Below are 142,087 nucleotides of genomic sequence, written 5' to 3'. Positions count from 1 at the left end.
TAAGTTCTGAAGGAAAGGCTTGACTTCAGACAAATTTGGACCAACTGGTAGATCTGAATTTGGAGCAGTCAGGATATGCAATTTTTACCAATCAGCAGGATTGAATTTGAACCAGTAGCAGGGCTGCTGCGGACCCCACCTCCTCAATTTGGATGAGGAAAGCACAGTTACGGCACAGATCTTGATCAGATCGTTCTTATCCTAATAATGTGGACAAAACAATTACGTTTAAAGACCTGTAAATACTTGGTGGTGTTAGCCCTGTGGACCACCAGAGACCCGCAGGCAATGATCTCTACAGAGACCAGGAACTGGCAGGGCAGACCCATGATGTCCAGCATTCACTGGTGCCAGCTGGTGGCACTGGGGCTCAGGACCCTGAAACTAGGAGCTGAGTGAGGGTCATGGCTACTCAGACCTGGAACCACAAGCAGGGCTGTGCTCTGTCCACATGAGAGAACACTCAGCTTAAAAGGAAGCTTTAAAAGGAAGATCATGAAGTGTGCATGCTCAGCAAAACCAGAGAGCTGAGAGTGATTTGCTGCATCCTAGGCCTCACTGCTCATGGAAATAAGCTGCCATCTGTGGACTTAGACTTCAGTGTCTGCCGTCCTATCCCATCCCCACACCTGAGGTATCATGAGCACAGAATCTTTGTGTTGTCCTCATTGTGGTCTGCTATAATGACAAACATTATGCTCCAGTATGTGTTGAGTAAATTCATGAATTCTGGGATGAATGAATGAGGGTCACTTGGTTCAAGACTTAGACCCCAGACCCCAAGATTTGACTCACAGTGAGAAACAGTCCAGAAACTCCTGAATTTGATAACAACATTGAGAAAAATTTATTCTTCTGTCTTGGTTACTTTTCTATCATTACTGAGACAAAATACCAGATGCCCAAAATTAAGTGGGAAAACATTTTTAGCTCACAGTTTGTGGAGGTTTCAGTCTGAAATCTGGCTCCCAAGCAGGGTGTCATCGCACAAGGGCAACTGTTCATGGTGGTGGAAGGCAGCAAAAACAACAAGAGGAAAAAAGCAAGAGTTCAAGCCTGTTTTCCTCCCTTAGATGTTAGGCAGGCTCCCTGCTCTAGGTGGATGCAGCACTCATATGGTCTCCCTGCCTTCCTCTTGCACAGACCAAGAATGTTTACAAAGCGAGGACCCTGATCCCCTATGGAGTCATTTAGTTAAACTTATAAACTTCTCAAGTTGATGCAACGTATCAACCACTACACCTTGGAACAAATTCTACCTGACAAGTATCCTTAACAGCAACACAGCTCACATTTTAAAGCACTTTGGAATTTAATACATTTTGTATCTTCTTTTATTAAATCAGCACAATATTGTGGGAGGCAGGTAATACTATTTCTTTTTTTTTAAGAGGAAAAAGAGAAAAACACAAAACAAAACAAAGCAGTGTAAGGGTACACGTAATATAGAACTACAAAAAAAACATAACAGTAAGGAATCACCTGTTAATAGATTACATATTATCATCTTGAAAATAGTTGCTCAAATCACAGTATCAAAGAATACAAGGTGGACATTCAAACAGGGAGACTGCAAACAGCTGTGTTCAATGATCCAAAAACATTGATATAGTCAGCTATTTAACACCCCTAAACACACTTGCTGTTATATCCCTTAGAGCTCTATTTCTTTTTTTTTTCCCCTCTCATTTACAACAAAATTTACACATTTTGGATTTTATTACTCCTTAGTGCTTATTACTTTGGGGGGGGGGGGGAGAGAATACAGTCAAATATGGCAAAACAGAGCTATCAGTCAAAACCAAGGATAGACATAGCACATGGTGTAGAACAGAGTACAAGGTTATCAACAATGGTTATCAACGTTGTCTCTTGTTTCCTTAAAAAGAATTGTCTATCTCATTAGATATTATAAAGTTGGACAAAACAGTAGAGAACAAGACCAATAAAACTTAGGCATTGTAAACATTACAGGACTTCCAAAGAAGACAATAGTCAAACCAGAATGGGCATCTTAGTGAATCTTATTGCCTTCAAAGTAGTTGCCTATAACCTCAAACTTGATACTATCATACAGAATGGAACAGAGTCTAATCAGTCAAAACAAGATAGTGGGAGTATTACAGGACTTCAAAACAAGTTAATAGAAAATCAAAAAGAAAATTTATATATCCTAATGTTTTAAATTTTTTCTTTAAGACAAACATAAGAAATGACTAAATAATTTTTTTAAAGAATAAGGGGGAGATTGAGATAAAACAGGACATAACAATATAACAATAGAGGTCAAAGCATGACTGTTTCAGCAACCTAGTACTTCACCACCATATAACCTGACTTAATAGTAGTTACCATAGTGTCTGTCTTTTTCCTTAAAATATTTGAATATAACTTCATATACTCTAGCTTCAAATATTTCCATATCAAGAAGCCCAGAATAAAGCCTTTCTAATTAATGAGTGAAAACTTTATAAGGCTTCAAGGCCACCTAATGGGGAATCATGATTACCACATATTTTTATATATTTGAATCATTACTTACATTAGGGAAACTATTCAGTATTCACACATGCGAGATTGATTTATTTCACTTATGAGTATGGTCTCAAGCTGCGCCCATTTATTGATAAATATCTCAATGTGATCCTTCTTTATAGCTGAATAATACTCCATTGTATAGAAATACCACAACTTTTTTATCCATTCCTCAGTTGATGGACACTTGGGTTGTTTCCAAGATCTGGCGATTACAAATTGTGCTGCTATAAACATAGGTGCACATATATCACTGTGGTATGATGCTTTCAGTTTTTCTGGGAATATGCCTAGAAGTGGAATAGCTGGAATAAATGGGATTTCCAATCCCAAGTTTTTGAGAAATCTCCAGACAGACCTCCACAAAGGCTGTACCAGTCTACACTCCCACCAACAGTGCAGGAGAGTTCCTTTTTCCCCACAGCCTCTCCAGGACTTGTTGTTGGTTTTCTTGATCCTGGCCATTCTTTCAGGAGTGAGATGGTATCTCAGTGTGGTTTTAATTTGCATTTCTCTAATGACCAATGATGATGAGCATTTTTTCATGTATTTATTTGCCATTTGCATTTCTTCATCTGAGAATTGCGTATTCATCTCAGATGCCCATTTTTGGATTGAATCTTTGAATTTTGGAGGTCTGAGTTTCTTTAATTCTCTATATGCTTTAGACAAGAGGCCCTTGTCTGAGAGAGAGTTCACTAAAATCTTTTCCCAGTTTGTGGGTTTTCTTTTCACTATGCTGGAGATTTCTTTTGACATGCAGAAACTTTTTAATAAGAAGTGGTCCCAGTTATTGATTCTGGGAAGTATTTCCCGTGCGGTTTGAGTCCTGTTCATGAATTCTCTACCTACTCCTATGTCTCCAAGGTTTCTACCCAATTTGTCTTCCAATAGATTTAGTGTTTCTGTTTTAATATTCAGATCTTTGACCCATTTAGATTTTAATTTAGTACATGGTGATAGACATAGGTCTAGCTTTAGTTTTCGGCAAATGGAGAGCCAGTTTTTCCAGCACCATTTATTAAAGAGACTGTAGTTCTTCCAGTGAGCCTGCTTGGCTCCTTTATCAAAGATAAGGTGGTTGAGTGTGTTTGTTGTTGTGGTTGTATCTTCTAATCTATTCCATTGATCTTCGATTCTGTTTTGATTCCAATACCATGTTGATTTTACTACTGTTGCTTTGTAGTATAACTTCAAGTCAGGGATTGTGATGCCTCCTGCTTTGTCTTTGCTGCTTAGAATTGCCTTTGCGATTCTAGGTCTCTTCTGGTTCCAGATGAAATTTAGGAGTGATTTCTCTAGATCTATAAGGTATGTTGATGGTATTTCTATTGGGATTGCATTGAATCTGTATAACAGTTTTGGGAGAATGGCCATTTTCACAATGTTTGTTCTTCCTATCCATGAGCAAGGGATGTCTTTCCATTTTCTGAGATCATCTTCAATTTCCTTTTTCAGTGTATTATAATTTTCACTGTATAAGTCTTTCACTTCTTTCGTAAGAGTAATTCCTAAATATTTCATTTTTTGCTTGCTAATGTGAATAGTCCAGTTTCTCTTATTTCCCTCTCTGTGATTTTGTTGTTCGTGTATAGGAATGCTATTGATTTCTGAGTATTGATTTTGTATCCAGCCACATTACTGAATTTATTTATTGTATCAAAGAGTCTTTCAATGGAGTTTAGGGGGTCTTCTATGTAGAGTATCATGTCATCTGCAAACAATGATAATTTAACTTCTTATTTTCCTATCTTTACCCCTTTTATTTCTCTTTCTTGCCTAATTGCTCTGGCTAGTACTTCCAGTACTATATTAAATAGGAGTGGTGATAAAGGACATCCTTGTTTTGTGCCCGATTTTAAAGTAAAAGATTTCAATTTTTGGCCATTTAGTATGATGCTGGCTGTTGGTTTGTCATAAATGGCCTTTATTATATTGAGGGAAAGACCATTTATTTCAATTTTCTGTAAAGTTCTTATCATGAATAAGTGTTGGACCTTATCGAAAGCTTTTTCTGCATCTATAGAAATGATCATGTGATTCTTATTTTTGGCTTTATTGATATGGTGGATTACATTTATTGATTTGCATATGTTGAACCATCCTTGCATTCCTGGGATGAATCCCACTTGGTCATGGTGTATAATCTTCTTGATGATTTGCTGCATCCTATTTGCCAATATTTTATTGAGGATTTTTGCATCCGTGTTCATTAGGGAGATCGGTCTATAGTTCTCTTTTTTAGTTGGGTCTTTCTCAGGTTTTGGTACTAGAGTAATATTTGCTTCCAGGAATGACTTAGGAAGGATTGCTTCCCTTTCAATTTCATTGAATAGTTTGAGGAGTGTCGGCATTAGGTCTTCTTTGTATTTCTTGTAGAATTCTGCAGTGAATCCATCTGGGCCTGGGCTCTTCGCATTGGTGGGTAAGGACTTAATTACATTTTCAATTTTAATTAGCAGAGATTGGGTTATTCAACAGTTTTACATCCTCTTGATCTAGCTTTGGTACTTCATATGCTTCTAAGAATCTGTCTATTTCTTCTGTGTTATCAAATTTTTGAGAGTAGAGGTTTTCGAAATAGGTGTTGATGATCCTCTGTATTTCTATTGGGTCTGTAGTGATTTCTCCTTTTTCATTTCTTATTGCATGAATTTGAGCTTTTTCTTCCCTTTTTGTAATAAGGTTGGCTAGGGGCTTATCGATTTTATTTATTCTTTCAAAGAACCAACTCTTTGATTCATTGATTCTTTGGATTGTTTTCTTAGTCTCTATTGCATTGATTTCTGCTCTGATTTTTATAATTTCCTCTCTTCTTTTGGCTTTGGGCTTGACTTGCTCTTCTTTTTCTAGCTGTTTGAGGTGTAGCATCAAGTTATTTATTTGTATTCCTTCTGTTTTCCTGATGTGGGAACTCAGTGCAATAAATTTTCCTCTCAGGACGGCTTTCATTGCATCCCACAGATTCCGGTAAGTTGTATCTGCATTTTCATTTTCTTTTAGGTATTGTTTAATTTCTTCTTTAATTTCTTCTGTGACCCACTGATTGCTCAAGAGTGTGTTATTCAGTTTCCATGTATTTGTGGAATTTTTGCAGTATCTTTTATCATTAATTTCTAATTTCAGAGCGCTATGATCCGATAATATGCAAGGGATGATTTCAACTCTTTTGCATTTGCTTAAGTATGTTCTGTGAGCTAATATATGGTCTATTTTAGAAAATGATCCATGTACTGCAGAGAAGAACATGTATTCTGATGTTTTTGGGTGGAACATTCTGTATATGTCTATCAAACCCATTTGTTCACAGGTGTGATTCACTTCTGTTATTTCTTTGCTCATTTTCTGTCTGGTTGATCTGTCCCTTGGTGTCAGTGGTGTATTAAGGTCTCCTGTTACAGTTGCGTTACTGATAATTTGAGTTTTCATTTCTGTTAATAGTTGTTTCATATAACTGGGTGCTCTGGAGTTTGGTGCGTATATATTTAAGATAGTTATCTCTTCCTCTTGGAGTTTTCCCCTTACGAGTATGTAGTGACCTTCTTTGTCCTTTATGGTCCTTGTTGGTTTAAAGTTCACGTTGTCTGCAAACAGAATGGCTGCTCCTGCCTTTCTTTGGATTCCTGCTGCATGAAGAATTGTTTTCCATCCTTTGACTTTCAGTCTGTGAGTATCCTTCTGGGTTAGATGGGTTTCCTGTGAACAGCAAATGGTTGGATTTTGTTTCTTGATCCATTCTGCTAGTCTGTTTCTTTTGATTGGTGCATTGAGACCATTTACATTAATGGTTATTACTGTTAAATGCTGGTTAATTGTAGGAATGTTATCTCTCTGCTGTTGCATCTTTATCTTTGTGTTCTGTTTAATTATTTGCTTTGCTTAGTGGTTTTTTCCTTTGTGTATCTAAACTGTCTTTCAATATTTTTTGCAGGGTTGGTTTGGTGTTCATGAAGTTCTTCAGCTGTTCTTTGTCATGGAAGTATCGTATTTCACCATCTATTTTGAATGATAGTTTTGCAGGATATATCAGTCTTGGTTGGAAATCATTTTGCTTTAGGATCTGGAATATTTCACTCCATGCTCTTCTTGACTTTATCGTTTGTGCTGAGAAGTCTGCTGTGATTCTGATAGGTTTTCCTTTATAAGTGATCTGTCTTTTCTGTCTGACAGCTTTTAATAATCTATTCTTGTGTTGGATTTCTGGGATGGTGATTATTATATGTCTGGGTGTAGTTTTATTTTGGTTATGACTATTTGGAGTTCTATATGCTTCACTGATCCTGATGTCAGTTTCTGATCTCATGCTTGGGAAATTTTCAGCTATTTCTTCTCTAAATATCCTCCTGACATCCTTCATGTTGTCTCCCTCTCTTTCATTAATCCCTATCATTCTTATGTTATTCTTCTTTGCATCGTCTTGCAGTTGTTGAATTGTTGTTTCCTGATTCCTTGTTATTCTCAAAAGATCTTTCCTTTCCTGTTCACTAGCTGCAATCCTGTCTTCAAGGCCTGAAATTCTATCTTCACTTTCATTAAGGTGGTTTTTACAACTTTCAGTGGAGTTTTTTATTTCCTGTATATGACTGTGCATCTGCATTATGTATTCTGTTTGTTTCTTATATTGCTCGTCTAGGGATTCTATCTTTTTGTTTAATTCCTCCACTTTTTAATCTGTGTTTTCTTTAGATATATTTAGAATCTCTTTCATTTCTTTTATCATTTCTTCTTTTATCTGGGAGATTATTTCGAGTTTGAATTTCTTTAAAGCTTCCTGGATTTGCTTGTCAATTTCAGTAGCTATTGTGTCCGATATATGAGGTGGATGGGATATATTTTCTTCTATATACATCACTCCTAGGGTTTCTTGAGATGGGCTGGAGGTTTGAGGTTGTAATTTGGTCTTTCGTTTTGTCATTTTCCTATATTTCTGTATTTCAAGTGTTATTTGAAAGCTTCCTCAGGATTTGTTGAAAATCCCCTTCTATGTTTGGAGCTACTGAGACTCTGGCACCGCGCTACCCCAAGCCATTGGGCCTACAGAACCAGTGGCCCTCCTCTGCCTGCTCAGAACTCCGCAGTTCCAGACAAGCTGGGCCTCAGGGACACTGTGCGCCCACCTGCCCCTTGGAAGCTCCACAGTTCTTCAATCGCAGCCGGGTTAGGGTACTCACCACAGGCCGTGGTGCCTCAGGAACCTGTGGTCCCTCCCTGCTTGCAGAGATATCCACAGTCCTCCAGACACACGGAGAGGCCGATGAGGGCACCCCAGATCCGCCCAGCTCCTCCTCTGCACACCAATGGCGAGGCGCGGCAGCAGAACAGGCTGGGCTAGGCTGATAGTGTGGGCCCGCCCACCGGTCGGGAGCTCAGCAGTTCTCCAAGTGTAACCGGAATGGGGAGGCTGATGTGGAAGCCTCGAACCCACCTCTCCTCTTCACTGCACCTGGAAGCCTGGGGGAACTCCAACAGTCTGGGCGGAGATATCCAGAGTCCTCCAGACACGCAGAGAGGCTTTTGAGGGCACCCCAGATCTGCCCAGCTCCTCCTCTGCACACAGATGGCCAAGGTAATACTATTTCTACTTTAAACATGAGAAAAGCAAACACTGTGACAAAATTAGATGATACACAGGGTCTCCAGATTCCCAATTCCTTTCTATCGATTTGATACTTTTCCAGGAAAATCATCACAGAAGTCTGGTGGTGGGAAATGGGAGGGTAGAGGGAAGGAGAGGACAAGGGAAGGGTGGGAAAGAGAGAAGCCCCGTGGTTCTTGATTCAGAGAAAGTGTTTCCACACTTTGTTTTAATTAGGAAGCAGACAGCACAGAGCGGATAACAAGGGCATGCAAGGTTATTAAGACAGCAGGGAAGCAGTATGCACGATGAGGGGTTCCCTGATGAGGGGATGTCTAACCCCATTACATCAATGTTCACAGAGTGTGTTTTCACCTGAGAGCAAGAGCCAGCTCTTCCCAGCTTCCTTGATGTCACATCAGCACATTGAAAGCAACCATTTATGAAATACATTCACCATCAATAAGGAGAAAACACATGGTCTAGTGTGATACTCCACCTCCTCGTGGAACAGTGGGAAGATATTGTTGGTGAAAATGAATGAAAGGAGAAAACTGGACTACAAAAGGACACCAGTGAAGAACATTGAAAAAAATATCTGATTTTTTCAGTTAAAGTAGACAAAAACAATAAAGACAAAGCTAAGCTCATACAGTGGGCACTGGAAGAGGAGTCCGGGAAAGTTAGAAGGCAGAAGAGATGTTTAAACTGGATTCAGAGCCAATGACTCCCCTCCCCTTACCCCTCCACACCTATTTCTCTGGCTGGGACAGCACAGTCTGCAAAGAAAAAGGAGGGCTGAGGTGTTATTCTGCTTCCAGGTCAGCAAGTTGGACTCACAGTTTCATGGCTGTAAGGAGAAGACACCAGACCTGTGGGTCACAGACAAAAGACACAAAGAACTTCTCCACGTCATACAGCAGACAGGTGTAGTCCTTGTCAGCCCTGATCTAGGAGGTCAGTCATGAGCAAACTGACCCTGCCTGGCTGTTGGGCCTATACTGGGTTTGCTCTTCCTGCTTGTGACCAGCCTGTCTCAGAAAACCTAAACCTTTCTGAGCACAGTTTCCCAGACTCTGCCTTAGAAGAAGGTGCTATTTTTATGTCACTACACAGTATCCTGTTTGCTCCCTTCTCCAGCAGAAGACACATTCTGCCTTGCAAGGTCATTCACCAAATAAATAATCTTGAAAGGGATGCCGGGGCAAAAAGTTGCTAGATCCTCTGTTCATGAGACATAGAGAAATGTGATACTCGGGGAGAATTGTATAAAAACATCCCTCTCACCTTCTGTATCACCGTGGCTTCTGAGGAACCCTTCGGAGAGCATACCATGTTAGCTGATTCATCTGACCAAGAGAGGTTAGGACAAGCTGACGAGTGTGAACTGCAGCTATGATCCTAGCATGGATAAAGCTCCATATGTGGAGGGTCTGCATATGAAGTCGGGTGTCTTTGATTTTCCTTGTCTGGGTGGATGTTTCCTGGTGGCTTAACGGCAGAGCATAGGTAGCCTCTGTCTTGGGCTCCAGAGGAAATCTAGGACAAATTCATGGTACACAGACTCTGACCAATGAGGCAAACTTGACCCATATGTTTGACAAGGCCAAGCTGTGGTGCCAATGCTCACTTCAGCTGAAATGATTGAGAAAACTGTCCACAGGCTGTTCACAAATTACGGATCAGCTCTGATCCTCAAAGCTGTTCTCAGGCTCAGCAGCCAGGAGGGTTCTACACTGGGTGAATGTCTGCAGTTACCTGAGGTTCCCAGACCTACTTGAACACTGAAGCAGATTTCTGTTGTGTTAGGGTTCTCTAGAGAAACAGAATCGAGGTAAAATGTACGTCTAATTGTGCAAGGGAATTAATGATCTAGGACATCACATCCGAGGTGGGGATCCAGAAGCTGCTCAGGACAAGAAGATGGAAGCCTCAGAATGAGAAGGTGGAAGGATGTGCCAATCCAAGCCTGGAGAACTGGGAGCTCCCCCGAGGGTCTCCGGTGTTAGTCTGCTTTGGGAGGCTGCAAAAACTGCAGACCAAAGCCCAGAGGCAATGGTGGACCCCAGATCTCTTCCAAAAAGGCAACACTTTCTGTTTTCCTCTTTTTCCTTCTGTCCAGGCTACAAGTCTACTGGTGGTGCCACCCTCACTTGAAATGGATCTGCCCCCTTCAGTCTGCTGGACTACACATCAGCCATCACCCACACCTCCGCACGCTGCCACTGTGCTTTACTGATCTCAGCAGCACTAAGTCAAGCTGACATACTGGAATTAAGGATCACATCTTTGGCTACCCTAAAGTCTGACCCACTATTTTTGAAAGGAGAGATGTTAAAGCCTGGCTGTCTTGCAGATTAAAGTCATGGAACCAGCAGGCTTCTAGTAAAAATAACTACCATCTGCATTTCTCTCCCCTAGTGGACCTATGCCATTTAGGTTTGTGTAGCTTGACAGGGACTCCAGCTGTAGTGTAGGGTTCCAAGTTCCTTCTTCATAGCTGAAGCTTGTTCTGGTCTGGGATAAGATGAGCAGAAGGCAGTCAGTCCAGCCTGGCCCACCCTGTGTGTCAGGCCTTCGGTCAGATGGCATCTACTGAACCCAAAGAACAACCCAGGGACCCTGGGGAATGGGGTAGGGACACACACTCAGTGCTCATGGGGGCAGTGCTGGGTCATCCCTGCTCTGTCCAGTAGACTTTCCAGTGGGCTAAGGGCAAGAAGGGCCACACCTCGGATGGAGTCCTCTGGTGGGTCTGGTATATCTAAGAGCCACAGGAAGCATCTGTACCTATGCAGGAGGTCTTCCAATGCAGTGTCCTTCATGAGAGCATCTCCGAGGGGCACTTGTGAAGACATGGATCTGTGCCCTTCCTCCTCCACCATCCTGCAGTCTAAGGGCTGTTACCCCAGGGGTGCAGCTTGTTCTTCTTAAAGAAATTAGAGTGCTCTGTTCCAGTAGCTGTGCCTTCACTTTTCTGCGTGAACCTCCTAAGTCTACTTAGACTCTTCTTACACAAGGGCATTTCTATAAATTTAACCAGAATTGTGAATAAATCTGGAAGCCCCTTGCAGCCTGGTTTGTCCCAGGGGAGACCTGTTCTGGAGAGGTCAGACGTATGGTAGCTTGGGAACTGTCAGCTCAGCTGTAAGTCCTTCACTATTTTTCTCTTGGTAATTACTCAGGAAGCAGAAAAAGATCAGTTAATGTTTTCACATGATATAACTTCCTTTCATATACTGCTTTAATCATTTAAATTACTTTTTGAAATAACAACCCCAACTTTAAGAATCAAAGAAGGAAATTTAGATGTCTGCTTGGTAACAAAACACCCACACATGCAGCTAGGTTGGAATAGGACTGCATGTGATTGCTGTATTTTACTCACTGGGGTGTAAACACATGTACTGGCTGATGTTCTGTGGGTTCCCAACCAGCCGTGTGTGTGTGTGTGTGTGTGTGTGTGTGTGTAGCACTTCTGGACAAGATTGCACTGCCCACTCCCGTACACAGCATTCTTTTGTTGCCTACATGGCCTGTGGTTGACCACTGTCCAATCACGTTGTGAAGAACACAGCTAACCACCGCCTAATAATGTGAAAAGCCAAAACTTGGACTTCCGGGAAAACATGGCGGACAGATAACAGCAACTACTGGAGGCTCTCTGAAAGACTCGGCTCAGAAGCCAGGAATGGTGCGGACTAAGGAGACATAAGCAGGTGGAGATATGCTCTGCTGACTCAGGAACGAACTGGGCTGAGAAAAACCAACTTGGAATGCAGTCCTGGTGCTAAAACAGGAACAGAAAGGCCTCGGTGTGGAGGCTAGACCCTGCGCCATTGGAAGCCGCGATTTGGGTTTCCCACCGAGCGGCGGCTGGCTGCCTCTACAGCGGCTCGGCAAGGAGAGAGACGCGCGGAAGCTCTGAGAATGGCAATCTGCGAATGGCACGGAGGCGTGCACTGACTTGTGGTGAGGTGAGTGAGAGAAACTGACACTCTACCACAGTTTGACTCCAGCGGAGGACTTTCTGGGCCTGAGCAGTCCTGCGGGAGCAGGGCGCGGTGGTGACTCCAGCCACACATCCCCCTCTCGGGCGGGATTGGTAAAAAGTGCCTGGCCTGCGTGATGCTGCCGGCGGACCCGGTAGGCTGTCCCAACCCAGATCCCAGAGCCTGACAGTGGCCGGGAGGAGAGACAAGTAGGCTGCCTGGTCCGTAACTCCCTGGTGCGCAGCAGTGAGCGGGAACACCTAACCGGCGCAATTCGATCAGGCTGTGGCTGACTGGGAGAGAAGCTGGGCCTCTTATATAAGCTTCCATATATAAGGAACAGAGAATATGGGAAGAGGCAGCAACAAGAAAGGCTCCTCGGCCCCCAATTCTGAGAAACAGGCAATAGCAGACACCGCACCAATAGACATAAAGCGCCATATAGAGAGCCTCATAGACCAATTCAGGAATGAAGTTATCAAAGACCTGAAGCTAGAAGTATGCAGAATAGTTAGAGAAATGCTAAGCACCACCCAAGAAAAAACAGATGGTGGAATGGAAGAACAGAAAAAGAGGGGAGAATTGCTTGATGGAGAAAACAGAGAAAGCATAGAATACATGAAGCAGGTTCAAAGGGACGACCAAGATACTAAGAAGTCTATCGAAGACTGGCATAACAGCTTGAAAGAAACTAAGGACAGACTATCTGAACTGGAGGGCAGACTTGTAATATGGGAGAATGAAATGAAAAACTTCTTAAAAATAACAAAGAAACAAACAGCAATATTACAAAGACAAGAAGATGATAAGAGGATCCATAACTTAAGGATTAAGAACATAAAAGAAGAAGTAGGGACACAAACAAGTGAACTACAAAAGCTACTCACAGAAATAATCCAGGAAAAATTTCCTAATTTAGCAAAAGGTAAAGATACTCAGATGTATGAGGCATACAGGACCCCAGCTACCTACAACCCAAACAGAGCAACACCCAGGCATATAATTAAAAAAAAATCCAGAAATTCAATACAAGAACAGAATATTAAAAGCTGTCAGAGACAAGAAACAGACCACTTACAAGGGAACACCCATCAGAATTACAGCAGATTTCTCTGCACAAACCATCAAATCACAAAGAGCATGGGGGGAAATAATTCAAGCGTTGAAAGATAATAATCTCCAGCCAAGATTGAGATATCCTGCACAACTGTCACTGGAAATTGATGGAAAAACAAGGTGCTTCCAGGATAAAGAGGAACTGGGGGAATTTGCAACCACCAATTCAACTCTACAGAGAGTATTGCAGGATATTCTAAAAAAAGAAAAATACAAAGAATCCAGAAATAGTGGCGGGGAGGCCACAACGAATGGAGCAGAGAACAAAATGAAGAAGACAAATTGACAGCTACTGACAGAAAAAGAGCTCAACAGAAATGAGGCAGAGAAGATTGGATGATAGAAACAGCTATTTTGGAGAAAATGACATCTTAATAGGTAATACTGATTTAGTATCATCTTGTTTTGAAGTCTCATCTAGCTTTTGTCCTTCTGTCTCCAATGGTCTAAATAGGTTGTATCTTATTGGATTTTATTATGTACGATAGTATAAGCAAAAACCTTTTAAAGACAAGGAGATTATACAGAAACCATTGTTCATTTTCTGTTAGTCAATTCTAAATACTCTGTAATGCTGTCATTCTCTTAAATGGTTTTACATTGTTTTGATATACTTAATGCTACAGTATACAAAGTTGTACTCAAGGATTTCAAAGAAAGAGACAATATGGTAACTACTTTTAGGTTAGGATTATCTGGTGGTGAAACACTATTCTGCTTAAATGGTTATGTTTTGATCTGCACTGTTTCATTGTTTTGCCCTCTTTTATCTCAATCTCCACTCCATTATTTACTTTTTTATCTTTATCCTTTTAACTAAAGGAAAAAAATAGCAGGATATATTATAGTAACCCACTTTGACTTTCCATTACCTTGATTTAAAGCCCTGTATTACTCTCACCATCTGGTTTTTAACTGATGTTCCCCTATTCTGTTTTGCTGGATAGTATCAGGTTCGAAAGTTTAGGCATCAGCTGTGAAGATAATGAGATTCATTATAATGCCCATTCTCGTTGACTTTTATCTACTTTTGAAGACCTACAATGTCTCCAATGTTTTGGTTTTGTTGGTTTTATTCTTTACTGTTTTAGTCAATTGTATTATAACTAACGATATAGGCAATTCTATTAGAGATAGCGGGAGGCATTATGGTAACCATTGTTGATCACCTTGTATTATGTTTTTTACATTATCTATTATGTCCACCCTTTTGACTTGACCGATTCTGTTGTGTTATGTCACATTTGGTTTTACTCTCTTCCAAAAAAGTAATAAGAACCGTGGGAGCAATGAAACCCAAAATGTGTAATAGTCATGGTACAAAAGAGAGGAAAAGAAAGTGCTCTAAACTATATAACTGCATGTATATTTAAGTGTATAAGATAGAAAATGATATCACAGAGTTTTATTGGATCATTGAACAGAACTGTTTGCAGTATCATTGATGGAATGTCCACTTTACAAGCTTTAATTTTGTGACTTGAACAATTATTTCTAAGATGACAATATGTAATCCATTAACTAGTGATTTCCTACTGTTCATTTTTTTTCTGTAAATCTGTATAACTTGTACCCTTTCCTTGCTTTTTTTTTTCTTTTCTCCTTAAATAAAATTAAAAAAAAAAAAAAAGAAAACCCGAAACTCTTGTGGGGTCACATAACCGGCTGTGCAGGTGATATGCAGAGCCAGGGTTGAAAGCATCTGTGGGGGACTGGGGATATCTCAGCAAGCAGGGGAGGCCCGCAGGTTCCAGAGGCACCGCGGCCAGTGGTGAGTACTCAGCGAACTCTGCCCAAATTCCAGACTGTATGGGACCCTCCAGGCTTTCAAGTACAGTGAAGTGGAGAGGTGGGTTTGAGGCCTCTGCATCTGCCTCCCCACCCCGGCTGCACTTGGAGAACTGTGGAGCTTCCAACAAGTGGGAGGGTGCATGCTGTCCCCTGAGCCCAGCCTGTTTGGGACTCCCGCACCTCAGCATCAGTGTGCAGAGGAGGGGCTGGACGGATCTGGGGTGCCTGCATCAGCCTCCCCGTGTGTCTGGAGGACTGGGGATATCTCAGCAAGCAGGGGAGGATCACAGGTTCCAGAGGCACCACGGCCAGTGATGAGTGCTCAGCACACTCTGCCCAAAGCCCAGAGTGTTTGGGACCCTCCAGGCTTCCGGGTTAAGTGGAGAGGCAGGTTTGAGGAGGCTACATCTGCCTCCACATGCCAGCTGCGCTTTGAGAGCTGTGGAGCTTCCAAAGGGCAGGTGGGCACACAGTGTCGCTGAGGCCCAGCTTATCTGGAGCTGCAGAGTTCTGAACAGGCACAGGAGGGCCATTGGTTCTGCAGGCCCAGAGGCTTGGGGTAACGGGGTGCCAGGTAACAGGAGCTGCAAACATAGAAGGGAATTTCCAACAGAGCCTGAGGAAGCTTTCAAACAACACTTGAAACACAGAAATATAGGAAAATGACAAAATGAAAGACCAAATTACAACCTCAAACCTCCAGCCCATCTCAAGAAACACTAGGAGCAATGTATATAGAAGAAAATATATGCCATTCACCTCAAATATCGGACACAATAGCTATTGAAATTAACAAGCAACTCCAGGAAGCTTTAAAGAAATTCAAACTCGAAATAATCTCCCAGGAAAAGATGAAATGATAAAAGAAATGAAAGAGATTCTGAATATATCTAAAGAAAATACAGATAAAAAATTGGAGGAACTAAACAAAAAGATAGAATCCCTAGATGAGGATTATAACAAACAAACAGAATATATAATGCAGATGCACAGAGATATACAGGAAATAAAACACTCCATTGAAAGTTGTAAAAACTGCCTTAATGAAAGTGAAGATAGAATTTCAGACCTTGAAGACAGGATTGCAGCTAGTGAACAGGAAAGGAAAGATCTTTTAAAAATAACAAGGAATCAGGAAACAACAATTCAACAACTGCAAGACGAAGCAAAGAAAAATAACATAAGAATGATAGGGATTAATGAAAAAGAAGGAGACAACATAAAGGATGTCAAGAGGATATTCAGAGAAGTAATAGCTGAAAATTTCCCAAGCATGAGATCAGAAAGTGACATCAGGATCAGTGAAGCACATAGAACTCCAAATAGTCATAACCAAAATAAAACTACACCCAGACATATAATAATCACCATCCCAGAAATCCAGCACAAGAATAGATTATTAAAAGCTATCAGAGAGAAAAGACAGATCACTTATAAAGAAAACCTATCAGAATCACAGCAGACTTCTCAGCACAAACAATAAAGTCAAGAAGAGCATGGAGTGAAGTATTCCAGATCCTAAAGCAAAATGATTTCCAACCTAGACTGATGTATCCTGCAAAACTATCATTCAAAATTGATGGTGAAATACGATACTTCCATGACAAAGAACAGCTGAAGAACTTCATGAAACCAAACCAACCCTGCAAAAAAATGTTGAAAGACAGTTTAGATACACAAAGGAAAAAACCACTAAGCAAAGCAGATAATTAAACAGAACAGAAAGATAAAGATGCAACAGCAGAGAGATAACATGTCAAAAATAAACCAGCATTTAACAGTAATAACCATTAATGTAAATGGTCTCAATGCACCAATCAAAAGAAACAGACTAGCAGAATGGATCAAGAAACAAAATGCAGCCATATGCTGTTTACAGGAAACCCATCTAACCCAGAAGGATACTCACAGACTGAAAGTCAAAGGATGGAAAACAATACTTCATGCAGCAGGAATCCAAAAAAAAAGCAGGAGTAGCCATTCTATTTGCAGACAACGTGAACTTTAAGCCAACAATTACCATAAAGGACAAAGAAGGTCACTACATACTCATAAGGGGAAAACTCCAAGAGGAAGAGATAACTATCTTAAATATATACGCACCAAACTCCAGAGCACCCAGTTATATAAAACAACTATTAACAGAAATGAAAACTCAAATTATCAGTAACACAATTGTAACAGGGGACCTCAATACGCCATTGACACCAAGGAACAGATCAACCAGACAGAAAATAAGCAAAGAAATAACAGAACTGAATCACACCTGTGAACAAATGGGTTTGATAGACATATACAGAATGTTCCACCCAACAAGATCAGAATACACATTCTTCTCAGCAGTACATGGATCATTCTCTAAAATAGACCATATATTAGCTCACAGAACATATTTAAACAAATGCAAAAGAGTTGAAATCATCCCTTGCATGTTATCGGATCATAGCGCTCTGAAATTAGAAATTAATGATAAAAGATACTGCAAAAATCTCGCAAACACATGGAAAATGAATAACACACTCGAGTAATCAGTGGGTCACAGGAGAAAATAAAGAAGAAATTAAACAATACCTACAAGAATATGAAAATGCAGATACAACTTACTGTAATTTGTTGGATGCAATGAAAGGGGTCCTCAGAGGAAAATTTATTGCACTGAGTTCCCACATCAGGAAAACAGAATGAATACAAATAAATAACTTGATGCTACACCTCAAACAGCTAGAAAAAGAAGAGCAAGTCAAGCCCAAAGCCAAAAGAAGGGAGGAAATTATAAAAATCAGAGCAGAAATCAATGCAATAGAGACTAAGAAAACAATCCAAAGAATCAACGAATCAAAGAGTTGGTTCTTTGAAAGAATAAATAATATCGATAAGCCCCTAGCCAACCTTAGTAAAAAAAGGAAAGAAAAAGCTCAAATTCATGCAATAAGAAATGAAAAAGGTGAAATCACTACAGACCCAATAGAAATACAGAAGATCATCAACACCTATTTCAAAAACCTCTACTCTCAAAAGTTTGATAACACAGAAGAAATAGACAGATTCTTAGAAACATATGAAGTACCAAAGCTAGATCAGGAGGATGTAAAACTGTTGAATAACCCAATCTCTGTTAATGAAATTGAAAATTAATTAAGTCCATACCTACAAAAAGAGCCCAGGCCCAGATGGATTCATTGCAAAATTCTACAAGAAATACAAAGAAGACCTAATGTCAACACTCCTCAAACTATTCAATGAAATTGAAAGGGAAGCAATCCTTCCTAAGTCATTCCTGGAAGCAAATATTACTCTAGTACCAAAACCTGAGAAAGACCCAACTAAAAAAGAGAACTATAGACCGATCTCCCTAATGAACACGGATGCAAAAATCCTCAATAAAATATTGGCAAATAGGATGCAGCAAATCTTCAAGAAGATTATACACCATGACCAAGTGGGATTCATCCCAGGAATGCAAGGATGGTTCAACATACGCAAATCAATAAATGTAATCCACCATATCAATAAAGCCACAATTAAGAATCACATGATCATTTCTATAGATGCGGAAAAAGCCTTCGATAAGGTCCAACATTTATTCATGATAAGAACTTTACAGAAAATTGGAATAGATGGTCTTTACCTCAATATAATAAGGCCATTTATGACAAACCAACAGCCAGCATCATACTAAATGGCCAAAAATTGAAAGCCTTTACTTTAAAACCAGGCACAAGACAAGGATGTCCTTTATCCCCACTCCTATGTAATATAGTACTGGAAGTACTAGCCAGGAGCAATTAGGCAAAAGAGAGAAATAAAAGGGGTAAAGATAGGAAAACAAGAAGTTAAATTATCATTGTTTGCAGATGACATGATATTCTACATAGAAGATCCCCTAAACTCCATTGAAAGACTCTTAGATACAATAAATGAATTCAGTAATGTGGCTGGATACAAAATCAATACTCAGAAATCAATAGCATTCCTATACACGAACAACAAAATCACAGAGAGGGAAATAAGAGAAACTACACTCTTCACATTAGCAAGCAAAAAAATGAAATATTTAGGAATTACTCTTACAAAAGAAGTGAAAGATTTATACAGTGAAAATTATAATACAATGAAAAAAGAAATTGAAGATGATCTCAGAAAATGGAAAGACATCCCTTGCTCATGGATAGGAAGAACAAACATTGTGAAAATGGCCATTCTCCCAAAACTGTTATACAGATTCAATGCAATCCCAATAGAAATACCATCAACATACCTTATAGATCTAGAGAAATCACTCCTAAATTTCATCTGGAACCAGAAGAGACCTAGAATAGCAAAGGCAATTCTAAGCAGCAAAGACAAAGCAGGAGACATCACAATCCCTGACTTGAAGTTATACTACAAAGCAACAGGAGTAAAATCAACATGGTATTGGAATCAAAACAGAGCCGAAGATCAATGGAATAGATTAGAAGATACAACCACAACAACAAACACACTCAACCACCTTATCTTTGATAAAGGAGCCAAGCAGGTTCACTGGAAGAACAACAGTCTCTTTAATAAATGGTGCTGGAAAAACTGGCTCTCCATTTGCCGAAAACTAAAGCTAGACCCATGTCTATCACCATGTACTAAATTAAAATCTAAATGGGTCAAAGATCTGAATATTAAAACAGAAACACTAAATCTTTTGGAAGATAAATTGGGTAGAAACCTTGAAGACATAGGAGTAGGTAGAGAATTCGTGAACAGGACTCAAACCGCACAGGAAATACTTTCCAGAATCAATAGCTGGGACCACTTCTTATTAAAAAGTTTCTGCATGTCAAAACAAATCTCCAGCATGGTAAAGAGAAAACCCACAAACTGGGAAAAGATTTTAGTGAACTCTCTCTCAGACAAGGGCCTCTTGTCTAAAACATATAAAGAATTAAAAAAACTCAGACCCCCAAAATTCAAAGATCCAATCCAAAAATGGGCATCTGAGATGAATACGCACTTCTCAGATGAAGAAATGCAAATGGCATATAAATACATGAAAAAATGTTCATCATCATTAGTCATTAGAGAAATGCAAATTAAAACCACACTGAGATACCATCTCACTCCTGAAAGAATGGCCAGGATCAAGAAAACCAACAACAACAAATGCTGGAGAGGCTGTGGGGAAAAAGGAACTCTCCTACACTGTTGGTGGGAGTGTAGACTGGTGCAGCCTTTGTGGAGGTCAGTCTGGAGATTTCTCAAAAAGCTGGTATTTGAAGTCCCATTTATTCCAGCTATTCCACTTTTAGGCATATTCCCAGAAGAACTGAAAGCATCATACCACAGTGATATATGTGCACCTATGTTTATAGCAACACAATTTGTAATCGCCAGATCTTGGAAACAACCCGTGTCCATCAACTGAGGAATGGATAAAAAAGTTGTGGCATTTCTATACAATGGAGTATTATTCAGCTATAAAGAAGGATCACATTGAGATATTTATCAATAAATGGGTGTAGCTTGAGACTATACTCATAAGTGAAATAAATCAATCTCGCATGTATGAATACCGAATAGTTTCCCTAATGTAAGTAATGATTCAAATATATAAAAATATGTGGTAATCATGATTCCTCATTATGTGGCCTTGAAGCCTTATAAAGTTTTCACTTATTAATTGGAAAGGCTTTATTCTGGGCTTCTTGATATGGAAATACTTGAAGCTATAGTATATGAAGTTCTTTTCAAATATTTCAAGGAAAAAGACAGACACTATGGTAACTACTATTAAGTCAGGTTATTTGGTGGTGAACCACTAGGTTGCTGAAACAGTCATGCTTTGACCTGTATTGTTATATTGTTATGTCCTGTTTTATCTCAACCTCTGCCTTTTTCATTAAAAATTATTTAGTTATTTTTTATGTTCGTTTTAATTAAGGCGAAAAATTTTAAAAATTAGCAGGGTATATAATAGTAACTTTTTTTGATTTCCTATTAACTTGTTTTGAAGTCCTGTAATACTCCCACAATCTTGTTTTGACTGATTAGACTCTGTTCCATTCTGTATAATAGTATCAAGTTTGAGGGTATAGGCAACTACTTTGAAGGCAATAAGATTCACTAACATGCCCATTCTGGTTTGACTATTGTCTCCTTTGGAAGTCCTGTAATGTTTACAATGCTTAAGCTTTATTGGTCTTGTTCTCTACTATTTTGTTCAACTTTATAATATATAACGAGATAGACAATTCTTTTTAAGGAAACAAGAGACATTGTTGGTAACCATTGTTGATAACCTTGTACTTTGTTTTACATCATGTGCTATGTCTATCCTTGGTTTGACTGACAGCTTTGTTTTGCCATATTTGACTTTATTCTCCCCCCCCCCCAAAAAGTAATAAGAACTAAGGAGTAATAAAACCCAAAATGTGCAAATTTTGTTGTAAAAAAGAGAGGGAATAAAAAAGAGTTCTAAATGATACAACAGCAAGAGTGTTTAGGGGTGTTAAATAGCTGACCATATTAATGTTTTTGGTTGGATCATTGAACACAACTGTTTGCAGTCTCACTGTTTGAGTGTCCACTTTGTATGCTTTGATACTGTGATTTGAGCAACTATCTCTAAGATGATAATATGTAATCTATTAACCGGTGATTTCTTACTTTTTTTTTTTTTTTGTAGTTCTGTATTACTTGTACCCTTACACTTGTTTTGTTTTGTTTTTTTCTCTTTTTGCTTTTAAATAAAATTTAAAAAAAAAAAAAGAAAGAAAGAAAGAAAGCACCTGTGGGACCTGTGTCGGGACTTCATTCCTAGCATGGCGGCTTTAGCTTCCATTTCATACCTAAGCCACATTTCTCTCCTGCTTTTACCAGGGCACAGATATTTGGTATGTTTTCACCTTTTGCCTCTTATGACAAATTCATGTACCAGGTTTCCTGGCAATGTGTTTTCAGTTCTCTGGCCCACACTCCTAGGAGTGCAACAGCTAAAAACTGTTTCATCATTTGGAAAATTCCAGAATATTCTCAATGGCAGCTTCACCAACCTTAGCCTCTCAACAGCTGTGAGAGTATCGCTGGCTTTAAGCTCCTTCAGAGTCCTGGTTGTCCTCCTTTCATTTCTCATTTCCCTTAGATTTCCTCAGATTCAGTTTCCATCTTGCATCTGTCATCTCCTGAGGTGTGTCTGGTGTCTGTGTGTGCAGTGGTGATGTGTGGGGAGGTGGACTGTTTCAGCATCTTAGGATGGGGCCAAAGCTTTTTGTGGACCATGTCCTTGGGCTGTTTCTTGACACTTGTCCTCTGTGCATGAAGAACAGAAGGCTGGATAGTGTCTGGCCTGGTACCCTTCTCTCCCCTCTGTGAGATGAGTCCTAAGTAATCCGTTTTTGGCTGTGTAACCCACTCCTGTCACAGAGAACAATCTAGGTTCATTTAAAATGGTTTTCCCTCCTGCTGACAGGAACATGAGGGTTTAGCATTTTGGTTTGCTTATGGTGGCTGTGAGGGCCTGGTGGAACTTCCGGGGTGAAGCCCAGGGAGTACAGGGGACCCCAGAAATCTGGTCCACTCATGACCTCCATTGGTCCATCAAAGTGACCATTCACAGGTTCCTCATGGCGTCCGGGTCCAGGAGCTCTGGAGCAGGGGACCTGTGTTGCCTGAGACCTGCTGTACTCACCTGTCCCTTCAGATTCTATGTGCTCCTTTGCTCTTGGTCTGAGAACAGACATTGGCTTTCTGTTGGTTCAGCTTATATCTTTCTGTAAAGATGAGAATAACAAGTTCCAAGATTTTTATGAGTCAGAGCTGAAACTACATAAGCATTTCAGAGTAAACTGGGTATACTCAGGCAAATTAAAATAATGAACTTTTTACCTTAGCACTTCATTTCATAGGGGAACAAAGACCCTGGGACAGTCCTGCAGCCCTCTTGGCCTCTGTCTGCATACGCAAGGCCCACCTGCGGCTCTGACTCAAAGACCTGGGCTTCCTTTGGAGACTTTTGTTACAGAGATGTAAACAAAAACAAATACAAACTCAGAAGGGTCGCTTAATTCTGTGGCAGGGGTGCAGGAGGAGGACAGCCCAACAGGTGGCGTTGGGGATTGGCCTTAAAGCATGATTAGTACTTTTCAAAACTTCGCCAAGAATTGAACCAGAGTGCAAATCCAACCTTTTTCTGGCTGGGGTGTTTTAAACCACGAACTCCATCTTAGGGCAGAGCATCATCACTGCTCCGGGAGATTCAGGGGATGTGAAGGGGCGTGGCTCCTGAACACTCCTTATGGGCCCTGCGGGTAAAGAGATGGTGTGGAGTTAAGAGAAAGGCTGGGTCTGTTCCACCCACCTGTCCCGCGGTCACTGTGGGCTCAGCTGATCTGCCTGGGAGAAGCTGCGCATGCTCACCAGCAAGGCTTCCCACCTCGGTTCCTAGCTTTGGCTTCCTTTCCTGCAACCTGGACCGGAGGTCCGCACACTATAAATTAAAATAAGGATTCCAAACACAGTATTCAAACGAAACAAGGTCAGTGCCTGATTTGAAAATGTAAAGTAAAATTGTGCACTGGAAAGAAAAGGGGTTGTAAAGCAGAGTTGGGGTCTCAACTCTATCACTTAGCAGTTACCCGGGGAACTCCCTGAGCTCCAACCTCCTCATCTTCAGACAAGGATGACGGCGTCTATTTCCATGAGTTCTTTCAGGGTTAGAAAGGGACCTTCGTGTGCAGTGGCAAGAGCAGAGTGAAGCCACACTGAGCATTTATGCCATAGTTTAAATTAGCCATGATCTCCAACCAATCTAAAGCTTGGCTTTAGATTTACTCCTGGGCTTCCTGCTTTACTAACTAATCTGTAAACTGTAAATAGAAGCTGCCAGGTGTTAACACGTGCGGTGAATTTTATGCTGAAGTCAGGGAAGGACAACACATTTTATGCATTTAAATGAAATATCTAAAAGTGAAAACAAAATAAAATTACTACGTGGACATTTTTATGTTGTGTTTTTTTCTCTTGTCAAGTAATTCTTTGAGACAACCTATCTTTAATCTGAAAAATCTCCTAAAGTTGTGGTGAACACATTAGGTGATCTGAGTATTCTGTAGTTCACAGTTGTGTATGTTTTATTATTTGTTACACTAAAAGAGGAAAGACAGGAGAAATTCAATGAAACACTTAAAAGAGACTTTTAAAACCAGTTTTCATACTCAGTAAGTTTTGAATGAAAATATCTGAGTATTTACTTCATCTGAGTCATTTCATTCAGACAGTGACATAGTGATAATATATTTACTTAAATAACCTCTCTACCATGTGGATTAAAAATGACTACAGGTCTCGGCAGTTATTTTGAAAACACATTTGAGTTCCCAAAAAGCAGTATGTGTGCAGGAGTGTGGAGGGGAAAGAGCTGGGTGGAGCCGAGTCCCAGCCTGCATCTGTGGAGTGGCACTTGGGGTGCTGTTTCCCAAGCTGCCCGGGTGGACCCTGCATGCAGTCCCTGGGGCCTGAGAGAGCGCTGGATGAGGATGATTGCTCCAGTCTGCATCTGGGGTGCTTCTGAGATGAGGGTTGGGCCTCCAGTGTCAGAATGTTGGGAGGCAGTGTTTGGGGAAGTGACTGGGTCTGGAGGGGAGTGACATGCTGATAAACATCCCTGATAAGTTCCTAATACATGGGTCATGGGGTGGTAATGGAAATGTAGGAGATTGTCCCTAGCCAAGGTGGCAGGTTCTGCAACGGACTGTCATGTCCCTCTGACTTTCCTTGTGCTCTAGTTCTCTGTCACTGTCCTTGTCTCTACCTCTGTCTGTCTCTCTGACTCTCTGTCTCCCTCCTTCCTTCCCCCCCCCCCATGATTAAACAGCTTTGCCTAACCAAGCACTCCTGCCATGATCCTCTGCTCTGCCTCACCTGGGCCCCAATCTAGTGAAAACAACTCACTGTGCACCAAAGCTTCTGAAGATGTGAAGCAAAATGTATCTTCCCTCCTGTAAATGCATTTTCTCAGGTATGGTGCCACAGCAACTGGAAGCAATTAACACGGAGATTGAGAGCAAGGTTTCACTTATCTTGATAATTAAACTTCTTATTGAAATATAGCCACACATTATTAACTCTCCGAAACCTTTTCCCACACCTCTCGGAAGAATAAACTCCTTTATCCCTGTTGGACCTAAAGTGACTTAAAGATTCTTCTCCCTGCTGCAGCAGTTATTCAGAGTGAAAGCCAAGATCCCCAAGTGCTGACCTGGCTGCGACATAAACGTAACACATGACCGTGGGCAGGTACTAAGAATCTTCTTTGCATCCGCTCAGTAAAAGGGGAGAAAGTGGGGGAAATGCAATATGTACTATAGAGAAGTAATTCTGTATAGTGTGTAGAGAAAGATGTATAGTCTATAGAAATGAGAGGTGGGCTTGTGTGAAGTCCTGTCTGTCTGTGGAGTCATTACCTCCTTTGGAAGTCATGGTGTTTAGATGAAACAATCCAGTAAACAATCCACTTCCCCAGGGGCTAGAAGGCAGGGAACACGGCCTGTGACCATCAGTGTTTGCCCTGCTAGACGCTGTGCCATGCGCCTTGTACACATTATTTTTCATTTTTAGAATCCTTGAATATAGAGTTGTACTTCTGTAATCAATGGTCCAATGGAAATTAAGACCAGAATTTTCATTTCTGAGGAAGGCTAAAGATGGCCCCAGGTAGAACGTGGCTGGACATCACCTGGAGAGAGACCCTGGTGATGGTCTGTGGTGTCCCTGTCCTGCCTCCAAGGCCTCCATCGGTCTCTATTGCTCTCATGCCCTGGCGGGATCTGGGGGCAGCTCACAGGCAGGCCATGACAAGGGTGCAGCCACTCCGCAGGGCTCCCTGGTGCATTCTCAGTGCAGATAATCCTGAGTCTCACACATCAGCCTAGCAGCGTTTCCTGTTCTTTTCTATTCACCTCCACCTCCTCCACGGCTGCGTTTCCATCACCACCACCCAGTTCCCCTAAACTTCATGTGAACAGAGCCCTGTGGTGTGAGCACTTCTGGTGCCCCTCAATGGTTTCCTCCAATTCATTCTATCTTGGAACACACTGTGAATGGCTCTTCCTCCTCCTCCTGGCCATTTGATCCTGCCCAGTCCAGCCTCGTGCATACACAGCAGGCATGAAGACTTACAAAAACACTCCTGTGGATGAATATTTTCATTACACCTGGGTAAAGCCTAGCAACAGAATTGATGTCATGGTAAGTTTTATCTAATTTTATGAGAAAATTGCTACAATCTGAATAATCCTCCTGGTGTCCTTCCTTTCCCTGCCTCTTGTCCCCTCCCCTGTTGTCTGCTCAGTATGTATCTCTCATACTGACACGCTTGTCTCATTGTCTATTCTGAGATGTTAGCTTTTTAAGAATATTTTATGGTATTTTTGCTGAAATTACATTCTTCTGTATTTTAAAACTAAGTGTGTCTTGTTTTATTTCTTCATCTCCTCTCGTTGAATTTCATGTGCCCTCTCAATTTGACATTTTATACATTTTTCCAATTCTGTAATTGTTTTAAAATGTATAAGATACTTCTATTTTCAACTGCTCCCACTCTTAGCTTTTCTCTCTGTCCTTTATCCATCACTGGTGATTTCTGTCAGAGGTTTTGACCTTGTCTATTAGCTCACTAATTTTATTTCAGTTAAAAGGTTTTGCAGTTCAACCCATACTTTGAGTAATTTGTTTCACTATCTGTCTTTGTCCAGATCTGTATCTCTAATTGGTTCTTCTATATGGCTGCCTCTCTCTGCTTCTATTTCCTAAGAAAGTTACTTAGTACAATTACAAAGGTTTGTTTTGATGTGAGCTCATTTGCCCAGTTCCTTCCAGTTGAGTATTTTTCATGCCACTTTGAACCCTGTTTTCTTTTGTTATCTCATTTTTTTAAAATCCCCACCCCATCATGCTGCAAGGACTGCATCCTCATGCAAGTCCATCCTTACCTCACAGCAATCATTTCCCTTTTTCTGTCATTTATTAGCCCTGCCACTACCTCAGTTTCCTGACCTCAGTGAGCTTGTGTTAGTGACTGTGCCATGGTGGTGGCACCCCAGGCAGATGTTCTAGATGTTCAGCAGTGTAATGGTGCAAATATTTCCGATCTATATAGATGCTTTAGAAACAGGGCTCTTAGTGTAAGGCTTCATACTGTTCTCACATTTGGCTCTGTAGCCAATTTGGAAAGGCTTTGAGAGAGAAGATTTCTCTAGGTATTGCTGGGTTAGACACAGACATTATTTTAACATTATGTTCACCCCATTTTCTAAGCAGTTTGCGTGCCCTAGGAATGATGTGTTTACAATTGAAGCAGAGAGGCAGGATTTGATGAGCATGCTGGAGGCATCCAAACCCAAATTAGAATTGGTAAAAATGAGGCATGGTGGTGTGCACCTCTAATCTCAGCGGGTTAGGAGGCTGAGCCTGGAGAATGGATCACTGGAGCCTAGGAGTTCAAGGGAGACCTGGGTAACGTTCAAGACCCTGTTTTTACAAAAGAAGAAAATAAAAACATACAAGGAGCAATAATAAAAGTGAAACAAAAAGACTAGTAAATGTGTTCAGCATAACTGTATGAAGATGTAAATGAAGATGTCTGCAAATTATATCAATATATTGTGATGAGGGTGATGCAGAGGAAGAATAGTGTAGGACATATGAAAGCAGTTTAACAGATCCTAGAAAAAAGGAAATACAGAAGAAAGGCACCAGAAAAAATATTCTCCTCCACAGTGTTCCTGGCATGCCCACCAGCTGCTCACTGAGAAGAATTGCAAAGCATTTCTAAATGTGACCTCCTGGAAAGAAGCCTGGTCACATCAGTAGCAGAACAAGAATACAGGGTGCCAGAAAGGCCATTCGACAGACAGCCTCTCAGAGCTGGGCTCCTGCACATCAACACCTTCCACTTCCCATGTGCTGTGGAGACAGCGTGAGAGGCCCTGCACACATATTCAGCAGGGCTCTTCTCAGACACGCTTGGTCACCAGCAGATTCGTTGTGAAGCTAAATGAAAACACTGTTCCCAGAAAGATGCCTAAGAAGCAGAGGCCAGCAGGATGCCCACCCACCCATGTCCCCTCCTAGGAAGAGAAAGGGATTACAGTTCCAGCCTCTGGCTTTGGCTGGGTTATTGCAGTATGTTCTGGGCAATGAAAAGTGGGAGCATCCGAAAGGGGACTGGGGTACCTCAAATCCCCAGTGGATAGCGCTTTGTGAAGGGCTCCATGCCTGTGGTGTGGCTGATGCTCCCTGGGAAGCTTGTACTTGGGAAATGTGCTGGGGATGGATCAGCAGAGGATCACCTCAGGGCAGGAACCCCAAAAGGAACACCATGAAACCTGAGAAAGACAGGCCCCCAGGCCTATAGCTGTTGGGGCAACTCTCACTGCTAGGTTGTTGGATGGGTGGGAAAAGTGAATGTCAGCCAACCTTCTTCTCCCTCTTTCCTCATTATTGATCAGGGGCTCCCTTTAGCTGAGACCAGCTGGGAGCCATAGTTGAGTGGATTCCACAGTTGGCTCTGCAGAGAATGTGGCATCCACATCACTTCCCACACTTTCCCCACCAAGATGGCAGAGCTGGGTCTCCTGGTCTCCTGTGGAGACTGCTGGCCATATGCACTGTGAGGTGACCAAGACATAAACTTTACTGTATGAAGCTACTAGAGATTTTCAAAGTATTTACATCAACAAATGCTGATTGCCTTGATTCATATATTAGCCAAGATATTTAGAGTATATTCATGGCAAGATTTTCAATCATGGCATATATTTATTTCTTACTCAGGCCTATAATCATCTGCACATAAATTTTATTCAGTGACCCAATGCTTCTGTCATTTTTCCATGCTTCCCAGAGCTGGGATGAACACTAACCTAAATCAGGCCCTGTACCCTGAGGAAGAATCAGCCAAATACCTGTATTAAGGGCTGCCTGAGCCAGATCTTTCAGCCTAAAAATGTTCCTTGTGGAAAAGTGTTCCAACTACAATTTCTTCAGAACAAATTGTAGAGTGTATGCGAATTGCAGATTTTATGAGAACCTTACTAGATAGAAGTTACCGTATCAACTATGTGTCATAACAAGCTATATTTAATAGAGAAATACCATAGTCAATTAACTGTAGTGTACCATCATTTCCATTGTTCAAAACTGATACTATCATGATGTCGCTTAATCAGTGAAACAGTGCATGTGGAACTACATATAAAAAAAATATCCAGCAGTTTTTTGGTTACCTGCACAACCCAGGTTCCATGCGCATATAAAATTTTAAAGCTGTCCAATGAAAGCAAGCCTTGAGACCTGGAAGAGCACAGAGATGTGCATTTTTCTGAGAAAAGTCTGCCTTCTGCAGAGAGCTACTCTGCCTCAGGCCCTCTTGACATACGGTCTGCACCACATGGCAAGCATCAACTTAACCAGGGCAGTGGTTCCCTGCACAGTATTTCTCGTTTGCTTTTTATTGTGTATTCAGGGTGATTCTTCCCCGAGTGTTGTCCAGTGAAATATTTATAACATGCAGACCATTAAATAAGCAAGCAGTTCCACTCTGGGTTCATTTGTCTGCCCTCAGCACCCTGGTAGTGCCCTGAGATCTCTCCCTGGAAGACTTCCCACGGCCCAGCGGGTGGCCACCTGTGACAACAGCCTTCATTTGCTCCTCATTCTTTGCTTCCCTCATACAATGCAACACTTAATGCTGAGTGAAATAATAGAAAGCCACATTGCATACAAGAGCTGAGTGTGTGCAAACATTGTGCTCTATTCAACTTGGTTGGTTCTGTAGAAGAAAACTGTAGATGTATTCAAAGGTTCATGCAGACAAAACTCCCAGTTTCCCCACTGAGGAAAACAAAAGTCAAAATTCTTGTTTATAACTGCATATTTTATGCTCTTATAAACATGTTTTATAAAAAATGCTTTAAAATTGTATTGATGGTAACTCGTACAGAACTTCCTGTGTTATGAAAATCCAAATTTCTTTTGTAAGCTCTTAACTCGTCAATTTTTTTTTTTTTTTTTTTTTTTGTCTTTTTCGTTTTTATCGGTACCAGGGATCGAACTCACGACGGCCTGCTTGCAAGGCAGGCGCTTATGCCGCTGAGCTAAATCCCCAGCCCCTACTCGTCAATTTTTATATTGCTCTAAATCATTCAGTTTAACTATTGCTTGTAATTCCCTAGCATGAAAACTAAGGACCAGTTATTAAGAATTTTGTCCCGTGGATATGGATGAATAGGGTGGACAATCATTCAGATGAGAAAACTTGGGGCTGAGGGAGGAGTTTGGGGGAGAAAATAGGAGGACTAGGAATTGGTTTTTAGCGCTGTAAGCTACACATGGAAACAGGGCTAGGAATGGGGCTGAAAGAGTTAGCAAAACAGGAAGAGAAAAAGTCCTCAGTGTGGGGATGGAACTCAAACAGAGGGAGCTCTAAGGCCCAGGGATGATTACAGATGAGGAGCAGAAGATAGCCAGGCCTTACGCCTGAGATGCTGCTGTTCTGAGATGAACACAGAAGCATCCACAGTGGGGCAAGTGACAGGGGGAGAGGTACAGGTGTGCTATGTCCGTAGGTTCCTGGACTTGACTTCAGTCCCATTGTCCAGCTGGTGTCTGTGCTGGGCCACGTGGTCTAACTCACTGCTGCTTCACTGTGACTCCTGAAACCTTTCTCTCTTTTTGCAAGCAGTTCCTCTTGTTCCACAATTATTCTGACAGTTTTTTGGAATCTTCTCTTACTTTGGCCCTTTGGTTGAGTTCTCCTAGTTCTTTCCTTCCACATGGCTCTACGTCATTGTCCTGCACTACGATGACCTCTTCAGAGGCATGGAGAGCTCACACAGCACATGATCCTCTTGGGCTTCTCCATCATGTTCCCGGTCTTGGGCTTGCACTAGACTCAGTCACCGGTAGATAGGAGGCAACGGATATTTAAGCACACTGTCCATGGTGATACTGGAGACTAAAACTTGGGGTTAATTTCTTTGTCACAATGTATCATTTGGATAAACTTATTTTATTCCTCTTTTCTTGGTTACACTCTAGTAGTTAATCAATAGTCTACTTTTATAAAAATATTTTTTAAAAAGGTAATTCATCTAATATCTTTAACCTAGAACTGCATGTCTCCTCTCAATGTCACATTCAGTTTTAATTCTTGCTCCTCTTTTCTCTTCTTTCTTTTCTACACATAGAATTGTTGAATTCTCAGTGGGTTTTTAATGAGCCAATGAGCGTTTAATGGCACAAGTTAATAGTAGAAACAGCTGAAACACAACTTTTCAAAACTTCATTTTCTTTTTATTTTTGGTGTTCATAATTCAAAAAAGGTCTCAATTACACAGAAATATCTTTAAACATCATTGTCAGAAAAACATGAAGATGACTTTATGAAGAAAATGATTTTAATTAGCTAATAAATCACAAAAGGTTTTAAAGTGAATGAAATATTAAAAGAACATTAAGAATCAATGAGATAGTCATCTGTCACGAAGAGTGCCTGATGTTTTGAAGTGCTGAATTATAGGAAGACTAGTCACATGGGAACTAAATATTCAGAAGACTCAGTCCTAGGAACATTGCCTCTTCATGAACTATTTTAAATATGCACAAGTGAAATTACCAGAGGAATCAAAAAGAGAAACAAGGCTGGACTCTGGCATCTTCCCAGGTGCCCTCTGTGACCACTCCCTTTGTTGTATTCAGGTTTGCAAAGAAAACAATTCAAAACAGGATGCAAAATTCATAGAATTATTTTATAATGGTCACCCATTATTGTCAAATACAAAAGAAAGAGTGCAGGAAATCTGTCCATACACTAAGACCCAAAGAATTTAGCTGAAGACCTAGAGCCCATGACAATGCCTCATGCAAGTCTGTTTGACAGATCTGCACTGGGAAGGCACAAAGGTCAGCGGTGGAAGCTAGAAAGTCTGTTTCAGCAGGATGAAGTGTCTGTGCCAGCAGGCTGAGGGTCCTGTGCTGGAACTAAGAAATGATGCTCACAATAACCACCAACGCTCCCCTGAAAAGTACTACAGCCATCCTCAGTGACATGGGGCCTGAGCTTCTCCAGTGAAGAGAATAGCCAAGTTTTTATCAGGAATCTAGCATGATAAGCTTCTTCTGGAGACTTCCCTGCTGGAGCCAGGAAGTGGTAAAGTAAATACCAGATTTCCCCAAAAAAGTGAACCACAGCCATCTTCAGCAACAATAAATTCCTGAGCTCCTCTGACAATGGGAACAGCCAAGTTCATATCAGGAAAGAAGCTCAACAAGCTTCTCCAGGAGGACCCACAGCAAGAGGAGAATCAACAACATCCCATCTTCCTCCCCAGGTCTCCTTTTTATCTTGCAACAGTCCTCAGGTGGGCCCTCCAAGCTCAGCACCACGCTGTTTCAGTTCAGCTGGTGTTACAAACTGACCACCATTTATCAGCCTGGCACACCTTCCTTAGACTCTGGAAGCAAAGAACACTACCAGCAGGGGGAATGTTGAGCTTCTGTTTTCAAAAGGAGCCAGATTATTTGAGCTACATAATCTAATAGATACTCTTGATGTATTGGTCAAAATTAAAAACACTTTACTAATACTGGAAAAACAATGACAATATAATAATGAAAATGAAAGAGATTACTGGGGACAGAAGGTTCACTTTTATAACCAATTATGCTACATAAATGTAGAGTGGACTGGTCAGCATGTGTGTGTGTGTGTGTGTGTGTGTGTGTGTGTGTGTGACACTAAGGGTAGAGCCCAGGGTCTTTGCACTGAGCCATATCCTCAGCCCAGCTTTATGTTTTTATTTTGGGACAGAGTATTCCTAGTCAGTCGCACAGACTGGGTTCCACTTATGATCCTCCTACCTCAGCCACCCAGAATGCTGAGGTTACAGGTGTGCAATACCATGTTCAGTGGAAGTGTCATTTTTTTTAATTGACAAATTTTGAATGAAGGATTTGACTGAAATATAGCCAAAGCACCCCCAAGTTGCAGGTTCCTGACTGGGAGTTGTTTACCTGTGCTATTACATAGTTGAAAAAACTATTTCTGCCTTCAGAGGATTCCTAAAAGACATAGATGTTCTACCCTGAATTCAAGTTACTCTTGCCACACATGTAACTTCTAGGGTGTCATTAAGGACTGGAGAGATTCCCCCAGAAGGCATAACCTAACATCCCCCCAACATGGAGACAACTTCTGGAGACACATTGGGGACCACTGCTGGTATCTAGTGGTTTGGGCCAAGGGTGCTGAAAACATCCTCCGTGAACAAGAGAGCCACCATAGCCAGCGAAGCTCCAGTCCCACAGTCGGTGCTTCTCAAAGGGGGGACACTGCACCCTGGAGAAATCACTCAGGAAGGACAGGAGCGGTGGACTTGCCCCTCTCCAGACAAAAGCATAACTAATTTTCATCTAGGAAGTCAACAAAGAGCAGATGCATAAAGAAAATAAGATGAAGTCTAGAAGTGAATCCCTGAAAAGATTCAAGAAGGTGCACACTTATAAGGGTGGGGCCTAAGAGCCCTGAGAGGAATTTTTTGAAAAATAAAAAGCCATTATAAGATGATGTTCTTATAAAAACAGCAAAATAGATGCATTCTCACCAGTAAATTCCTTAATGGCAGCATAGGGGGCCAGACTGGTCACAGAGAAATTCTAAAAAGGTGCTCACAAATGTGCTGGGAAACTTTAAAGAATACCATGAAACTATGAAATATGTGAGACCAAACAGCCATGGGGTGTGCATAAAGAAAGAACTTTTGGGCTGATATATCTGAAGGAATAAGGCAGAGAGATTTAAGGCGCAGCTTAAAGATGTACCCAGAAAAAAAAAAGACTGAAGAAAAAGCTCTGCTTCTTAGGAGACTGTGCACATATCATAGGTGGAATTAACTGCTTTGAAAAAAAAGTTTCACGTTGTAAAACCATTCAAGCAATAGATCAAAAGGAAAATTACAAAGAACAATGATTGGACTGCTACAGTGAAATGTTTTCAGCAGAAAGAAACCTCCAGGATACTAATGATATCCATTCCGCATGGTTGCTGTGATGGAAGCAGGGAAGATCTGTGCAAGCCGCCTCCCTCCTGCCCACCATCACTGGGGCACTGGGCACTGCCCAGCATCACTAGTGCTTCTGTTTGAACTCCACTGCCCTCTAAGGACTTTGAACTTCACTCAAAGTTCAGACGTTTCCACCAAATCATTCTCATCCTAGGAGTGGCAGAATTACTTCCTTTAAAAAGGGGCAAGTTTGTTAACATAAGTAGAAAGGGGCAAGCTTGGGTTTGAAGAAGACTGGAGGGCTCTTTGAGGAACTGCAGAAAACCAGCTATAAAATGTTTAACCAAATCCGCACCCATGCACTGAAAATGAACCAGGGCCTGTAAACCCAGACCCTTCAGAAACATAATCCACAGGGCAGAAAAATGAAGACAGGGTGCTGGGAGGGGGGGGGTGTTTCTGGGGACAGAGTCTGCTTCCTATTTTGAAGGTTGTTGAAATCCTTCATATTTGAAGGATTTTAGGTAAAAGACAGCATGGTGTCTGAAGAAATAAAACCATGCCTTCCATTAGAATGCAGTGGAATGGCCCTCACAGCCCTGCCTGGAGTGGTACAGCCACGCTTATTTTTGAATTCCATGTTCAGAATGAAGAAACTAACAGATACCCTCTCACACTTAGGGTGAGCTAGGACAGTGAGACAGACAGAGATCCAGTTATGTTTTTAATGTGCCAAGCCAAGCACGGGATGGGACTGAGCTGTGGGCATGTGTGAGGTGGAGGATTTTAGTGAGAGGAAGGGGAATATCAAAGCTGGAAGGGATGTGTAGCAATCCAGAGACAAATCCTGGTAGAGAAGTCAGTGCTGCTAGGTGCAACAGCTAGGAAAAGACAGAGTAGCTCGGAATCCTATAGACTTCTAAACTGAAGTCTCCTCACACCAAAACTGAGACAGATCCCGTCAATCACCGAGCTGAGGTGGCTGCACTTCTGGTTAATAAGGAAAGGGTTGACCTCACCAGTTCCACACGGGAAGGTCCCAGAGGTCTCTGGCTCCCAGGAAACATCTCACTGACACCGTGCTGAGAAGATGGTGGGCACAGTGACGATATTGGTGATGATGGTGAGAGTGGTTGTGGTGGCCATTGCCACCCTGGAAACTGATCCCTGTTGAGCACAGCTAAAAAACATCACTTTTCTTAATCCCTACAGGACCCTAAAGGTAAAGACACATGTTGAACCGTTGTGTTACATCAGTGATGACTGAACTGCAGTGGACTTCATCCTAACCAATAAAATGAGGGTTATTTAAAACAATATTCAGCACATTTCTCTTTTATTTTCCAGGTAGTGAAACTTAACACCATAATCAAAATTCTCTAGTTGATGCTACTGAGTACTTTCTGAAACCTCATTTTTAAAGTAGTAAACTTGGCCAGTTAGTGGCAATTTCATAGCACAAATGTAAAATTCCTTTAGATACTGAAGTGGTCTCCAGAAATACCATAAGACAAAGTTGCTTTTCCTCTGAATGACTCTTTAATTTCTTTATGTCTAATATGGCAATAATCACCTTATTTGGAACTAGAAGATTTACGTGGGGCTCTTTTTGCCATGGAACATTTTGGGTTCATTTTCATGGCTCTGTTCCAGTCTACAGCCACAAATGCATCTCAGATTTTTTATTCTCAGCATCCTTCCTTGACGTGTCTCCTGTTCAATCTTCTGTGTGCTATGGGTGCTGAGGGTGGATCGTTGACAAGATTGACTTTAGCTATGTGCTGTGGCTGTGTTTTATTTCCTCCCTTAAATTAGCCTAGTGTGGCACCGAAAGAATAGAGCCGACTTACTGCCTGTGCTACCTGGAGGTGGGGCTATGGTTTTAGTTTTAAGAAGTTGCCTCAAGTCAGCGGTAATTAACTCAGAGTGCAATAGATTAATTCCTGCCAGGGCTCCAGGAAACCCAGTCCGTGGGCGTGCAGGAAATCACATCTGTGAATGATTCTCCTCAGGGTATTTGTAAGGAACACTTTGGATTTAAAATCACCTGAAATGTCTTTGTCTTCCCTACCACTTTTCTCTTTGACTCCTCGTACTAAGACTGAAAATTCAGGTCACATTGCAAATTGTGCTTACGGAATAAGTGTGAGTGAGTTTGACTGCCCTCGTGTGTCTGTGCACGTTGATGAACACCTCCATATGCAGGACAATCTTTGTCCCAAAATGTACTGTGATAGTGCTCAGAAACACGGCTTCATTGTGACCTCTGAGCTCTGGAACTCCTTTGTACTGTAACCTACCATAGCCTATTCTGACTAACACACATTACACATGAGGTTACTGACATGGCTCATTGAAATACACGCGACAGAGGCTTAGAGAAGTATGTGCTACTCTTGCTCTCCATTTTCTTACTTTCTAGCTCATGGCTCCTCACACAGTCTTTGAAGGATAAATGTGTGTCGTGTCAGTGAACGAGCTAACCAGTGGATGACTCCGCTCATTTATAGAGGCGTCAAGTGCTGGCAGGAAAAAGAGGGCATGCTCCTAAGGGAAGGGGGCTTCAAGGAAGAAAAGTATTTATAAGGTAAGGGTGGGGTCATGAGAAGCCAACAGAAGTCTCCCGAAGTCCCAGAAGCAAGCTGGAGAAGAAATCTCTATGTGTCTCAGAGTGGCAAGGACAAAGAAAAGAGAGGTTCACAGGAGCTGCAGCGGGAAGCTGAGGCTGCTGCCAAGAGCTGTGGCCTTCTGTAGAAGAAAACAGACATAGCTAAGCTCCCTCCTGGAGGGGAGGGTGTCAGAGGAGTAAACAGCCCATACTTCTCTTCCCCTCATCCCAGCAGCCTGCAGAGGACCCACTGGGGAGCTCAGTACCTGGAAGCTGGCCACATGCAGTCTGTAGGTAATGTCTTGCTTTAGGTCACCGAACAAACCTGACTCTACAGGGGCACACAGGACGTCACAGCACCCAGGGTACTGGGCTGGGCATTCCCGGACTGTTACTCCCATGCAGACTGGAGCAGGTGTACGTCACAGAGCAAATATCGGATTAGCAACACCATGGTCCTGGGGAGTTTGGGTTTAACTGTCACAGGCTCAGAGAATATTATCTGGTCATGGATAGAGGAGATAAAAAAAGAATTTAAAATGCACCATATCCATGCACCTATTCCTGCCACAATTTTAACCACTATGTACTGCAAACATGCACTAATAAAAACATTAAGAAAAAACCCAAGTTCTTAAATTAAACAGAACATCATTCCCTGATATTTGATGCAGTGTCCTAAGCTTCCCACAGCCCGGATGCCAGCTCCATGCCACATAGCACACCAGGAAAGGGTGTTTCTTCTCACTCTTTTTCCATACTTCCCACTGCATATGAAAACTAATCATCTGTACAAAGCAAGGGGCAAATTACAAAATGTCAACAGCTTTTATTTCTCTTCAGGATCACAATTGAAAGTTCTATCACCTGATAATTTTACTCATTAACATCTTTACTTTCAACCCTACTGCTTTTCTAGTGAGCAATAAAGTTTTGCTTTAAGGTCCTACTTTGTATTCTATTCATATAAAGTGATTATTGGTATTTGATTATCAAAGTCCTGCACAAAAGCCCTTTTATTTTATTTATATGGTGACTCATTCACACTCATTAGGTCTTGAAATTTGACTGCTTTGAATCATTTAATGAGAAATATTTCCCTATCCCTATTCTTTCCTTTGTTTTCTGCCCTTTTTAAAATGTTTCTTTGGTTTTAAGTGACTACATTCCTAAGTTTCAGCAATTATTCTAAATTTATTCTTTGGAGGTATTTGAATCTAGGATCTCACAAAGACACTGCAAATATTTATTGATTATTTGATTTCGGAGCACAGTCTCATTAAGTCAGTAAGTTCCCACGGCCGGGTGGGTTACTTTCCTCCCTCAAGTCTCGCCCGCTGAGGTGTGGGGTTATAAGTGGGCACCACCATGCCTGGCTGTTACTGCAAAACATTACTATTACTTCATGTTGCCAAATAGTTTTATTCACTTTTCCATAATCTGAAAATATTGCCCTTCACTTGAGAAGTGATTACAGCTCTGTGGCCGACATTTCTATTATTTTGCAATAAAAATATTAGCTAAAAATCTTAACATTTCATCTCTGAGCCAATCCTATCTCCCCTACAGTTCTCCATCTCCTTCCCCTTCTTTTATCCTGCTGTTGCAATACCCAGCAGGTCCTCTCTATCTTCCCTAAGGAGAGGGATGTGGGGGCATCTTGTGTTCACACCAGATAGCATAATGTTTGCACCTAAATCCTCAAAATTATTAAGCAACTTCTGCCTAAGAGAATTCACCCTTTGGATCTTAGTTTGCTCACTAGTTAGAATGAGAAAACAAGGATAGCTGGGTTCTTAGTGGGATCACATCAAAATGGTAGATTTGTTTTCAGTTCAACTTTTTGTCTTTCTTCAGTGTGCCACTGAGGAGCCTGATAGAGGAGAAGTTTTCAGTGTAAGAATGTGAAATAATAAATTAGGATTTATTTTAAACAGGCCTTCTCTGCTCAGACAAGTGTCATCACAGTGTTAGGTACTATTGGCTGTAAGGTGAGCTGTATACAAGACGGACGTTCAGGGTTTAGATGTCCTTGGGTGGAACCAAAGTGGGGTCAGCAGCCCTAGAATTTCCTTCAGTGGCCAAAAAGGTCAAGCTCTGTGACCTCACACCAGCCTGATTGACGCCATCAGACTCTCGTGGAGGGGGAAACCTCAAGTATGACTGGTCATCCACCAGCAGAAGAAGGTTCTGGAAAGTGAGGATGCTGAAGCCAGGGAGAGTAGCTTCCAGCAGAGGCCACAGCTGTGCCATGATGTCTCCACTCTGGTCTTGGCCAAGATGGCCCTGTGAGGGCAGAGGGTGCAGTCCACGCTGACAACAACAGGAGGTGTGCTCAGAGATTTCTTCTAAATGAAATGTTATTTGGGTTATTTCAGAATAATTATGTTGACTCAATCCCAAATGCCAACACTCAAGAAAAGTAGTTTATTCTACCCTTGCAATAGGAGTTCTCCAGTGGAAAGCACAGGACACAGGAAATAGGCAGTTTTCTATCTATAGGAGGTTTGGCAGGAGCAAAGGAGAGCATGTATTACTTAAAATATGCTTACTGGATTTTTCTCCGTAACAACTCTTCAGAAATAGGAAGTACTCAAGATTTTTTTTTAAGTTACATATTGTCATCTTGCAAATAGTTGTTCAGGCTACAAAATTAAAGTATGTTAAGTGACATTCAAATAGTGGCACTGCCAAAAGTTCTGCTCAGTGATCCAACAAAAACTTAGTAATATGGTTATCAGTCCTACACACTTGTTTTTTATCTTAAAGAGGGTAAAATTAAGCATATCAAAACAGAACAAAACAGTTTAAAAGGAAACAATTTAAAGAAATACAGATTTCAAAGCAAGTCCACTGGAGATCTTCACTGCCTATCATATTGTCTCTAGTTTTCTTCCAAATAGTTGTCCCCGTCTTTGCACACATTGAATACATACTGATTATTATAGAACTAATCAAATCATTGCAGAATGATGAGTGCTTTTCAGGTCTTCAATATCTGACATTGGGGAAGACACTAATGACTACCATAGTGTCTCTCATTCTTTTCATAGCAGCTGCCCTTATCTTTACGTATGCTGAAATTGAACTAAAGAGACTAGGCTAATATCATTCTGAACAATGAATATACTCAAGATTTGTAAAGCTGCATAATGTCACTTTGAAAAGTACACTGTACTAAGCAGTATGAAACCATATTTCAAAGGTCTTTTTGATCCTTAATAGACTTTCAAATCAACCTGACAAGAACTGAGTAATATATTAGTGGAGAAAACGATTCATTCAAATATGATCACATTTTTCTATAGTGATGAAATTCACTGTCATTTTTGATTAATCTTAATAATCAGGAGTCAATAGATAAACTCACACAATAGATAAACTCACACAATCTTTGGCACATTTTCAATGAACATCTATTATGTGTTTAGAATTATGCTATGAAATAGGTGACAGAAGAGAAATACCAGGACTCTTCCTTGCTCCTCTGTAGCTTTGCCATAGCTTTGAGGATCTAAGGGTACATGTTCAAAAGTCATCCATGCCAAATTTACATACTAAAGAAGTCTCCATAGATCCTTCCATGGTGGTAAAAATACACTGTACCCCACAGGTTTTCAAGCCTGAGAGGCAGACATGAGCTGAATACTGTGTTGGAATAGACAGGGGACCCAGAGTTACCTGTTCAACCTAGTGGGCTTGGGCCCCACAGCATGCTCTGGGATGCTTGGGTACACAGAGGACCTGGGAAAATTATGCAGGGGACCATAGTGTTTGTCAAATCTCCAAGTTTGACATTTAGCAGAGGTGAAGCAGAACTATCAAAGCAGCTCCATATGTAGTTAGGATTTGGAATCGCACTAGAATCCCAATGAGGCCTTCATAAGGACCAGAAATGGAGAGAAATGGGGTAGGCTGGTAAAAAAGCTTATGCAAAGATTGATATCTAAAGGATTTCAAAACACCCCTGACACTTGTTAGTCATATAAAGAACCCTATGGGCTGCAACACACCCTGATACTAATACTGATAATAAAAAGCCTCAGTCGTGCCAGGTCAGCTCATTCTATGCTACAGCAGTTCAAAGGCAAGGGCTATGTGGAGAAGTCAATAAACAGGACAGAGATGCTAAATTCGTAGCCAAACTTTTCAGAAACAGAGAACAACAACACCATGACATGTGTGATCTGCAAGATCAGTTTTCTTCTGCTGAACAAAATTCCCTTTCCTGCAGCACTGTGATTGTTCCAAAGTTAGATATGCCTTTGCTTAGCTCTGTCTGCCACACTAGAATTTATAAATGGATCTAACAACATGAGCAGACAATGTCAGTTTTTGTTTTTTCTCATGGTTCAGTTGAAGACAGTTCTCCATTTAAATCTGGAAAAAAGAAGGAAAGAAATAAACAGCAATCACAGGCAAGGAAAAATAGAAATCTTAAAAGAAATGTGTTGCAGTGTTAGTCCCAGGGGTACCTAGACAAAGTGGGCAAAGCGACAAGAGTCTAGGATGGATGATTCAGGGCTCAGGGAGAGTAGGAGGCTTACAAACCACTTCCTGCAGAGTGGAGTGAGAGCTGGTACACCAGGGATCCACTCAAAAGTCAGAGGCCTGGAGCCCACTGCAGACTCCCATGCCCATCCATGTCGAAGATTCTGAGGGTCTCTGTGGTCAGATGAAGAGTGTGTGCTGGAATCCTGAAGGAACTGGAGATAAATGTCCAAAGGTCACGGCGAAAGGTGCAGCTCCCACAAGGGAGGAAAAAAAGCTTTTCCTTCTTCCTCTTTTTATTCTGTGTTACCAACCAATTGTTTGGTGCCCAGGGAGGTCTTTCCTCCTGTGGCCTCCAATACCTAGCTCCCCAAAGACCCTCTGGGTTAGTGCAAGCCCTGGAGGCTCAACCTATGTTGTTACATCCTTGAGGATCTTATCTGGGTGGCTTTTCCTGCTCATGCTCGCCTAAGGGCATGGTCCCCAGGGCTCCCAAGGTCTGTGGTGCTGTGTGCTGTGGGCCATGCTCCCCCCATGGGCTCTGGGTTGTTGCTGTTCCTTAGACCCAAGCAATGCAGCCTAGCCATGGGGCACTGGGGGGCGCTCATCCTTTCCTTCCTCTGAGCCACCTTCCCAGCCCCCTCCCCTGTCACATCCACCATCCTGGAGAAGTCCAGGTGTGATCCTCTCCACCTCAGATTCTGTCATGAATGTTTGAAGCTCTGCTTTCTCTCCACTTCTTCTTGTCTTCTTTATTTTACCACTTTAATCTGAGCATAATACAAGACAGAAGAAACTGGATTTTGTTCCGCTTTTCTTTTCATTCCTGAGAATCTGCTTCCTGCTCCAATTTCAAAGCGACTTTGGGGTGAGGCAGCCCTGAGATTCTCCTCACCCCTTGGGTGTCACTGCTGCAGTGCTGATTCAGACTTTCTGGGTTTCTAATTACAATGAAGCAAAAACAAAAGCAAGCCAGAATCTGGTTCCAGTAATACAGGCTGCACACAGTGACCCAAATAAACCACTGGGACAGCAGGTGGGAAAGAGGGGGTTACCCCATCAGCCACTGCAGTGCCAGTCACATGACAAAGACCTTAGAAGTCACTCAATGGGAGCCAGACATCCAGTGCATATTTGTTTGAATCACTCACACAGGAGTTCTGCTGGTGACTGTCAACTCCTAGACATAAAGGGAAGGAAACACTCTAGATTTTATATCCAGGTCTTTATATGATAGCTGAACTTTTAAAGGAAATTTTGAACATAATGAATCAACTTGGAGATTCTACTTCTAAACTTACTTCAAGAGTCATTTGAGAACAACAGAAGACCTTCTTTGTACCAGTTCCTCATGTGAATTTCAGCTCCCACACAAGCATGTATGGGCAATACAGACACAGAGGTAAGTCCAGCCTTCACGCATTAGTGTGTACAGTGTGCAAATAATGTCCCCCTCTCATAGACACCTGTGCAAATGCCAGCTACTGCTGTCTGCACTCCCAATCTGGAAGTCATAGTAGCACTTCCAACTGCTCTCCTGAAGCTTCTTATGCAAACAGAAAGCACTTAGTCAGACAACACCAGGCAAAGCGTCAGCAAGTGAAATGTCCAGTATAGTGCCTGCTCGTAACTCACTATTCAAGCATACAAGTACCCAGTCCAACTGGAACACTTAATGATATGCTCTTACCTAGCTCAGGACAGCATATGGTAAACTCAGCAGTGACTGCCCTGAATTGTGAATGACAGCAAATTCTGAAAACCCTTCTTGGAACAGCCACATTCCAAAGCCCGTGGAGGTCTTCGAGGTGGATTTACTATTTTTTTCCTCATGCATCTTTTTGCTCATGGCTTCTCACAATCATGATCTTTCTACAGCCTTTGATTCTTCTCAAGCTTGGTGTGATTCCTCTTTCTTGAACAATAAAGCACACCTTCTGGTGTATGCATAAGAGAGCAATGATGTTATCATCAAAATGATGAAAGTGCAGTTCTATATCAGTTTTATAAGCAGAGTGACAAAAATTTTTATACTATTCATAAGATTTTGCCACTGGAACAGTTATAAGATGGTATTATGAGAAGGTCTACCTGGGCCAGCAGAGTCAGGAAGGCTGGATCATAGCAACACTATATCAGGGTCCAGGCAAGGTGTGCATGCCTATAAGCCTAGCATTCAGGGCGCTGAGGCAGAAGAATTGACGTGAGTTTGAGGCCAGCTGGGCTACATAGAAAGTTGAAGGCCAGCATGCATTACATAGTGAGACATTTATCTCAAAGAAAGAAAATAAAACAGAACAAAAGAAAACAAATGTCTGGGTGAGGTGCCCTGCTGCCACCTTGAGAGCCCTAGATATTGGACATCAGTGAACTCCTTTAGATTCCAGGCCAGGCATCTCTGTAAAGGTCCTTTCTGCTTTGTGTTGCAGAATATTGTGGTCCTGGTGTTCAGTATAGTGAGACAGACACAACAACAAATAAAACCAGTTCTAGAAATAGAAGTTAAGCTTTTTATCAACAGGACCATGCAGATGGGAAGAAAAAAAACATGAAAAGGACATTTCAGAATGCAGGGTTCATACTGCTGTACTTCAACACTTTCTTGTAGAAACTAGACACAGTGAGACTAGCACTAACATGAGTGTATCACTTTGGAGTCAAACACAAATAGGCGGGTTTTGCACTAACAGGTTAAGAAGAGATTAGGAAGTCAGAAACACAGGAGAACAGATTTACTTCAGCAGAAAATACTCAGTAGATGCAAGATCCACATCCCAAAGGCTGGTACACAATCCCAGGCAGGAAACACATCTTCGTGTGACGGTGTAGGACGTGGCAAAAGTCTGCCCCACTTGCTATCAGGGGTTGCCATTTAATCTTATCTTGAGCGCAGCATGCAGAGGGCCGGTTTTCAAACTACTGCCTCTCCTGTGGATTCAGGTCCAAGTGTCTTCACCGACTGGACATTAAAGGTAACAGATAGAGCCCGATCTCACCCCTGTGTTCATTCCCAAGATTCTCAGTCAGGAAGAAGACAGAAACAGGCCTTCCTTGCATTCTGGTCCTTGAAACCACTAGATAATTAGATAGTCAGATGTAGGCTGTACATTATAAACAATCACATGAAGCTCTTAAAGTGTTTGTATATAGAGGAAGATAAATATAAGACAAAAACAAAAATTTTTTAAAAAGTCAGTATTCTTGCAAAACCTAGAGAAAATAGTGATCAGAAAATGCTGTGTTATCAGAAAAAGCCCAACCCACTTGGATTTCAGTGGAGTACAGAACCAAACACAGGCTTTCAGCTCCTGAGAACAGATCTTATAAACTGTTATCCAGTTAGGTTGGCAGTTACACTACCTGCATATTGACATGACACCATCTCCCTGCATGATCCCATTTGAAGAAGTTACCACTTAATATATTGTTGCCATAGTTCTAACTGCTGTAAATATAGGTGGGCCAAAGATTTTTTTTATTTAAAGAGAAAAAAAAGAAAGAAAATAAAATTTTTAAAAAAGCAGTAAAAGGGTACAAAAATACAGAATTTCAAGGAAAAAAATACACTAAGATATCACTAGTTAATAGGTTACATATTGTCATCTTTGAAATAGTTGTCCAAATTATAAAATTAAAGCATGTAAAGTGAACATTCATACAATGAGATTGCAGACAGTGCCAATCAATGATCCAACAAAAGTTCAGTAATATGGATTTCCATCCTACGCACTCAAACATACATGCAGTTTTATCCCTTAGACCACCTTCCTTTCCTCTCTTTTTAATAACAATTACACTTTTTGGGTTTTTTTACTCCCACAATTCTTATTATTTTTTGGAGAGAATAAAACCTAACGTGGCTGAACAAAACAGAGTCGGTTAGAGCAAAAGGATGGGCATAGTACATGATATAAAAATAGAATATCAGGTGATCTAAAATGGTTATCATTGTGCCTCTTGCTATTTTTTAAAAAGGTTGCCTATATCATCAGGTATAATAGAATTGATCAAAACCGTACAGAACAAGACCAATAAAACCTACACTGGAGACCTTACAGGATTTCAAAAGAAGACAATAATCAAACCATAATGGGCATCTTAGTGAATCTTATTGCCTTCAAAGTGGTTGCCTATACCCTCAAACTTGATACTATCAAACAAAATTGAATATAGTAAAATCTGACAGAACAAGATGGGAAGAGCAATACTGTGGATCATATCAGGTTAATAGGAAAACAAAAAAGTTACTATAATATATCCTGCTATTTTTTAATTTAGTTTTCCCTTAATTGAAAAAAAATGTAAGAAAAAATAGATTAATTTTTAAAAAGGATGGGATTGAGGTAAAAGAGGACATTGTATTAGAACAACACAGGTCAGAACTGAACAATTTAAGCATCACTGTGTTTCACCCCCAGATAATCTAACATAATATTCATCACCATAGTGCCTTCTTCCTTGAATTATTTGAATATAACTTCATATACTATCGCATCAAGCATATCAAATCAGTCTGAAGCTATTCAAGAGAATGAAGAAATTACAGGGTATTTAGAACCAGTTAACAGAAAATGAACAATGGTTTCTATATTATCTCTTTGCCTATAAAAAATTGTGTTTATAATATTGCATATAGTAAAATATAGTAAGATAACACATGTTAAAACCAGTGGAAACAGGTGTACAGCAGCTTGATGGGACTTCAAAACAAGATGATATTAAATCAGCACTAGCTTTTATGATGTGCTGTTTTCTTCAGAATAGCTATCGTACTATCAACAATACTAAAATCGAACAACCCAGGTTAAAACCATTGCAATTAATGTGATAACATTATATGAATTCAAACCAATATGACTGGGAATCATGATTACCACATACTTTTATTTATTCTTATCATTTCTTACACTAGGGAAACTATTCGGTATTTATACATGTGAGTTTGATTTATTTCACTTCTGAGTATGGTCTCAAGCTGCCTCCATTTATTTATAAATATCTCATTTCGACTGCCGCGCCTAGCCATCAGTGTGGAGGGGAGGGGCTGGGCAGATCTGGGGCGCTGCATCAGCCTCCCCGTGTGACTGGAGGACTGTGGATGTCTCAGCAAGCAGGGAGGGATCGCAGGTTCCTGAGGCACCGTAGCCTGTGATGAGTGCTCAGCACACTCTGCCCAAATCTCAGACTGTTCCGGACCCTCCAGGCTTCCAGGTGCAGTGAAGTGGAGAAGAGGGTTTGAGGCCTCTACATCCGCCTCCCCATCCCGGCTGCACTTGGAGAACTGCTGAGTTTCCGACGGGTGGGCAGGCCCACACTATCCCCGGAGCCCAGCCTGTTTCGGACTGCCGCGCCTAGCCATTGGTGTGCAGAGGAGGGGCTGGGCGGATCTGGGGCGCTGCATCAGCCTCCCCGTGTGAATGGAGGACTGTGGATGTCTCAGCGGGCAGTGGAGCATTGCGGGGTCTGGAGGCCCTGCAGCCTGTGGTGAGTGCTCAGCACACTCTGCCCAGAGGACAGACTGTTTGGGTCCCTCCAGGCTTCCAGGTACAGTGAAGTGGAGAGGTGGGTTTGAGGCATATACATCTGCCTCCACATCCCAGCTGTGATTGGAGACCTGTGGATCTTCCAAGGGGCAGGTGGGCGCACAGTGTCACTGAGGTCCAGCTTGTCTGGAACTGTGGAGTTCTGAGCAGGCAGAGGAGGGCCATTGGTTCTGCAGGCCCAGTGGCTTGGGGTAGCGTGGTGCCAGACACTCAGTAGCTGCAAACATAGAATGGGATTTGCAACAGATCTTGAGGAAGATTTCAAATAACATTTGAATCACAGAAATATAAGAAAATGACAAAACAAAAGACCAAATTACAACCTCAAACCTCCAGCCAATCTCAAGAAAGCCTAGGAGCAATGTATATAGAAGACAATATATGCCATTCACCTCAAATATTGGACACAATAGCTACTGAAATTGACAAGCAACTCCTGGAAGCTTTAAAGAAATTCAAACTTGAAATAATCTCCCAGATAAAAGAAGAAATGATAAAAGAAATGAAAGAGATTCTGAATATATCTAAAGAAAACACAGATAAAAAATTGGAGGAACTAAACAAAAAGATAGAATCCCTAGATGAGCAATATAAGAAACAAACAGAATACATAATGCAGATGCACAGAGATATACAGGAAATAAAAAACTCCACTGAAAGTTGTAAAAACCACCTCAATGAAAGTGAAGATAGAATTTCAGACCTTGAAGACAGGATTGCAACTAGTGAACAGGAAAGGAAAGATCTTTTAAAAATAACAAGGAATCCGGAAACAACAATTCAACAACTGCAAGATGATGCAAAGAAGAATAACATAAGAATGATAGGGATTAATGAAAAAGGAGACAACATAAAGGATGTCAAGAGGATATTTAGAGAAGTAATAGCTGAAAATTTCCCAAGTGAGAGATCAGAAAACGACATCAGGATCAGTGAAGCATATAGAACTCCAAATAGTCATAACCAAAATAAAACTACACCCAGACATATAATAATCACCATCCCAGAAATCCAACACAAGAATAGATTATTAAAAGCTGTTAGACAGAAAAGACAAATCACTTATAAAGGAAAACCTATCAGATCACAGCAGACTTCTCAGCACAAACAATAAAGTCAAGAAAAGCATGGAGTGAAGTATTCCAGATCCTAAAGCAAAATGATTTCCAACCTAGACTGATATATCCTGAAAAACTATCATTCAAAATTGATGGTGAAATACGATACTTCCATGACAAAGAACAGCTGAAAACTTCATGAACACCAAACCAACCCTGCAAAAAATATTGAAAGACAGTTTAGATACACAAAGGAAAAAAACCACTAAGCAAAGCAAATAATTAAACAGAACAGAAACATAAAGATGCAACAGCAGAGAGATAACATTCCAACAATAAACAAGCATTTAACAGTAATAACCATTAATGTAAATGGTCTCAATGCACCAATCAAAAGAAACAGACTAGCAGAATGGATCAAGAAACAAAATCCAACCATATGCTGTTTACAGTAAATCCATCTAACCCAGAAGGATACTCACAGACTGAAAGTCAAAGGATGGACAACAATACTTCATGCAGCAGGAATCCAAAAAAAGGCAGGAGTAGCCATTCTGTTTGCAGACAATGTAAACTTTAAATGAACAATGACCATAAAGGACAAAGAAGGTCACTACATACTCGTTAGGGGAAAACTCCAAGAGGAAGAGATAACTATCTTAAATATATACGCACCAAACTCCAGAGCACCCAGTTATATAAAACAACTATTAACAGAAATGAAAACTCAAATTATCAGTAACACAATTGTAACAGGAGACCTTAATACACCATTGACACCAAGGGACAGATCGACCAGACAGAAATGAGCAAAGAAATAACAGAACTGAATCACACCTGTGAACAAATGGGTTTGATAGACATATACAGAATGTTCCCCCAACAACATCAGAATACACATTCTTCTCAGCAGTACATGGATCATTCTCTAAAATAGACCATATATTAGCTCACAGAACATATTTAAACAAATGCAAAAGAGTTGAAATCATCCCTTGCATGTTATCGGATCATACCGCTCTGAAAATAGAAATTAATGAAAAAAGATACTGCAAAAATCCCACAAACACATGGAAAATGAATAACACACTCTTGAGTAATCAGTGGGTCACAGAAGAAATTAAACAATACCTAAAAGAAAATGAAAATGCAGATACAACTTACCGGAATCTGTGGGATGCAATGAAGGCCGTCCTGAAAGGAAAATTTATTGCACTGAGTTCCCACATCAGGAAAACAGAAGGAATACAAATAAATAACTTAATGCTACACCTCAAACAGCTAGAAAAAGAAGAGCAAGTCAAGCCCAAAATCAAAAGAGAGGAAATTATAAAAATCAGAGCAGAAATCAATGTAATAGAGACTAAGAAAACAATACAAAGAATCAATGAATCAAAGAGTTGGTTCTTTGAAAGAATAAATAGAATCAATAAGCCCCTAGCCAACCTTAGTAAAAAAAGGGAAGAAAAAGCTCAAATTCATGCAATAAGAAATGAAAAAGGTGAAATCACTACAGACCCAATAGAAATACAGAAGATCATCAACACCTATTTTGAAAACCTCTACTCTCAAAAGTTTGATAACACAGAAGAAATAGACAGATTCTTAGAAACATACGAAGTACCAAAGCTAGGTCATGAAAGTGTAAAACTGTTGAATAACCGAATCTCCGTTAATGAAATTGAAAATGTAATTAAGTCCTTACCCACCAAGAGGAGCACAGGCCAGGATGGATTCACTGCAGAATTCTACACGAAATACAAAGATGACCTAATGCCAACACTCCTCAAACTATTCAATGAAATTGAAAGGGAAGCAATCCTTCCTAAGTCATTCCTGGAAGCAAATATTACCCTAGTACCAAAACCTGAGAAAGACCCAACTATAAAAGAAAACTATAGACCGATCTCCCTAATGAACACAGATGCAAAAATCCTCAATAAAATATTGGCAAATAGGATGCAGCAAATCATCAAGAAGATTATACACCATGACCAAGTGGGATTCATCCCAGGAATGCAAGGATGGTTCAACATACGCAAATCAATAAATGTAATCCACCATATCAATAAAGCCAAAAATAAGAATCACATGATCATTTCTAGAGATGCGGAAAAAGCCTTTGATAAGGTCCAACATTCTTTCATGATAAGAACTTTACAGAAAATTGGAATAGATGGTCTTTACTTCAATATAATAAAGGCCATTTATGACAAAACAACAGCCAGCATCATACTAAATGACCAAAAATTGAAGGCCTTTACTTTAAAATCAGGCACAAGACAAGGATGTCCTTTATCACCACTCCTATTTAATATAGTACTGGAAGTACTAGCCAGAGCAATTAGGCAAGAAAGAGAAATAAAAGGGGTAAAGATAGGAAAACAAGAAGTTAAATTATCATTGTTTGCAGATGACATGATACTCTACATAGAAGACCCCCTAAATTCCATTGAAAGACTCTTTGATACAATAAATAAATTCAGTAATGTGGCTGGATACACAATCAATACTCAGAAATCAATAGCATTCCTATACACGAACAACAAAATCACAGAGAGGGAAATAAGAGAAACTGCACTCTTGACATTAGCAAGCAAAAAAATGAAATATTTAGGAATTACTCTTACAAAAGAAGTGAAAGACTTATACAGTGAAAATTATAATACACTGAAAAAGGAAATTGAGGATGATCTCAGAAAATGGAAAGACATCCCTTGCCCATGAATAGGAAGAACAAACCTTGTGAAGATGGCCATTCTTCCAAAACTGTTGTACAGATTCAATGCAATCCCAATAGAAATACCATCAACATACCTTATAGATCTAGAGAAATCACTCCTAAATTTCATCTGGAACCAGAAGAGACCTAGAATAGCAAAGGCAATTCTAAGCAGCAAAGACAAAGCAGGAGGCATCACAATACCTGACTTGAAGTTATACTACAAAGCAACAGTAGTAAAATCAACATGGTATTGGAATCAAAACAGAGCCAAAGATCAATGGAATAGATTAGAAGATACAACCACAACTACAAACACACTCAACCACCTTATCTTTGATAAAGGAGCCAAGCAGGTTCACTGGAAGAATGACAGTCTCTTTAATAAATGGTGCTGGAAAAACTGGCTCTCCATTTGCCAAAAACTAAAGCTAGACCCATGTCTATCACCATGTACTAAATTAAAATCTAAATGGGTCAAAGATCTGCATATTAAAACAGAAACACTAAATCTATTGGAAGAAAAATTGGGTAGAAACCTTGAAGACATAGGAGTAGGTAGAGAATTCATGAACAGGACTCCAACTGCACAGGAAATACTTCCCAGAATCAATAACTGGGACCACTTCTTATTAAAAAGTTTCTGCATGTCAAAAGAAATCTCCAGCATAGTGAAAAGAAAACCCACAAACGGGGAAAAGATTTTAGTGGACTCTCTCTCAGACAAGGGACTCTTCTCTAAAACATATAAAGAATTTAAAAAAACTCAGACCCCCAAAGTTCAAAGATCCAATCCAAAAATGGGCATCTGAGATGAATACGCACTTCTCAGATGAAGAAATACAAATGGCAAATAAATACATGAAAAAATGCTCATCATCATTGGTCATTAGAGAAATGCAAATTAAAACCATACTGAGATACCATCTCACTCTTGAAAGAATGGCCAGGATCAAGAAAACCAACAACAAATGCTGGAGAAGCTGTGGGGAAAAAGGAACTCTCCTGCACTGTTGGTGGGAGTGTAGACTGGTACAGCCTTTGTGGAGGTCTGTCTGGAGATTTCTCAAAAACTTGGGATTGGAAATCCCATTTATTCCAGCTATTCCACTTCTAGGCATATTCCCAGAAGAACTGAAAGCATCATACCACAGTGATATATGTGCACCTATGTTTATAGCAGCACAATTTGTAATCGCCAGATCTTGGAAACAACCCAAGTGTCCATCAACTGAGGAATGGATAAAAAAGTTGTGGTATTTCTATACAATGGAGTATTATTCAGCTATAAAGAAGGATCACATTGAGATATTTATCAATAAATGGGCGCAGCTTGAGACCATACTCATAAGTGAAATAAATCAGTCTCACATGTGTGAATACCAAATAGTTTCCCTAATGTAAGTAATGATTCAAATATATTTTTAAAAATGTGGTAATTATGATTCCCCATTATGTGGCCTTGAAGCCTTATAAAGTTTTCACTTATTAATTGGAAAGGCTTTATTCTGGGCTTCTTGATATGGAAATATTTGAAGCTATAATATATGAAGTTTTATTCAAATATTTCAAGGAAAAAGACAGACACTATGGTAACTACTATTAAGTCAGGTTATTTGGTGGTGAACCACTAGGTTGCTGAAACAGTCATGCTTTGACCTGTATTGTTATATTGTTATGTCCTGTTTTATCTCAATCTCTCCCTTATTCTTTAAAAAAATTATTTAGTTATTTCTTACGTTTTGTTTTAATTAAGGGGAAAAATTTTAAAAATTAGCAGGATATATAATAGTAACTTTTTTTGATTTCCTATTAACTTGTTTTGAAGTCCTGTAATTCTCCCACTATCTTGTTTTGACTGATTAGACTCTGTTTCATTCTGTATGATAGTATCAAGTTTGAGGGTATAGGCAACTACTTTGAAGGCAATAAGATTCACTAAGATGCCCGTTCTGGTTTGACTATTGTCTCCTTTGGAAGTCCTGTAATGTTTACAATGCCTAAGTTTTATTGGTCTTGTTCTCTTATTGCCTTCAAAGTAGTTGTTTTGTTCAACTTTATAATATCTAATGAGATAGACAATTCTTTTTAAGGAAACAAGAGACAACGTTGATAACCATTGTTAATAACCTTGTACTCTGTTCTACATCATGTGCTATGTCTATCCGTGGTTTTGACTGACAGCTTTGTTTTGCCATATTTGACTTTATTCTCTCCCCCCCCCCAAAAAATAATAAGAACTAAGGAGTAATAAAACCCCAAATGTGTAAATTTTGTTGTAAAAAAGAGAGGGGAAAAAAAGAGCTCTAAAGGATACAACAGCAAGTGTGTTTAGGGGTGTTAAATAGCTGACCATATTAATGTTTTTGGTTGGATCATTGAACACAACTGTTTGCAGTCTCACTGTTTGAATGTCCACTTTGTATTCTTTGATACTGTGATTTGAGTAACTATTTCTAAGATGACAATATGTAACCTATTAACTGGTGATTTCTTACTGTTTTTTTTTTGTAGTTCTGTATTACGTGTACCCTTACACTGCTTTGTTTTGTTTTGTGTTTTTCTCTTTTTCCTTTTAAATAAATTTTTTAAAAAAATATAAATATTTCAATGTGATCATTCTTTATAGCTGAGTATTACTCCATTGTATAAAATACAACTTTTTTTCCATTCCTCAATTGATGGACACTTAGGTTGTTTCCAAGATCTGGCTATTACAAATTGTGCTGCTATAAACATGGGTGCACATATATCACTGTGTTATGATGCTTTCAGTTCTTCTGGGAATATGCCTAGAAGTGGAATAGCTGGGTCAAATGGGGCTTCCAGTCTCAGCTTTTTGAGAAATCTCCAGACTGACCTCCACAATGGTTTTACTAGTCTATACTCCCACCAACATTGGAGGAGAGTTCCTTTTTCCTCACAGCCTCTCCAGCATTTGTTGTTGGTGGTTTTTTGAACTTGGCTATTCTTTCATGAGTGAGATGGTATCTCAGTGTGGTTTTAATTTGCATTTCTCTAATGACCAGTGATGGTGAACATTTTTTCATGTATTTATTTGCATTTGAATTTCTTCATCTGAAAATTGTTTATTCATCTCAAATGCCAATTTTTGGATTGGGTTTTGAATTTTGGGGGTCTGATTTTTTTTAATTCTTTATATGTTTTAGACAGAATTCCTTTGTATGAAGGGCAGTTCACTAAGATTTTTTCCCAGTTTGTGGGTTTTCTTTTCACTGTGCTGGAGATTTCTTTTGACATGCAGAAACATTTTAATAAGAGGCAATCCCAGTTATTGACTCTGGGAAGTATTTCCCGTGCAGTTTGATTCCTGTTCATTAATTCATTACCTACCCCTATGTCTTCAAGATTTTTACCGAATTTGTCTTCCAATAGATTTAGTGTTTCTGTTTTAATATTAAGATCTTTGATTCATTTGGATTTTATTTAGTACATGGTGATAGGCATGGGTCTAGTTTTAGTTTTCAGCATATGGAGAGTCAGTTTTTCCAGCACCACTTATTAAAGAGACTGTCGTTCTTCCAGGGAACATGTTTGGCCCCTTTATCGGACATAAGGTGGTTGATTGTGTTTGTAGTTGTGGTTGTATCTGCTGATCTACTCCACTGATCTTCCGCTCTGTTTTGGGTCCAGTACCATGCTGATTTTACTACTGTTGCTTTGTAGTATAACTTCAAGTCAGGGATTGTGATGCCTCCTGCCTTGCCTTTGCTGCTTAGAACTGTCCTTGCTATTGTAGGTCTCTTCTCACTACAGATGAATTTTAGGAGTGATTTCTTGAGTTCTATGAGGTACATTGGTGGTATTTTTATCGGGATTGCATTGAATCTGTATAACAGTTTTGGGAGAATGGCCATTTTCACAATATTTATTCTTCCTATCCATGAGCAAGGGATGTCTTTCCATTTTCTGAGATCATCTTCAATATCATTTTTCAGTGTATTATAGTTTTCCCTATATAGGTCTTTCACTTCTTTTGTGAGAATAATACCTAAATATTTCATTGTTTTATTTGCTAGTGTGAAGAGTGTTGCCTCTCTTATTTCTCTCCCTGTGACTTTGTTGTTAGTGTATAGGAATGCTATTGATTTTTGAGTATTGATTCTGTATCCAGCTACATTCCTTAATTTATTTATTATATCTAGGAGTCTTTCAATGGAGTTTAGGGGATCTTCTATATAGAGTATCATGTCATCTGCAAATAATGATAATTTAACTTCTTTTTTTCCTATCTTTACGCCTTTTATTTCTCTCTCTTGTCCAATTGATCTGGCCAGTATTTCCAGTAGTATATTAAATAGGAGTGGTGATAAAGGACATCCTTGTCTTGTGCCTGATTTTAAAGTAAAGGCCTTCAATTTTGGGCCATTTAGTATGATATTGGCTGTTGGTTTGTCATAGATGGCCTTAATTATATTGAGGTAAAGGCCATCATTCCAATTTTCTGTAAAGTTCTTATCATGAAAGAATGTTGGACCTTATCAAAGGCTTTTTCTGCATCTATAGAAATGCTCATGTGATTCTTACTTTTGGGTTTATTGATATGGTGGATTACATTTATTGATTTACATATGTTGAACCATCCCTACATGCCTGGGATGAACCCACTTGGTTGGGGTGTGTGATCTTCTTGATGATTTGCTGCATCCTATTTGCCAATATTTTATTGAGGATTTTTGCATCTGTGTTCATTAGCAAGATTGGTCTGTAGCTCTCTTTTTCAGTTGGGTCCTTCTCTGGTTTTGGTACTAGAGTAATATTTGCTTCCAGGAACGATTTAGGAAGGATTGCTTCCCTTTCAATTTCATTGAATAGTTTGAGGAGTGTTGGCATTAGGTCATCTTTGTATTTCTTGTAGGATTCTGCAGTGAATCCGTCTGGGCCTGGGCTCTTCTTTGTTGGTAAAGATTTAATTACATTTTCAATTTCATTAATAGAAATTGGGTTATTCTGTAGTTTTACATCTTCATGACCTAGCTTTGGTACTTTGTATGCTTCTAAGAATCTATTTCTTCTGTGTTATCAAACCCCTAAGAGTAGAGGTTTTCGAAATAGGTGTTGATGATCTTCCGTATTTCTATAAGGTCTGTAGCAATTTCACCTCTTTCACTCCTTATTGCATGAATTTGAGCTTTTTCTTCCCTTTTTAAAATAAGGTTGGCTAGGGGCTTGTGGATTTTATTTAGTCTTTCAAAGAACCAGCTCTTTGATTTGTTGATTTTTGGATTGGTTTTTTGGTCTCTATTGCATTGATTTCTGCTCTGATTTTTATAATTTCTTCTCTTCTTTTGCTTTTGGGCTTGACTTGCTCTTCTTTTTCTAGGTGTTTGAAGTGTAACAGGTTATTTATTTGTATTAATTCTGTTTTCCTAATGTGGGAACTCAGTGCAATAAATATTCCTCTGAGGACAGATTTCATTGCATGCCACAGATTCTGGTAAGTTTTTTTTTTGTGTGTTTTCATTTGTTTGTAGGTATTGTTTAACTTCTTCTTTAATTTCCTCTGTGACCCACTGATTATTCAAGAGTGTGTTATTCAGTTTCCATGTGTTTGTGGGATTTTTGCAGTATCTTTTTTCATTAATTTCTAATTTCATAGCGCTATGATCCAATACCTTGCAAGGGATAATTTGACCCTTTTGCATTTATTTAAATATGTTCTGTGAATTAATATATGGTCTATTTTAGAGAATGATCCATGTAATTCTGAGAAGAATGTGTATTCTGTTGTTGTTGGGTGATATACTCTGTATATGTCTATTAAGTCCATTTGTTCACAGGTGCAATTCAGTTCTTTTATTTCTTTGTTGATTTTCTGTCCATTGGTGTCAATGGTGTGTTAAGATCTCCTGTTAGAATTGTGTTGCTGCTAATTTGATTTTTCATTTCTGTTATTACTTGTTTTATATAATAGTGTGCTCTGAGTTTGGTGCATATATATTTAAGATAGTTATCTCTTCCTCTTGATGTTTTACCCTAGCCAGTATGTAGTGTCCTTCTTTGTGTGTGTGTGTGTGTGTGTGTTTTTATGGGTACTGGGGATCGAACTCAAGACTGCCTGCTTCCAAGCCAGGTGCTTATGCCACTGAGCTAAATCCCTAGCCCCATGTAGTGTCCTTCTTTATCTCTTCTGATCATTATTGGTTTGAAATTCAGATTATCTGCAAACAGAATAGCTACCCTGCTTTTTTTTGGGTTCCTGTTGCATGAAGTATTGTTTTCCATCCTTTGACTTTTAGACTGTATCATTTTGGGTTAGATGCATTTCTTGTAGACAGCATATGGTTGGATTCTGTTTCTTGATCCATTCTGCCAGTCTGTTTCTTTTAATTGGTGCATTGAGACCATTTACATTCATGGTTAGAACTGTTATATATTGGTTTGTTGTTGAAATGTTATTTTTTTGCTGTTGCATCTATATCTTTCTGCTCTGTGTAATTGTCTGCTTTGTTTAGTGGTTTTTTTCCTAAATGTATCTAGGCTGTCTTTCAGTATTCTTTGCAGGGTTGGCTTGGTGATCATGAAGTTTTTCAGCTGTTCTTTGTCATGGAAGTATCTTATTTCTCCATTGATTTTGAAGGACAGTTTTGCAGGGTAAATCATTCTAGGTTGGAAATCATTTTCCTTTAGGGTCTGAAATACTTCACTCCATGCTCTTCTTGACTTTATTGTTTGTGCTGAGAAGTCTGCTGTGATTCTGTTAGGTTTTCCTTTATAGGTGATCTGTCTTTTCTCTCTGACAGCTCTTAATATTCTATTCTTTTGTGTGATTTCTGGGATGTTCATTATTATATGTCTGGGTGTAGATTTATTTGGCTGTGAGTGTTTGGAGTTCTATATGCTTCATTAATCTTGATATCAGTTTCTAATTTCATGTTTGGGAAATTTTCAGCTATTACTTCTCTAAATATCCTCTTGACATCCTTTATGTTGTCCCCTTCTTTTTCATTTATCCCTATCAACCTTATGTTGTTCCGCTTTGCATCATCTTGCAGGTGTTGAATTGTTATTTCCTGATTTCTTGTTATTTTTAAAAGATCTTTCCTTTCCTGTTTTCTAGCTGCAATCTTGCTTCAAGGTCTGAGATTCTATGTTCATATTCATTGAGGCGGTTTTTACAACTTTCAATGGAGTTTTTGATTTCCTGTATATCTGTTTGCATCTGCTTTATGTATTCTGTTTGTTTCTTATATTGTTTATCCAGGGATTCTATCTTTTTGTTTAGTTCCTCCAATTTTTTAACTGTGTCTTCGTTAGATATGTTCAGCATCTCCTTCATTTCTTTTATCATTTCTTCTTTTACCTGAGAGATTATTTCTAGTTTGAATTCCTTTAAGGTTTCCCAGAGTTGCTTCTTTATTTCAGTTACTATTATTTCAGGTATTTCAGGTATGTGGAATGTGTTTTCTTCTATGCATGTGGCTCCTAGGCTTTCCTGGGATGGGCTGGATGTTTGATGTTGCATTTTTGTCTTTCGTTTTGTCATTTTCCTATATTTTCGAGGTTGAAGTGTTGTTCCAAGTGAGGGAGAGAGTTCCCCCAGACCGTGTCAGGCCCGACTGGCTGGGCCCACAAGGAACCGTGGCCTGGCCGCTCAGCAGAGGAAGAGGGTTCCCCAAGACTGGGACGGGATTCCATGCCTAGGCCCAACTGGCTGGGCCTGGCAGGAAACTGCGCTCTGGTCCCCAGGCAACAGAGGAGCAGGGACGATGGACCGGAGCTCCAGGAAGCAGATTCCTGGTAAAGGAGGGAGATTCTCACGGTGAAGCTTCCTGTCATTTTGGATTTGTGGCCTCCAGGACAGTGACCTGTGGCTCTGCTGCTAGAAGCTGCCACCTTGTGCCAGTGTGTGAGGGCAGCCATAGGACACCCCGCCCCTGCGTGGATGCACGGGTTGGCGGGAGGCCCTGGGTGCAACGTCCTCTCCCTCGTGGCCATTTTGCCCTCTGCCTTCTGGCCCAGAAAGGCAGGAGTACAAGTGGTTGCTCTGGGCGCAGGTCGTGGGCAGCCCCGGTCCTCTCCCAGCTCCGGTTTGCATTCAGATGGCGCAGCACCCAACCCTGCCCTGGGTCTGACTGCTGCTAATGTCCTGATGCTGGGTGACCTTGGGTAGGTCACCTCCCCTCTCTGGGCCTCCCTCTTCTCATTGTGATGCAGGTGACCAAAGCCAACACACTCTCTCCAGATTGCGCTCCGTGTGGTCTCCGTCGCTTTTCTGTCCTCCCATGCCCCTGCCCTGACCCCTGAGGCCCCATCATGGTGCCTACCCTGCCCATTCAGTGTCTCGTGGCCCTGTTAGGTGGAGCCACTAAGCTCAGGGATGGGCTTCTCTGCTACCCAGCGGCAGGGGCTTGGCCGAGCTGCGTCAGCGCACATCCCTGAGCCACTGGCCACCTCCCCTCTGATACCCGGGGCCTCCAGTGGGCGAGGCTTCGGGCAGACACTGGCTTCTCTGCTTGCCTTGGGAGCTGGAAGAGGGTGCCCAGCGTGCAGCGTGGCCCCGGAGAGCCCTCATGCCCTCTTCTGCCTCCCAGTCCATTGATGCCCAGGCATGAAAAGGTTCCAGGAAGCACACCCCCTCCTGCCCTGGGGGCCTCCTGACCCTGTCTCAGAGGGCGCAGCGGTGGCAGCAGTGGAGGAGAAAGTGAAGGACTCGCCCGGGCCGCGCTGACTTCGGCTCTGAGCCAAGCTCAGCCTCCACCTGTGCCAGGCGCCCTGGCAGAGCTCTGGTTGGCAGAGGGCAGCTGCTTGTTTGCTTGAGAACTTAGCTGGGAGAGGACGAGCAAAGGTGTGTGCCCTGGCACACACACACACTCATGCATGGGCACAGAAGCCCTCACACCGGAAGGCACCCAGCACCTTCTGCTGACCAGTCCGCAGGGCTCCCAGTTACCACGCTGCAGCCCACTCGCCCGAGCTCAGGGAGGTGAACGGACAGCCCGGGTACGCGATGGTCTCAGGCCTCTGCTGCTGGCCAGGCAAAAGGACAGAGAGAAGGCCACGGGAGGGGCAGAGGTGTGCCCACCTCCTGCCCAGCTCTGGCAGCGGGAATTTCCCCAGGTCTTCTGGCCCAGTGGGTGGCAGCGGGAAGTAGGTACAACCTGTTCCTTCAGCACCTCAGTCCGGTCCTTGGAGCCTCTGTCCTTTCACCTTTTGTCCCTGTGCACCAGCTGGCCGGAGGCCAGGCCCAGCACCCTCCAGTCTGGGAGCCCCGGGGTACAGGAGGGGCAGACCCCAGGCGGGCACTGGGCAGGTCCCGCCCCCTTCCTGCAGGTTTCCAGGCCCTGGGCTTGGGGCTGCCCTAGGCCTGGGCGGCGCGGTCCGACACCGCGCGTGCTGGGGCTCTGTGCCCTGGGCCCTCGGCTCCTCCCAGAGACGCCCCACCCGCCTCGCCCAGGAGCCAGGGCGGGACCTGGGCTGGCGCCAGGAGAGCAAGGGCCGCCAGGTGCAGGCCAGCGAGCAGGGGTGCGGCCCCGGCGCACGGACGCTGTGACCTCGGGACCCAGGTATCCGGGACGCCGCGGGCACGGGTCTGGGAAAGTTTGTCCGGGGCGGGTGGCGCCGTATCTGCACCGGCACTGTCGCTGTGCACAGCCCGGGCGCGCGGGGGTGGGGTCCTCCAAACCGTGAGCTCCCCGCTTTTCCCCCCACAGCCCTGACCTGGGTCCTCTCCTCTCCCTGCACCCCTAAAGTGAGCCTTAGGGGAGCGCGTGGGGGCGATTTCTTAGGGGAAGTTGACGTCCGCACTTGCTTCCCGCCTTCCCCGCCCCACACGCCCGGAGCCGGGACCCAGATGGGACCCGAGTTGTCTTCTGCGTCCAAACTCCGGGGCATTCCGCACGTGGAGCTAACTGCGCATCGCCGCAGGGGCCCCAGGCTGCCCGGGCAGGACAGGCAGGTGGATCGTGTAGGAGGACGCGGGCAGAACGGCCCGGACCAGCAGCTGCCCCTCAGGCGAGAGAGGGGCGGAGAGCGAGGGCGGGAGCACAGGCAGATGGAGGAGCTGCGAGCGGACAGCGCGCGTGCAGCAGGTGGTGCCCAGCCGTGGACTCGCAGCCCGGGGCCTTACCTCGCTTCTGCTCCACCCAGCCCTGGGTGCTCCTGGGGGCTCCTCCCGGGCGTGCACCCGAGGAGACGGAGGAGAAGGCCCTGCCCGGGGGAGAAAGTGCAGGAAGCAGCGCCAGCGCCCGCAGAGGGGCGGGCAGGAGCCTGCTCCTCCCGGTAGCTGTGGCTGGGGTGCCACAGTGGTGTCAACGAAGTGAGCAGCTGGGTTCTTTGTCCAATAGCTAGGAAGGCGCCAAGCTCGCCTGGACACCCGGTGCCAACGTCCCCCACCCCACTCGAGGCAACTTTTTTTTTTTTAAACACAATCTCCCTATGTAACCCAGCTGGCCTGAGCTCGTGACCCGCCTGTCTCAGCCTCTTGAGTGCTGGGATTACAAGTGTGCGCTGCCGTGCCCAGCACAACTTTTTAGAACCCCTGAGCACATCTACAGCCCCATGTACTTTTCAGACAGAGGACAGGCTTTCCCTTGTACTCAGATCCACTCCTAGAGATGTAGGAGAGGGCGCCAGGTTACAGACCCAGAAGGCCCAGCCTAAGGTAAGCGAGGACCTTGCGGTCTGTGGAACTCCTCCCTCTCCCCCAGATGGCTTGTTTGGAGATGTTAATGTTCACTGTCCCTCCTGTCCTGACCCCCGTGGGGCAGCTGCTCTACCTTGGTTTCCCCCCTGTTGGTGTGGCTGTGTGTCCTGGCCTGACCCGGCGCGCCTGGCGTTGGCTCAGAGCCCTCCCAGCAGTGGCTGTGTATCTCACTCTTCCTTCAGGAGCAGCCCTCACCCTGAGCACACAGTAGGTCCAAGAGGTCTGCTGGATCAAAAATGTGGTGCACCAGCTCTCAGGGAAGCTGAGGCAGGAGAATGACAAGGTCAAGCCCAGCCTGGGCAGCGTCGTGACTTAGCAAGACCTGGTCCCAAGATAAAGACTAAGAAGGGGCCTGGGGCTGTAGCTCAGGGAAAGGCGCAGGGTTCAATCCCTAGCAAAAGACAAGGGAAAACTTTACAGGCAGAGAAACTGCTCAAATTGATAAGAAATGGAGTGTTTGGCTCCTGAGAGACAGGCAGTGTGTTTCACTGCTGGTCAGGCAGTGGGAAGGCCTGGAATGGTGTTAAAGACTCTGCTGTCCCCTTAGTTGGGACTTATGGGCTCTGCCTGGGGTGCTGGGAAGGTCTGATATCTACACTAATTCCCAGTTAGACCCAAGTTATTGTGAAGCCGGCACCATCCCTGCTGCAGGTCCATAGATGATGGGGAACATTGGCTTCTGGCCCTGGTCCAGCATTGACCATAAGCCTCTTTTTCCATTGTCTATGTGGTTTGCCAAACCAGAGTTGGAACATACTTGCTGAGCCTGAAGTTGGGGGAGGGACTCCAGAAGTTGGGTCTTGAAGGATATAATAGAAGTTTTCCAGCTTTGGGGCAGCCCTGAGGTGGAAGGTGTCAAGGCAATGGAGACAGCAGAATATGGCTCCCCTTGAAGAAATGACTCCTAGAGAGAGAGAGGCCCTGGCCTGATACCCAGCTTCACGCTTGGATGTCCCTCATCCTGGTGCTGTCAGCCATGGCAAACGGAAAAGTACGGCGTTGCGACATGATGTGAGTCAGCCATCCCTGACCCTGGCGCCCACCCCGGGGAGACGCTGGGAAGTGACGTAGGTTGGCAGTGGGGGGTCAGTGGACGCTAGAGATGCGGTCACTGTTGACCCTGAGTGGGGGGAGAAAGTGTCCCCAGAGCCGCACCCAAGCCTCGTCCTGCCCCCGTGGGTCCTGACTTGGGCTGGGCTCTGCAGAGTCACAGCCCCTGTGACTCGGACATTGGAGCTTCTGTGCGCTCTGCGACCTGGGTCCACCTGTCTAAGCCCCTGTGGGCCTTGGCTGGAGCCCCTCCATCCCAAAATAGCAGCTTCTTCCAGGTGGCCCTGGTCCCCTGGTCCCCACCTAGCTGGCTTCAGGATTGCTGCTGCCCTTCTGAACTGGAACAGAGGCTCATTAAGCTGTCCAGGCCGGGTCAAGTTTGAGATCCTCCTGCCTCAGTCTCCCCGAGTGCAGGGATTGTGAGTATGCACCACCGAGCATGGCTGCCAGCCCAGGTCCCTGCTGGGGGACTCAGCTTCTCAGCCTCCCGCGGTCCTCTCTCTCTTTGCCCTGGGCAGGGACACAGGAAGTGAATCACCCATGCCCACAGGGGCCTGCGCTGACCTACACTGCTGGGTTTATTTTGTTTATTCCTCCAAGTTAGCTGTTTATTAACTCTGCCCACGGGATCCCTTCTGACCTTGGGGTTTCAAGACTGTGGAGCAGAGCAGGGTTGTTAATGAATCTCAGGAGTTGGCCACTGTTTTTATTTATTTATTTATTTATTTTTTGGTACTGAGGATCGAACTCATGACCTTGTGCTTGCCAGGGGAGCGCTTAAGCCCAGCTGATTTTCTTTCTTGAGCCTGGGCCCCACAGCACTGTCTAGGCCTGGCCTTGACCTTGCAGCGTGGGTGGGGGTTCTCTTGTTCTGTTTTGGTTCTTTCTTTTTTTCTTTCTTTCTTTCTTTTTTTAAATTTTTTGAGACAGGGTCTTGCTATGCAGTTCAGGCTGGCCTTGAAGTCACTTTGTAGCCCAGGCTGGTCTCCAATACGTAATAATCCTCCTGCCTCAGCCTCCCGAGTGCTAGGATTACAGGTGCGCACCACCATGTTCTGTGGCTTCGTCTTTTTGTCACTGTGGCAAAGTACACGGATCCTGAAGGACGCTGCTTGGACCCTGTCAGCTGCGCCCGTCCTCACCAGGCTGGAAATGTGCTCTTTGCTCTGCGCTGGCACCTCCTCTGTGGCCACATCTGTTCCACCCTCCCCCAGCAGAAGCATCCAGCCTCAGTCCCCAGCGGTTCTGCTTTCTGTCTCCCCACATTGACTGCTGGAGGTCCTGGTGTGCGGCTGTTTTCTGTTGCTAATAACACAGGACCGCAGGCCGTGCCAGCCAAAACAGGGTTATCCTCAAGCCAGGTGTGGTGGCACCCGACTGTCATCCCAGCACACAGGAGGCTTCAAGGCCAGCCTGGATTACACCGTGAGACCCTTAAAAAAGTCTCCAGACATTTTCCCCTGGGGGCAAATTGAGACCCCTTGATTAGGAGCCAGGAAAGGTCCCCTGAGGAAAGGATGTCACGCTGACCTCGGGAAGAAGGAGGAGAACCCCTTCCACAGAGGCTCAGGAGGGGTGGGGAGGGGTGTTGTCCTCGGCCTTCAGTCACTGAGACCGGTGTCCACCAGTGTCTCCATAAGACAGACCTGAGACCTTGGGCAAGGCCTGCCTGGCTTTATGTCTTGATTTCTTTGTTTATTCACTCATCATGTGAATGGCTCCAGGGCTGCTCTGCACCTGACCACTGGGCTGCATCCCCAGCCCTATTTTTTATTTTGAAACAAGGTCTTGTTAAATTGCCCAGGCTGGGTTCAAATTTGCAATCCTCGTGCATCAGCCTCCCAGGGTCTGGGATTACAGGTGTGTGCCACTGCCCCCTACCCCTGGTCCTGTCCTTTCTAAGTTCCACCACTTCTCAAGAGGCCATGGTTTGGAGACCAAGTGTTAAACCAACAAGCCCTTGGGGACACTTATCCAAACCATAACAGCGGAGAAGACAACTCGAGGCCCAGGTTGTAGACATGCAAAGGCCCTAGGGTTCGAAGGCCATAGAGGAGGAGGGAAGGATGCTGATGCCACACAGGGCGGAGGCTTCTGTTAGGGAGCAGAGGTGGAGGTAGGTGGATGGGCCCCAGGGATGTCCCAGCAGGGACACGGGTGGGCTGTGGTGATGAAAAGGGTTTGGCTGTGGCACTGGAGAGGGGTTTATGTATGACAGACCTGGGGCACCCATTTGGGGCCTGTTGATTGGAGACCCTGGGGCTCATCCTGTAGCTCAGGGGGCCCTTTTGCACAAGTTGGTGGTACAGTTTAACTTGCTGTCTCCTCCCTCCCCCTCTCCCTCCCCTTTCCTTCCTTCCTTTTTTTCTTTCTTCCTTTCTTTCTTTCTTTCTTTCTTTCTTTCTTTCTTTCTTTCTTCCTTTCTTCCTTCCTTTCTTTCTTTCTGTTTCTCCCTCGCTAGACCCAGGGTGGAGCCAAGGCCATCCCCAGCCCTGTTTCTATGTCTTATTTTGAGGCAGGATCCCACTAAGCCACTCAGTTGCCCAGGCTGGGCTCAAACTTGCGATCCTCCTGCCTCAGCCTCCCGTAGTAGTGGGATCACAGGTGTGCACCACTGTATACAACTCAGTGCGGCTGTTTTTAAGGAATATGTATACTGAGGAGGGAGATTGGGGGACCTGGAGGTCCCTGAGGAGTGGTGAACGGGTCCCTCCCTGGAGCAGTGGTGGCTCTCAGGCAGGAGGGGACAGTGCGCTGCCATCCTGGCCCATGGGAGGGAGACCGGGGCTGGGGGAGCAGGGAGGAGGCTGTGTCTCTGGGGCTTGCTGTGGGCGGAGCCTGAGGAGGTCCGAGCCTGGCAGCCAGGAGGGATCGAAGGTGAGCAGAGGGGTGGCTATCATGTCTCCTTGGGCTCCCTGTGTCCACTGGTATCTGCTGGACCCAGGGCTGCACTGTGGCTGCGGCATGTGCCTCTGCCCTGCAGTCTTCTCTTACTTACCCTTTTATCTCGCCTCACACCCTCGGCATTTCCGGCCCTGTGTCACCAGGCCTGGGGAGAGGCAGCCAAGGGTCTTGCGTCCACAGGCTCTGCCCCCTCCTACCTCGACTCTTCCATGGAGCACACCTGTAATCCTGGCACTCTGGGAGGCTGAAGCAGGAGGGTTCAAACATAAGAAAAGCCGGGGACACAGCTCAGTGGGAAAGCGTTGGATTCCATGCTGAGTACGCAAGACTAAAGAATCAGGGCCCCGGGCCCAGGCCTCCTTCCCTCCTGCTTTGGCCTCCTGGCCTCCCATAGAGCCCTGTGTGAGCATCCTCCCTCCAACCCTCCACCCCAGCAGGTCTGAGGTCTGAGCTCTGAGCTCTTCCCTGGGTGGGGTCCTCACCTCAGAGGGAAGGAGGAGGCGGAGGAGACCAGAGCCACCCAGAGCAACAGGCAGGATCGAGTCGGTGGTGCTGGTGGCATTCGGGACAGGAGCCGGGTCGCACTCCATGTCTCTCCATGACCTTCCCGTGGTGTATGTGTGCGGGGCCCTGCAGGCCAGTACTGCACCCTCCCAGACCTCCACCTAGGAAACACGTGTGCTGCTTCCTTACCTCTGTCATTCTTCCTCTGGTCGGGAGGGGCCATTTGAATGAAACCCAGGGTCTTTGCACTGAGGCACTGAGCTACACCCCCAGTTCTTGTTTTTGCTTTTGTTTCTGTGGAGGGAGACAGGGACTTCTTAAAATGCTAAGTGACCCAAGTTCGCCCAAACTGGAAATCCTCCTGCCTCAGCCTCCCAGAGTATTGGGATTAGGGCCTCTGCACCCCCGCTGGTGGTTGTCTCTCTGAGAGTGGGATTCCTCTGGAGGTGCCCTCCCTCTTCAGCCCTGACCCAGTTGTTAGGGACCCTGAGCAGGCACCCCGAGGGGGTAGGGCAGTTGCTAATGGGTGTCCTGGTTCTGCCCAGAGCAGACCCACAGTCCTTCTGCCTGGCAGGCAGCTGTCAGCTGGGAGCAGAGCGGAAGCCATGCGGCTGCGGGCGGCAGAGGCCAGGCTGGAAAGAGGAAGCCGGGCTGAGTGGGTCTGGGAAGGGGGGCAGGACGAGGGTGGGGAGGAAGTCGCCCTCCCGAGGGTCCAGGTGTCCTGGGGAGGTGAGGGTAGCTGGAGAGGAGCTCAGGGGCTGAGTGTGTGGAGGGCAGCTGGGCTTGGCCTGGGGCCTTACACCCCTGCGATGCTTGTGATCTTGCTGCCACCCTGTCCCCATGAAGGCTGCGCTGGCCTCGGGGACGCTGCAGTGGGGAGGGAGCCGGGTTGGGGCCAGGCCTTGTCCCTGGCCTCCCCACCCCGCAGGACGGTTCCAGGCTCAGTCACTGCAGTCAGGCTCTGTGCGGCAGTATGGTGCACTATGGGCTTCTGCCCTGCCCAAGACCTGCGTGCTGTGTGACCCAAGCAGCGACATGACGTCTCTGGCCCCAGTCCCCCTCCCCCTGGCTGCTGTCCTGGAGTCCTGTCCAGGCTGCTGGAGGCCCCGGGAGCCCAGGAGTAGCCGGGGCCGGGCCCTGTGGCTGGGCTCCTGCCAAGCCCGAGGCTTCCTGTACCCGGGCCAAGCCCTGTTGTACCCTGAGCTCGCTATCAGGAGCTGCCTAGCTTGGACACACACTCTAGTTCTGTTATTCCATGTCTGAGTTTTGATTAACATATCACTTTGTTTTATTTTACTTTTTTGGGGTATGGTCTTGCTGGACAGTTCGGGCTGGCCTTGAACTCACTATGTGGCTCAGGCTAGCCTCAAACTGGCAGTGATCCTCCTGCCTCAGCCTCTCGGGTGCTGGGATTATAGGCACGCATGTGACACTCGGTGTGAATCACATGTCTTCACTGGGTGTGTCCATAGGGCTCAGTGTGCTATTTCAATAAATGCCAGTCAAATCCAGCCTCCCTTCCCTGCCTCTTTTAATAACTACTCTATATCTGGGTCACTTCTTCACAGGATAAGGGGGCAGAAAACCTGTCAGTGTCTGGCTGATTTCACTTTCTGAAGTGACCTATAGTACTATCCATTTTGCTGTAATGATGGCTTGCAGGCCTCTTCCTGGCTAGGTAGTACTCTATAGTCACTCCTCTTCCTGGCTGAGTAGTACTCCGTTGTATTTACACACCTCATTTTCTTTTATTATTTTTTTTTTATACCTCATTTTCTTTATCCACACACTCGGCCACTGAACTTGGTTCCACACCTCAGCCATTGTGAACAGATCTGTGCTCCTTGTACCTCAAACTATTGGTGATGGGCCTAGCATGGAGATCCTCCTCCCTTCCTACTCTGACCTGTACCCCTGGAGCCCTAGCTGCTGCCAGTTATGGGACAACAAACTGCCCTCGCCAGGGATGACTTTCAGGCCTCTGCTGAAAAATGAGAAAAGGAAGAGTTTGCTCAAAGGGTTTCAGAGGGGCTCCAGGGCCTAGAGCAGTGCATGGGTGCTGCTTCCTGGCTGCTCTCTGCACCCCATGCTGTACCTGCTCTGTTCTCCACTGCTGTTCTCTCTCAGCCTGGGCTGCCAGGGGACTCCGCTGCCCCTTCTCCAATGCCAGCTCTGGCCCTCTGGGGTCCCCCTTCCCTCCCTTCTGCTCCCTTCCTTTCTCTGTTCTTCTTGCTCTGAGGCTCTCTGAGCTCCTGTGGGACCCCCCCACGGGCCTTTCCTGAGCTGTACATGGCTCTGGGGACCCTGTCATCCACGAGAGGCCAGACGGATCCAGGGAAGCACTGCTGCGGTCACCTGAAGACTCCGTCGTGCACACGGTGGGTGGAGGCAGGTTCCCTGGGATGCTTGCTCCCTTAGAGGGAAGGGACTGGCCCTGAGGGCAGCCAGGTTGGGCCCATTGGGGAGCTGAGGGAATGGGTGTATCACCCCACCATTCTGCCCTCTCCGAGGCCACCTGTCAGCCACCTCTCCAACTGGGAAGCCCCCAGCAGACCCTCAGGACAGGATGGCATCCTTGCCTGGCCATTGTGGGAGGCCAGCTGTTGCTGGGCCCTGGGTCATTCAGTGAGCTCTGTCTGTGCCACACCGCACTCCTTGCCCAAGTCACGGCTCCAAGAGCTGGCGTCAGCCAAGTGGCCTCCAAGGCTCTGCCTGGGCCTCGGCTTTGCGTGTGCCCTGGGACCAGGGACCTGCGACCTCGTCCTCTTCTCGGTCTCCTGATGCTATGTCCCCTGCAGTGCAGCAGCTCACCCAGGCTGCCTGTTTGAGGGTGGAGTTGTCAGCTCGCCCTTGACCCAGAGATCACCATCCAGGCCAGGAGCCAGCACCGTGGGGACTGTGAGCCAACCAGGCACCCTGGCTCCGTGCTGCTGGGCCCCAGGAGCTCCAGGCTGCCAGGGGCCTGGGGACCCACAGCAGAAACCTCCCTGGGTGTGTGTGTGTGTGTACATACGTGTGTGTGCATGTGCATGTGTGTGTGTCTGTGCTGAGCCCAGGCTCCCCGCCTCTCACCCCCCCCAGTCGAGCTTACCCATGCTCCCATGTGCATAAAATAACCAGGCCCATTCCTGTCCCTGTCACACGAAGCTGACATAAATATTTGTGTTGTACAAAAATGTATTTTAAAATGTAAACAGTGAACCCAAATATTTAATCATTCGAAACAGAAAAAACACCTGAAAACACCAAGTTCATGTAAATTTACAAAATATACATTCCCATCCTGGTCTCTGTTAGCAGATAACACAAATAAAACTGGCCAGGAACAGGAGCCCACGTCTGTGTCCCAGCTATTCGAGAGGCCGGGGGACGACATGCAAGTTTGAGGCCAGGCAGGGCAATCAGCAAGACTCCGTCTCAAAAGTGACATAATAACACTAATAAAAAAGCTGGGGCTATAGCTCAGTGGTACAGCACCCTGAGATTCAATCTCCAGTACCCGCAAAGCAGAAAAAGCAAAAAACCCAGAACTAAAATCTGTGCACTTCAGAAGCTCAAATTTGAGTTATAGAAACTTAACAAAGAGAAACTGTTTGATTCCTTTTAAAGCAGAATCTTTAAAAAAGCTGACAGTATCATGACGATACAAACAGTAAGGGATGTGATGGTGCAGGTGTGTAATCCCTGCACTCAGGAGGCTGAGGCAGGAGGGTCCCCATGAGTCCAAAGTCAGCCTGGGCTACATAGCAAAACCCTGCTTTAAAAAAGTCAGGAGTTTTCTAGACTCACTGCCACGGTCGAGGAAGATTGATCTGTGTGATATCCTTGTGTTTTCTGCTGACTGTGCTCTTGGCATTTTCTCGGGGACTCTGTGTTCTTTATTTATAAGAAGCCATTGCTTGTTTCCAAAGCGTTTCTGGTGCATCTCCAAGCCCTCAGTTTTATCTGTGCAGAGGATTCTGACACAGCATGGCACATTTCCTGTATCAGCTTCGAAACCATCCACCCGTTAGGAAAGACCGGGGTTGTGGTCAGAGTCAGACTTGTGACAGTTTCACTCGGTCTGTGGCTGGGTGGCATCTGAGAGGCCTCGGGACATTGTTCCTGGTTCAGGGATTGTAGACATCGTCAGTGCTTCCTTTGGGAAGCATCTGCAGGTGTGGCGAGGAAGGAGTGGCTGCCAGGCTTGGCTTCCACCCTAATCCCTCATCCTTCTGTGTCCCCACACAGGGCCCTACCCCACCCACATCCTGTCACTTCATCTGTCATCTCTCCTGTCACTGTCTCTAAATGATAAGGGTCCTTTACACCATGTGGATTGCCGGGCACAGGCCTGTAATCTCAGAGCTCAGGAGACTGAGGCAGGAGGGTCCCCGTGAATTTCAGGTCAGCTGAGACTATATAGCAAGCTTGTGTCACAAAAAAAAAAGTATACCATGACACAATTGGGACTCCTTAAAAACTGGTCATTCCTGCCCATAAAGTAGTCACAATTCAAAGTCCTAGTTGTCTCATATTTTATTTTTTATTTTTACAATGATTTCCTTAAAATTTTGGATTTTTGTTTTTTGAGACATGGTCTCACAGTGTAGTCCCGGCTGCCCTTATATTTGCTATGTAGTTCAGGCTGATCTTAAACTCACAGTGATCTTCCTGCCTCGGCTTCCTGAGTGCTGAGATGACGGGGGTGTGCCACTACACCTATGGGAAACTCATGATTTTCTTTTAACATTCTAAAATAAAAATTGTGGAACAAGCAAAATGTACAGTGCAGCACTGATGTGTGATATCTGTGGAGGCCACAGGACAGCCCCTGGCTAGAAGACGCCAGACCACAGGCTGGGGCGGGGGGGGGGGGGGGGGGCGGCTGGAGGGCTGGACTGGTAGAGAGGGTGGAAACTGATTTTGCCCCTGAAAGCCTCACGGGATTTTGCTGCTGTGCTCAGCCTCAAGCAATGGGTGGAGCAAGAGATGTCTCAGGAATGGGGAGGCCTCGAACCCCTGGGGTTCAGGACTTTGGTGAGGAGCAGCCTCAAAACATTTTCTGTCTATATATGCGTACAGTTGGGTGTAATGCAGGTTATGTGGATACTATTCCAAGATTTATGCTCTTCCTGAGCTGCTTTTTTAGTTTAACAGCTTGTCTTGACACCATCTCCTGTCCCTTCCCCAAGACCAGTGACATTTGATGACCATGCGTGGAGGAACCATAACTTAGGGACCTAGCTAGCTCTGGGTTTCCCCAGTTTTCTCTGCCACGAGCTGTAGCACGCAGCCTTTTTCCAGATGTGCAGTGATATCCTGGTGGTAAATATTTAGAAGAGCTGGGATACAGCTTAAAAAGGTTTAGCTCCCCAGCTGCTGTGTCCTAAAGCCCAGCTGAGAATAACCATGGCAACTGTTACCATGGCACCAGGCAGGGAAGTAGGCAAAGCCCATGGGGAAACTGTGTCCTAGGCAGTGCCACAAACCCAGGACGGGATGGACAGGGGACAGCCTGCCCCATACGCTGGGGGACAGCGGTGACAGTTGCCCACCTGGATTGAATGCTTGCTGTCTGGCAAATACCTTGGTGTTTCATTGTCACAAGAGTCATTAACATCTACTTCCTGTTGCTGGAGTTGTGATTTTTTGTTTTTCAAACTAGGTCTCTCAATGTAGTCCAGGCTGACCTTGAACCCAGCATGCAACTCAGGCTGGCCTTGAATTCCCAGTGATCCTCCTGCCTCAGCCTCCCCTGTGCTGGGACGACAGATGTGTGCCACTACACCCAGCATTAGTTTTGTTTTTGTGAGTTTGTTGGGGTTTTTGTTGTTGTTGTTTTGTTTTTTGTTTGGTATTGGGGATCAAACTCATGACCTTGCACTTGCCAGGCAGGTGCTTGTGCTGTTGAGCTAAATCCCCAGCCCCACTGATATTTTTAAACACAAATCTATATACTATCTGCTCCCTCATCCCAGAAAAACAGGCAGAACCATGCTCTTTGCCATTGTTCCTAGAATTTTAAAGTAGAAAACTAATGGTCCTATCCAAAATTCTGTTACATGTGAACATGACAAGAGATTGCCAAGGCACAGATCCCACTGTACCCTCTAAGTTGAGGTAGACTTGATTCCCAAGGGCATGGATTAATACTGTCACAAACCTTTCCCGGGGACATGCTCTCAGCTGCACAGCTTGAAGGAACTGTGTGTGTGTATGCATACCTGCTGAGTTAGGGGGCTCCCTTCCCAGGCTCCGTGTGAGAAGAGCATGGGAAACAGCGTGAGCCAAGTATGGTGATGCACACCTGCAACCCCAGCACTCAGGAGGCTGAGGCAGGAGGATCACCGTGAGTTCAAGGCCAGCCTGGGCTACATAGTGAGACCTTGTCTCAAAAAAGCAGCGAGACACATTAGCCTTCCTTTTGACTTAAATTACAGATGAATGTTAATTATTCACCGACCGGGATTTTTTTTCCTAAAAATTCAAACAATTTTTTCTTTTGGATTTAATGACATATTGGCAGCCAAAGCCATTTTGTCATGTTCAGACGGATGTCACCCTAGCAAAAGTTGCAGCTTGGCTTAAAAACAAACCCTGAGCTCTGTTAAACAAGAAAACACATTTTACACACACACACACACACACCCTTGCATGCGTGCACGCACACATGCGCGTGCACACACAGCCAATGATGATTTTATTATCTTCACTTGAGAGATAAGGGAATCCCCTGGAGTCACAGGGATTGAACCTGAGCCTGAGGTCAATACCCCACTTCTCCTTCCTGGGGGCTCTGAGTCCCTCTGTGGTCTCTGTCCTCAGACCTTGGCCCTGCCCACCCCTGCCCCCAACCCCCGCCACATTCGGACAGGGCACTCTGTCTCTGCCTGGCCTGTGACTTCCATGTGCACCTTAGCCACCTGCTCCTCTGTCCCCATACCACCACCGAGCCATGGACTGCATCCCATGCACGTGGCACGTGGCAGCCCCTCCCCATCCACGGGATGGTGTCCCAAGAACCCCCAGGCCACCTGCCACCATGGGTCTTGCCCAACATCTTTTCCAATGCAGCTATACCCACAATATATTACTGAGTTTGGGGGTTGTCCCTGAGCTGTCCCCAGCCACAGTGGGAAGACCCAAGGAACTGCAGGGAAGAGGCTGTGGGGGCCACTGCCCCAGCCTGGGCTCCCCTGATGACCCAAAATGACACTGTGCCAGCCATGCCCAGTAAGAGATGGGGCGAAGGTGAGCACCACGCCCCTGGCTTCTGGGTGTGGCCCCAGATCAGAGGGCAGGACCAGCACAACCGGCAGAGCTGGTTCTCCACAGGGGGGCATGCCCAGAGTCAGCACTCCAACCCGCCAGTGGGCAAGGCAGGGCAGGTCTCCACGGGGCACATGCCCCTCATCAGCTGCACAGACTGCCTGAGTCAAGTCAGCCCCACCAGGCCTAGGCCCCATCTGGTTGGGGCTCCCTGGGGCCCCTCAGGACCTGGGCAGCTTTAGTCCTGGTGAACCAGGTGCCATATGGGGCAGGGGCCCAAACCTTCCTGGGCTTCAGACATCACTGAGAATTTGATGGTCAGTGTGGCTCCGTTGCCAGTGACGCCTATATATGTGTGTACAAACCCGCTACTTGTGTGCATGCAAGCACACACACAATAGCGATTTACCTGTAATCCGAGAAACTGCCTGAAGCCCACCCGTGGTCCCCCTGGCTCCCAGCATACAAACCCCCTCTTCACATCTGGCACCTCCTCGGCTTCACGCTGGCGGCTTCCTTGTCAGAGGCCCATTCACAACTGGAAGGGGGCAGAAGGGATGCCTGGCCACTCATTGGTGGTGCCCTAAGCCCTGTGCGTGGCACCCTGGCCACATAGGGCAGGACATTCTCTGTGTGCAGGCTATCTGGGGTACTTGTTAGCATAATCCAGGGACAGTCAGGATACCTTCTTTTTGCCTGGTGCCTGGCCCTTCGGTCCCCTCAGACTCCTTAGGGACAGTGTGGTGTATGTGACTAGGGAATCAAGAAGCCCTCTACATTCTGCAGTTAGTGCTGGTGACCTGGGACATCAGCATACTTTTTAAAAACTTTTTTCAGCTGTGGCTTTCAGGAACAAATATGTTTTTTGCTGGATGTGGGAGTTGAGCTCAGCATGTGGGAGGCTGAGGCAGGAGGACTGCGGCAAGTTTGAAGGCAGCCTGGCCTGTGCTGCTGCCCCCCCCCCCACCGTGCACAAAGTCTTCTGCGTGGTGGCTGGAGCCTCTGCCCAGTGTTTCCTTCTGAGGCCCGTGCTGTGTTTTGTCACATAAAGACCATCTGGCCAGGAAGGAGGACAGCAGGGTGACAGCAGCCCCCACCTGCCATACCCGGGACTTTTCTCCCCAGCCCTCTGAGGACAGCACAGGGATGACATGGGCCTCTGCAGAGAGCTCATCCCAACCCTCACAGGACTCCGAGTCCCACGTGAGCCCCCTCTGAGTCAGAGCCCTCCAGCCTCTTGTTGAAAGGCTTCCAGTGGGGACATGGCCCAGGTGGCCTTCAGCAGCTGGCTGCTCTGCCTAACCACGAGCTCAGGAGGAGCCCTGCCCAACTGCCGTGCCCTATAGGCTGCTGGCCCCCGAGGGTGCACAGGGTTTGTTTTCTGATTTACTTTTGTTCTCGGGGCCAGCACTTGGGGCCAGCACTCTGATTCTTTCTTCTGAACAGTGGCTGTTTGGGGGGCTGCTGGACCTTCTCCTTCTCCAGGGAACAAGCACTGGGGCATTTGGAAGGCACAGGCCAGCTATAGAGGATTCACATGGGATTCATCTGAGCACGAATGTGGGAAGGTTTGTACGTCCATTCTGCTGTGATGCGGCATAAGCCAGGGTCCCTCTGAAGGCAGCCACAGGGTTTGGTCTCAACTCAAATGATACAAAGAGGCCAGGAGGCTGAGGCAGGAGGGTCACAGTGAGTTCTAGGCCAGGTGGAGCTACATGGCGAGACCCTGCCTCAAACTAAGTTAAGGAAATCAAATGACACAAAGCTACGAAGCTGTGTGTGTGGGGGGGGGGGGTGCAATCCCTCTATTCTGATGTCCCCAACAGGTCTTCTCTGATAAATTGAAAATCAAACCCCAACTCCACCATGTTGCTTAGTCCCAGGATCTGGGCAGACCCTGGAGTCTGCAAGGTGTCTGCTTTCTTGTGTGTCAAATACGAACTTAATTTTCTCATTTGGAAATAACATTAGCTAACAGTAGCTGCTGCAGTTGAACCTTTCTTTCCAGTGGGCTCCTTGCACGGGCCACCTCTCCTGCCCCTCACGACCAGCCCTTGAGAAAGCACTGTTGTTGCTTCTGGCCCACAGATGGGCTACTGCGTGACTTCCCAGGTCTGCACAGGAAATGGGAGAGCAAGGCTGGGACCCTGACAGCTGGTGACAGGGCTGGTACTGGTCTGGTGTGAGTCCCCTCCGTGGGGTGACGCTGGTTAGTCGCAAGTTGTGGCGCAATCTGAGACGTCAGTGTGCCCCAGTTAAAGACTGCCAAGAGCTGGGAAGGCATCACTTCTAGGTGGGTCTGTGGGCATGGGAGCCATGGACCGTGGCAAAGATCTGGCCCCAACTGGTTGGGGCCCCAACAGAGCAAACAGGCTAGGGACAGGAAATCCATTTTCCAGAGGAGGGCGACCCACTCTCTGCTTGTGGACTTAGCAGCCCCTTGGGCTCTTAAAGCATTGGAGCCTGCCACTGAGAGTTGGGTAATAGCTGCCTGAGGTCCACCCTATGGCCCCTGCATGTGGACTGAGCCAACAACCTGCAGGCCGCCTGGCGGGAGACTTCTTGGGCCACGAATTCCCACTCAGTCCCTCTGGTCCGCCTACCCAGAGATCCTAGGGCAAAATGTTCCCGATCATTCTGGTACCAGGAGTCAGGTTCACAGAAGAAAATTTCCATAGCCAGGATGGGGGTCGTGGCAACGAGTTGGTTTGGGGGCAATTCAAGTGCATCATGTTTTGGAGCACTTTTTATTTCTATTATTCCATTCTGGACTTTGTGTCCTTGTGTTCGCTTTTTCTAAGGAGCTGCAACTAGATCCTCGCACATGCGCAGTTTACAGCAGGGGCAGTGCTCCCGCGGTCTAAGGCCTTACTGATCTACCAGGACTGGGAGCTCAGAGGGTGATGGAGGCTTGGGGGTGGTCACCTCCTGTGTCCAGCCCGGTTCCTAACAAGACACAGACAGTGGCCCAGGGTTTGGGAACCCGTGTCCTGCTGGTTCTTTCTCTTTAGAAAATAGTATCTATCTCCCCTCTTTTGTACACATTTCTTGGAGACAAGGACAATCTTGTTCATCTCTTTCAGGATGACTAGCACTGTACGGGGTGCGGGTGGAGGAAAAGGGTGCCTGCTGCCAGAGGTTCAGTGTTATCGCCCAAGGATGCAATGTTTCTAGCAGCAGAGCTCGGGCGTTTCCTTAAAGCGCCGCAGCCTGCAGGGATAGAGAATTCCATGGGGAGCTCTTTCCCTGGCTGTTGAACAATTGATTGCAGACAACAGTGGCAGAAACTGGTTCTTCTGCTATTCTGTGTCGCTCTTGGGGCTTGTACCCTGCTACTGTATCACAAGCAGGTGTTTATATCCCGCTACTCTATCACTCCTGGGACTCGCATCCTGCTACTCCGTGTCACAAACAGGGGTCTTTTTTCTCTGTATATTTCTCCTCAGTTCTGTGCCCTGCTACTCTGTGTGAGCTGGTGCTTGCACCCAGATGACGTGTGCTGACATAAAGACCTTGGCCATGAAATTGACCCAAGTCTAAGGGAACCAAGGGACCCTGGCAAGTGGGACTCTGAGCCCTGCTCTTGGTTCCCAGGACCATTTGAGGGTTCCCCCAATCCTGCATCTTTGTCCCTTGTCCGGCCACTAGGTGCGTGGCTGGTAGGTCTGAGGTGAGAGACAATTGGGAAGATCAAGGGTACACTGTACCGTGGTCCATTCGCATAGTGAGGTAGTTTATTTGAAAGTCTTAATTTTTTTTTAATACAGGGACTATATAGTTCAGTCTGGCCTTGAACTATGTAGCCCAGACTGGTCTTGACCTCATGGAAATCCTCCTGCCTCAGCCTCCCAAGCGTTAGGGTTACCGGGGGTACACCACTTTTTTCATTATTTTCTTGATTTCTTATCAGTATTGGGATGAAACTTGAAGCTTTGCACTGAACTATAGTCTTGGCCCTTTAAAAAGATGTATGTATGTATGTATGTATTTTATTAATTTCTTGAGACCGGGTCTCACTTTGTAGTTAAGGCTGACCTTGAACTCCTATGTAGCCTAGGCTGGTCTCAAGCTCATGGCAAGCCTGCTGCCTCAGCCTCCTGAGTGCTGGGATTACAGGTGTGCACCACCACACCTGGCTTGTTTCAGGGTTTAAGGAAGCTCAATGTTGATGTCACTAGTGCATGCATAGCCAGTCGTCAAACTTACTGATCTATTTGGAGTTATGCAGTGATTGACCTGACTTCTCCATGTCTTCTTTCAGGGATGCAGCCTGGGACCCCAGGCATAGCGACGCTTTGAGCAAGGCCTGGTGACAGGCAGGGGCTGTCCCCTACTGACTGGCCCTGCCAGCCAGGCATCAAGATGCTGAGTCTGAAGCTCCCCAGGCTGTTCAACATAGACGAGGTGCCCCAGGTACGTGCCGAGTTCACTCCAGCTGAGCCCCGAGTGTGGCTAGGGCTTGGTGCTGCAGCGGGGACACTGCTGTCTCATGCTCTTGGCAGCCCCCTTCCCTGTAGGGTGCCGTTACAGCCTCTTGGGAAAATCATTATCTTCCTCGAGTTCACCAAACTGGAAACAGATGTGTCCCCAGCAGCAGAAGCTGTGGCTTTCCTACAACACCCGCACCCCTTCCAGAAGAAAAGTCACTGTCCAGGTCGAAGATTCAGGCTGTCGAGAGGATGCTGACACCATTGGCGCGGGGGGGGGGGGGGGAGGATTTTTAGGGCCCTGTGTGGCCTCTTGAAAGCAGGACTGGGCTGCAGTCACATCTGTGGCTTTGCTGTCATCTGGGTTCTTTGCAGAATGCCCAGGCCAGACTTGTGTCAGGGTGATGGTAGGGGCTGGTGAGGGGACCTTAGTGCCACCTTTCCTTGGTATCATCGGTACAATCAGGGACATTGAGTGACCTCCTTCTCCCTGTTGCTGCACCTTAGTCACATGTGGCAGATTCCTCTCCTTGGGGACTGAAAACAGGAGAGCTTACTGGGCAGGAAGTTTCACTGTGGGGGATGGGATTGGGGAGGCTGAATGCCCCTTACCACCTGGCGACTGCCAAGCACTTTTGGTTTTGTGTCCCCTCACCCCCGCCCCAGTAATCCCTAACCGAACTCAGCAACACATGTGGAAGATTCAAAATAGACACATGCAAGGCTGAACCCAAACCCCAAGATGTGAGGTGACCCCAGGAAGGTAACAGTGGCTGCTGGGGGAAATGAGTACAGTCCATAAAGTGGGAGCCCGTTTCCAAGCCGGGCCTCTGCTCACCCTGGGGGTGACCCCGCCGGCAGAGCATCATGGTGGTGACCAATGGGGGTGCAGGGTGACTGCTCCATGTGTTTATCCACAGTGTTATTATTGACTGCTTCTGGTGGGCATCAGGCTGCTCCACAGCATCCAGAGGACACCTGCGTGCAAATCTTGTCCTCGCTCCTGCGAGGGTCCGGAAGATTAGCAAACAGGCAAGAGCCTTGTAAAGGTTGGGGACACACAGTGTTAGAGGTGTGACTGGATGCTTTTGTCCTGGAGGAGCAGCAGGCCTGGAAAGCTTCATGAAGGGTGACATTCCTTCCTCCCTTTTCTTTTATCCTTTTCTCTTTCTTGTTTCTTTCTGTCTCTCTCTCTCTCTCTCTGTCTCTCTCTCTCTCTCTCTCCCCGTACCGAGGATTCAATCTAGGGTCTTTATACTGATTTGCATTCTTACCCTGTTTAGTTTTTGACAGAGAGTCTTGCTAAGTCATTAAATTGAACTTTGAAGCCTCCTGCCTCAGCCTCCCAGAGTCCTGGCATCATGGATATGCACCACCATGCCCCATGTGGCTTCTTATTTACAGGGCTAATGTCAGCAAAATATCAAGAGCAAAAGAGTTGAATTCCTGCACATATCTGGATGTCACATTGATGGGTTAGTGCTGTTTGAAAAGGTAATGAAACGGGGCTGGGGATTTAGCTCAGCGGCATAAGCACCTGCCTTGCAAGCAGGCGGTCATGAGTTCGATCCCTGGTACCGATAAAAACGAAAAAGACAAAAAAAAAAAAGAAAATGTAATGAAACGAAACATGCATAGTTCACATAAATTATTACATTTATTCCATACAATTTCTTTTTCTTAATTTCAGCAAGATTATGGATTATGGTATTTAAATCAACATTGTCATATAATTTGTTTTGTTGACAAAGATATCAAACAAGATCACCATTCTTGAATTGTTACAATTCTTAGGTAGGTACTAAAGAAATTAGCCTGGCATGGTGACACAGGCCTATAATTGTAGCACTCAGGAGGCTGATGTGGGAGGATTCCTGCAAATTCAGGGTCAGCCTGGGCCACATGGTGAATTCAAGTTCACCCTGAACTCCATAGGACGATACTGTCCCAAAAAGCAAGAGAGAGAAAGGGAGAGAGAGAGGTTAATCAGTTGAGAGATATTTTTGGAGTTTCTGCTCAGTTTTTCTGGGGTAGAACAGCTGGAATTACCAAAAAATATTCTCAGATCCACACTTAGAATCAGAAATGAATCACTGCAATAAGAGTGCATAGAATTATATTACACAAAAAAATATTAATTTCACATAGGCCACCTTTTCATATTGCTGTTTTCCTCTCTAAAGCAATATCTAGTTATTACAGTATTACTATTTTGTTAAGGAAAGCTGAAAATAGCAGGATTTTCTTGGTCAAGATTATACCGCAGTTGGGCCAGGAATAATGCTGCACACCTGTAATGTCAGCACTCGGGAGGCTGAGGCAAGAGGATTCCTTTGACTTCAAGGCTGGCCTGAGCTGCAGAGTGAGCTCAAGGCCAGTGGAACTGCATCACAAATCCCTGTCTCAAAAAAAAAAAAACAAGCAAAATTTTACCACAATCTACATTTTGGTTTCTTTTTTGAATTTTATTTTCTCAGAATGTCACCTTTTTTGTGTATTTTCTGCATAGCTCCTTTGGTTTAGAAAAATCCAATAGTTTAAAAGCAAAACAGCTGGGATTTAGCTCAGCGGCATAAGCGCCTGCCTTGCAAGCAGGCAGTCGTGAGTTCAATCCCCGATACCGATAAAAAGGAAAAAACTCCAAAAAAAAAAAAAGATGGTGGAACTGAGCGCTCGCCTGGCATACGCAATGCCCTGGTTTGCTCCACAGTAACCGCCACAGCCGCCACCACAACAAATTCAGATAGGCTGGGGTGTGGCTCAGCGGTACAGCTCTCACCGCAGCATGTACAGTGTCCTGGATTTGATCCCCAGTGCTACAAAAACACAGCACAACAAAAAGTTAATTCTCTTAGGGTTCTGTAGGTTACAAGTCTGGCCTGAGTCAGGCCTAGCTGAAATCATGGTGTCCATGAGGCTGCAGGGCAGCACTATTCCTCACCTTATTCTAGTTTCTAGAGCTGCCCTTGTTGCTGGCCCCTCACTCACTTTCTCCAGCTTCAAAGCCAACCTGGTGGCCTCTCTCTAATGGCCCTCTAGGTGCAGGCCCCTATCAGCCTCCCATCTATTCTCTGGGTTGGCTTTCCATGCCTGTGTCTTTGTGGTTACCTTGTCACTTTTCCTTCTTTCCTTCTGAGGTGAACTGCATCCTGGGAGGGAACGAACTGCATTCTGGGAGAGAAGGTGACAGAGGCAGGAGCAGGTTTGGGAGATGGTGAGGAGTGCAGACTCTAGCACCAGCCATCAAGCACAGTGTTTTGTGACAGGTAGATACCTCAGAGCAAGGCTACAAATGGTGCTGGCTTTGGAAGAGTGTCACACAACCTCAGCACCTGTACTTATTTTGAGGGGGGCTGCCAAAAACAAAACAAACCATAGTTCAAGGGACTCGGAAGGTTATCTTTTCACAGTTGTCTGTTGCTGGAAATCCAGGATCAAAGTCTTAGTTTAGATCTAAAGTATACCCCAGATTCTCCTCTTTGTGTGGAAGGTGACTGGGTCACGGGAGAGCTGTGGTCATCTGTGGATTCACCCCACTGATGGATGAGTCCCTGGCTGACTGGGCGGTCAGGAGGCGGAGCCTGATTGGAGGTGGTTTCCTCTTGGGGGCGTGGCTTAGGAGGGAGGAGTCCTGTCCTGGCTCCCCCCTCTCAACTTCCTGGCAGCCAAGGGTTAAGCGCCTTTCCTTCTGCTAGGGCCCTCTGCATCCTGTTGCTGCCTGGGAGCCTGCTGAGCATGGACTGAACTGTGAGCCAAGAAAACTTCTCTTAAGTTGTACGTGCCATGCATTTCATTGAAAAACTGGGAAAGTGATTAAAACAGAGTGTTAGCAGGTTTGGATCCCTTGGAGACCTCTGTCTCATGGTCACAAATGGCCACCCTCTCTCTGCATCTTCCCGTAGTCCTCTCTATGCACATACGCTCACAGTGCCTTTCTGTGAGCCCAGATTTCCTCTTAAACCCAGTATGATGGCACTCGGGAGGCTGAGGCAGGAGGGTACATAGCCTGGGGTCAGCCTGGGGTACATAGCGAGTTCTCCTTACCTGGTGGCTGTGGATGTCGTGAGTCTCGAATGGGAAATGCCGGGTGCACCCTGACATTGCCTGCCTGCCTCCCCTCCCTCCCCTGCCCACCCCACTTTTCCCGATATCAGAACCTGCTCTTCTTTACCGCCACTCGGTTATTTTCCCGGAAGCAATATGCAGTTTAATAACTGGAATCATCGAGGGTTTAAACCTTCCCCCTAGAGTTTCAGACATCAAGTCACAGAAGTGCAGAGAGCTCTCCTGCCAGGAAGCCACACACGTGCTGAGCCCGTGGCGGCACAAAAGGGAAAATCACAGCTGCGCCTGTCCATCCTGTGCTTTTCCCTCCTACATAGAAGGCTGCTGTGATCTCATTTGATTTCATTTCACTTTAAATTGCCCGGCCTGTGACTGGAGCAGAATCCTGAAGATCAGTTCCACTGTGTAGATGAGCAGCGGCTGTAGACCTGGGTGCCTGGAGCCGAGACCGTGCTGTGGGGTCCGGAGCTGATGGTGGGCTGGCGCCGGCTGGGGTTGGCTTGGAATGCAGAGCTGGGGTGTTCGCGGCACGTGTTCTCTCCATGAAGATCTGCTCCATACAGAGCCCTTTGCAAAGGCTGAGGGGCAAGAGGGGGAGAAAGAGCTGTCACCTTTCCCCAGCAGCAGTGGGGTCAGGTCTGGCAATCTGGTTCTGTACACAGGTTTAGGTTGAGGGCAGGAGGACGGGCAGTCTTGTTCTCCTCCTGCTGATTCTGGGAGTCTGCCCACTGTCAACCGGGACATTAGCAGAGTTCAGTGGTGAATCAGAAACAGGGAGAAGTCTTTTCGGTTAACTAAGACCTGAGGCTGATTTAAACAGTTTTTCTGGGGATTTAGCTCAGTGGCCTAAGTGCCTGCCTGGCACGTGCAAGGTCGTGAGTTCGATCCTTGGTACCAAAAAAAACCAGTATTTCTTCTTGGGACCATTGTCCAACTTCACGCTGTCTTTTCTGGGGTCTCAGTGCTGAGGCTTCAACGCCAAACCTCAGGCCTGCTAATCCCATGCTCAACCACAGATCACAGCCTGTCAGATCCGGTCTGTTGATTTTTAGTGCATATTTTTTTTTTTTTTTTTTTTGTCTTTTTTTGTTTGTTTTTATCGGTACCAGGGATCGAACTCACGACTGCCTGCTTGCAAGGCAGGCGCTTATGCCGCTGAGCTAAATCCTCAGCCCCGATTTTGTAGTGCATATTGGCCTTGAACTGGATGTGAAGCCCAGGCTGGCCTGGAGGTGACCCTCCTGCCTTAGCCCCACCCCCACCCCGAGTGCTGGAATTACAGGCATGCATCACCACACGTGGCAAGGCTGCATATTTTTAAATGGGGCCTCTCTCTCTCTTAACAGAGATGCAAGTGAGAAACAGGGCAAAGCTAGAATCTTTCCACTGTTGCCCTTCTCCCTTCACAAAACAAAGGGAAAGCATTGCAATGCATTGTAAGCTGACAGATACCGTAGTGACCAGGGTTACCATTTCTTCTACCAGCTCACGTGTTACTGAGCTTTCAAGGGCTCCAGCCTCATAAGTCTAAGTCACTGGTGCTTGGGGGAGGAGATGTGGGCCCCAGAGGGCTTGAGCAGTGTCGGGGCATATTGGCAGCACACCGTGGGCCCTCAGCGTCCGGTGGCAGACAGCGTCTGGTGATTAGTGCCCATAAGAGGCCCCACAGTGAAGACTTACGGGGCTCAAAATGCTGGTAGCGCCAAGACAGAAATCGTGAAGCCAGGCATGGTGTCACAAAACTCTAATCCTGGCAATTGGGGAGGCCGAGGCAGGAGGATCACAAGTTTGAGGCCTGCCCCTGTGATGTAATGAAATGCTGTCTCGTGGAATTCAAACGGAGGGTGTAGGTCAGTGGTAGGATAGTTGTTTGGCATGTGTGAGGCCCTGGGTTCAGTCTCCAGTGTCTCCCCCACCAAATATAGAGTAGAAACCTTGGCCTCAGGCAACACAAAGGAAAAGATGGTCGTGGAATCCTATGACTACACCAGCTACTTTCACCCTTCCGTGTTCCCTCCGGCCTCTGCCACACCATGCGATTTTCCATCTCCATAGTTCTCCTGGTGGGAACAGAGCTGATTCCAGGTGTCTTAATTTACTACTGTGTCCTGAGCTCTTATCCTCTTGGTTACTTGTTTCTTTTGTTGTTGTTGTTTGATTTTGGGTTGTTTTTTCCCAGCACTGAAAACTGAACCCAGGGCCTTTGTATTCAGCTATATGACCTCCCCCTTGTCATTTTGAGACACAGTCCATCTTCGCAATCCTCCTGCCTCAGCCTCTCAGAGTGCTGGGGTTATAGGCACGCACCTCCCTTCCAAGTTTGGTTGCCATTTTTAATGGATGTAAGACAATACTCACAGGTGGGTACCCCATAGTTTTGGGGAGCTTGCTCAGAGGGCTTTCTGTGGTTATGGGCAGCTCTGTGGCCCTGTGGCAGCCAGGCCACAATGTAGGCATGAGTGTCATGGGCTCCATCATCAAAAGGCCTTTGTGAAGCATGCTGGGATGCCATGGCGCTGGGGGGGCGGGGCGTGCCTTGAGCTCTCTCTGCCGGCCCCTACCCTGGGCCCTGCGGACTCTGATGGCAGCACCTATGTTAGCCAAGCTCTAAAGAAGACCGTGTTCCTGAAGACCAGCTGTGGACCCCAGGCGGAGAGGGCAAACTTGGATCCTTGGGCGATATTCATGCCAAGAGTAAGCACGTCTGCAATTCTTGGAGATGAGGGATTTCAGAGCTCAGCCCAGGCAGGGCAGAGAGAGACCATGGGGCTATCCACAGGGCGGGGTGGGTCCGGCTGCAGGGAACCTGGGCATGGCTGTGGGGCTGGCCTGAGACTCTGCCCTCTCTCCGCAGGTGTTCCATGAGCGGGGCATCCTCTTTGGCTACCGGCATCCACAAAGCTCTGCCGCTGCCTGTCTGCTCAGCCTGTTCCAGCTGACCAATGAGACCCTCAACATCTGGACCCACTTGCTGCCCTTTTGGTATCTTCCTGCCCCCTTGACCATTTGGGACCCCAGGGACCACGGGTACTTTAAAACACAAGTGGGTAACTGGGTGAGGTGGCGCATACCTATAATCTCAGCAGTTGGGAGGCTGAGGCAGGTGAATCATTGTAAGTTCCAGGATCAGCCTGGGCTACCAAGGAGCTCCAGGTCAGCCTGAACTGCATAGCGAGACTTTGTCTCAAAAAGAAAAAGAAAAACAAACAAACAAAAAAACACAGCTGGGTTTGGGAGTCTGAGAGCCTATACTGGGGTTGGGGATACTGCCCCCTTGGGTGTGGGTAATGTGGGGTGGAGGGGAGAGGCTGGGCCTGCCACAGGATGAGTCTTAGGGCATGAGTCATGGGATTCCAGGGGGCCTTGAGCACTGAGCCCCCTTCAGTGGTGGAGGCTTTGTGGGACCTGGTTAAAACATCACTGGCCTGCACAAGTCGCTTAACCCTTCTGAGCTTGGCGCATTGCTGCTGTGAAGCAGATGTGGCCTGCAGGGTGCGTGACTGTCCTGGGGTGGCCATGAGGACAGGGGGAAGATGAGTAAAGGTTCTGGGCCCCAGGCAGTGGGTGTCAGCTCTGGGGGTCCTTGTCACACACCCACCTCACCTGAGGAGCACAGAGCTGAGAGGGCACCCTCGACCATGTCGTCACATGGCTGTCCCAGTGTCCTTAGGGACTGTCCATGGACCCTGTCCATACCGAAGTCTGTGCATACTTCATGCAAAGCAGCAGCGCATCTGTTTGTCTCCTGTGCACAGCCTCTGCATGCTGCACACCATCTGCAGGCTACTGAGACTTCCCGGGGTGACACGAAGCTCTGTGGCATGGCTTAGGGAATGGGAGGGAAGAGTGTGCATGCTTCACATGAATGCAGGTTTAGCCCTTGCATATTTTGATTTGTGGTTGCTTGAGTCCAAGGATAGGACATGGAACCCACAGACAGGGTGGGGCAGTGAGTACCAGAGCTGGGCGGGCCATGGGGGTCATTTGGGCCATGAAGATCATAGGAGACACAGAGTGAAAGAGATCCAGAGTACAGGTGGTGGCTGGTCAGCCTGACCAGAAGTCCAAAGACACAGCCAGGGCCAGAAGCAGAGGAGGCTGGTCCTGCAGCCACTCTGTGCAGGGCCAAGGCAGCTTCTTTCTGGGGTGCTAGAGGGGGAGCAGGGGGATCAGTAGTGAGGCCTGACAGCCCAGGGCTCTGCAGCCTGAGCAAGGGGACAGCAAGTCCTGCTAAGGAGGGCACTTAAATGATGTTAACTTTGTACGTATACAAAGGCTTCATGTACTAACCTGTAACATTGCGGAAGGGCACGGTTGGGACCTAGTTCTCCTCCCGGAGGTTATTGGGGTGCCTAGTTCTCCTCCCTGTTCCTCGTGTCATCTTGAGCTCTTCCAGGATGGAAGGGACCCCCCGCAGGGGTTTCTGATCTGTGGATGGAGCAAGCTTGGCTCAGGCTGGTTTGAGATTTGTGCCGCTCCACAGTGCGGGGCCCACAGGGCCATGCACAGATCCTGGGGGGATGACTTTCCAGCTGTTTTAAAGTGGAGCCAAACAGGCCCCCCAACACTGTAACGGCTCCCCAACACACAGGCTAGGCTTTTAGATACATCCTGATTCAGCAGCCTAGCATATTAGAAGCCGACGGCAAATGCACCTGAAGACACCTTAGAGAAAACAGCCTATGGAGCAAGCTTGAGATTAAATTTTTTAAAAAAGCGAAAAGCAAAAGCCAGTTAAACTGGCCAAGTCTTCCTGCTGCAGCTGGAGGAGAAAGCTGCAAGTGTAGCCAGGGGGTTTATCCACACTCCTTTTCCCAGCTGCAGGGCTTCATAGCCTCCTTCCTGGAGCAGGAGCTGGCCCCCCAGCAGTAGTTTGTGGTAGTGAGATACAGAGTGGTGGGGGACCCTACATGTCAGTGACAGGCAGCTGTGTGTTGGCCCTAACCTAATACTCAGAATTGCCATGGGAGATGGTGAGCCCCCCACCTTTGGAGGTATGCAAGAGAAGCTAGGGAATCAATCGAGTAAGATGCAGTTGGGGGGATCCCACCCTCCCTGCCTGGCGGTATTTCCCTAGAACAAAGGCTTGCAGGAAGATGGGTTAGGCGTCTAAGATGACCAGGTGATCCATGCTGTGTTTCAGGTTCTTTGCGTGGAGGTTTGTGACTGTGCTGTGCATGACAGACATCTGGAATGACAGCTACTCATGGCCCATGCTTGTGTACATGTGCACCAGTTGTGTGTACCCCCTGGCATCCAGCTGCGCGCACACCTTCAGCTCCATGTCCAAGAATGCCCGGCACATCTGCTACTTCCTGGACTATGGTGCCGTCAATCTCTTCAGCCTGGGTACAGGCTTGGCACCCCCACCCTTCGAGCTGGGCTCCCAGCAGACTTTCGTGGGTTTTCGGGGAATCAGTGGAGGCCAGGGCCTTGCCTAGGTGCTGTTGAGGGTTTTGTAAGGTTTAGAGCCAGCACCTGGCTGTCTGGAGACCCTAGCTTGGTCTGCAGTGTTTGCTGATTTCTAGGGTGCAGATGCTCTCCCGCAGCTCACTTCCAGCTCCCTGTGTGACATGGCAAGGTGCAGAGTAGTGGGGACATGGACAAGCTGTCCCATAGCAGTTCCACAGACCTGGACAGACCTGAGGTCCTCGCTGTGGCCAGAGGAAGCTCCCTTTACTGGGCCTACACCCAGCCTTCCCTGCCCTCGGGCTCTGTCCTGAGGCTGTGGCCAGCTCTGCTGTAGTTTGAGCAGATCTGAGGCCCCTGGCACTTGTGTCGCACCCGTGTTTGCTGCACACCTTTGGCTGTCAGCATGTACCGGGCAGTGGCAGCTGGGAGGGCTTGGCTACCCCAGGCCCCTCCTGGGGACACTTAGGGGCGTGGCCTCCATCCGAGTGACAGCCCTGCCACAGCCCTCGGGAGCAGAGGTTGAGCCTGCGTGGCCACTGCCCATCCTGGTTCTTCATGTCTGGGGCTCACCATGACCTTGGACTGACCCTCACAAAGGCCTCCCTACTCTTCCTGATAGGCCTGTAACTCCTAAAGACCCCCTGACCAGGAACAGAGCTCCACCCCCAGCCCCTTCTCCCCCTCACACCCTCTCACCCCAGTGTCACTGAAGGGGCTGGTGAGCTGTGACACTCAGACGTAAGCTGGGCACAGTGGGGACAGCACTGTGGTCAGGGGCGGACACTCTTGCTGAGGTGCCTGCTTGAGGCTGGGCCTTGCCCCATGCTGGCTGTGTGCCCCTTGCTGTGATACTAAACCTCTCTATGCTGTAAAGAATAAATGAGTTAGCATGTACAAAGCAGTTCGTTCTCGGGCAGAGGGATGATGGGAGGTGGTCAGGGGTCCCTGCGGTGCCCGGGCCTGGCCTCCTTCCCACAGCTGGTTCTTCCTCCAGGCTCGGCCATTGCCTACTCCGCGTACACCTTCCCGGACGTGCTGGTGCGCTCGGCCTTCCGGGACTACTACGTGGCCCTGGCCGTGTTCAACACTAGCCTCAGCACTGGCCTCTCCTGCTATTCCAGGTACCAGCTGGGAAGGGGCTGGGGGGAGCACAGACTGCTCCAGGGACTGAGGTGGCTCCATGGTGGGCAGCAGCACGGCCTCTCAGGCCCTGTCTGGAGCTGCAGCGAGGAGCAAGTCCTGCCCTTGACCTTGGAGGGTGAAGGGCAGAGCCATTCACAGACTCCCCAGAGTCCAGGAGAGGCCGCCCTTCTATTAGAGTATAGTGGGCAGAGTGTCAACTGCCTGGGGACCCAGGGCCCTAGCAATGGCCTCAGGCATGAGCATGGAGGGAGGTGGACACTTCTGCCTCAAGGGAGGGAAGAAAAGGCCTTTGGGCTCAGGTTTCGGAGACAGCAAGGGGCCTCAGGACGGCTGGGGAACACTGTGGTGACAGTGATCTCTCCCTATCTCCAGGTCCTCAGAGGTGTCCCTGCTCTTACCAGGCCTGTCTCACTTCCCCCACGTTGGGGAGTGACAGAGCCGCTGGTCCTGATGAGTTCAGGACCAGAGGACTGAGAGCAGGGCCTGGGCCCCGGCTGCCATGGCCAGGCATTTGGCCCCTGGTGTCTTGGGATGGGTTGAGATGAGAATGCTCAGACAGCAGCCTCTGTGTGCCATGCCGTAGCATTTGAGGGATGGAGTGAGGAAACACAAGCCCTCTCCCTGCAGCTGAAGGCCTCAAATTCCAGCTGTTAATCCTTTCAGCTGCATCACAGCTGTATCTGATCAACCCTATCCTTAGGGACGCTTCTCCCCTAATCTCGTGTTTCCGGCCACCCTTGTTCTGGATGCAGGAGGTCCGGCTTCCTAGGAACCAGCCCCTCATCCTAGAATGCAGAGATGGGGGTGCTTTGGGGTTTTTAGGGTGTGCAGGAGGTCGCTCCTGGTTCCTCTGGCTGTGGCGACACCCTGTGGCCTGATGTGGAATTGCACCTTGGTATTGGTACCTTGGTATTGGAAGCAGCTCTGGCTTCCAGTGCTGTGCTTTTTCCTCCTGTTGTTCTCTCCGTTGTTCTGCCGTTTCTCTCTCCACCTGTGAACTTGGCTCTGCAGCTGAACTAGCTGATCTGTTTGCCCCTGGGGAAACATTTTTTCAGGCCAGGTTCGATTTCTCAAGTTGCACCTTGCAGCCACTCCCCGGCCCCTGGGTGAGCGGCTGTGGGGAACCCAGGTCCGAAACAGCTCTCTGTCTGGTAAATGGCTTGTGGTGGCTGTGCCCAGGGGACCTTGCACGCCCAGGCAGCATCTGCCAGGGTAGGCTGAGGCAGGCGCCCGGGCCCCTGGGATGGTGGGTGTGTGCACCTTTTGGCCCCGAGTCAGAGGTACGGAAGAAGCAGGGCATGAGAAAGTTGGGGGTGGGTGGTCGATGCCCTGGGCTAAACCCTCCCTCACGACTTCAGGGGAAGCACCTAGAGCCTTCAGCCCTCTCACCCCTTCTTTCTGGCCCCAGTGCAGCCCTGAGATGGGAGAGGACACAGACTCACACGCATGCTTTTTTCAAACTGCATGGGGAGCCAGGCTTTGCAGGCCTTTATTCACCCTTGGGACCTTGTCCCATTGGGTCCTGAGCCTGCGGTGTGAGTGGGGAGCAGTCATTTGCCCACCCCGGTTGCCCATGAGGCCTTGGGGTACAGGGAGACCTGCCCACCTGCTGCTGTGACACTGCTATGCGGCATGGCCACCTTTTCTGCATGATTTCATAGAGGCTGTGCTTCCTTTTGGGAGTGAGAAACTGCGGGCCCTTGCTTTCCTCCTCTCCCCGCCAGCTTTCCTCCTCTCCCTGCCAGCTTCCCTTCCTTCTGCACCCCAACCCTGCTGTGTTTCCCAAGCAAGGGCAGAGCCAGGAGAAAAGAAAGCTGCGGCCAGCTAGAGGGAAGCTGGGGTTTGTCTCTGGAGCTGGGTGTGTCTTGGGGTGCAGGGTGGCCTGTCCCCTCCCTGGAACAGGAATCGCCTTCTCTGCCCCATGCACTCAGGGCTGGGGATGGACCTCAGGCAGCTTTGCAGCAGGCTGTGGAGAGCCTGACCTGCCAGCCCTGGCCTCTGCCTTTGGGGAAGTCTCTCTAGGTGCTGCTGGGATGCTGTCAGGTGTCTGTCTTGGGTCAAGCAGAGACACCCTGCCAGAGGGAGTGCTGGGATCACAGGTGCTAGTGAGAGCAGCAGATGGTGCTGGAGAGAGGGCAGTCTGGGCCGGCTTGTGGGCTGGGGCAGAGGGTCTGGGGTGCTGCTGACAGGGCACAGCACCAGGACAGAGCTGCCAGTAAAGGCTGGGAGGTAAGGGTCTTCAGTGGCTTCTGCCTGCCACCCATGCTGAGCCTGGAGACCCCATCTGCAGCCCTGTGGCCCAGGACATGCATGCAGCCTTGATGGCCCAGCTGGGGCCCACCAGGGCTTCCTAATCAGAGCCTCGGTTCAGAGTCTATGGCCTTCCTGGCACCCAGGCTGCCAACTGCATGCAGAATAAACACCCCAGGAATCCTCCAGGCGGCCTGGTACCTGGCAAACGTGGGTCTCCCCCTGGGCATCACCTGGGAGCTCCTCTGGTTAGATGTGGCTCAGTCTAGCACCATGTGCTCCTGAGGGTCTGTGCCAGCCCCCACCCCTGTCCTGATGGCCATTGGGCTTTCAGAAAGCTCCTTGCAGGATGAGTTCCACAGCCCAGGGTTTGTCGCTTCCTTGAAGGAGGAGATGGCAGGGGCTAGGGAAGGAGCTGCTGGCCACAGGAGGTTGTGCAAAATGCTTGTGCTGTGTGGGTGACAGCGCACGGTTTATTGGTATGTATGTGCGTGAGCGCCTGAAATTCCTTCTGTCTCTGTTTCCTCCTTCTCCTCCCTGACTCAGGTTCCTTGAAGTCCACAAGCCTAGGCTTTCCAAGGTGCTGCGTATCCTGGCCTTCGCCTACCCCTACCTCTGGGACTCTCTCCCCATCTTCTACAGGGTAAGGACAGCTGCGTCCTTGTGCCTGTTGGAGGCAGCGGGGGTCCAGGGAAGCCTGAGCAGCTGGGGGTTAGGCGAGCACACTGGGCATTGCAGGACCTGCAGACCTGGTAGTCAGGCGGGGCCGGCAGCCTGTGATTTGGTGAGGGGAGCTGGGAGCAGGTTCTGGGGGTGAAGCTGTGGTACTCGCTGCCAGTCCTGGGCAAAATCTCTGTGCCTCAATTTCCCCCATCTGTGAAATGTTATCACGCCACTTGCGGGTGTGTGGAGGATTCCAAGATACAGTGTACAGTGCCAGCTAGTGGCAAAGTGTCTAATCCGTGCTTATCTTATATGATCATCAGTTAATGTGTGATTGCTATTGAAGGAAAGTGTGGTGAATAAGGGTCTTAGAGGAGGGATAGCGCTGGTGTGGCAGAGCATGCCTGTAGGCCTAGCACTCAGGAGGCTGAGACAGGAGGATCACTGCTGAGTTGGAGGCCAGCCTGGGCTGTATATATAGTGAGTCTAAGGCCAGCCTGAACTAATAATGAGATCCTGTCTCAAAATAAAAATAAAACAAAAAAATTGAGCTCAGGTGTGAAGAGACAACTTCCTATTCTACTGACTGCTACTCCCCAAAAGAGCAGCAAAACTGCAGTATGAATTTTCTTTTCCCTTCCTTCCTTTCTCTTCCCCTACCCCTCCCTCTTTCTTTTCTTTCATAACTGAATAACCCAAGGCCCGAAGGAGCATGTGGGGGTGGAATGGCGCTGGCTGGACCTCACCTGGTTCACTAGGAGCAGAAGTCCTGTGGCCCGTCCTGCGTGTCTTCCCCTGGGCTCAGGCCTGAGACATGCGGGCCTCCTGCAGGCTCCCAGAAGGGAGGAGCCTGAGGCCTGGCCCCCTCTCAAGGCCCGATGTTTCCCTACACACCTGCAGCTCTTCCTGTTCCCGGGGGTCAGCGCCCAGAATGAGGCCGTCCTGCACCACCAGAGGCACATGGCCATGACCCTACTGGCCACTCTGCTGTATTCCACACACCTGCCCGAGCGCCTGGCCCCAGGTCGCTTTGACTACATCGGTGAGTGGGTGGGGCCTCCTGCTGGGGAGAGGCTGCCCTGATGCTGTGGCTGCAAAGGGCTGACGGGAGGTGGGGCTGCAGGGAAAGGGACAGGAGCTACTCTGGATGTCACTGTCCAGGCCCAGCGCTCCTGCCTGCCTGGCCGCTGCCCCCACACTTAGAAGTAGTAGAGATGGGGCTGTAAACCAAGTTGGAGGTGATGGGGAAACACCCTGGGTATTCTCTCGTCAGCACTGGCTTCTCAGGTGTCCTGCTGTTCAGCTCTGCCATGTCCTCTCAGGGCCAAGGGGGCAGAGCTGGGTGACTCGTGATGACAGGTGGGAACCAGACATTGGGGAAGGCCCCATTCTGAGTCACTGACTCTGCTCAGTAGGAGCCAGGCCCCTGGGGGAACTGATGGCCCAGCCTGGTGGCCCCAAGTGGGACACCTCGCATTCCTGTCAGGCCAGGTGGAGGAAGCCCTTTCCTCTGCAGCCTTGGGTCAGCTCCCCAGGGCCTGGGCTCCTTCTGTTCTTCATCTGTGGCCTCCCCAGGAGAAGCAGCGTGGAGAAGTCGCTTTGCTGCAGGACACACAGACCAAGGGGCACACACGGCCCTCAACTTCAGCCTGAGCAAGGCCAGGCTGGTACCTTAGGTGTCCCTTCCTCCTGGGGACAGAAAGGGGCCCTGAGGAACTCACTGGGCCTCCACTGGATTCTCAGCCCTCGTTCTGGCCTCTGCTCCTGCATGGAGGCCGGGGTCCTCCTAGGTGTCTCCTGAGATAGGTCTGTTTACCACACAGCTTTCCTTTCAGTCTCACCAAAAGAGAACCCATGTTTTGTTTTGTTTTTTCTATTTCTTCTTTTTTTGTTTTGTTGTACTTCTGGGGTTTTACCAGACAAGGTCTCACTAGGTAGCCCAGTCTGGCTTCAAACTCACTGCGATCCTCCTGCCTCCCGATACTGAGTTTATAGGTGTGAGCTGCCACGCCTAGCTCCTATTGCTTTTTAAAGATAGATTTATTAAGGTGTATTTTGTGGATTAAATCATCTCTCAGTGTCCAGCAGACACCCACTGACACTTTTAGTCCATCTTCCCGAGTACGGTGGTCACCACTGATCTGTGCCCCGGGACTGAGTCCCTATCCCACCTTTGCTGCAGCCACCGCTGTGAATGTCCTGACTCCCCTGCCGCTTCCGCTGAGTGACAGCCACCACGCGGCCCTTGACCGAGGCCACCATGCAATGACCACTGAGGCCCTTGTGTGTTGCCGCAGGTCACAGCCACCAGCTGTTCCACGTGTGCGTGATCGTGGCCACGCACATGCAGACGGAGGCCATCCTGCTGGACAAGGCGCTGAGGAGGGAGTGGCTGCTCGCCGTGTCACAGCCCCTGTCCTTCCCACAGATAGCGGCCGCCCTGCTCCTGTGCTTGCTCTTCAGCCTGGCCAATATCATTTACTTCTCAGCTGCTCTATATCGGACTTCCGACGCAGAGTTACGCAAAAGGGAAACGTGAAACGTGAGCCAGGCCAGAGGCTCCCGGGCCGATGGCACTGCTTGGCAGCGCCCCCCAGAGGCTGGGGGGCTGGAGGCGTGGTCCTGGTTTGCAGAGGCTGCGAGCTCCCGACTACTCTAGGGTGCTTTCGACTGTGTTCATGTCGGAAGGTGTTTAACACGATTTCTCTACATGAGTCCTGATTTAGGATGTGTGATTTTAAAATGGGCCTGAGTAAGTCCTTCTTTGCTCTCTTTAACGTGGTACTGAGAACTGAACCCAGGGCCTTGGTACTGTGCTATATCCTGGTCTTTTTTTTTTTTTTTTTTTTTTTGTCTTTTTCCTTTTTATCGGTACCGGGGATAGAACTCACGACTGCCTGCTTGCAAGGCAGGCACTTATGCCGCTGAGCTAAATCCCCAGCCCCATCCTGGTCTTCTTTAAACTTTTGTTGTTGTTGTTGTTTTCAAACAGGAGCTCGCTAAATTGCCCAGGCTAGATTTGAACTTGCGATCCTCCTGCCTCAGCTTCCCAGAATCCTGGGGTTACAGGCATGCAGTGCTACCCCTGGCTGTCTTACTCTTTATAAACTGAAGTTCATTTGGTGAATTTCATGTCAGGAAGCTTCTCCCAAGGCCTCCAGAGTAGCCTGACAGCTCCTTTGGGAGAATGAGCAGGAACGGTCCCTAGGAGGACCTGGGGAAGAGGAAGGAGAGTGAGTGGCAGTCTTGGGGACTGGGGAAACATTCAGAATTCAGAGATGCCACCTGGGGGAAGAATGAGCTGGAGCAGAAGCCTCTTCCCATAAGTCTCCTCTGCCTTCAGAGTGCAAGCTTCTATATCCTTTGGTGATTTGGTGATTCTCCTGCCTCAGCCTCCTGAGTGCTGGGAACTGCTTTGTTTAAATCCACAGCCTGTGGCTGGGTGTTATGTCCTATCATGCCCTGTCCTCGTGGTGCCCATTTGAGCACCAAGTATCATGAAGTAAAGTGAGTCAGGCTGTGGAGGTGGAGCGAATTCCAACTGGTTAATCCCTTGTCAGTGGAGGGCTGCATTTGGGGGTACAACACATTTGCTGTTGCTTGGCCTTGCAAATGCACTGCTGACTTTACGATTCCCATGTGGAGGATGCCAAAGACCTTGCCTCAAGCCTTATTGTGAGTCAGAAGCGCCAGGTACAGCTTGTGACAAATGCAGATTCTCAGGTGGCTTAAGGGACCCTCTTCACTGGTTAGATGTGCCCCTCTGATTGTTCCAGTGCAGAGGGACCCTGGGCCTCACCTGAAGTTGTGCTTGCTGGTGCCTTCCAGAAGAGATGGGCTCCATCAGCTGTGCCTTGGTGGATGCCTGTTGCAGCCACTGGGCTCCTCAGCGTGTATCTCCTGCTTTTTTCTCCACTGAAATGGAGCTGCGTGGGTCAAACTGCCAAAAAGAAGGAATAAATAAAGCTGAGGGGATTGCAGAGGTGGGGGTCTCATGTATGTGAGTCTGATACCCAGAGCTCTCACAAAACGCTCTGGCAGAACCACAACCAGGCACAGACCAGTACTTCTGTGAGGATGGCCGAGCAGCCGTCTCTATGATAGACAGAAACTGCTGTCCTGTTTTGAAAACACGGCGTAGGCTGCTCTTCCTCTGGCCTGACCTCGTGGGGCATGCACCTAAAGAATCACAGCTCTGGTATCTCCAGAGCCACACCTGTCCCCAAATAAACCCCTCCTCTTTGGAGAATCTATTGTCGAAGTTGGCAGTGTTGAAACACAGCACGCTCTTGCTGGCTGCCTGACTCATTAAAGTTCAGTATTTTAGGGTGTTCTCTGGGTGTGCAGAAATGCTCCCATACCCGACTGTACACCCCTCCAACTCCTGATCTGCACCCCAGCCTGTCTCAGCCTCTTGCTTCTACGACAGGACTCCCCAGAATGGCTCATGGGCTACCCTCGAAGGACAACTCAACAGTGCATGTTGGGTGACAGTGGCTGAGAAATATGACTCCATCATTTGAGTGTGTGGTTACCTCCAGGAGGGAAGGGCCAGCTGATGCAATTATACGGGCTGGTAAACTTGGGATGCATTAATTGCAAGCTGTAGGATGAATGTTGCTTCTGGGCAATAATCTGATGCCGCTAGCAGACTGCTGTATCAGCGGGGTCTGTAGGCTTCTGTTGCTTCTCACTATGATTCCAGTATTTTTTCTTCCAGCTTTTTTTGGGGTACCAGGGATCAAATTCACAACATTGCGCTTGCCAGGCAGGTGCTTACACAACTGAGCTAAATCCCCAGCCCCAGTATTTTTTCTTTTCAGACAGGGTCTTGCTACATCAGCCAGGTTGGGCTTAAACTCATGAAGATCCTCCTGCCTCAGCCTTTGGAGTGCTGGGATTATGGGCCTGTAGTACCACACCTGGTTTATAACTCTAATTTTATAGAGACAAAAGGTATAAAGTTTAAGCACCCTTTTCTAATAATGCCAAAGACAAAGTGTTTCAAATTTTCATTTATTAGGAACAAAATGTTTTCGGTTTGGTTTAGAAATAGCTGGAAGATTGGAGTGACCACTGTGAAGGGCTTTTAGACTCTTGAATCTTTACTACTTTTTCACCAGGCTTGATGATAAGAATAAAACACTTTCAACTGAATAAGATCAAGTGTTTCACAATGTTTTCTTAAATTTGGTCAACTTTAATAGTTGTATGCTTTTGGACAATGTTATCAGTTACAGGTTTTTTGGGTTTTTTTTTTTTTTTTTGAGACAGGATCTTACTATGTAGTTTAGGCTGGCCTCAAACTCATGGGTGATCCTTCTGCCTCAGCTTCCCAAGCACAAATGCTGAGGTTACAGGTGTGTGCCACCAAGCACTCCCCGCTGCAATTTTATAATGGTTTTGTGGAGCACCGATTGTAAAGGGTCTAATGTGGAACAGAATGGGTTCACAGACACTAATCATCATTAAGTAATAGGCATTAGATGTTTATAGCCACACAGTTTGTAATAGCTAGATCTTGGAAACAACCTAAATGCCCATCACCTGAGGAATGGATAAAAAAGATATGGTATTTTTATACAATGGAGTATTACTCAGCCATAAAGAAGGATAAACTGGGGATTTTTATAGGTAAATGGATGCAATTAGGGACCATACTCATACGTGAAATAAACCAGACTTGTATGTGTAAACATCGTATTCTCTCTCTAGTGTGAAAAGCTGAAAAAAATAATATATGATAGTTAAGATAGTGATAGTACTAATTTCTTAGTTCATTAAAAAGAATGGTTTATGCTAAATTGTTTGGATAGTTAAATACAGATATCTGGCACTCTAAGAAATTAATTTAAAGATAACATTATGCAATGTGTTAATCATTGTTACCCTCTAAACATCATGTATTGAAATTTTGTTATTTTTTCCTATTAAAATTTTTTTTAAAAAGAGCAAAAAGGGAGAAGCATAGAGAGAAGACTCTCTCTGTCCCTTATGGTGTATGTAAGCCACACCCACCCTAGGGTCTCACACCCATAATCCCAGTGCTAAGACAATGGTCAATCACAAATTAGAAGCCTGCCGCCATGATTATATGAGGCTTTGGGGGGACATCCAGACAAACCATAAAATTCCACCCTGAGCCCCCAAAAACTCATGCATATCCTTCATGCAAAACACATTTAGTTCATCTCCAAGAGTTGTCAAAGTCCTAACAGTTTCAGCAAAAGTCCAAATCCCAACTCTTCTCTGAGATCTAAGGCAAACTCATTGCTGTGAGTCTCTGTACAAATGGAAAGTTAAACACTTCCAAAATTCAATGGCACAAAATAAACACTGCCATTCCAAAAGGTACAAACAGGTACAATACAAAGCAATGGGACCAAAGCAAGTCCAAAATCCCGCAGGGCAAACATTAAGTCCTGTAGTTCCATGTGGAACATCCAGAGCAATCTGTGGTAAATTGTGGTACACAAAAGGCTTGTGTAACTCCCCTCCTGTGGCACTTTTGGTGATTGTAGCTCCCAGAGCTTTTCTCTTAGATATCCTTTGTTCAACCCTTGCAGCTCTCCTTAGATGATCCGTGTTCCTGGCTTTTGCAAACTTCTGAGGTCTCCACTGCACCTTTGACTTCACCCTCACAGATTTACATTGCCCTTTCAGGGGCACACTGCCTGGCCCACAGGCCTTCTTCTGAAATCTGGGTGGAAGCCTCTTTAACTTCAGAATTCTTGCATTCTGTATGCACCTAAAGCCAGTGCCACATGGATGATGCCAAGGTCTGCAGTCAGCTGCAACATACCTGGGTTTTCCTCTCTCTTGGCTGTAGGGGTTGAGGGCCTAGATTGCTAAGCAATCTGAACCAGAATCTAAGGAACAAATCTCTATGCTGCTGCCATTCTAGAACATGATGCTCAATGCCATTTTCCTTCAAAGCATTCTTTCACTTTTGCAGTTTTGAGGCTGCAAAGGGTGAAAATGTGCTTCTTGTGATGCCCTCAGGCCATCTTTTCTGTTCTCTTGCTCCTTCTCAGCATTTGAGCTCTCTTTAGCTCTATCTTTTTTTTTTTTTTTTTGTCTTTTTCCTTTTCATCAGTACCAGGGATCAAACTCACAACTGCCTGCTTCAAGGCAGGTGCTTATGCCACTGAGCTAAATCCCCAGCCCCTTCAGCTCTATCTTTGTAGTCCACAGCTTTATTGGAGCTTCCTTTTTGGCCAAACTCACAATGTTTTAAATCATCCTATGAGGCTCTTTGCTCTTCATTCTCAACATAGATCTGGATAAAATTCCCCAACAATAGCCATGCCACTACCTCAACATTAAACTGACTTGAAATTCCTTTTGCCACGTTAATTAAACCACCACCCTTAATCCCAGTCTCAGGCAAAGTCTCTGGACAAGAGCAAAATGCAGACAGACTTTCTGCCAAGCCACAACACACATCTGGAGTCCAACAGCAATCCTGCTTCCCAGCAGAAACCTTCCAAGCCTGGTTTTCACCTGCAGAATTTCTGTTAGCCTTCTGGTCTCCTGAGCTCTGACCAGTTTCCCATACAGAATAGCCTAAAGCATTCTAGCTCTACTCTTTTTTTTTTTTTTGGTACCTGGGATCAAACTCACAACCTTGTGCTTACCAGGCAAGCACTTGAGCCACTGAACTAAGTCCCCGGTTCACTGGCTCTAGTCTTTCAGGTGACATCTCTGACCCTTTCCAACTCTTCCCATAAGCCATTCCCAAAGGCTCTTGAACCACGTGATCAGGAATAGTCACAGTAATGACTCATTTCTCAGGTACTAAAATCCTGTTCTCTCTCTCTGTCTCTCTCTCTTTTGTGGTACTAGGGATCAAACTCACAACCTTACACTTGCCAGGCAGGTGCTTATGCCATTGAGCTAAATCCTCGGCCCTTAATTTTCTCTTGTTGCTCAGACAAAAATGAACACATTCAAAATGAAGGAAGGAAAGGCTTACTTAGCTCACATTTTGTGGAGGTTTCAGTCCATAATCTGCTGGCTCTCAGGCAGGGTAGCACATGGAAGAGGCAACAGTTCTTGGTGGTGGAAAACAGCAAAAACAAGGGCTGAAAGGGAGGAGTGTAGGCAGAAGACTCTGTCCTTTATACTGTATGTAGGTTTCCCACTCTAGAGTGGATGTAGCATTCAGGTCCGTAATTCCAGCACCAGACAATGAATCAATCACAAACTCTAGAAGCCTGCCCCCATGACTCTATGAGGCCTTGAGGGAACATCCAGACACAAATCATAACTATATAATTATGTAAGGGAATTTATCAGATAAGCTTACAGGATCAGGGGCAAGATGTCCACAATGGCTGGCCGTGGGCTGGAGAGTCAGAAAATTGTGTAGTGACTCAGCTCAAGGAGCCAAAGGACAAGATGGACCCAGGCTGCAGCACCAACTGAAGGTCTGGAAGCTCCCTGAAGAGTTGTTGGTATGAGTCCTCGGGGAGAAATTGAAGACCCTGGAGCTTGGTGTCCACAGATGACAGCAGCAGCAAAAGACACACTCACCCAAGCAGAATGGAGGGAAGGTTTACAAATGCAGGCTACTTCCTCCTCCTCTCCCTTTCATTCCCACAGGGTATAAACCTAGGGAGTGGTGCCACCCACAGTCAGTAGGGTGGGGCACCTTCCTTGGCTTGCTGGCCCAAAAGCTAGTCATCTCTGGAAAGCCCCGCAGGCATGCCCAGAAGGATTTCCTGGCTAAATCCAGTCTATTGCTAGATCCTGAGTACCCCAGGCAGCACTTGTTCAGTCATCTCCATCAGACCCTCCTGCCTCAGTTCACCAGTCGTATTCACTTTATATTTTAAACAGTTTGGCAGCTTTGTATTAAATTTACATGTCACTAGCCCCACAGTCCTACCGATGAGAAAAACATGTCAGCCAAAAGACTTTTGTGCAAATGATGATTATACCGGTCGCACTCATAATCCCCAATAGTGGAAGCACCCATGTGCCTGTCAGCTGATGAATGCAGGGTCACCTCTTCACACCAGGAAGACTACTCGGCAGTACCAACGTCACGACTAGACACAGCCCAGGGATGCGCTCTAAAGCCTTAAACTGAGTGAAAGACGATTTTGGATGAGGCAAACGATAGGGAAGGGAATCAGAAATGAGCTGGCATGGATTGGGATTAAGGGAACGAGCGGCACAATGGTATTTTTTAGTATACCAGAAATGTAATTTATTAAGATGCAAAAAGAAAAAATAAGATTTGTTATTTATATGTGCCAACTCTCCACCATGAACATAATCATTACGGACTGCAAACATGAGCTAATGAAAATAAAAACTAAAAAAAATTTAAAATGTATATTTGATTGCGGTGGTAGTGATAGGATGGTATGTTTCTCAAAGGCATAGAACTGCGCGACGCACCTGAGAGGAATCTCCCCGCAGTCTTCACAGAGTTTAGGCTTCCTTTCCGCTTCGTCGCCTAGGAAACCAGCGCCACTTCCGCGGGCTAGCGCTCCCGAGGCCCCGCCCCTTCCTCGCGAGCGGGCACTGATTGGGCCGTTTGAACAGCGCCTGGCGGGAGCGCATCGGAACTCGCAGCGGCTCCGCGGGCCTTTCCGGAGCGCTGCGACCTAGCTGCCGAGTGCGGTGCCCTCTTCACCTGGCCGAGCCCCGCGTCCCTGGCGTGTGGGGCGCAAGAAACCTGGTACCATGGAGGCAGCGTGAGTTCGGGACCGCCGAGGGGGCGGGGACCAGGGTGGATCCCGGGCCTGCACTCTCAAGTGGGGCGCCCCGCTGACCCCTCACTGAGACCTGGACCCCGTAGCTCCCGCGCCTGTGGATCTGGGTGCCCACGGCCACGCCCGCCACTGAGAAGGGGCACCCGAAGTCGGGCTTCCCGCGGTCCCCGAGGTCCGCTGACCGGTGTCACCCCCCCCCCCCATGCCCGGCGTCGTCCCCGCCCTTGTAGGACGGCTCTACACCCGGGCCGCTCTGGTTGTGCAGAGGGGTCTGGGTCTCGGGGAGCCCCATGTGCAGCGGTGCCGGGGGCCCCTCGGCGCCGGCGGGCGGTTTCTGTCCTCTGGGGCTGGCGTCGTGGATCCCCGGGCGCTGGCCTCGAGGCCCAGCCAGTTCCTTTCGCTGGACTTTAGAGTAACCCTGCCCCAAGGGAGAGTCCGCGTGTCTCTGCGCGTCTGTGGGGAGAGCGGATCGCAGCCTTTCTCTAGTTGAGGAAGGTGTTCTGTTAAGGGTAAAGTGATTTAGCCGCTCGCACAAGGATAGTCCTGATTTTTAAAGAAGCCAAAGTCTAAGTCCCCCCCCCGCCCCGCCCCGCTGGCTTCATACTGGGGAATGAACCCAGAACCTTCGCCCTCCATCCCCACTCCCCCCACCTTTTTATTTTATTTATTTTATTTTATTTTATTCTATTTTGAACACAGTTCCCCAGTGCCTTTTTATTTTATTTTGAAACAGCCTTTGTTAAGTTGCCCCCTCTGGGCTAGGACTTGCAGTCTTCCTAGCTCAGCCCCTGAGAGTGTTGGAATTACAAGTATGCACCACCACACCCAGTTAAAATCTAGATATTTGAAAAAGGATATATTGAGTAAATGCAAAACAAGAGCCATTTACTACTGCTTCAGCTGGGAATATGTTGACAAAAATAGTTTAAAAATCTGTGGTCCAAACCAATTGCTGTATTTTAGCTTTAAATGGTGGTGAAAGATATGAAAATGGCGTTTTCTGTTTTTCCTCCTTAAAGAGAGCAAAGTGGCCAATGTGGTAGTTTTAGATAGAAAGATAGGGCAAAAGAGAGAAATTGGTGGTTTGACGTCACGGTGCTGACTATTGAATGACCAGTTGAATGGTATAGATATAAAACTTGAAAGAATCTCCCTGGTGCATTTTGCAACTGACTGAGGTTAATGACCCCTCCTTGTGCCTGGAAAGTGACTGTTGATACAGCGCGTGCCTGTCTACATATATCTCTAAATGGTAAGCGAGAGCAGTTAATTGTAGATATTTCAAATTCATAGTGCGTCTGTAGAACTATTGCTCAAGAAAATGTACAAACTACTTAAAATACAAGACTGCAAAAAATAAGGTACCTTGAGTGCCCAAAATAGACGCTACAGCAACCTTTGCTTTTGGATTACATGTGCTGTTGCTGCTGCAGCTTATTAGTGATATTATTTGGAATGCGGTGCTTTGGAACTTTTAAGGAACAATTCTATAAATCTAAGGGAAGTTGGCTTTGTGTGAATTATATGTGAGGTCTTTGTTATGTTCGTGCTGAACGGATGTTTTTTTGTTTTTTTTTTTAATGACCAGGAGAGGGAAGACACCTAAGAAACCAGCAGTGAAGAAAGGGTTCCCGAGGAACCTCAAAGAGCCAGTTGGGGTAAGGTTTCCCTGGCTTGATGCGCTTGTATTCTTTCTTCCTGCCTTCTCTTGTCTTGCATGTGTGCTCAGGAGGGAAGGTGAAAGAGGGTGTGGAAGTAGCTGGTGAAGCAGTTAGTTAGATTTACTGAATTGTGTCTAACTGACTCTAGCTGTGTTGCTCTGTAGGCTTAATTAGTTGCAGTCTTTGCTTGTTGACTGCATGCTTAGTGTGACCAATCAGAAGTCTCCGCCTGGCTTCATGTCACCCTCTTTGGGATGAGGGTGAGACTTTCCACCTAGGCTGGAGTGCCCTCTCCCACCTGCATGACTTTGGGACAGCTTGATTCACTTGAGTGCTTCCTAACTGCTAGTGGTTTCAGGCTCGGAACTGGCTTTTACAATGAAAGAAAAATAACAGGATTGGTTCGCTCAGAGACATTTTAAATCCCCTCTCCACCCTGCCACTGGAGTGGATGGCAGGTTCTTGGGGATAGGTTTTCCCCAACACCTCCTCTGCCTTTTTATACTTTCTGTGTTAAGTGTTGGGTTAGGCTAACAAGGTTTAATTGACATCCAATTCCAAAGAAGTCCAGCAACTTTTATTTGCTATTTAGAGAAATCTTTGTTAGTCACATAATTTAGTCATTTGTGTCCAGTATAAAAGCAAAAGACAACCTGTACAATTTGATACTTTTGTTACCCAAATTCACTTTGCAATGACATATATTTTAAATGTTTTCTCATATCTAATGAATCTTGTTTCCATTTGACAATCTCGTGCGGCCGATTTCACTGTTGGTAGCTCTGCGTTCCTAGTGGTCTCTTACATTGAATGGCACTGAATGTTTGTTGAATGAATGAATGAGAAGCTAAATTGAGAAAGGAGGCTGACCGGCAACCTCCTGCTTTCCAGGTGTACTGCAGGGTGCGGCCCCTGAGCTTCCCTGACCAAGAGTGCAGCTGCATTGAGGTCATCAGCAGCACCACAGTGCAGTTTCACCCTCCCGAGGGCTACTACAAAGTAAACCGGACTGGGAACGACAAGGAGGTAATTCCAGCCGCAGCCCATTTGTCTTCACTTGAGGGAATCCCTGAGTGGCTTTTCCCTGTTTAAACTGTTGTTTTGGTACTGGGGATCGAACTCACAATCTCACGCTTGACAGGCAGGCGCTTATGCTGCTAAGCTAAATCCCCGGTGCTCCATGTTTAAACTCAAACAGTTTCCTATGTGATTCTATTGTTTGAAAGACGGTTTCCTTCCTTATCAACACTGTGTCTAGGGAATGACGTCATCTTGTGCCGGTCAGTTTTACACACACAATTTCAGTCAGGTGCTGAAACTGAAATAACTTAAGTGTATTTCCATTGTGCATTTATGTCAACAACGCCCTCCTCCAACTTCTTTTTGTGTTTTGGAGACAGTGTCCTGCTCTGTAGCTCGGGCTGGCCTTGAACCCATAACAGGCCTCCTGCCTCGGCCTCCTGAGGGCTGAGCCTGACAAGTGGCCGAGTCAGGGAGATGAGCTGCTAATCCAAATGCTGGGAGCACAGGTGTGCGCCCCCAAACTGGCTCAGCTGTGGTCCTTTCTTCTTCTTTCACTCCACCGCCTCCTCCCTTTTTTCTCTCCCTCAGTAGTGGGACCTCAACCGGCGCCTTCACGCTCAGCTGCACCTCCAGCCCTTTTTCATGTGAGCCAGTTTCTTGCTCAGTTGCTATGGTTAAGCTTGCATACTGGGGTCACAGGCACGTACCCCCACATCTCGCTTGTATCAACCTCTTATAAAGGGTTTTATATTTAGTGCGATCCTGAACCAGCTCAGAAATGCAAGTTCAGCTCTGCTGAACAAATGTGCTGAGCCAGCAGCTGGAGGGAGGAGGGGATCTGTAAAGGGGTGTGAGAGAGTCCTTGCCTTAGCTTAGTCCGGAGGCCATGGTGGTGGCCCTCAGCCGAAGAAGCAGGGGGGTCCCGGAGGACAAAGAGGAGCCGGCTGTCTTCTCTTCTTCCCAAGGCTGTGATTCTCTCTGCTCACCATGGCTGGGCTGTGGCCCTTTGGGAGAATACCTGTGGCGAAATTTGATGCCAGCTCTTTGTCCTCCCTGAAACCCCAGCAGCACCCTCTTTCCCGCAGCCCTTCCCCTCCTTCCAGCTTTCCCTCTTTAATGTCTCTGTCTCTTCTGGGAAAGAAACCAGTGGCTGCCCCCTCGTAGCTCTGTGTCCAGCTGCCCAGGTGGAATCCGGGGCCCCCAGACCTGGTTCTCTGTGGGTCCTCTGCTCGGATCTCAGCACTGTGTACACTGCATCCTTACAGTCTCTGTTCCACTACTCCAGTGCTCGTCTCCAAATGGTCCTTTTGGTTCTGGCCCCGCTGCCACTGCTTTATTGGCTTAGTCTCTGAGACCAGTGCCCCTCAGACTGAGGAGAGGGAATAACTCAGTTTTCTCACACATTTGCTGTGGGACAGCTGATCCTGTGGCGCACTTCACACTAGATGGAACCAGTTAGGGGAGTTTGCTGACAGACTATTAGTGAACCAAACCCAGTGGACACAGGTAGGAGTGCTGCAGTAGTGTGGCGAAGTTTCTAAATGCTGAGGTCGCCTTGTGACAGACAGTTCTCAGGCAGGGCCTGATATGCTGACCACATTTTGAGCTGATTTTGGTCACACTGTGCTCCAGCCCAACTGGAGCTCCTGCTTCTCTTGGCAATCTTCTTATTGGATCTGTTTCCACAGGGCAGCCAGAATTGTTTGTGTTTTAAGAGTTTGCTTTGTAGCTCAGACTGGCTTTGAACTTCTATAGCCTAGGCTGGCCTCAAACTCACAGGGATCCTCATGTCTCAGTCTCCTCTAGAGTCCTGGGATTACGGGCAAGCACCACACCCAGAAACAAAATACTCTCTTAAAACATAAAGGAGGTTTATCATTTTCTGTTTAAAACCTTTTAAGCAATAAAGTCTTTCAAGGGGCAAAATGCTGTGGAGGCTGCCTCCTGTTTCTTTCTCCTCCTTAGCTTTTGGGGTTCATCAGATAAGCCAGAACCCTGCTACAAGTTTCACCTTAACCCTGGGTCTTGGCTTTCAGGGTACTGGAATTACTGGTGTATGTGACCTCATCCATAGAAACACCCCACCTTGGTTATTGGTGGTTTCTTTTCTTTCTTTCTTTTTTTTTTTTTTTTTTTTTTTTTTTGTTATTGCCATTCTAAATGACTTTTCTTTTGTCTTCTTGAGACAGGGTCTTGCTATGTGGTTCAGGGTGGCCTTGGGCTCACTGTAGCCCAGGCTGGTCTCAAACTCACAGTGGTCCTGCCTCAGCCTCCCGAGTGCTGGGATTGCATTCATGCTCAGCTATTACATGACTTTTTTATAAAGAAAAAATAGTAGATGAGTATATAAAGTAATAAAGATTCCCATAAACCTAGGACTCTGAAATATACCTTTTGGTCTTCCCTGTCACTTGATTAAAAACAAAGTCCATCTTTTAGTAGACTTAAAACTTTTCTACACACTCTGCAGGAGTGGAGATGGAAGTGTTTACAGGTTTGTAAACTGACAACTTATATACATGATGACTGTGTCAGCTGCTGAGATTAAGTTTTGGGGATTTCAAGACCATTGGTATTTTTATCTTTTGCGTCAGAATGGTTCATCACGAAACTTGCTCGGCACCAGCAGATACATTTCTAGGCTCTGTGGTGCGGTGTTCCAAGGGAGTGTGTTTTGCCTTCTGCCCGCAGACTCAGTACTCCTTTAAGCAAGTGTTCGGCTCTTACACCACCCAGCAGGAGCTTTTTGATACTGTGGCGAAGCCCTTAGTGGATGACCTCATTCATGGCAAAAATGGTGAGATTCTTGGGAGTTTGCTTGGATTTCCTTGTTTTCTTATCTTCTTCTTTTTTTTTTTTTTTTTTTTTTTTGAGACAAAGTCTCACTGTGTAGCTCCGGCTGACCTCGAACTCAGTGACCTTCCTGCCTCAGCCTCCTGAGTAATGTGATTATAGGCCGGCACCACTGCATCTGGCGTTTCTTCTCTTTTGATATTTGTTCTTTGGTTCCCACTTCAATTCAGATTTGTCCGAGTGATGTTAAACCTGCTGTTTTTGAGCAGGCTACTTTTCCTGCTTTTTTGCTGACAATGGAAGATGTGCTTTAAGCGCGGGACTTTAACTCACTGTGACTTGCTACACCTCAGGTCTGCTCTTTACGTATGGCGTGACGGGAAGTGGGAAAACGCACACCATGACGGGGTCTCCGGGGGAAGCAGGGCTGCTTCCACGGTGCTTAAAGATGATCTTCAACAGCATAGGTCCATATCAGGCCAAACGCTATGTAAGTATGAGTCTTCTGTGTTGTGTCTGTTTTAGTTTAGTTTTTAGTTTTAGTTTTTGGGGTTTTGTTTTTTTTTTCTTGAGATAGAGTCTCATTGTGTAGTGCAGGCTGGCCTTGAACTCCCTATGTATCCTGGGCTGGCCTCAAACTCACAGCAATCCTCCTGCCTCAGCCTCCCACGTGCTGAGATTACAGGCATGCACCACTACACAGCCTGTGTTCCTGTTTTACATAGACATAACAGGCCTGTGGATACAGTGGTCTTAGGAAGAATCAAAGCATCAGAACCAGCTTGAAACTTGCATGTTGCAATGTCACAGAGCTAATTTCTTAAATGTGTTTTGTACTGCTTAAGCCAAATTCTCAGAAGCACGGTTTGACCTTTGCTCCTCCTTTAGGTTTTTAAATCTAATGATAGGAATAGCATGGAGATTCAGTGTGAGGTGGATGCCTTATTAGAACGGCAGAAACGAGAAGCCACACCCAACCCCAAGACCCCGTCCGCCAAGTAAGTAATCGTACCTGTGTGTGGCTCCGGCCTGGCTGCGATGGGTAAAGGTGGCCGCTCAGGGGTGACGACCAGTCTGGCTGCTCCGATGTTCGCTCTGGTTTCCAGCACCTGGTGTATGGCTCTGTCGTCAGAAGCTGCCTCTGGGGAGAGGGTGAGAGCCAGTGCTGGGAATCATCGGGTGGGCCCGGGGCACTGGCAGATCTGAGAACTGGGAGTAACGTGGATTCTGCACCCTACTCTGAGGCCGGATGATCTCGTTAGAGCTTTAGTCTCCCTGCGGCACGGTTTCCTTCAGATCAGGACTTGGAGTGGAAGCAAATCTCTTCTGTGTTTTTGGATTTTCAGGCGACAAGTAGATCCAGACTTTGCAGATATAATAAATGTCCAAGAATGTTGCAAAGTAGATCAGGTGGATGAAGACTGCGTCTACGGTGTATTCGTCTCTTACATTGAAATATATAATAATTACATTTATGATCTCCTGGAGGAGGTGCCATTTGATCCAATAAAGACCAGGTTAGTAGAGGCGAGCGCCCCTTAGCCTCCACCTTCGGCCGTTGCTTTCCCTCAGGGAGCCTTTATGCTTTCAGGGCCAGTGCTTGCATTTGTTTTCAGAGCAAGTGCAATAGCTCACACATTCGGTATTTAGGGTGCCGTAAGCACTTATTACTAATGATACAGTAGCTGTTTTAGGGAACTGGTGGGCTCAGGCATATGAGGAAAAAAGTGACCTGGATATTCATCTGGGAGATTTTTTTGGGGGGGGACAGGGTCTCACCATACAGTTCAAGCTGAACTTGAACTCAATATGTAGCCAAGCCTGGCCTCAAACACAGAATGAGGCTCCTGCCTCAGCCTCTCAACTGCTGGGATTACTGACTTGCACTGACATCCCCGGCTGGAGATTACTTTGGAGAACTCTTGAACTCTTGGCCCTGAGCTATTCTGAGCAGGTCCCTTGATTAATTTATAATGATGCAGGCCAGGGCCCCTTTCCAGGACATCGTGCTCGATGTGGGGACTTTTGCAGCCTCTGTAGCCCTCTGTCCTGTCTGTCTCTGCAGATCAAGATGTACCGGTGTTCTCTGATCTTCCATTGTTGATTAGTATTGAGTGTCACTGTCTTGTCACCAGAGTTCAGACTGTGCCTTAGGTTCCCCCAGGTCTTGTCTTGCTGGAAACCTAAGATCATACCTGCTTACCGTCAGGGCTCACTAATCTTAAGTCTGCATCTGTGCCTGAGCTGGTTGCAGAATCTTAGGTCTAAGTTAGTATTGTATCTGTGGTTCCTCTGTGGAGGGTTTTGCTCCTCAGCTAAAAGCTGGCCTTGAGCACTGTCTTTGCTATGCACACTTGTGTTTTAGATTTAACTTGTTGTGAGCCAGGTGTGGTGGTGCCTGCCTATGACTGCAGCTCTCAGGAGGTTGAGGCAGGAGGATCAAGACCAGCCTTGGTTACATAGTGAGTTCAAGCTGAGTCTGAACTACATATGGAGACCCTGTCTCAAAAAGACAAAAAAATATTTTTTTCTTCAAGTATCTGCCTCATGGAACACACTGGAGGAATGGTTGGATTTAGGAAACCATTAGACTGAGAACAGATGTCAGTGCATGCAGTTGACCTGTATGAAATGTGGATTTTGGTTGAGGCCACATTTGATAAGTGTTTATTTTTTTTTTTGTACCAGGGTTGAACTCACAACCTTGTGGTTGCCAGGCAGGTGCTTATGCACTGAGCTATATCCCCAGCCCTTGATAAGTATTTCTATGGCTCTTCTCAATCACATTTCACATCCCTTCAGGATGCCGGAATTCACCGAGTAGGTGGATAAGTGAAATAAATGTTTAATTCCACACGTTTATGTGAAGAAAGACTGCTCCTTTTTTGCTCTAGTTAATCCTTCTTTATTTATTTATTTATTTGTCTTTTTCTTTTTTATTGGTATCGGCGATGGAACTCACGACTGCCTGCTTTCAAGGCATGTGCTTATGCCACTGAGCTAAATCCCCAGCCCGCTAATCCTTTAAATGAGAACTTTACCAAGACACTTATTTTTTGTTCATTCATTTTGAGGCGGGGTCTTGCTTTGTAGTTCAGGGATGCCTTGAGCTCACTTTGTAGCCCAGGTTGATCTCAAACTCACAATGATCCTCCTGCCTCAGCCTCCTCCTGAGTGCTGGGATTACAGGCATGCACCACTGGGCCTGGCAGGATTTATTTTGGTAAGCACCATTTTTTTCCCCTTAGAGTGTTAGTATTTAAAAAAAATTAGAGCATATAAACATGTGAAAGAGTACAGACCTTATGGGGTGTGTGTGTGTGTTTTCTGGGACTGGTGATTGAATACAGGGTTTTGCATCTTACTACACCCCCAGCTGTCCTCCCTCACTTTATTTCTTATTTTGAGATGGGATCTTGCTAAATCATTAAGTTGTTCAGGCTTGGCTCAAACTTGCAGTGCTCCTGCCTCAGCCTCCCAGAGTGCGAGGATTACAGGTGTGTGCTACTACCTCTGACAATAACTGATTTTTATTGCTGATTTTACTACATTCCTATTTGTTTCAGGCTTCTCGCTGTCTTTACTCCAGGTTTGTGTATATCCATTTTCCTAAACTTTGATAAATGACATTCATTTCTTCCGTGTCTGCCTATGTGCCACATTTTCGTTTGGTTTGTTTACATTGGGATTTTTTCAAAAGACCTGTCTTGGTTAACGACGTTATTATGCAAGGGAATACCATCCAAAGCGCCAGTGTGCTTGGTAACCTTTCCCACTTCTTCCTTGAATGAGTTTACAAGGGCGCTTGTTAGCCATTGGGGTCAGATTTAATTGGCTGGGGTGATGTTACGGTTACAGCTACTTTTCTGAGCTGTTAACTTTCACTGTTTCTGTTCCATGACAGTCTTGCTCTGTGTGTAGTCCAGGCGGGCCTTGAACTCACTGAGTAGCCCAGGCATGTGGCAAACTTGAGGCAGTCTCCCTGCCTCCGCCTCCTGGTGCTGGGATAATAGGCATGTGCCACCATGGTCAGCTTGTTTCCCACTTTTTTGAGGCATGGTCTTGGTTTGCATTCCAGGCTGGCATTGAATTTGAGGCACTCTTCCTGCCTCAGCCTCCTCCTTGGTGATGGGACTGCAAGTGCGTTCCACTATGCCTGACAGACACTTTTAGTGGTTTTAATGCCATGAAGAAATCCTGCAACAGGAGGGTTTTAAACATACCTCTCATTGTATGTGTAGTCTGGGCTGCAGTGCTGTGTGGAAACTGCAGTACTTACCTTTTTCTTTCGGTAGGCGGAGCCGTTGCAGGAGCCCCGGGAGGAGCACAGATTTTGTGTACTGGGGCTGTCATTAGGAGGGTGCAGTTACGCTACCGACAGGCAGCCGTGGCACGCTTGCATGCAGGTTTTCACTGGCTCTGGGCTGGCTGCTGCCTCTGCCCTCCTTGATCCTGGAAGGTCATTGGAAATGGTGCTGCTGCAGGAAAAAGCAGCTGAGGCCTGCCATGCGTGTGGGCGCTCCAGTGCCACCAAGGCAGAAGCAGGTGGGACTGCCACGCCGAGGGGAGAAGCTGTGTGTGAGGCGTCATTGTGGTCCTCTGCGATCTGCTCTGTGAATGTTTCTGTGCTTCATTAGTGACCAGAGCTGCGCTTTCACAACAGCACCGCCTCCTGTTAGCCTGTTTTGTAACCCACCTTGCCCATGAGCCGACACCGTCCTACTCTGATGTTTCTCTGGGGTGGCTTGTCTCCAGGCAGCACTGGAGTTGCTGATTAGTGTAGCTCTAGTTGTCAGGGAAATGCATTAGCAGCTCTCAGTTTAGAACTCTGACTTTCTCTCTTCCCCGCAGGCTGCCTCAATCTAAGATTCTGCGTGAAGACAAGAACCACAACATGTATGTTGCAGGATGCACTCAGGTGGAAGTGAAATCTACTGAGGAGGCTTTTGAAGTCTTCTGGAGAGGTTAGAAGTAGAAGAATGCCAAGTAATGGGTTGGCCCTTGAGAGTGCGCCCTACCCCAATGTGACAGCAGTCCTCTCGGATGTATCAGAACGTGTGCACAATGAGATGTTAAGGGTACGGCAATGATTTCTCTGTTGTCATAGGTCAGACCAAAAGACGCATTGCTAACACACACTTGAACCAGGAGTCCAGCCGTTCCCACAGTGTGTTCAACATTAAGCTGGTGAAGGCTCCGCTGGATGCAGACGGGGACAACGTCCTGCAGGTAAACTGCAGATTGAGCGCTTGCTCCTGGCCTCAGCCTCTATTTCAAGATGCAGAGTTAAGTCACATAGTGAAGACTGCTCTAGCATTAATATCTACATAGCTGATACTTGAAAATAAATTTTTTTCTCATTAGATAGTATCTGCACACCTGGAATTTTGCTGTGAAAAGGATTTACATATTTGAAAAAAATCCCCTTGCTTAAGAAGACTGTGCAATTGATTATTATTATCCTTAATGATTTTTTTTTTTTTTTTTTTTTTGGTCTTTTTGAGACAGGGTCTCACTATGCAGTTCAGGTTGTCCTTGAGCTCACTTTGTAGCCCAGACTGGTCTTGAACTTGCAACGGTCCTCCTGCCTCAGCCTCCTGAGTGCTGGGATTACAGGTGTGTGCCACCCACGCCTGGCTCTTAATAACTTTTGTATGGAAAAATTCAGTTAATATTTTTAAATGTCAGCAGTTTGACTTCCCAGCATGAATTCAGTTAGGGGGTACCCAGAAGTCTAAGTTGCTTCTCCTCAAGTGGGTAGCCAGTAGGGCTTCACCTGCTAATCACAGGTTACTGCTGGACCTGGCAGGCTATAAGGCTTACGGGAATTACTGATAGCATTTGCACCTCAGTGCACAATTAATAATGTCAGGCTGTTTAATTGTAATCATAGTACTGTAGCATGCAATTGTGACAGGCTGGTTTCAAGGTGGCAGGAAGAAATGATATTGCAGACTGCTAGATCTGAATGCTCGTTCCTGTTTATTTACCGGCTGTCTGATGTAACTATGATCATCTAATACTCTAATGGTGCCTCTGCTGAGATTGTGTGGTGGTGGAAAGCCTTAATCTCAGCACCCTGGGAGGCTGCAGCAGGAGGGCTACAAGCTCAGGTCACCCTGGGCAGCTTTGTGATTTTGTGGGACTCTTCTCAAAACAATAAATGCAAAAGGGCTTTGGCGTGTAGCTCCATATGAAGGCCTGGTTTTAATCGTCAGTACTGAGGAAAAAGAAAGAAGAGAAGACTGTGAGGATTCAGCGTGTGGTATTATAAAGCTCATAACCCAGTGCTTGGGGGTACGGTCAGCCATAAATGTGATCGTCACTGTTAACACATTTCAGCCAAAAACTAGGTATAAATTCCCCTTCAATACACACTTGATTTCCTTTGAATCATTTTGCAGAAAAGTGTGCAGGGTGCTAGTAAAGTGACTAAAAACTGAGTCCCTGTCCACAAGGAGCCTGCGTCTTCTGGTGCAGAAGGAGGGCCAGACACCAGACTGATCCGGCCCGCGGATCGGCCTGTAGGCCTCACCTGGAGAGGGGACGGGGATGGAGGGCTGGACAACACAAAAGAGAGAGGAGGACAAGTTGACCAATTCCAATCAAGTCCCGTTTATTCAGGAAGTGTACATGGCTTATATAGAGTCAAAGGGGATGTGGCTTCACAGGATGGGCCGGCTTGGGTCTCCTCATATGGGAGGACTAGCCTTGGGCCTATCGGACTATGTAGGCACATAGGTAAGGGGAAGTGATGTCAACAAGAGGGGATTATGGGAGATGTAGGCTGAAGCGGGAAGGTGCTTATGTCATGCGCATTGTAGGCAAGGGGAGGATCATGGGAAATGTAGGCTGACACAATGCCCTCAGGTAGGAGGGGCAGGACAGGGGCAGCCCTTCTGAGCTGCTCCCTACACCAGACAAGTGGCGGTTTCATGTCACACATGCATCTGTCACACGCTTACAGCAACATGCTCCTGTGACAAGTGTTCTCTGCCTTCCCTGCACGTTGCGTATCACGCAGATCTCATGTCCAATAGGACGGCATGATATGTTGGCTTGATTCTGCTCCAGGAACACCGTGATCTGGCCTAACTTACTTAGGCTTTGTGATCCTTTTCAGGAAAAAGAACACATCATGGTAAGCCAGCTGTTCTTGGTAGATCTTGCTGGCAGTGAAAGAACTAACCGGACCAAAGCAGAAGGGAACAGACTGCGGGAAGCAGGTGGGCAAAGCATCATTCTTCTTGTTACAGCTTTCCAAAACTGATATCGACACTATCTGTGGCAGCCGCAGTGCAATTGTCTCCAGTTTAGATAATGTACATTATTCCAGACCAGCTTAACTGAAGCAGTATCACCGACCTTTAAAAACTAACTTCTGACTCACCTTTTTGGTAAGTCAGAGACCAGAGCACAGTGGAGCCGGCTACATATCATGGTTCCAGAATGCATGCATTTTAGGCGTTCTTGGACATGATCAGGTGATTGTCTGTGGTCTTAGAAGCTTGACGGAATCTGGCAGGCTTGCCTTTGCTAAGAAATCCAAGCAAAATTGCTCAGAAATAACAACTGTGCTGCTTAGGAATCCTTGCTGAGATGCAGAGGGGACAGTCAGCTGCTTCCTCTGGGGCCAGAGGGGCTCTAGGTTCTTATTGGTGGGAGCCAGTGTGGCCAGAAATGGTCATGTTTTGTAGAGTGCTTTAGAGAGAAGATTTCTATATGAGGTCATTAAACCCCTGCATCTAACATGTGTACTTAAATAAAGCTGGAGAGGCCTCCTGGGTCATTACCTGCAGTGTTGCCTTTTAATAGAAACCCAGAGGATGCTTTGGCGGGGCGTGGTAGCACAGGCCTGTAATCCCAGCACATAAGAGCCTGAAGCAGGAGGATCACTGCCCATTTGAGACCAACCCGGGCTACACAGTTCAAGGCCAGCCTGAACTACAAAGCAAAACCCTGTTTCCAAAAGAAACAAAGGCCACTCTTTAACTGAACCATGAAAACTCATTTCTGAGTCCTATCTAATTGTCAATATGAAGTTGAGATTTTACAGGCATACACAACACCCTTTAGCTCTTACATTGTTTTCCAGTGCTTTCTGTGTGTGTTTTGGTCAGGTAACATTAATCAGTCACTGATGAAGCTAAGAACGTGTATGGAGATCCTGAGAGAGAACCAGATGTACGGAATGAACAAGGTCAGTGGCAGCCAGCGTTGACCACTCATGTGGTTTTCTTTGTGTGTGTTCACCCTGTGTAATTACACTCAATGTTATTATAGATGGTTCCGTATCGAGATTCAAAGTTAACCCATCTGTTCAAGAACTATTTTGATGGAGAAGGAAAAGTACGTATGATCGTGTGTGTGAATCCAAAGACCACTGACTACGAAGAAAACCTGGTAATTTTCACTTATTTCTCCCATTAAATCAAGTTTTTTGGGGGCGAGGGGAGACAGCCATTTGGATGTGAAGATCTGCATCTTGATTATTGCATAAGTTGTTATAGAACCACTGGAGACAAAAGGGAACTAATACCAGTCTCTTTGCTTTGTACAGTGATTTCTGAAGAAGGACCTGGGGACATTTATCTTTTACAAATCACATTTGTTTTATGTTGCAGCAAGTGATGAGATTTGCAGAAGTGACCCAAGAGGTGGAAGTCACCAGAGCGGTAGACAAGACCACATACGGCTTACTGTCCGGGAGACGATTCAGAAACCAGATACGAGGAGGCCTAATTGGAGACGGTATGATGTGGCCCCTTGGCAGTGACCCGCCCGTTGGTCTGGCTCTTTAAGCTGTGAAAAGTCTGATTTCATATAGGCCAACTATTTACATTCCTTCTTTTCAAGACCCAAACACCATGGCTCATTGCGCTGGGGCTCTGATTGCACATTAAACTTGTTCTAGCTCTTTTCCTCCTGTGTAACCTTGTCATTCTGTGATTTGATCCAGAAGCTTTGGTCAGCGAGGTGGGTCTACAGAGTTTTCCACCTTTGCCGCTGTGTGAGATTTTGGACATCAATGATGAGCAGACCCTCCCAAGACTGATCGAGAGCTTGGAGAAGCGACATCAGCTGCGACAAATGATGACCGATGAGTTTACCAGACAAGGTTAGTCACTGGGGTGCCTGCTGATCTTGAATCAAGAGCTATTTCTGTTTTTGCATTTGGAAAGATATTATTTACCTTGAAACATTGATAGGAGGATACTGTAGTGCAGAATGAAAGTCTTTTTCAGTATCAAAAAGTTTCAAACTGGGCATGGTAGTACACACCTATAATCTCAGCACTCAGGAGGCTGAGGCAGGAGGATCCTGAGTTTGAAGGCAGCCTGGGCTACATAGAGAGATAAGGATGACCTGGGTTACACATCAAGACACTATTTCAGAAAGAACAGAAGAGAGGAGAGGAGGAAAAAAGTTTTTGTGAATGCCTCTTGTATATTTGAGAATCAAACTCCTGATTCCTTTTGGAACTTGTTTTCCCCGACAGTGTACTTTTTGGGGTGACATTTGCTGAAAGCTGCATTTATCTAGTGTCTCCTAGTGGGAACTCTTTCTGTTTGGTTCTTTTCAATTGGAGTAAGGCTTGGTCTGCGTGCTTTTATTTCAGCTAATGCTTTCAGTGCTTTGTTACAAGAATTTGAAAATGCTGTTAGAAATAAAGAAAACTATAGTCAAGGACAACTAAGTGAAAAAGAAAGGCTGATTTCAGGACAGAATTTGGAAATCGAACGGCTGGAAAAGAAGAACAAGACACTGGAACACAAGGTTTGCTTAGGGGTCCTGCAGCGGTATCTGTGCCAGCGGGGCTGTGCGGGTCTCGCTCCGGGGTCCTCCCCACGCCTGTGCCTGCTCTTGGCAGTGGTCACATGGTCATTTACTGTCTTCACCTCCCCTCCCCAAGGTGATTATTAGGAATATTTCTTCTAAGTCTGTTATAATACTGTCTTTCAGTGAGAAACTTATTTAAGATCTCAGAGACAGAAAAAATGTTTTTTCTATGATTTTTCTGTCCACGATTGTGCTTCCATGAGGAATTTAGGGAGATTATTTTATATCCGAGTGAAATGTTTGTGTGGTAGCTACTGAACACAGCGGGCTCTTTTCTCAGGTTGAGATTTTAGAGAAAACCGCTTCTATCTATGAAAAAGACAAGCGGAATCTGCAACAAGAACTTGAAACCCAGAATCAGCAACTTCAGCGACACATTTCCGAGCAGTGCAGGCTGGAAACCAGGTTACAAGGCATGGTGGCCGAAATGACCACGAAGTGGCAGAAAGAATGCGTGAGTGTCCCCCCTGCCAGGGCTCCTCCCAGAGCGGGGAAGTTTTCTCCAGCTTGGGCTCAGCTGTTTTTGGTGCCCATATTCATGGTGTTCAGGAAGCGCGAGAGGAACTGTAGTTTGAGGTGGGGACGTGACTGGGTAAATGGGTGTCCTGCTGGACGTCACTGAGACAGTACTGTTGGTCATCGGTAGGACCGTCGCGTGGCAGCCACACAGCTTGAAATGCAAAACCAGCTCTGGGTCAAGGATGAAAAACTGAAACAGCTGAAAGCTATTGTTACTGAGCCCAAAATGGAGAAACCACAGAGACCCTCTCGGGAGCGGGACCGGGTCCAAGACAAGGCCGCTCGCAGATCGGCTTCTGCATCGCCGGCCGTAAGTGTCCTGTTGTTGTATAGAAGCTTTGCCCTACAGAATGTGCTCACTCCTGGGACTTTATGTAAGGATCAATATTGTTTAAAATTTTATATGACTGGTTACATTTCTTAAAGTTCTCTTGAAAACTTTCAGTCTCGTTTTAACCAACCTAGTACCAAAAACGTAACAGTCCAAACAATTACTTGCAAAGTCTTCTTGTGCTAAAATGCTAGCAAAATAATGAGCTGTTGTTCTCAGTGTTTCCATCTCACTCACTAACGTTTCTCCACTTTTTCTAGCTCGCTAGTAACTATATCGCTCAGATTGCCAACGGCCAGCAACTCCTGAGTCAGCCACAGCTGCGTAGGCGCTCCAGCTCTTGGAGCAGTATTTCTGTGGCTTCCTGTGTATCGGAATGGGAGCAGAAAATTCCTGCGTTCGGCACACCTGGCAATGTCACATCTATTGTGAGGCGTAGGCAGCAGGAGCCAGAACAAAGTAAAACTTGTTTGATGTCAGACAGAAGGCGAGGGATGTACTGGACGGAAGGCAGGGAGGTGGTTCCTACGTTCAGGAACGAGATAGACGCCCAGGAGGATCCGTGCTGCAGGGTCAGTGCTGAGCATTGCTGTAGTGGTAGATCTGACCGCCTTTGCTTTTTTGTAATTTGGTTCCTAAAGTTCACTGGAAAGGAGGGTGGGCTTCACGGTAAACAGGGTTGGATTTTTTCAGCTTTTCATTTGAAAGGCTGAATCTTCCCCAAAATCGAGGCCGAGCTCGACTGAAGCATCCTTAATACATCTGGCCCAGAAGAGAGTGCAGGAAATGCAGGTCGGGTTGGCTCACTCAGGGTCTGTGCTTTGCAGCTGCAGAAATTGGCAGGCTTCACACGGCATCAGCAAACAGACCTCCATGTCCATTTTTCTTTTCTGTCTTTTTATTCATTTTGATGCTGGGGACTGAACCCCTGGACCTGACATTTACTGAGCCCAAACTCCACCACTGAGCTTCTCAGCTCAAATATAAGTGTCCCAGGGCACATGTTCTATTTTTTTTCTTTGTGGTTTCCTTTTCCGAATTTAAAAATCCTTTTTTTTTGTTGTTTTGTTTTGTTTGAAGTCTCATTTTTAAAGTTATTTTCTCAAGCTATTTATTCTAAAAAATTTCCAACCCAAAGAAAGTTGAAAGAATGGATAGTAATTCCTTTCTCCCTTACCTAGGTTTACCAATGATTGTTTTATGTAAACATTGTCCCCCAAATCCTTTGAAAGTAAGTCACAGTGTTTGTGAGACTTTGTCTAACAATGAGGCCACTGGGACTGGGGATATAGCTGGACAGCACAGAGCCTGCCTGGCAAGCATGAGGTCATGAGTTAAATCCCTGGTACCAGAGGGGAAATAAAAACTCCCCCAAAATAAAAATAAGATCACTGTCCTACATAATCTACAAAGCACATCTATGGAATTGATTGAATAATGTCTAGCCTCCCAAGTTGCCCCAATATTGGCTTTTCTTCTATTCAGCCAATGATATTATCAAGGTAACTAAGTTGTGTGTGTTAAGTCTCTTTAAACACTATTAATATAAAATAGCCCCCTCACAGTTTTTGATTTTCGTTAACATTGGCCGTTAGCAAAGTTAGGTGAGTAAATTTGCAACTACTATCGATGGCTTCTTTATCCAAAAATTGCAATTAATCTGGAGGCTCTTATTTCAAATTATAAGTGCTTTGTCTGAATCAAGGGTGTTTCAATGAACTCATTTCATATTTTTGTTTTCTTACAAACTAAGGTAATATCGTTTGAATCTAAATAAAGGGACCAAGTTAATTTTGTGACTTTTCTCTTTAGTAAAATCGTAACATAGCTCTTATAAAACTTTTCTTCTAAGTAAATTGATTGTATAGTAACTATTTGCTTTAGATTTCTGCCTTGTTTTGTTTTGCTTTAGATTTTAATTTAGGTGCCCTGATTGCTCGTTACTGTGTGGTGATGACTCCCGAGGCACCGTCAACAGCTGCTTCTGCAGTCGCTTACGTTCTTACTTTGCAGATTTCACCTTAAAGCTTTTTAGGAAGCAAATCATGGTGAATGGTCCTTCTGATCAACTCTAGTCAATCCTCTTATTTTGTGGCCATACACAGACTAATACTGTTCATGGCTTGCCTACCCCTGGCCAGGAGTAATGAAGTGCCTAATTTGGCCCTGAGACATTAAGAGGATTTGCTAGAGGCACTTTAACTTCTTCCTTGAAATCCAAATCCTCTTTAGAAGTGCAGCAGATCTTACCTAAGGTTAGTATCTACACGTCAGGTTTTGTCGGTCAAAAATCACCAGGTGAACTGAATTGTATTCTGAAGTGAGGAGGCACATTAATGTTTCTGTTATGAATGCTGGAAGACAGTTCCCCAAAACCTGTTTCAGCATGGATTGTTTATTGCCTCGTGGGTTGAAGAATGCCCACCTCTGCCCAACGGCCCATCCTAAGGGCCTGACCTCTGCTCGTCCCTGATAGCCCGGGTCAGCAGTGCGGATTCCTCCCTGTGCTGGGGCGGGCCTCTGTAGTAGCCAATTAGATCGGCTGTGTTTTTATTCTATCACTCGAGTTGCGCTGCATCTGTTTTTTTGTGAGTCTACAGGGAGCGTGATTGAGTCCTCCAGATACGCATTTTGAAGCTGGGATCTTCATCCTTGGCCAGCTTTGAGGGCTTTAGACATTTCCCATTTGCTTTTATCACCAGGAGACAGACGCTCACACAATTGCTTCAAGCTGTTAACTGTGTCATGTGTGCGGAGTAGCTTTTCATACGTTGAATGTGCCAAATTCAACTTTCCCAGATTGACAGGGCATTGGACTGGAGGCAAGGAGCTTTTTTATTGCATGACAGAGACTGATGAGATACTGTAGGCTGTTAGTGTTTTTGCATGTACAGCTTCATGAGCTTTTGTTACTGTTTATATCTCTGAATAAGGAGTGTTTTCTCTTGCTTAGGGATCTAGGACATGTTTAGGGCGTTTATTGGTCTTCCTGATGTTGTCAACTGACTTTCTGATCCCATAGATTGTATGCTGCCTCACAAAAGCAGGCATAAATACTGACTTTTGATCAAAAGTGCAAGATAAGATATTTGAGCTGTGCCCCCTAACCCCCCTGAAGCACTAGAATTACCAGAATATCTCCTTTTTATCCTTTGGCAGAAGGGGAACTCCCAGGTAGAATGTATAATGTACGAGGTGTGTTGGTTCTGTGTTTAAGTAGGAAAGGGGTGTTTTAACTCTGTCAGTAACATTTAGCTCCGGAAACGGTTTGTTTTGTGATACTGTCATCCGCTAATGTCACCAGCCTGCTGCACTTCTAATAATGCCTTTCTATTAATTCTGGGCTGTGCTTGTTTCTCAATGCCTCCTCCAACCTGATCAGAACGCACCACCCATTGGGGTCCGACGCAGACGATCCCGCTCTGCAGGGGAGCGATGGGTAGATCATAAGCCCGCCTCTAACGTGCACAACGAGACAGTCATGCAGCCACAGGTGGCCCGTGCCATCACGGTGTCTGTTCCCAGTGAAAAGGCGCTAGCTAAGTGTGAGAAGTACATGCTGACCCACCAGGAACTAGCCTCCGATGGGGAGATTGAGACTAAGCTAATTAAGGTAAAAAAATCACAATAAAAATGCTGTACACAGGAGCAAACACACTTTGCAAAACCAGCCAGGAGCCTCCTGCTTCTGCCATTCTGATGATACGTTAGTGTCAGTTTGGAACACAGCCGGGCATTTGGTGTCACTTTTTTCTTGGTAGCAAATTTAACTGCCTACATTTGAATCTGCTAAATTGGGACTAAATCTGCTTAACCCTAAGCCAGGTCAAGCCAGGTAGTGCAGGATTGTGAGGCTGAGGCAGGAGAATGGCAAAGGTGGGACCAGTCTGGGTAGCTTAGCAACTGAGATCCCTTGTGTCTCTGCTGATGAAAATGAAAAGCCTGTATTCAAATCTGACTCCTGAAAATTACTCAAGATTTAGTTACGCAAAGTCCTTTTCTGGAAAGAAGAGAATCTAATAGCATTTTTCTTTCCTAAGATCATGGAATCAATGAATAGGAAAATGAGACAGTCATTAGGAAAAAAGTTTTTTTCATCTAAAATTCAGTTTAGAGGGCAGTACTAGAAATAATTAAGAATATGACCACTGTTTGCCAGTGGGAGAGCTGCTGCTGGGAGGGAAGGCACAGGACCTGGGAATGTGCAGAGGGTCCTGGTGGCTTTCTGGAGCCTCAGCTCATGGCCATGCTGTTGCTCCCTTTTGGTCTGAGGCAGGACCTAGCTGTGTACTCCAGACTGGCCTCACCGTCAATCCCCTTGCCTCAGCCTCCTGACTGCTGGGATGTTAGGCGTGTGTTACCACACCTGGCTTGCGGTTTAGTTTTTAAGTTACAGGGAGAGCAAAACTCACAGTGTCTTTACCCCCCACAGTCTGGAATGCATTACACTGCATTGGGCTTCTGTTAGAGAGGGAGATGAACTCCGCTCCATAAAGTGCTTTGCTCTGTGCAGACTCGGCAGCCCAACCACCATCTGGTTTTGTGGGTGGGAGTTTGGATGAAACAGTAGGCTCTTGAAGTTAACGTAAAATGCGGTTTACATGTGTTTATTGCATGGCTGTATCTGGGTGTAACCTGGCCTTTTCTCTCGGCTCCAGGGTGATGTGTATAAAACAAGGGGTGGCGGCCAAGCTGTTCAGTTTACTGGTATCGAGACCTTAAAACAACAGTCACCAGGCGGGTGAGTGGGCCCTTCGAGGGGCGCCTGTGTCTGAGCGGCTCATTCTGGGGAACAGAACCCCTTTGGCATCTGTAAGGGTCTAGCTGGGTTTCCCTGGGCCTAGCATTTTTCTCGGTATTAGATGCACGCATAGCCGTGGCGTCCTGTTGCTTTTCAGCAATCGAAAGCGAAGTTTGTCAGCGGCAGCAGCGCTTGCTCAACCGGATGGCCTGGAGTCTGAACTGACCGACGTAGAGACACGGGTAGGGTGGACACTAAGTCTCCGCTTGCCCAGGAAGTATTTCGGGCTTTCAGGGCTTTCCACCCCTGCAGCACTTCTTCCTGATTTTGGGGGTGGGGGATGTGGCTTCTGAGACAAGGTCTCACCACATAGCCCTGGCTGGCCTTGAACTCACAGGATCCTCCTGCCTCAGCATCCTGAGTGCTGGGGCTTCAGGTGTGTGCTTCCACACTCAGCTTTTCTCCCTCATTTCCAAAGACCCTGTGGCCGATCCCATGGCATCTATTCGAGAGAGCATCTGTGTTTTGCTAGGGCTCCTCCGTGCAGGGCTACGGTTCTCAAAGCAGAGCCAGAGGTCACAGGAGTAATGGGAACAACAGTGGAAGGGTGAGGGGTCGTAGACGCAAGAGTGCAGGGCTCCTAGGAGAGACTGTGGGTGCTGTCCAGATGTTGTGCTCTGGCCCTGGCCGCCAGCTTCTAGGGAGCTCACCCTTCAGTAGAGAAAAAGTTCCCAGGATGACCGCCCTGGCCTTCTGGTCTCCTCGGTCTCCTCGGACCGTGCGCGAGCAGGTGCCTGGCTGGAGGTTTTACCTTGGTGCTTTCGCCACACTGGACAGCAATGCTGACCTCCGTCCTTGGGGGCCCGTGTGCTCAGTGGGGAGGAGCTGACTCGTCCTGTCTTTCTTCACAGTGCTCCATGGCTGTGGAGATGAGAGCAGGCTCTCAGCTGGGACCGGGGTACCAGCACCACGCACAACCCAAGTGAGTCTCCCTCCTCCGGGGTTAGTGCCTGCCACTCCTCCCAGCCAGCAGCACCTTGTTCTCAGGGGCAAATGTGGACCCCCCAGAATGTGTGGGCCCTTCTTGCAGCGTGCACTGGGTGTCCCGAGGGCTGTCGTTGGCCGTCGGAGCTGCAGGGGATGGGGACGGGCGACTGGTGGCTCTGTTGCATTCCACCAGAGATTCTGAAGCCAAATGCAGAGCCAAAGGGTGGAGCTGGGATGCCAGCTTCATGGGGTTCTTCCTTCTTGTGCTGGGTAGAGGGGCCAGTGTTTGCTAAATACATAAATTAATCTCAAGAGTTCACGGTAGAGGAGGAATCACATCTTTTCTCTTGAATTTATACTCTGGAGCCCTCTTTTCCTCTACTTTAGTAAATCTCTTTTTTTACAAATATCTCTGCAAGCTCTTTTTGTTTTGTTTTTACGGGCTCCAGAGTTGGGCTGGCATCAAACTCATGGTGATCCTTCTGTCTCAGCCTCTCTAGCTCTGGGATTATAGGCATGCACCTGCCGAGCTACAATTTTTTTTTTTTTTTTGTCTTTTTCGTTTTTATCGGTAGTGGGGATCTAACTCACGACTGCCTGCTTGCAAGGCAGGCGCTTATGCCACTGAGCTAAATCCCCAGCCCCCTAGCTACAATTTTTTAAACACTTGGATTCCTTGGGCCATTTGGAAAATCATTGCAACAAGTATGGATGGAAAGTCCTGTTTTCTGGAACAACTTACATTCTCCTTGTCTTTCTGGTTTTTGAGACAGACTACGCAGCCGAGACTAGCCCTGATTTTACCACCTTCCCAGTTCAGCTTCCCAAGAAAATGGCGATTTTCCAATCTCTCCTGGCTTGTGATGTATATGTCACTAGTGTACGACAATGCTAAACACTAATTTTTCTGTTTCAGGCGCAAGAAACCATGAACTCCCTATCCCAGCAGCAAAAGAATGTTGTCTTTGTGTTGATTTCTCTAGCGACGTGCAGATGCTGTCTTCTGGGTTGTCTTGTGCAGCATGGTGGGCCTTGGTGACATCAGATACTGACCCAGAATCAGCGTCTTTCACGGTTCCAAATCCAGGATCCAGAGGCTCTGTGTTTTATAGCTCTTGCTGTATTTAATATTACTAGCAGAGGAATTCTTCCTCCTTTTTTATATATATATATATATATATATGTATATGTATGAACTATTTTTGTAATGCTCTTTTGTATATTTTTGTACACTTACAGCTCTGGTATTTTAAGCAGGTGTTCATCTTGGCAGTTAAGGAAGCACATATTATATCTAGAACACACCTCACTTTTTATTGTCTTTCCCAGCTCTTGTCTGAGTATCTCTCAAATGCTGCTATCGATTAGTTGCAAAAATGCACTTTAGACATATCTGACAAGTGAGACTTGCAAGATAAGGACATCGGGATGGGGCCAATGATAAAAGCCTTGTAGGAAGTTGGTGAGAAGTGTGTGTGTAAACATTGTTTGTGATACTTACATACACCAAGAGAACTGAAATAAAAAGCACTGGTAAAAAAGTGATGTTGTGTGGCGATCTTTCGTTCAGGACATTCTCCCATCATCCAGTGCAAGGCCTGGCTTTACCTGGCTCTTCATAGCTGTAGGGTGAATGAACAGAGCACTGGAAAACAGAGGACTTGCATGTAGGTGGACAGTACCTTTTCTGAGTGATAACTGATAATCTACATATCAGGCATGCTCTGGACACTTAAGGAGGAAACGGTCTGAGAACATAAAATACAGTAATATTGAAGTTGATGGTGAAATTTTCATTCTTGCTTGGGTGAATACATATTTTTCCTTTGATTAAATCTGGTTTTTTTTGTTTTTGGTGCTGCTGGGGATTGAACCCAGGCCAGTGAGCGTGCAAGGCAAGAGCTCTACTATAGAGCTATACACTCAGCAGGTTTTTTTTTGTTGTTGTTTTGTTTTTTTTTGGTACTGGGAATAAAACTCAGGATCTTGTACTTGCCAGGCAGGTGCTTATGCCACTGAGCTATATCCTCAGCCTAGAGTTGTTTTTTTTTTTTTTTTTTAAGAACAGGGTGTTCCTTGGGGCTGGGGATTTAGCTCAGCGGCATAAGCACTTGCCTTGCAAGCAGGCGGACGTGAGTTCAATCCCCAGTACCGATAAAAAAAAAAAACGGGGTTCCATGTAGCCCAGGATTTCCTCAAACTTGCAATCCTGCCTCAGTCTCCTCAGTGGCTGGGATTATAGGCATGCCCCGACACCCTCTGCTCCGGTTTAGATTTTTTCTGAGGCGGAGATTTTTATTTTTTGTAACAAAAATGGTAATTTAATCTTTTTATTAATAGTGAAGGTGGGGTGTTCCGGCCAAGTGCACATTCAAGGTTAAGGGAAATCCCTTGTCACTCAGGATAGTAGTGTCCTGGGAGGCTGAGGCTGGAGGATTACAAATTTGAGCCCAGACTGAGCAACTTTTCAACTTAGGCCCTGTCTTTAAAAAAAAAAAAAAAAAAAAAAAAAAAGCATAGGATAAAGCTTAAGAAGACCTGGGATTAGTCCCTCATATCAAAAAACCCCCAAAAATGATGTGTATTTTTTGGAACCCATTTCAGATCCTTAATGTTTAAGTCCTGTTCAGTACCTGCTTAACATATGCGAGGTCCTGGCTTAAAACGCTAGAACTGGCAAAAAAACAGAACAAAACAAAATTCATGTACATCTCTCTCTCTTTTTTTTTTTTTTTTTTTGTCTTTTTCGTTTTTATCGGTACCAGGGACGACTGTCTGCTTACAAGGCTGAGCTAAATCCCCAGCCCCTTCATGTACATCTCTTTAAGGCCACATACTGATCAAGTGCTCTACCATTAATGTACATTGCAAGCTGAGATGTATTTTTTAAAATGTTATATTTTATAATTAGGCACAGAACTGTGGGGTTTATATAGCAATCTTAGATCTAGCAATTCAGATAAGCTGTCTATGGAACTTCTGAGTAAACAATAATGAGCTTTCTTTTGTTTCTGATCTTCATATTTGGGGGTGGTACCAGGAATCAAACACAGGACTTTGCACTTGCAAAGTCACTTGTACTGCTGAGCTATATCCCTGGCTCATACATTTTTATCTTACAGAGACGGCTAAACTCAAAATGGTAACTGAAATAGAAGCAGTGAACAAGGCCATAGTTTGTTCCTGATTTTGTATTCTGTAGTACAAGGTCTTGAGCTACACCCACAGTCCAATTATTTATTTAAGCCTGTGAGACAGGGTCTCACTAAGTTGCTGAATTTCCCAGGCAGGTTGGAAATTGTGATCCTCCTGCCTTAAGCTTCCCAGAATGCTGGGATTATAGGAACGCACCACCACGACTGGCTTGTTCTTGATTTTAAAGAGAATGCTTTATAAGTTCCACAATGAACTGTGAACCACTTTAGATTTTCGTAGATATCTGTTATTGGGAGATGAAAGGTATTCAAGTTTTCCAAAAATCTATGTGGATGGTTGAATTTCATCAGGAGTTTGCAGACTGCATAGGAAGTGTTTTACAGATTCTTTTTAGGTTTTTTTTTTTTTTTTTTTTGTACCGGGAATCCAACTCAGGACCTTGCCAGGCAGGCGCTGTGCCAATGCACTATATCCCCGGCTTTCCTTTGACTAATTTAATATAACGCATTCTCTTAGATGCACTACTGTATCCTATTTTGTTATGACAGAACATATTTCACAGTTCTGCGTTGACACTGACATTGTTAGAGTGAATTTGCGTCCTGTACCTACTTCAGAGACCCAGGCTCAAGTAAAGCCTCCAAAGATGTGACCTGACTCTGCCCTGCAGGTCACCGCCGGCTAAGGAAAGTAATTAGTAATTAACTGATTGCCCAAACAGCATCACAGGACTGCACTAGAGCTCCTAATAACTAAAGTAGCGTATGGAACCAATAGAGGTTTTCTTAGATAGCCCCCTAAGAAGTATTTTTAAAGTTCACGAATCCCACTTCCCAACCTAACCCAGGAGACCTAGGACGCTCCCGCAGAGACTAGGAAACAATTTGGAAACCCAGACTAGAGTTCTGCGCATGCGGCACCGGACGTACTTGTCCCGCCTCTTCCGCCCAGCGTGGCCGCCAATTGGTCCGTAGGGCCGTATAAGAGAGTGCGCGCAAGCACGAGGCTCTCTTTCCTCAGTTGCCGCCAAGGTGCTCGGTTCTTCCGAGGGAGCTAAGGCCGCGTTGGGGTGAGCCCTTCACTTCATCCGGCGACTAGCACCGCGCCCGGCAGCCCGCATCATGGCCTCCGTCTCTGAGCTCGCCTGTATCTACTCCGCTCTTATCCTGCACGACGACGAAGTGACCGTCACGGTGAGTGTGGGCTGGGTCTGGCGGGGCGGCCTGCTTCCGGCTTCCGAGCAGGCGAGCGGGCGGGTGGGCTCAGCGCTTCCGCCCTGGCCGAGACCTGGCGGAGCACTGGTCAGCGGGGCTTGTGCATCCTGAGCTGGAGCTGCCTGACTCGTACGCGGACTCCCCCAGGCTTTGGTGTAACTGCTTTGGCTTTCTTCGGCCTAGAGTGCCAGGCCGCGCACTCTGACTAATGCTGCCGCTCTGCACACCCCGCCCGCGCCGGGTCTCTTCACATTAAAATAGCGGCGTGGCCCAGGGCCCTGCCGCCTGGGGAGGCTTCCAGTGCAGATGTTTTGGTTGTAGTAATCTTATGCACTATAAGGAAGGATCTAGAATGAATCGTAAAATGCGAGTAGTCTGGATAGCCTTACGCACAACTTCTTGGCGATTTGATTTTTAGTTTGCAGTTACTTTGGGGACGGTAAAGCTGTGACTGGGAAACTACGCTGAGTTGACGTTTTGCTTATTGCAGGAGGATAAGATCAATGCTCTTATTAAAGCGGCCGGCGTCAATGTGGAACCTTTCTGGCCTGGCTTGTTCGCAAAGGTAAGGCAATTGTGGGGAGGTGGTTGAGGAAGCCCACTGATCTGTTCCGAACGGTGTGTGAGTGTGTTTACTTCACCTCCTCTGTGTTCCTTGACATTTACATGTAGGCGCTAATGAGGTTTCAGTTTGTCTGATGGATTCCTGGTATCAGGTTTTGGTTTCCCATCCATTATGGGTGTGTGTGTTTTGAGACAGGGTTCGTACTTCAAGATGGTCTTAAATTCGCTTAGTGTCTCAGGCTGACCTCGAACACGTGGTGATCTTCCTGCCTTAGTTTTCCAAGTGCTGGCTTGTTCTTTCTGTTCTGAGTCCAGGGTTATTCCTGCCCAAAAGTTACCTGATAGTTTCCAGACAGATTTTGCAGTGTGGTAGCCCATGTGGTTTTATGGAAATTGAATGTGATGGCCTTTTGTTAGCTGTTCACTGTATGTTATATGTAAAAGAAAAACGTTAATAAAGGAAGAGTTCCTTACTGGCCTTGGAGCCTGCAGTAGCTACGACCTTCCCCTGCTGTGGGTTACTTGATCTCCAGCAAGTGAAGCTAATAATAGCATCTAACCCAGTCATGTCTGCCTGGGATTTGGAAAGATGGGCTGTATTGCACCTGTGTCATTTGATGAATTACCTTTGAGAAGGTCCTAGATTGCTTAGCAGTCTAAAGTTTTTTTAAAAAGTTTATTTTTACTTTTTTTCTTTTGAGAGAAAGACAGAGTCTCACTATGTAGATAGACTGACAGGGCAGTCCTCCTTCCTGACTCTGACTCAGCCCTACCTGAATGCTGGGATTACAGGTATGTGGGCACCGTGCTCTGCTAACAATCTGAGAAATTTTAAAGCCAGTGCGGGTGATACATGACTGCAATCCCAGGGAGGCTGAGACAGGAAGAGCACAAGTTCAAGTCTGGCCTGGGCAACTTGGTGAAACCATGTTTCAGAATTTTAAAAAGCTGAGAATGCAGCTCAGGGCCAGAGACCCTGGGTTCATTCCCCAATACACAAGCATGTATATATATAATGAATACATTGTGTATATAAAGTTAAGGGCTAGCCATACAAAAGGAAGAGATTCAATTAGTTGAACCTTGTGTCTGCTCTCCACCTGTGTGAGTCCTAAGTAAGCGTTAAAAGCTGCACAGATTTTTGGTGACTGTAACAGGGTGCACAGCTCTATTGAAGAGTGGCTTTCCGCTGAGGATAGTCATTCTGAAGAGTGCGAAGCTGGTGTCGTAACTCACCAGATGGTGCTGATAATTTAGTTAGAGGGAGAAACAAAGTGGAAAGGGGTGTTCTTGCTAGGTGAGTGCTGTGTAACAGGACAGAATCTAATATTCACCTGTGTGCCTCCGTGCATTGCAGGCCCTGGCCAATGTCAGCATTGGGAGCCTCATCTGCAACGTAGGGGCCGGTGGCCCTGCTCCTGCAGCTGGTGCTGCCCCTGCAGGAAGCCCCGCACCCACCACCACTGCTGCTCCAGCTGAGGAGAAGAAGGTGGAAGCAAAGAAAGAAGAATCTGAGGAGTCTGACGACGACATGGGCTTCGGTCTTTTTGACTAAACCTTAGTTTGTAACATGTTCAATAAAAGCTGAACAGCTGCTGTTGGTCTTGCTGTATTTGAATCTGCCTTGTAAAGGTGATTGGCTGTTTTTTCCTCTTAACCGCCCCACCAGTCTCTCAGTGCCTAACAGTGCTAAGAAGGTACCTGATCATCTTGCATGAAGACTTCAGTGGAGGTGGGAGGACCCTTGACAGGTTTCTAGTGTAAAGTTCTGTGGTTGCAGGACTTGGGGGTGGGATGGGGTGGGGGGCACAAGCTTTAGAAGGCCTCTTGTGCTGGAACATCTCGGAGTAGGGAAGGCCCTAATCACCAGTTAGAGGTAAGTAACCATTTTTTCCCAATTGAATAGCATTAAGTTCATAAATGTGTAAAGTGAACAGGAGGTCTTAGCTCCATTTACTAGATGAGGGCATGAGATCAGTGATAGGGAGCAGGCCCCACCCCATCCTAACTCTAGGAAAGTCCAAGAGATTGCACACAGGTGGTGGGAGACATCTGGAATGCTAGAGCCTCACTGAACAGTAGTACTTGGGGTTGATACATCCTTGTAAAAAAATCAGTACAACGGGAAACCCAAAGAAATCTGAAGGTTGTATTAGACCCATTAGACACAGGGATAGAAATGCCATTATATCAGTCTGCTGTAAAAGCCAGCTCCACTTCTGATTCCTGCACCATGAGAAGCTGACATGCTGGAACATTGTACACAGATATCACTTGACTTCTGTCCAAGGGACAGACCCCTGAGGCTGGCTCCTGGCTGTTCCAGGCTCCTATACGCCACCCTTTCCAACCAGGTTTGGTTTCTTGCTGTGTATTTCTGTACTTAGGTTTTTTTTTTTTTTTTTTTTTTTTTTTTTTTTTTTTTTTAGATGTGGTCTCACTGTGTAGTTTAGGTTCTTTATTTTTTTGTTTTGGAGAGTAGACCCATCTTGATATGTTGCTGAGGCTGGCCTTGAACTTGCAGTGCTCTTGTGTGGGTTTCCTGAATTCTGTTTTGCAGGTGTGTACCACCATACCCAGCTAGGCCCTTGGTAATGTGTTTTAGTTTTTAACTTTTATTTCACTGGTTTGTTTTAGGTACACATAATGGTAACATTAATCATAGGGAATTTGTAATTATACATGATACCTTACTGCTTTTTAGTCTTGTTTTAGAAAGGTAATTTAGCTCAGTGTTGGAGGCAGGGAGCTCAGGTCTGGGTGGCCCCATCTGTAGTGATAGCTTGTCCAACTATGGTTTGGTGACTGGCATGTGCAAGAGGGTCAGGGAGGTCCGGGCTGCTGCAGAGCAAGAGTGCGATTGAGGGGTGCAGAGCCAGCCTCACATGACCTCGTGAATGCCTTGTGAGCTCATTGAGTTCACCAGGGGGTAAGTATTGTGGAAGGTGTGGATGGGGTCTGTGTAAAGTCCACATTAATGTTTTAGGAGAAGTTCTATTGATGAATTTTTGTTTTATGAGTTACTAATGTTTAATAGGAAAATAAAACAATGTTACTAGGCGTTTAAACATTTTCAATATCAACTGTTTACCTGCTTACAAGACCTAAGTGATGGACATGGAGCCGTCTGCTGAAGCTGTCAAAATGGATTTTCAGGCAATATTGCACCGGATTGGGCTAATTCTAAAAGAAAAATCAAAAGAAAACGAAGTTAAAAAATGAAGGTACACAAAAATGTAACAGCACATAATGTGGATAAAACTCAGCCATTCACACTTGGACACGTGCACACACTTTGCTGTTCCTCATGCCAGGTGGGCAGACAATGGTGGCTGTGTTCCCCCGAGTGCAGCTCCTGAGACAGCGGCCGTCAGCAGGCTGAAGTACAGGTGTTCATGAGGAGAGCGTGGCAAGGGCTTCTGGTGCCCACCGGGATGCCCCTGTAGAGCCTGACCCCTAACACAGCCTGCCGGAAGCCCAAGATTCTGGGATGTGAGGCTCTGAGGACAAGCCATGCCCAGCCACATCAGTGTCTTCCCCTGCTGTAAGAGCCCACAGAAACTTGGGGTGCAGGGTTAGACAGCGCCAATGCCACACCTCTCCCGTGTACTCCGATCTCATGGCCACTAAACAGGCTGTGTGATCCAGAGGAATTTAACCATGGCTTCATGTCCCTCGGCGTGGGGTGGATTCTGATGGCACCTGTTTCATAGATTTTTTTGTGGAATTAAATAATACATTTCTTGCACCTAGTTCTTGTTCAGAAAGTGTTATAGCTACGGATGGTGGTGGTGCACAGTAGTAGTCCCGGCTTCTCAGGAGGCTGAGGCAGGAGGATCACTTGAGCACAACATGGGTTTGAGACCGGGTTGGGCAACCTAATGAGAATCTTGTCCCCCGCAAAAAATGTTACTTTGCTCTTCTGTGATAGACTGATGTTTGAAAATTAAGAAGGGAATTAATAATTATTACTGTTAAGGGGGCTGTTTTGTCTAAGCACCTTTTAAATATGAGGAAGCTCAAATGTCGGATTTTCCGCCCTGAGAAGATTAAACTGGTGAGTTGTAAATTTGCTGGATGGAGTTGTTGCCTCGTGGACACTGGTTCGATGCTGCCCCCAGTGGCCAATCGAGGGAATGGCTGCCTGGGCAGGCTCTCTTTCCAGAGCGCCCTTCCTGTGGTGCCCAAAGTCAGGTTACCAAGGAGTGAGTGCCAGCCCACAGCCAGGTGGGAAGGCTTGTTTGTGTGCCCCCTGCAACCCAGCCACGAGCAAACCGAGTGCACTCACGTGGCCTCGCTGGCCCTGTGACTCCCAGCGCAGGCCTTTCTGATATGCTGGAGTTCACTTCCTGTCTGAAAACAGTTGATGCCCTGGAGCCTTTGTGCAACCAACTTCTGGCTCTGCGTTCCTCCAGCGCCCTTGGAAGAAGCAGCCGCATGGAAACCGCTCCTTCTTGGATCATGAAACTTGTGGAGGTCGTGGGAAAAAACCAGTTCTCATAAACTGGGTGTGGTGGTGCACAGCTGTAATCCCAGCACTCAGGAGGCAGAAGCAGGAGGATTGCCATGAGGCCAGCTGGATGGAATTGTGTGAGACCCTGTCTGAACGGAATCTGGTAAAGCCAGGCCCAGGAGAAAGTTGTGTCCCTTCTCTCTGTGACTCTAACACTAGGCAGCACCAGGCTCGATGCCTGGTCCCAGCAGCTATCCTGACCCGAGCAGATGCGCTCACTGCCTCCCACTTGACTTGGTACTGATTACAGAAACTGTTCTGCGGCTCTTTTGTTGACTTTACTGTGTATTTGTCCTTTGATCTGTGTTTTCCAACCCATCTGAGAAACAGGAAAGGAATCCAGAAATTAAGTTAGCAGTGGAACATTTGGAGGGTTTTTTTTCCCCCCTTATGGCAAACACTGATTGGAGATGATTTTAAGTCAGCAACTGGACCTGAGCTGGTTTTGAAGCAAACGTGTTTATGGGTTGGAAGAGTTAAAAAAAAGTTCAGACTGTGGGGTCTCTTTCCTTGGGAAATGGAGAAGCTCATATAATAGAAACGTCAGGGAAGCGGTACCCAATTCAGGGGCGACTCGCCTTGTCCAGTTAGCTGCCACCCAGGGTGGTACTGATGAGCATCAGCATTTAGGGAGGAGAGTTAGAGGCCGCTTGGCACAAAAATATATGCTCGCCACTGTCACAACAGACTTGCCACCATCCGGGCTGCTTCCTTACGGTTTTCTTGGTGGCGGGGGCAGCGGGGATAGACAGGTCTTCAAGAGATCCAGAGTCGTCGAGCAGAGCTGCAGCCCAGTTCTTTGTATCTTTTAAAGTTTTGAAATTGGTCTCCCGAACTTGCACGATCCTCATGCCTCAGCCTCCCGGTGTGCTGGGATTAGAGGCCTATGCCACTGTGGCTGCCAGTGGGCTTTAAACACACAGCTCTGCCCTGTGAGGTCCAGACAGTAGTTTCTGGGCATCTGAGAGGAAATGGGATGATTTTCAAGTCCTCCTTTCTTTGAGGCCCCTCATCAGGGAAAGTGGAACTGGGAGAAGGTTGTCTGACAGTGGCAAGAGAACCCGTCTGGCCCCCTTTCCTCACCTTGGCAGGGTTTCTGAGGAGCTGTGACCCTGCTGTGATGGGCACTTGCACACCTCTGTTGTGTTCTGTTGTTGGAGGTGACACCTCTCTCCTGTTCACTCAGCACGGGTCCTTTGAAGAGGACCCCAGCCTCAGTTTGCTCTGCTAAGAAGCCTGGCATTTACAGACCCGTGTCGACTTACTCTGGAGCCTGTGTTGACATTTGCTGGGAAACAGTAACACAAACTGGTCCTGGAGTGAGGCCCAGGACTGCGCCGGAGAGGAGCTCTCTCTGTTTGGGTGTGAACCACCTTGAGAGTTAAACATAACAGTGCTGCTGTACCCTCTGTGTGTCTCAAGGGGTCCTTTCAGTTTTAGACTCAGAGTCTGAACACTTTCTCAATTCTGTTTTGGTTTTTTGAGACAGGGTCTTGCTGTGTACTCTAGCCTGGCCTTATACTCACGGCGATTCTCCTGCCTCAGCCTCCCAAATGTTGGGACTACTGATGTGTGCCACAGGGCCTGGTGATGCTTTTTTTTTTTTTTTTTTTTGTCTTTTTCCTTTTTGTTGGTACCGGTGATCAAACTCACAACTGCCTGCTTGCAAGCTAAATCCCCAGCCCTCCGGTGATGCTTTTGTTGAAGGTCTCTAGAAGGCATCCGGTGTTAATTTCAGATGAGACCAAGCCGTTGCAGCAGTGGCGCCAGCCTCCTCCAGACCCTGGTCTTGTGGGAGCCCTGGTTGTAGTGCGATGTAACCGTACCTTGGGCTTGGGTTCAAGTACAGCTCGGGCCCTACGTGGCTGTGTGATGCAGGGGCAGCCACTTCCTGTCTCTGGCTTTCAGTCTGTTATTTGTAACCGGGGAACAACTTGTCTATAGGCTTGACTCCAGCTCACCTGAGGCCTCAGGCCTGAGCCTACAGAAAGTGTTTGTCAAGTGACTCAACAAGCCACTCATCTGATCTCTCTGTCTTGCTCTGACATCCAGCGCCTGAATCCCTCCCTGAGGCAGGCTCTCCCGATCATTGTGTGCCGACCTCTGCTGGGGGTGTCACTGCTGATCCCAGCAGAGTCCCCACGCCCCACTGACTCAGCTGTTTGACTGCCCCAGGGAGCCACCCTGGCCCTGGTCCCTCCCATGCCGTTGCTTGGACAGGGAGCAGCTTCTTGGGTGAGGGGTGCGTGTGTCTGCCTCTCTTGCCTGGAAACTGACTTTGAGATGTTGTGTTGCTGCTGTCGCTGGGCGACGGGAATTGCTTTTCTGCTGTCTGCATGCGCCCATTCACCACTGTGGGGCTGGGTGGCCACGTCTACTCCAAGCCCCCTCAGCTGCTGGCTGCCTCCTGGCCTGAGGTAGAGGCGCCAGGCAGACCAGGTGAGCAGGCTGGGATGCTCTCTGCCCTGGTGCAGCCCCGGGCACAGCCTGTGACCCCCACTAATGCCCATTCCCATTGGCTCCACTCGCCTGGCTTCTCGAGGCTGCCTGTGCTCAAGGATGGCAACGACATGCTAGATTTATTTTTTATGGGTTTTTTGTTTTGATTTTTGAGATAGGGTTCAGGCTGGCCTTCGTCTTACTACATCTTGCTGTGTAGACCAGGCTGGCCTCGAACTTGCAGCTATCCTCCTGCCTCAGCCTCTTGAGTGCTGGGATCACAGCCTTGTGCCACCGTAGATCATCCTTACAGGCTAAGTCTTGCCCCCAGCCAGGGCCAGCCAGGATCCCTAACCTGTGTCACTTATCTCCAGCGAGGGACTGAGCTTACACCTTGGTCCAGAGCCAGGCTTGGTGGCAGGTTACTGTAGCCACAGGTTGGAAGAGGTTGAGGCAGGAGGCTCCCTTTGTGGGTTTGTGTATAGCTGTTGTACACATCTGTTTGCTGGTTTTGTCTACGTTTTTATCTTTGTGTAAATTTCAAGGAGTCTTTTGTATAGTTTTAAAAAATAAATGTTACAAAAAACTCTGGACCTCTGGTATCTTGTCATAAACCATGGGACCAAGTGTGGTGGCACTAGTCCCAGCTGCTTGGGAGGCTGAGATAGGAGAATCACTTGGCCTAGGCGTAGGAGGGCAGCCTGGGCAGTGTAGCCAAACTCTATCTCAAGACAAAAAAGACACTCAGGATCTGGATAGTGTAGGCCTGATGGCATTCAGGCCACCTCGTGTCCCTTCCCTTTGTGCTGCTTCTGCAGCTCCCCATGGTCCCCCTCTTTTATCTCCCCCATGTCCTGGCTGTTTGGGTGAGCAGCCCAGGGAGGAAACAGAGCAGCCCTTCTGAGTGAAGGCTCTGGGCATCCAGTTGCAGCAGTGGCTCTTGGTCTTCGATTCACTTTCAGTGATGCTGGAAGTCCAGGTTGCAATATCTGAGTTGCCTGAGTCTTTTTGTTTGTTTAGTTTTTGAGACATGGGATCACTAAGTTGCTCAGCCTGGACTTGAACATGTGGTCCTCCTGCGTCAGCCTCCCAGAGTGCTGGAACACCAGGGGTGTGCCACCATATCCGGAGGCCTGGTTTGAAGCCAGTGTGCAGTAAGGCTGGCTGTGCCATAGCTGGGGAGGGAGCCTCACCTGCCACTGGGCACCAAGCTCTCTGGGTCTCTGGGCTTGGGGGGCTCCTGGGATCAGTATTGCAGCTTGTGGGCAAGACAGCCTGGTCCTTCCCAGATGCACTGGTGGTTTCCTCCCTCCTGTGGACTGAGTAACTAACTTATACACTTGCAGGATTACCCAGCATGTATTTGCCAGTGGTCTATAAGATGCAGTGATGAATAGCAAACGCTTAAGTCTGAGGCATCTTCTCTCAGGTCTTTCGAGGCAGCACGGGTGGTCTGGGTTCCCAAGGCTCTGGCTGCAACAAGCAGTAGAGCCCCAAGAAGCAGAGTGTAGGAGCATGGTGACCAGAGGCCCGGCCAGGCACTGGCACGATGATGGTCCCTGAGGATAAAACTTGTTAGGAAGAATCAGTTTCCTGCCGTCGGCTACATGCACAGTGGTGGCAGTGAACAGTCATCTGGAAGCATATTCCACATTGCACACACTCTCCAAATGTCACAGTGCCCCACAAGTGCATGCAATTAGGTTTTGCTAATAACAATTAAAAGCAAAGAAAAACAGAACAGCAAGACACCCAGGGCGACCTGCACCTCCCAGCTGGGTAGCTGGGCTGCTCACGGTGCAGTTTCCGCTTCGGGCAGCAGGAGGAAGCAGAGACACAAGGAATCCTCCTCGGAGCCAGGTCTGCATTCTGAGGCTCTACTGAAGAGCAGTGCCCAGGGAGGGGATGCAGGAGAGGGTCCACATGAAGTCATCAGTTCTGTGCCTCCCCTGTGTTCGTTTTTTCCCCATCCGTCCATTCATTCTGTTGATGGATTGAGACAAGGTTTCACTATGCAGTTCAGACTGGCTTTGAACTTGCTATGTAACCCAGGCTGGTCTTGATCTCGAGGTGATCCTCCTGCCTCAGCCTCCTGGGTGTTGGGCCCCATCTCATTAATGCACCCGTGCTCATTACTTTGCCTACCCAACTGCTTCTTGTTCTCTCCCCTCCTGTGACACTGGGAAATGTCACTCTTCCCCATGGGTGCTCTTCTGAGGACAGCCAGTTCCACCAAGTCGTTGACTGATGCGCTGGTGGAATCCAGCCCAGTCCACCGCCTCGGGCAAATCGGCCAGCCCTGCGTTCTATACGGCGGATTCCTTCCTCCACCCCTTCCAGCCCTGCGCAGACTGCGCGCCTCCTTGTTTACAAGGCGAAGCCATTTCCTAGCGCACAAGCTCCGCTCTACACGTTAAACACCGGGGTGTTTGCTGGGTTTTAGTGCGCTCTGAGCGTCCAGGAATACAGCCCCTGTGTAAAGCGGAAAGACTGGACAGCGCCCCCTGCTGCCCGCCAGTCGTCTATCCCCGGAAATGTGATCTCTCCTCTCGGTTTCCTCTTTCTCTGTGCTCTCCTTTCCCCGCTTCCTCCCGTCCTTGCTTCTCTCATTTCTTTCCGTTTTATTTGAGACATGATCCTGCTGCATGGTTCAGGATGATCTCGAAAGCACTGTGTAGCCGAGGCCGCCTCCCGACTCCCCCTCCCCCAGTTTACAAGGCGCTGTGGTCTCCGCCTCGCGGTGGAAGACACTGTCACGTGGTGGCTGTGACATGAAGTCTGCCGGGTTGGCATCCTGGCTCCCTGTTTGGCAGCTGTGTGGCTCTGGGCATGGTTCATCGGCGTCGCTCATGCGTCACTGCAGTGGGGTGGGGCGGGGGGTGGCATCATCAGATGAGGAAACTGAAGCACAGGAGGGCGGGGAGCGATCACAGGGAGCCTGTCACGTGCACGTCCCTAGCGACCCCCCTGCGGAAAGCCGCGCGCTTCGGTCTCCGTGTTACGGGCGAGGAAACCAAGACTCAGTTTCCACAGGGATGCAGGGCCGGGAGGAATTGCGGTGGGAATCGCCTGCAGTGTTCCGCTCGGTCCCCTGGCCTGATTTGGGCCAGGAGGGTAGAAAGGTGTGGAATCTGGGGGCCTTAGGCGTGGACCTCGAAGGCCTCCCCCCACCTAGTTTTTTCCTCTATCCCGAAGCTGTGGAGGAGATAAGCGTGGGGGAAGCAGGGTTCTCACCGCGGACCCCGCGGCTTTAACAGGCAGCCCTCGGCCTTAAGGGGACCTGCAGTGGCGGAAAGAGAGCAGCAGGGGGCGCTGTGACACCAGCCAAGAGAGAACAAGTTCCGCCTGGATGGGGCAGTTGCAGGGAACCCCAGTTCTCCAGAAACCAGCACCGGCTTGGGGGAGGAGTTTGCGGGCTTCGGTTTGTAAATGTCGCGGCTCTTTCCAGTTATGTGAGCCAGGGGCCCCAGTGGCCTCTTGAACAAAAATTCATATCTGTCTTACGGGCTGTGGGGAGGACCCGAGTGATGATGCAGGGAAATTTCCCAGCGTAGCTGGTGGGTGCCGGTTTACCCAGCATTCCAGGAGGCTGAGGCCGGAGGATTATAAAGTCAAGCCCAGAAAGGACAACTTAGCAATTTAGTGAGCCCTTGTCTCAAAATTAAACAGTTTAAAAAGGACCAGAGATGCAGCTCAGTGGGAGGGACTGAGTCCAATGCCCAGCACCTCACTGCTAATGTTAGCAAGGGTCCTGTGGTCGGCAGGACTGTCCCGAAGAGGGGATCCCCATCTTCCAAGGCCCCGGGCTCTGCGCTGCTCACCTTTCCATGGGCTTTCCAAGTCCAGCTATTACGATTTGTGTTCTATGAAACCGGGTATGTGGAGCTCTTTATGGAAGATGCCTAGAAGGGCAGTGGCTGGGTCCAGTGGATTTTGTAGCTTATTTCTTGAGAAATTTCCGTAGTGATGTCCACAGTGCACAGCGTAGAAGGCGTCCCCGAAGGGTGACCTATATGATTCGTTAAGTGTTACAGTTTTAAAAATAAAAATACACCGGGAAACATTAATGATAGCTACGCCTCTAGGGTGAGCGGCAGGTGTCCTTCAGGCAGCTTTGGTGAAAGTGGGCGGCCGGCGGGGCACTGAGTCACGCGTGGCAGTGTTGATGGTGGACACGGGGCTGCGGCTGGCCACTCCGTGACCAGCGATGCTGGGCCGTCGCGCTGCCCGAGGCATCTCAGAGTGGAGAGTCATCCTGCATGAGCCCCGCTTTGCATATTAACACCCCAGCGTCTGCAAGGGTTTAGTGCACTCTGGTTTTCCAGGAGTAGGCTGCTGGCTACAGCGGGAAGCTGCTGGACAGCGCCCCCTGCTGCCTGCCAGTCGTCTGTCCCAGAAATGAACTGTCGTCTGTCCTGTCCTGTCCTGTCCTGTCGTCTTTCTTTCCCTTCCTTCTTTCTCTCATTTATTTTTGTTTTTATTTTAAAACAGGATCCTGCTATGTGTAGTTCAGGACGGCCTTGAACTCACTATGTAGCCCAGGCTGGCTTCCGACTAGCAATCTTTCTGCCTCAGCTTCCCCACCACTTTCTGCTCCTTTCTTTTCTACTTTTTGTTTGTGTATCATTTTTCCTTTTTTATCTTGTTGAGACAGGGTCTCGCCGTGCAGTTCAGGCTGGCCTTGAGCTCACCTTGAAACCAAGCTGATCTGGAACTCGAAATGATCCTCCTGCCTCAGCCTCCTGACTGCTGGGATTACAGGCATGTGCCATTAGCCCAGCTTTATTTTTCCATTTTTTAAATGGGAAAAATTATATTGCATCTTAGTAGCACCAATTCCTTAATCAATATCCTAAAAGCTAACTAAAATATCGGAAAATGCTTACATGAGGAACTGACAGCCGTGTCACACTGTAAAATGCTGGCTCTGCTTGCTGAGTGCTTGTGCTTGGTAGATACTAAGCACAGCGGAGCCCGGCCTGTCTTCCCACCAGCCACACCGTATGTCACTGTTGTGTTCATACTCCTCAGAAACGCTCCGGATTCAGTGTCCTGCTGTGTTAGGGCTGGACTTTGCCATTTCCCTTCAGAGGGTGGCGTTAAAATGTCACATGGAGTTTTGGAGATGGTCGCAGCTTTTTCCCCTGTGGAGACAGCAGCCAGGCAGCTAGGCACTGCAGACCCCGGGGCCTCTGAGAGGTGGGTACGGGAGGGGTCCTGGGGCTGGGGGGGGGGTCCTGCAGGTGGAAGTGGGGTCCTCTCGTCCTGTGGGAGCATGAGGGATCCTGGGGACCGCATCACCCTTGTGCAGATTACAGGGAAGAGACCGAGCCTGGGCATTTTCTCCAGGGTCATGCAAAGCCATCAGCTGGGGCTGGCACTGTGTAGCCATGGACGTGCAGGTCACTAGGTAGGTTTGGCGGGTCAGCCACTGTGCATTTGAAGGCAGCATTCCTGACACCCAGCCACCTGTGTGTCCTCTGTCCTTGCTGTTGGGTCAGCGCTCTCAGCAAAGACAGGGACTGGCTGTCTCAGAGCTCAGCAGAGGAGGACGAGCCTCCCGAGGTCTCTGGGACAGGAGCCACACAGAGCGGCAGGTGGCTTGGACTAGGGTCTGCAGAGCCTGTGGCACTGCCCGACGTGAGGCACTCACAGCACCCTGGGGCCCCAGAAATCCAAGCCTATGGTTGCAGTGCACCTTCTGGGGGCTCCTGGTGGGGGTGCCCCAAAGCACAGCCTAGTGAAAGGCTTCTCTGAGCGCCTCCCTGGGAAGCAGAGAGAGTGGACGGGGTGGAGAGGGGCAGGGGCATCTGGCACTCAGGGCACTGAGGAGCTGCAGGGGGTGGAGCGGGGGAGGGGCATCTGGCACTCAGGGCACTGAGGAGCTGCAGGGCGAGAAGGGGTTCTCTCTTCAGCCCCTGGGGCCCAGGGAGCCCGTGGGGGCATGGGCGCCAGGCTGCACTGTTAGGAACCCGAGTCTGGAGGCTGCTGAGGCAGGGAGACCTCAGGCTGTTGAAGGAACAGGCAGGCTGCTTGTCCTAGCCAGGGGCTGGGGGAAAGTAGGTAGGAGCAGAGCAGCCAGTGCTGGGGGAGGAGTGTCTGACTGTCGTGCTGTTCCCCGTGCAAGGGACAGGGGCGAGGTGAGGACGCATTTCAAATCCTGGAAGGCTCAGGCTCCGTCTTGTGTTGGGGTCTCTGCTGGCCTCTCCCTCCTCCTCCCTCCCTTCCCTCCTTTCCCTTCTCTTGCTGCTCTTCCCCCGCTTCTCTCTCCCCTGCCCTCGATCCCTCCCTTCCTCCCCTGCACCCTGTCCTCTTCTCAGCTTGCATGAGCCTGGCCCCTCCACCACTGTTGCCCGCTCTTGGAGGGCTGAGACCCGCCTTTCCCAGCCACGTCCATGTCCATGTTCAAGGTGTCTCCTTCCACCCCTGGGACACCTGCACACACCTGGCACCTGCACCTCTAACCTAAGGCCACCAGCGTACCCAACCTGGGATGCAGGTTGCTGCAAATTGTTCCTTCCATGGTGGCTCCAGGACTCCTCCCAACCCTTATCTCTTCCCCAGAGCTGAGCCACACCCAGGGCTCCACGGCCCAGGCTGTCTCCTGGATCTTCCTACTCCAGTGTCTCTGCAGGTGGCAGAGATGTTCCTAAAGATTCTTGTGCCATCCAGGAGGTGTTTCCTGATGCTTATGCCGCTGAGCTAAATCCCCAGCCCCCACATTTCACTTCTTAAACATTGATCTACCACCTCCCCTCCCAAGGCCCATGCCTCCTCGTCCCTGGGCCTGCCTTCCTGACCGACTTCCTCCTACAGGGAGGTGTGGCTCTCCAGGACCAAGGCCACCCACTTCTCAGCAGACCAGGGTCTCTCCTGGGCCTGTCCTCCACAAGGGGAGCGCCAATTCCCCCCCCCCCCCCGTGGTGCCCCAAGGACTCAGGAACTCTGGTCCTGTAGTGCTTGTCCCTCCCCCTGCCAGCTCCCATGGGACCTGGCATGGTGTCATCCTGTGGTTTGGCATCAGATCTCAGACCTTTCTTGGGGAGACAAGCACCCCGGAACCCACTAATCTCCTTTTTCAGTAGCACAGCGCTGCACTTTGAGATTTTAATCTTTCCTGGCAGGCTGTGCTGGAAAAAGTGTCCAGGGGAAACCAGATCGCTCTGGGCAGAGCCAAAGCTGTCTTGCCCGCCCTCCACCCCCTTGCACTGGCAGGTGTACTCTCCCCAGGGGAGCCTCAGGGAAGCACCAGGGCTGCGTCCCGGCTGTGCCAGCAGCTGCCAGACAGGGTGGGTCATGTGGATCTGGCTTCCTGAACTTGGCATGGCCCCCGTGACCTTATAGACCCTTCAGTTGCTAGGGTCAGTAGCCTGATGGGGGCCTTGGAAGGGCCACTGCCCCCCTTAGGCTACAGGTTGGTGGCATGTGAAAGGCAAGATGCAGATGACTGATATGAGGCGGGGCTTTGTCGGTGGACAGTGTGCTGTCATCTATGTGTTTTTTGTAAGTCGTGGTCTCACCGTGTCATCCAGGCTGGCCTCAAATTCAGGGACTCAAATGATCTTCCCTCCTCAGCTCCACAAGTGGCTAGAATGGCAGGTGTACATCCCACACCCAGTTTGATGTGACTTTTATGTCAGTTGCATCAAGACGTAACCTAAGCATCATGAAATGCACTCATTTTAAGGTCAGTGGATGTTTTGGTGTATGTGCTGTGAAAGCAAGCATGTTCAGTGAGTTTTCATAAATGTGTGCGTTACAGTCAAGGGGCGGGACATTCTGAT

The 142,087-nt window shown here is 46.6% G+C and overlaps 3 protein-coding genes and 1 long non-coding RNA gene across 18 annotated transcripts; 3 read left to right on the top strand and 1 right to left on the bottom strand.

Annotated features, from left to right (window-relative positions):
- Positions 1-59,783: 59,783 nt before the first annotated feature.
- On the top strand, positions 59,784-96,493 carry Paqr5 (progestin and adipoQ receptor family member 5). Of its 7 annotated transcripts, XM_063246814.1 has the most exons (9): positions 61,127-67,964; positions 74,284-74,405; positions 77,099-77,250; positions 84,184-84,356; positions 86,473-86,678; positions 87,736-87,862; positions 90,681-90,777; positions 91,698-91,839; positions 93,095-96,493. In XM_063246814.1, exons 3-9 carry the CDS (start codon positions 77,200-77,202, stop codon positions 93,334-93,336), a joined length of 1,038 nt encoding a protein of 345 aa, XP_063102884.1. In that variant the 5' UTR covers positions 61,127-67,964; positions 74,284-74,405; positions 77,099-77,199; the 3' UTR covers positions 93,337-96,493. The 7 variants fall into 7 exon arrangements, with proteins under 7 accessions (XP_063102882.1, XP_003477676.1, XP_063102884.1 ...); XM_063246812.1 differs by lacking the exons at positions 61,127-67,964; positions 74,284-74,405 and adding an exon at positions 59,784-59,989; XM_003477628.5 differs by lacking the exons at positions 61,127-67,964; positions 74,284-74,405 and adding an exon at positions 59,792-59,989 and having other exon boundaries at positions 84,184-84,311.
- Positions 81,721-100,199, bottom strand: LOC106025233 (uncharacterized). The gene is made up of 4 exons (XR_010046839.1): positions 99,106-100,199; positions 98,773-98,881; positions 83,688-94,737; positions 81,721-81,907 (listed from the first exon to the last, which is right to left on the bottom strand). It is a non-coding gene; the product is annotated as an uncharacterized LOC106025233 (long non-coding RNA).
- Positions 100,200-100,320: 121 nt separating this feature from the next.
- Kif23 (kinesin family member 23) lies at positions 100,321-123,962 on the top strand. Of its 9 annotated transcripts, none has more exons than XM_013141469.3 (23): positions 100,321-100,504; positions 102,111-102,180; positions 103,075-103,209; positions 105,898-106,003; positions 106,353-106,489; positions 106,888-106,997; positions 107,346-107,516; positions 110,851-110,963; positions 111,107-111,228; positions 113,123-113,225; positions 114,120-114,199; positions 114,283-114,402; positions 114,624-114,750; positions 114,962-115,117; positions 115,619-115,776; positions 116,120-116,293; positions 116,486-116,668; positions 116,950-117,261; positions 120,072-120,302; positions 121,348-121,430; positions 121,552-121,672; positions 122,342-122,412; positions 123,334-123,962. In XM_013141469.3, the coding sequence occupies exons 1-23, from the start codon at positions 100,494-100,496 to the stop codon at positions 123,347-123,349; spliced, it is 2,910 nt and encodes a 969-aa protein (XP_012996923.2). In that variant the 5' UTR covers positions 100,321-100,493; the 3' UTR covers positions 123,350-123,962. The 9 variants fall into 9 exon arrangements, with proteins under 9 accessions (XP_012996923.2, XP_012996924.2, XP_012996922.2 ...); XM_013141470.3 differs by having other exon boundaries at positions 114,959-115,117; positions 121,588-121,672; XM_013141468.3 differs by having other exon boundaries at positions 114,959-115,117.
- Positions 123,963-126,560: 2,598 nt separating this feature from the next.
- On the top strand, positions 126,561-128,945 carry Rplp1 (ribosomal protein lateral stalk subunit P1). Its single transcript, XM_003477629.5, has 3 exons — positions 126,561-126,766; positions 127,278-127,352; positions 128,709-128,945. Exons 1-3 carry the CDS (start codon positions 126,695-126,697, stop codon positions 128,904-128,906), a joined length of 345 nt encoding a protein of 114 aa, XP_003477677.1. The 5' UTR covers positions 126,561-126,694; the 3' UTR covers positions 128,907-128,945.
- Positions 128,946-142,087: the final 13,142 nt, after the last annotated feature.

Source organism: Cavia porcellus, unplaced genomic scaffold (assembly GCF_034190915.1).
Source record: "Cavia porcellus strain 051 isolate PalLab524CR breed Dunkin Hartley unplaced genomic scaffold, mCavPor4.1 scaffold_4, whole genome shotgun sequence".
NCBI lineage: Eukaryota > Metazoa > Chordata > Mammalia > Rodentia > Caviidae > Cavia > Cavia porcellus.
Note: the sequence above shows the minus strand (reverse complement) of the source record. Positions and strands in the feature narration are given on the sequence as shown.

Coding starts and splice junctions, on each gene's coding strand:
- Rplp1 (XM_003477629.5), top strand. CDS start 126,695: ATGGCCTCCGTCTCTGAGCTCGCCTGTATCTACTCCGCTCTTATCCTG. Junction 126,767..127,277: donor ACGACGAAGTGACCGTCACG/GTGAGTGTGGGC, acceptor TGCTTATTGCAG/GAGGATAAGATCAATGCTCT. Junction 127,353..128,708: donor GGCCTGGCTTGTTCGCAAAG/GTAAGGCAATTG, acceptor CGTGCATTGCAG/GCCCTGGCCAATGTCAGCAT.
- Paqr5 (XM_063246811.1), top strand. CDS start 83,835: ATGCCATGGCGCTGGGGGGGCGGGGCGTGCCTTGAGCTCTCTCTGCCG. Junction 84,024..84,183: donor GGGCGATATTCATGCCAAGA/GTAAGCACGTCT, acceptor CTCTCTCCGCAG/GTGTTCCATGAGCGGGGCAT. Junction 84,357..86,472: donor TGGGACCCCAGGGACCACGG/GTACTTTAAAAC, acceptor GCTGTGTTTCAG/GTTCTTTGCGTGGAGGTTTG.
- Kif23 (XM_013141468.3), top strand. Junction 107,517..110,850: donor TTTGATCCAATAAAGACCAG/GTTAGTAGAGGC, acceptor TCTTCCCCGCAG/GCTGCCTCAATCTAAGATTC. Junction 114,200..114,282: donor AGATGTACGGAATGAACAAG/GTCAGTGGCAGC, acceptor ATGTTATTATAG/ATGGTTCCGTATCGAGATTC.